The sequence below is a fragment of the Mirounga angustirostris genome, unplaced genomic scaffold (genome assembly GCF_029215605.1).
Source record: "Mirounga angustirostris isolate CCGP_5_RB_7025 unplaced genomic scaffold, mMirAng1.0.hap1 SCAF_4, whole genome shotgun sequence".
Taxonomy (NCBI): domain Eukaryota; kingdom Metazoa; phylum Chordata; class Mammalia; order Carnivora; family Phocidae; genus Mirounga; species Mirounga angustirostris.
In genome coordinates, this window is record NW_026991712.1 from 39,452,564 (window position 1) to 39,596,742 (window position 144,179).

At 42.2% G+C, this 144,179-nt stretch overlaps 1 protein-coding gene across 3 annotated transcripts; it reads right to left on the reverse strand.

Moving 5' to 3' along the window:
• Positions 1 to 2,057: 2,057 nt before the first annotated feature.
• SDC2 (syndecan 2) lies at positions 2,058 to 99,162 on the reverse strand. 3 transcript variants are annotated; one of them, XM_064588094.1, is made up of 5 exons: positions 98,597 to 99,162; positions 14,252 to 14,363; positions 8,439 to 8,572; positions 4,208 to 4,382; positions 2,058 to 3,306 (listed from the first exon to the last, which is right to left on the reverse strand). In XM_064588094.1, the coding sequence occupies exons 1-5, from the start codon at positions 98,654 to 98,656 to the stop codon at positions 3,143 to 3,145; spliced, it is 645 nt and encodes a 214-aa protein (XP_064444164.1). In that variant the 5' UTR covers positions 98,657 to 99,162; the 3' UTR covers positions 2,058 to 3,142. The 3 variants fall into 3 exon arrangements, with proteins under 3 accessions (XP_064444164.1, XP_045752157.1, XP_064444163.1); XM_045896201.3 differs by having other exon boundaries at positions 4,208 to 4,343; positions 98,597 to 99,154; XM_064588093.1 differs by lacking the exon at positions 98,597 to 99,162 and adding an exon at positions 88,463 to 88,570 and having other exon boundaries at positions 4,208 to 4,343.
• Between the last annotated feature and the right edge of the window lie 45,017 nt (positions 99,163 to 144,179).

Sequence of the window (144,179 nt, forward strand, 5' to 3'; positions counted from 1 at the left end):
TCTCACTGATGTCTGCCAGAGGTTTAGAACTTTAGAAATTCAAGTCAGAGATTATGTTGCTTAAAGTCATTGCCTTTTAAAACCAAATGTATTAAAAAATTTTTTCTACCATCCATTACATAATTATAATAAAGTTGTAAAGATGATTGTTGTCATAAAACTCACCCTGCAATATTTTTAGGTTTTATATTTTTGCTCCTCACTTAAAAACTTTCCCTAAGTTTTCAAAATCTCTAGGACACTGAAGAAGTAAGCTCCTAAAAACCATGAAGTTTTTTTTTACTGCCCCTGTTTTTGCAGGACCCAGCACCCTTTGCAGGACATTCAAGTTCCTTCGGGAAACCAGAGTAAGGTAATTATATTTAGCGTAGTCTCCTAGACCCTATACAAAGAGACTATACCTTCAGTAAGCAAGAATCTTTTGTCTACTTTGCAGAAAGGATTCTACTTTGCAGAAAGGACCATTTCACCAACCATTCAATCCGAAACTATCAACTTTTAATGTGAGTAAGATGGCAATTTCTGCTATCTTGTCCAACCTAAATTCAATTTCATTAACCAGGTCCTAATCCCGAAATTCAGGTACTATGCACCTGCAGCTAAAACTTAAAAACGCCACACCATGAGCTCATCCCACTTTCCCCATCCACTGAAAATGGGGCAGTTTGAATACTGCAAGTCTTTCAAACACAACGCCATATTCACGCAAAGGAAATCATTTACATGTGGTTAAGGAAACAGTAAATTTTCACATTGGCTTTAATGTTTATATTTTACCAAAATTTTCCTGAACTCGGTAATCATTACTAATACTTCTTGTAGTACTAGTTACTGCATCTTAAAAACAAAAAACAAAAACTAAGCAGAAAACATACAGTTGAAGAAAACTGGATGTCAGTCTATACAATGATTTTTTTTTTTTACTTTCAGCATGACACTTTATTTTGGCACTTTAACAAATATTTTGCTTTACAGCAGTGACAAAATATTTGCCAGAAACTTTCTTTTCTTGGCATGGATATTCCAAGCAGTTAATTCTATGAACTTAATTTCACTATGCTTTCCACAGTTAGAGGTATACCCACTACATTCTTAACCTCTGTAATCGAGGGATATTGTGCAACTTTAGAAGATGCTAGAACTTCCTTTTAATCACCCCAAAGTGGATTGACTCTGTAAGTGATGGGACAGGAATTTGAGAATTAAGGCCATTAAGAATTTAAGTAAACACTGTTCCGAGTGCTGCTTAAATTTTTTTTTTTTAATGAGTTATGTGACAATTCCAGGGAACGTTCTCTAAATGAAGTATTCATACTTTATTAAAAGTACATTATGTATTGAAAGGGTTGCTGTTTTTGCGGTCTTCTTCCTACTTTGGTGGCTCACACATTAAAACAAAATTTATGGTGGAAACAGAAAAGGCAATGTTGTTAGAAGGAAATACCCAGGCAGGGTACCCTCAGACTTCCATCTCCTCCTCAGGCACTCCTGCTTTCCAGCAATTTCAATCCTCAGCAGTGGGGCCCTCCTTTTAGTGCACGGGGCCACCCTGCCCTGCTTTCCTTCCCTACAGTGTGAACTATGGCATTCCACCTATTGGTTCTTCAGTGAAGCTTCAGGAGAGATTTGGAGCAGAGTTTCCAAGGTACATCAGTCTTCATTCGGTCTACAGGACAAAACCTTAGATACTGACATCAGGAAAATCCCCTTCAGTTCTTTGGAATTTAGCCTCCCAAGAGTTATTTGCAAAAGCAGGCATCCCTCTCAATGTTGCCATCAGCTAGCCTACAAAGGTTGCCAACGTCACAATTCCCTCCCTGGCAGTCTTCCAATGTCTACCCCCAAACACAGGCAGGAGGATACATTCAGATTTCCTCTGGCCAATTCAGAAGTGAGTCTGGTAATAAACAGCTTCATCGATGAGCTCTTTGGTTTTGATTTACAGACACTACGGAACACTCAGAAATCAAACCCACATCATCCTCAAGAGCAGATGGTCATTTGCAAAGGGGAGATGTACATTTGATCGAAAATGTACAAAATTTATAACAGTGACATTTTCAATATTAGGCCACATGATTTATTCAGTAGTTTTTATGTTCCCAAATTACAGTTGATGTCTATTTGTAAGACTACAAAAGTTACCATTAGAATTGTCTGTGCTTATAAAATACCAACTTTTTTTTTAAACTGTTATTAACATCAGTCTGCAACGAGTTACATAGAATCATAGGCACTTCAAAGGCTTAAAAAGACGTTTACAACTTAAATGCATTTTTAAGAACAAAAACTGATTTTTCCTTAAACCCCTACTCGTACCTTCAAATTGCAAGAAATTAACAAATACAGTGGCCAAAGGAATCTGCAGCAACTTCTCAAAATACTGTTAGCATCTTTGGGTTTGCTGAGGCTTGTCAGTAACTCACATCAAATCCTCCCAAAAGAAGATCTGATTAGATAGCTATGACTGAACAGTTTTGTGGTAATAATCCAATTTTACACATTAATTTGCTGTTGCAAATCTGCCTGAAGCTACAGGTGATGAAAAACAAAGCAAGTGTAAAATGGATAGTCTGACACTTAAAAATTTATACAAAGTGGAGGTTAAAGTTTACATATTTGAAAATCACATATACACTAAATTACCATTATCTGAATTATCCAAAGACAAATTGCACCATAACAGCTACAAAAAGGCATAGAGTTTTGTTTTCAAGGGGACAAGAGGGACGAGCAGAGGAGAGGGAACAACAGATAAATTAACAAAGTAAGACCAACTTGGTAAGGTCAATCGGAGACATGCGGACACAAATTAAACAGCTTTCATCTCTGAACCATAGGATAAAAACAATCATTTTGTATTTGCGCATAAAGTTTAAGCCGATTCCATGAACACAGAGGGTTTTCATAACATAATATTTTGCCACTGCTATTCACAGAACACTGCAGATGTTATTTTAATTTTATGTCGTTCTAAAGAAATACATGAAAAGTTTTAAATACAATGGGATTTTATCACTGAAGGGCCAGAATGGCTCTTCAATGAAAAAAAAACAAAAAACAAAGATCTTCATTATTCTATGCAAAAGCTTTATTTTTAAAAGTTCAGTGATCTCATAAATAGAGACACTAAGTGGGAGTTTCATGCATAAAACTCCTTAGTAGGTGCCTTCTGATAAGCAGCACTGGATGGTTTGCGTTCTCCAAGGTCGTAACTTCCTTCATCCTTCTTTCTCATGCGATACACCAACAGCAGGATAAGGAAAATTGCAAAGAGAAAGCCAATAACTCCGCCAGCAATGACAGCTGAAACACGCCAAAAGGAAGATTACTTTCAGGAGAGATTCAAGGACTGCAGAAATTAACTTTGTCGAGCCCCATCTATTTACACCTTTATAAAAGGCTCCATTTGAAAAACCCCCAAACACTTAAAAACTGGATTCGATGAGGCAACCAGGTAATTACCCAAATCTGACATTCCCGAGGAAGGTACAGTACTTTCTTTGATTAGAATTAATAATATCAGTCAAAAGCCTCAATAAGAAAAATCTGGCTGGGGCCTCACCTAATTCCTTACTTTAAAATTCTTTAGTTTTCTCACAATTCATAGTCTAATCTTCTAATTGCTTTTTCAGTGAAGGCACAAAACACGATAGAAGTGACAAGTTTTGTAAGGGTAAATATGAAAAAAAGCAAACAAATGTCCTTTCTAGTCTTGGCTTTGGGACTATCCTTTCAAGGACTAAGTGTTCTTAAATCGTTCTTAAAATCAAATGGTGACTGCTTTCATCAGATAAGTTACAATGAGAGACAGCATCCTTAATGCCTTGGGCGTTATTTGCATCAACTGCCCTCCCCCCATAAAGGACTTTTCCTTCTCAAGTTTATTTTGATATCAGGATGACTTGGAGCTGGATGAATTGAGCTTCACATCCCACCATACCCCCCCCACACCCAGTTGTTCTGAACCAACTCAGATCCTAACTTTCCTCTTCTTGTACCAAGTGGTAGGATGAGGGAGTGGAGAGAAAATAAAGAACATTTGCCTAACTCTTGTCTCTCACTCTGGAATGAGACAGGCTCTCATTCTTCCTGCTCTCGGCAGGAAGGTGACATTCAGCAAGCTTGGCCTGTATCTCTGAATATCACTTAGCCAAGCAAGGTCTATTTAAGGACCCTCCCACCAGGCCCCCTCTGGGCTACTCACCTGCCAGGACTTCTGTTCGTTTAAACAGATTGTCTGAGTGCTTCTCAGTATACACATTTGTATCGTCTTCAGCTGGGTCCATTTTCCTTTCTGAGTCAGAGAGATGAACTTTTTCCTTATCAATTTCTTCAGGTGACTGATAAGGGAAAAGATTATAAAGATCTTTTTTAATGTGCTAGAAAGAAGAGAAAACAGAAGTATATTCCAAGGTTTATTGTTTTCCAACAATGAGTTTGGGAAATAATTATGGTGAAGTTTACACCAAGGGGCGAGGCCTAGGATGGAGCCACGTTGTCCATGGTTTTGTAGAATACCATCATAGGTAGAGGCAAGGTGGCTGCTTAGTGAGTTCATGATAATCCAGATGACATGGTTAGGTTGTTTTAGTTGATACTTCATAAGCTCTGTTTTCTCACCACTCCTCTGACTTCAGGCTCTAGCTCTTTCTGGCTCCACCAACCCAAGAACATGGTCCCAATTCTCCTTACTCCGTCAGCTCTTTGCTACACGGGGCACTGTGATGGCAGCTTCCTTTCAGGCCTTCTCTCCAGGTGATCTCCAAGGGCTCTTCCTGCTACCAACTCTGGGGAGTAGCCCTCCAGACTTAGTCAGCAATGCTCCCCTCTCCCTACTCACTCTTACAACTTCAACGAACCCTGAACTAGAACTTCAGGGGTCTGGGCTCTCTACGCAGCTCCTGTGTGACCATGACCGAGTCATACTACTTTCCTGCACCTTGGTGTCTACCTCCGTTTAACGAAGGGCATTCTGAGGTTCTTGGGTTTTCCACAATTCTAAAGCACAAATCCAAGGTGGTAACTCTCAGAAGCTCATCTCCGGTGAGCATTAACCCCAACCACACATTATTATGACAAACCTCATGAATTCCCCTCAGATTTTTTGAGTCTCTATAATCATTTGTGAGACCTGACACAATTCCCTCTGACTTACCTTCTGATCTGCATTTCAGGGGTCTGTGGGTGTGGGGACAGGAGGTCTCCACAGAGCTGGGGCCACCATGCACTAATAGGGACAGTCCATCAGTGCACAAGCTTCCAGGTGCTCTGGATGGAACATTCATTATTTACATTGAAACGCTTTCTTGTATAGAAGCAGGGGTTTGACTAAGGAGAATTATTTCTACAGTATGGAGCTAATCTGAAATACCTCAACCCTTGTATATATGTGCAAAATGAAATTACAAAAAGGCACCATAGATGATTAAATGAAGTCATTTAAAGATCTGTCACATCCACGTATGGTTGTTTGGATGCCTTGGATATGTATCGGAAGTAAAAGATTGTGAGCAGTGCTCTGCTTCAACCAACAACTGTGTTCTTTTTATTTTTGTCACATAAATTTACAACAAACTAGATGGGATTCTGTGACAGGGACACTAATACCACTGAGAGACCCATTCGAAAGCAGTCTACATTAAAGATAGCCTAGAGGCAACGTTTAATTTAGTTGTACCACCATGTAACTATAAGATAGAAAATTAAATCACTTATTAATAATATTCACTATCAATATTATCATTATCAGTACCTAGAATAATGTTTGACACATGATGAGTAGCATTTAATAAACCTCTCATGAAGAGATGAATGAGGACTCCATTGAATACAAATGATACTAGGAATATAAATATGTTAAAATGTTTGGGGATTATTAATTTCTGAGCTCATCTGCCAAACATTTATCTTCTTTATCTAGATCTGACACAATCACTTCCTTGAAGCCAATTTTTAAAAAATTTAAATCAAGTTTCAATCCATTCCTATCGACTGACCAGAACTCTACTCTCAAATTAGGTTTTGCTTAGGATACAACTCTTTACCATTGAAAGCCAAAATGGAGTTTCCTGCCTCAAGCTAGCGGGTCCTGATGGTCACCGACTTCGAGAGATTCAGTCACGACAAGCAGTCAAATAAAACTGTGGTAACGCCAGATGCATCTTTCAACAGCCACACTGGGTAACTGGCACACACACTCTGAGGACCCTCTCCCCATCCTCACATCATGACGCACACCAGTTACTTCTCACTTCTCCCCTTCTCCCATCCTTCTTCCATACATTCAACTTCATACGTTTATGGAGCAGCTACCATGCATGGAGCCCCCACATGCTAGGTACGTCTGCCTCAGGGTTCAGAGACCTTCTCCTTTTTTCCGATCACCTGGCCCGGGAAGTCAGTCTGCCACCCCAGTAACTGCCCCATCTTAATCCTGCAGAGCGCACTCCAGGCTGGAGAGGATTGAACATGGCCCTTCTGCATCTGCAGAAATGTATCCAGCTCTGCCCTGCCTCTCCTTTCACATGCTCTGGGGGCACCTTGGGGCTGGGAGGGAAAACAAATGCACTTTGACAAGGGGAGGAAAACAAAGCATGGGAAGCCCCCATGTGTTCCTAGCTGCAGGGGGGCACCTCTTCCTCCAGGGAAGACCTGGCACTATGGACAGGAGGCGGCCTTCCGCATCCTGTCTCCTACAAAAGCTTGGCAGCATCTTACTTCTGACCAACAGATGGGTGAGCTCTCAAAGGGGACACCTGCATTTCTAGGTTTTCATAAGCAGCTTGCTACCCCAGGACCACGGACAACGTCTCCAACTGCAGTTACACACGCTCATTTGGTGAATTGCCTTGGGCTCTACGGCTCTAACCAAATTCACTGGAGGCTTAGAGAATGCTTCCTGAGTCTCAGGTGCCATGCTATATGCACCCACATTTCTTCTTCTCAAGGACCCACGAGGAACGGCTCAGAGAAGCTAAGAAATTTGACCAGATAAAGGATTTAAAGCCTAGGCCTTCTTCAGACTTTTTTTTTTTTAAGATTTTATTTATTTGGGATGGTGTGCGCAAGGGAGAGCGTATGGAGCAGGGGGAGGGGCAGAGGAAGAGGGACAAGCAGACTCCATGACGAGCATGGAGCTTGATGTGGGGCTCGATCCCAGGGAGAGATCATGACCTGAGCCAAAATCATTAGCCAGACACCTAACGCACTGAGCCACCCAGATGCCCCTTCTACAGACTTTCATATGCATTTTCCAACTTAAATAGCTTACCCGGTAGCGAGTGGTCAACTATTTACAATATAATAATTGTAAGGCCAAAACCACCAGTCTCATAGTTTTCACTAGCTAGTAGTTTTGCTGTGTTCTAAATCCAAAGACCTTATTTCTTAATAACTCAGCTCTCAAAATGACTATATTGGGATGTAACCACGTGCATCATTATCACTGTAAGAGGCCAAAGTCTGTAGGCCACTGATGATAGGCCTGAGAAAACGTTCAGAAATAATGAGACAGGTACCTGGAGTGTCCTTATTCCATTACCTGTTCCAGCATGTGTAAAGTTCACAATGGTTTTAACTCAGAACAAATTCTTTATGAAATGAAAACAAATTTTCTTGGCTGAAGCCCAAATAAACAGAAAATGTCTTGCTTCTTAACTGGGCTGTGAGCTCCTTAGAGAAGGAGCATCCTATGAATGATACCCGTATAGAAGCTAGGTCTGGGTGATAAAAGTAGTAGGAAGAATGACCTACCGAGCTAGGAAGAGACGTGGAGGAACCTTACATGAATATCGCTCAGAGAAAAAAGCCAATCTCAAAAGGCTACATACTGTATGGTTCTAATTGTATGACATTCTGGAAAAGCCAAACTATGAGGACAGTAAAAAGATCAGTACTTGCTGGGGGTGGGGGGCGGGAGAGATGAGTAGGCAGCACACGGAGGGCTTTTAGGGCAATGGAAATACTCTGTACGAGGCTACAATGGCAGATCCATGTCATCGTACATTTGTCAGAACCCACAGGATGTACAACACCATGAGTGAGCCCTAAGGGGAACTATGGACTCCGGGTAATAATAACATGTCAGCGTAGCTTCACTGGTTGTAACAAACGTACCACTCTGGTGCGGATGCTGACAGAGGGGAGGCTGTGCACGTGTGGGAGCAGGGGCCCTATGGGAGCTCTCTGGACTTCCCCCTCAGTTTTGCCATGAACCTAAAACTGCTCTGAAAAACAGTCTATTTAACAACAAAAAAGTAGCAGGTGGGTAAATGTCAAAACGATCAAAAGAGTAAGGAACAGCCATTTACCGCAATATAATGAGAAGACCATGTGTCCTCACATCATTTTTGAAGGGGGCTTCTCAAAAGGAACAATCTGGGCAATTTTAAAAAGCATTTACGAGGACCCGCCAACGCGATGCAAAACAAACACACCTTCGTCTGAGCAGGTGTCTTGTTCTGTGTCTTCAGTGTCGTGGTTTCCACTTTTGGAACAACACCAGTGAACCCTATCTTTGGAAGTGGTCGGGCTGTTGTCAGCTCTGGGCTCTCGATGTCCTCATCAGCTCCTGCGGGAAAAAAACAAGCGAAGGTGAGCTGAGCACGGGAATCCCAACACAGGTTTCTCTATGAGCAGAGGGCGCTGTGCGGGGTGGCCGCTGACCAGGCCAGGGGCTTTCAAACTACCTGCTCCCCAAGAACCCCACACTGACCTTCCCGCAGTTTGCACACGATGAGGGGATTTCAGAGTGGATCTGTGGGCAGCCTGGCATTTTCTGTAACATTATCCTCAATGCTCTCAAGGACCCTTGCTTTCACTTCCATGCTCAAATCTCTCCTGCTCACAAGATTTCTGCCTTTCCTACGCTGAAACATGCTACACTTCCCACTTTAAAACACGACACAACGACAAGAAAGGCAGACTCTCCCACAGCAGACCCTTTCTTCTCTGAGGGGATCTGCTGCCCCCTCTCTCCTCTCTTTTATAGCCAGATTTTTCCAGTGGCCTGGTAGGTCCTCACCAGCAATCCACTCTGCTGGCCTCCCTCTAGTCAGATTTCCCCTGTCATCATGCTATCGGTGACGTTAGTTAATGAGGTCACCAATGTCCTCCACACTGCCATATCCAGAGGCATTTTCCTGAGTGGTCGTCATCTAATGGAACCTCCTCGCACCACCGGACACTGGTTAATGATCATCTCCTTCTTCATATACTATCTTTGGGCTTCTAACACTTTGACTTCCCAGTTTTCCCCCTCACCTCTTGGGCTACTTCTAAGTCTCCTTTGCAGGCTCATTCTCTTTCCACCTGGATGCAAAAATATCAGAGTTCCTTAAGGTTCTGCCCTAGGCTGCTTCTTATTCTACCTTCGCTCCCTCACCTACACTCCTGGCTTCAATTACCATCTAAATACAAATGAAACCTATATTTATATCATTAGCTTAACCACTCCTCTGAAATTGAGACCTACATATCCACTGGCTGGCTTGACATTCTCACTCAAAGGACTCAAAGGTACTATGCACCTCTCACATGTTCAAAACAGAGCTCACGATCTCCCTCCCCGTCCACCTATAAACCTGGTTGTCGTCCTGTGTTACCTGGCAGTGAACAGAACCTTCCATTCCTATAAATCACAACCCTGACTTCTTCCTTACCCCCACCTTGAATCCATCACCGCAGTTCTGATTTTACTTTAACAGGTCTTCGCTCTAACACTTTTCCACAGTTCCAGGGCCACCAGCCTCATCCAGGCCACCGTAATCTGTCCACAAGCCACCGGACCTGCCTTCTTCCTGAGAGCCCCCTCTCAGTTCACTGCCCACAAACCGGCTGTGACCCCATCATCCTACTATTTAAAACCATTACAATGGTACCCCACTGCTCCTGAGATAAATAGAAAATGTCTCAGCCCAGCCCTGCATGGTCCAGCCCTGAACCACCGTTCCAGCTTCCTTGAGCATCATTTTCCCCTCTCATCTGTCCCCTGATGTCCTGCCAGAAGCCCTCACCTGGCTAATTCCTAATTCACCTCCAGACCTCAGCACAACGATTTGCAAATTGCACTCATCTCATCCTCCCTTCCATATTATGTCAGAGTCCTCTGTTAAATGGCTTTTTAGTACTACCTTTCTTCGCCTAAGTTACATTTACCACAGATTTGTAATCGTGTTTATTTGTAGGCTATTGACTGAATGAAGTCCCCTCCCCACCCCCACCCCCGCCACACACGGGACTAGAAACTCCGTAAGGCTCCGGCCTCTCTGAGTGCCTAACAGACTCCCCAGCACATACAGGCTCTGATCCAGTGTTTGTTCAAAGAGTGACTAACCGCCAACTGCCACCTGGGCACTGTTTTGTTTTGTTTTTGCCTTTTGACCGGAATAGCATTTGAGAATTTCTGACATTCAAATACGACATTCTTTTTAAGGTGATCATTTGTCAACTGTGTAACAACTCAAATAAACTCAAAACTCTGTACCTCAAACTAACCCGCTTCCTCAGACAGGAACGAGTAATGAATACCTCCAAGTTCCTCACAGAAGCCCGGTCACGTAACAAGCAGTTCAGAAGAGGTAACGTGCTGGAGACAGGGCAAGAGCCCTTGTTTCTGTTTAATGTCACATTTTAAAATATTTTATTCTATCAGCTATCTCCTTTAACTTGAGCACATACACTCATCATACGGGGAAGAAATCGTAGGGTAAATCGTGAAATAAATATGGGATTTGGCATTAAAAATAAACCTAGTACTGGTTCTGGCATATTTAGCTGTGTGACCTTGGGCGAGGAATGCTTGAAACTTAGAGTCTTCACGTGTAAAACGGTGATATTAATTCTTCGAGGTCTGCATGTGATAGATATTAGAAAGCACGGTACACACAAAACAGTATATGTAAATATGTCACGAATAATGATGGCTCCAGAAACACACTGCTCTTTTATATCAGCCCACCTGATTTTCTATCAAAGTCTTACATATAATATGCTTGATTTATTCCTACAATGAATCATTTCCTTACAAAAGATTTCTGCCAATGCCAAATGAAAATTTTCCATTAAGGGCTTTCAAGACCCCCTTCGTTCATACCAGTTACAAATATGAATCACCGAAGTAGGGGGATCTGTTGTGAGAAAGGGGAGATTTTTGTAAGGTCAAAAATTCCCTCAAGCTAGACTTCTTCCATCAGAGACAGGGGAGTGATCTGCCTCGGGTGGTTCTTCTACTGTATCTGTCATCATCTTTATTCAAATAGATGGTCCCCCCCTTGCCCAAACCAGAGACCTGGGAGCCCCCTGGATCACATCTCTGGCATCCCTGACTTGTGAGCTTCTCATTGTTTCCCCTGGCCTGAGACATCCCACCCCGGAGCCTTTTTCCACCTACTGCTCACACCATCTTGCTCAGGATCAACGTCATCCCCTCTCTCCACTACAAGACTATCTGCTTCCCAGCCTTCAAAACATCATGGCTTTGGTCTCCTCTACTGTTTTAGGTGTCCTTGTGAGTTTAAGAACAATTCCTTTATTGACAGCTTAGTTGGGCATTGGAAAATATGTGTGTTCCATCTACCATTTTTAACCAGAACTCTACGTTTCACTCTCAAATTTTTGTTGTACAGCGCTTTACCATATTATGTCACTCATGACATGGTGGTACGATTATTTTTTCTCATTTCTGCATTTCTCTGTCTCTTGGTTCTTCGAAGACAGGGACCAAGCCCTTCTCATCTCTCTGCCCTAAGAACATGGCGTGATGTGTGGCATTCAGTGAATGCCTGGAGTGTTCATATTCATTAATGTCCATTCTTGAGTCCACACAAACAGCATGGCCCCATCTCCTCACCTGGGAAGCACCCTCTAGGCCCCTGGCCGTTTTCCTCTGGTCCATTTGCTTTTCCACTAGGTAGCTAAGATAGGAGTGAGGACAGAGGGAACACTGGCCAAAACCCTGGGAATCCCAGTTTCCAGCTGGGACCGGGCATCAGCTAGGCAGGGCACCCTAATCCTAGAGTGACATATTATGACACAGGAGGCAGGTCAACAAAGGAGCAAAAGGGAACACACTCTCAAGTCCAACTCCCCAGCCCTCGCCCCAGCTCTATTACTCTCCGACAGTATGGTCTGAGGCAAGTTACTCAATCTCTCCGTGCCTTGGACTTTCCCATGCGAAAATTGGAGATGGTAACAATCTGTCCTTATAGAGATGTTGGAGGTATAGAACAGTGCCTGCCACACTGTATGGGCTTTACGAATTCCAGTTACAGCTTCTACTACCTTTAAGCTGTAAATCGATATACCTTTAAGCAGTGCCAGGGGGTCTCCAAAGTCTAGAAGGATGCACTTCTTTGCAGCAATGCTCTGCCCAGGGCTGGAGCCAAGGCAAAAGCAATGTGGATCCACACTGAAAGCTTAGTTCTATCTATCTGATTAGTGTGCTCTGGATTTCAAATGACCCACTGCAAACTCCTTTCACCTGCATGGGTACAGAGAAGCAGGACTATGTACCTGCTTTCTTTATATTGAACTTCAGGATAATCTTGGCATAACTCAGGAAAATGACTTGGACAACGTCTATAGATCTAACGACTCTTGGATTCTAAGATCTACGAAATGGGAAGAAAAGGGGTCCATATTCATTATCTCTTGGGACACTGTGAAGATAGTTACAAAGCACTTTTGAGGTGCTAAAGGAAAAAAAAAGAGGTGCCATGAGTGAAAGATATTAATAGTGTTGTGGGCTATGGAGAACAACTCTTTCCACACTCATTTGGCATGTGTGGTATATATCACTTCCCCAAGAATAACTAGGGCTATTTTTACATTCAAGTTGCACTGTAAGCTCATTGTTACTAGGTCAGCCACCATTGCTCTCGTCTTTCTCAGACTTGCTGTTTTCCAACTTAAAACACTCACTCCTCTACAGGTAGACCTCGACAATTGATTTTGGTCTGTTCTGGGTCATTCTGAAGCCTGGGCCAGTCTGATTTCAGACATCTATGTTCAGCATAACTTTGACCATCTGTTGAATCTACAGTGAAAACTCCAAGCAAGAAAGGTCCTGGATAAGACTTTCCTAGCATACTGCTGACCACAAATTCCTGACTTGATTATTCGCTCAATATATGCACAAGTTCTTCTTCCTTTCCAGCTTCTTGGGGGGCCATTCCTGGTGAAACATTTTCCGCATATGGTAGTTTGCAAAACTGCCAGAATCCTTTACTCCCCCTGCCTTGTATCCACATCCTCTGTAATGTGACTGTGCACATCCTTTCATTCAGACTTGGAGGCTGGGCTGGCCTAGGACCTGCTTTTGACTAGTAAAATGTGGTAGGGATGCTGTGCCAATTCTCAGCCTAGCATGCAAGAGGCTTTGCACACTTCTACTTGCTCTCTTGGGATCTCTATATCCTCCTGTCAACAAATGGCAGGCCCACTGGAGAAGGAGAGGCTGAGTAGACCAGAGCCAAGTTTGCCCCAGAGCTGGGACAGAGCCCAACCAAAATCAATAAAGCTGCCCAGACTCTAGCTGACCAAGGACACACGAGGGGGTCCAGTTAGCCCAGCCTAAATTGCCATCCTGCAGAATAATGAGCTAATGAAGGACTGTTGATTTTAGCCACTACGTTTTGGGCTGGTTTGTCATGGGGCAGCATTACTGAGATCATAGGTTACAGATATAAGAGGGGAGTGAGGATATCACTGTATCATCATTTTGCTTGGCTGATACATTCTCCCTCCTACTCTTGAGTAAGAAGGCACAACTCTTTTTGCTTCCACCCATAATCTAGAACATAGGGTTGGTGGCTTCATCAGACTGGTGTCTGAGGGATTTCTTTCAGGGTGGCTTCCCACTTTTATCACTCTGAAAGCCTTCATAATAAAATTAAAACCAATGTTGAGCCAACACTGACTGCTTGCCAAGCACCAAACTCTAAGAGCTATAGATGTGTTAACCCCTTGGAGCTTTACAACAACGTAGGTGATAGAGATTATTATTACTTTCCATTTTATGAAGGAAGAAACAGAGACTCAGCCAAGTCAAACACATTCCCAAGATCTCACAGCTTAGGTGGCGGAGAGCTAGAATGTGCATCCAGGCATTCTGACTCCAAAGGTGTGTCCTTAACCACTGTGCATCCTGCCTGTCTCCTTGAAATAAGCTCCAGTGGGGTGTGTGTGTGTGTGTGTGTGTGTGTGTGCAAGCATGGAGAACAGAGGCGCTCACGGAGGTAGATGGCCTTACCCGAGCCTGAGGCAGAAGCATAGTCATCATCATCAATAGGATACACTCCCGAAGCTTCTTCAATGGAGCTATTGTCGAGGTACATGTCTTTATCAGACGTCAGCTCTGCTCTCTGAGAAAAGAACAAGAAAGGGTTCAGAATGGTGAGAGATTAAGAAACCTGCTCATTTAGCTTACTGTTCAGGTTTACCCCAAGGTGACTACTCCTCTTTCCTCCAGTCCTTTGAACCCACATTTCTGGCCCTCCCCTTCCTCAGGACATCCTGCTAATGTGGATTAAGTCACAGGCTGACCATAGGCAAAACCCCCGCCTCCCAAGGGAAGCCTCAGTAGCCTAATCCAAGAGAACGGAACAGCTCAGAGACCTAAGCACCTCTCAGGGGCTTATTTCATTATATTCCACTGAGCCTGTCTGAGTTTTGGTGGTCTCAGTGCTAGTTAGTTATAAGCCAGCTCAGGCATTTCCTCTGTCACAAAGTCATTGTGAGGCTCCCTTACTGGAGAACTACCAAACACTCAGATTATTTAAGACTTTCTTGGGGATGAATACAACGGTTTTACCACACTTAGGCCAGATCATCACCCAGGGAGCCATCAAGGCCCACCAAACGTCTGCAGGCCTGGCCACGCTCAGAGCTTTGTCACTGTGGCCGAGAGCTCCCCAGATGTCCGGGCAGCCCGGACCCGTGCAGACGCCAGGAAGGGAGGGCGCCCTGCAGGCAGCAATCCCCAGGGGGCTCCTCCGACAAGAGCCAAAGCCCACCCCGAGCCCGCTTCTAGGGTTCACTGGCTTAGCAGAGCCATAATGACAAATACAGATAAAGCCACATGAGCACATTCTTTTCATATTATTGGCACTTGGAACCAGCAAATCACACACTTCACATGGAGAGGGATCATTCGCGAAGTACACCGGCTCCACAGCTTCTTTGCTCTTCAGTAAGCGTTTTTGTATTAAAATTCAACCTCATCCTGGCCGTAAGAGTAACTCACATGAATTGGAGGCAGAGTAGATGCATCGTTTTTTTTATAAAATGGTCTTAATAAATTGGTATTTTCCCACGAGTATCTCAGGAAAACCCAGAAACAAAAGCAGACGGTCAGATCAAACAACGCTTGTGTTTGGAAATAGGCAACACTCATATTGTCCTATTTTTAAATATTAAATTGAATGTTTGCTCCTAAGAGGAATTATAAAAAATGTTTCCCTTACTACTCTGGCTCTCGTTAGATTTCCTCTTAAAATAAGACTCTGTGTTCCAGCGGTCGCCGTGACTGGAACCTTCCTAGGAGGACAGATGGGGTCCAGCCCTCCTAACAGCACTACTTTATTCTCTCGGGGTTTCAGCGGCTGCCTGGAGAAGCTGGAGCCTCGTAAACCTGAGCCCATGTTCTCCACCGGGCCTCAGCGCCCACCGACAGAAAAGTATGCGAACTCCTTTTTCTGTTGAGCTTGCCATACCAGCGCGTTGAGCACTGAAACCCTCGGGGCTGGTTTTCCAGTGGGCTGGCTGGCCGGCATCGAGTGACCACCCTGAGCCAAGAGCGTGGTGGCATTTTTCTGCTAGACTGGTCAGAGCTGACCTCTGCACTCGGAGGCCATCCTGCATCATCCTGGTTTCCAAGGCCGTAATTCCCAAAGCTTGTAAACCATGTCAGGATGGTCGCTCAGCTCTACCATCAACTTAACTGACCCCTAGCTGACTCTCTACTGCTCTGAGAGCAAGGACTGTACCTCACATCTCTTTAATCCACCCCAGCTCCCCGCAATCACAGTAGGGGGTGCGTATATATAGTAGGTGCTCAGTAAATGCTGCTTGGGCTGTTGGGGCTCACGCTGTAAAGCAATTTTCCGTCCGGCTTATGTTAACCTCTGTCCTGTGACTGTCATCTGGAGCACCCCCTCATTCTTTCTCTCAAATCCTGCCTATGAAACAGGCTCTGACCACCCCAGTCCCTGGATGTAGTCGTACACTGCGATTTTGGATTTTATAGCCTATGAACAGTTTAAGCCCTAAACTCTTACTGTTATTTTTCATTGTTTCATGTATACTTTCTTTTGCCCCTCCGCTGAGTACAACTTGCTGAAGGCAGCATGCTTCCTGCCTCTCTCAAAATGCATGCGTACTCAATAAATATTTGTCAACTGAGATTACCTAAAACAAATTGGCCTTTGACTCAGGTTTCAGAGTTAACACCTCTCACGGGACCTCCAGGATTCCTACAGTTAAAATCTCTCCATTCTAAGCCTGGGAGATTGTCGGCCCCAGACCTCCCATGCGCGTTGCATCACATCTCCTTAAGTAACCTAGAGTCTGAAACCTAAGTCAAAGTATCTTTTAACATATTAGAAACCTATTTGTCTTTTCTTAATATTGATTCCATTTTCCTCTTGACTCTGTCCAAAAAGTTGGAGGTGGCATGGTAACACGAAGATATTTAATTCCTACGGGTTAACTGAATTTCTGTTCATTAGGTGAGCCAGTTGTCATCTGTCACAACAGACAGGCAGAGGGGCCAAAAAACATCTCCCAGGGAATTCTGGCCACCTCACAGTTCAGCCACACTGGGTCGCCTGACAGGCAACTGACTTCCCCACGACAACCCTCCGAGGAAGCTGTCCCGCCTGAGCTGCTACAGGACTTGGGGTAGAAGCGTGGGCGCGTCTGGAGAAGCTGGTTTGCCCTCGGCCCCTTGGGGTCTACAGGGCTCCAGTATGGTTGTGGGGCGGACGAGATGTTTCACAGGCTGGAGGACCACTAGGTATTCGGCTCCTCCATCCTCCAGTGTCGTGCAAATGACTGTGACATCAAACCCACAGTCATCTCCTGCTCTGATGTCAGGGGCACCAAGCACAGAGGAGGAATTACCAAAATCGTTCCACAGAGTCCAATTTAATAACAAGCAGGGCCCTTTTCACTCTGTAGCAGATAATGCTCAAAGAAAAACTCCATTGTCTTTCCTTTAAACAACAACAACAACAAAAACCTTTCCAAACACGACAAGTGCCTTTTGTGGAGACTCCGCACTCCAGGCTGAGAGAATTTCTGCACTCAACATATGCCTGGAGAGCGAAATGGAGTTGCATAAACACTCCCCTGGGGCAAGATGTGCATCTCTCGAACACCATGGAAAGGGGTGACTCAAGACGACTGCTTACTGCTTTTACACCTAGCCACATGTGGGCTGCCTCGCTAAGCAGAGCGCCGGGACTCGCCCTGAGCCCCCTCCTGCTCAGTGAGGCAGAGCCACTGGACTAAGGGAACGGTGGCAGGGCCCAGCAGCACGGAGCGGCAGGCCGACCGGGGCATTTCACAACGACGTGGTTTAGTGTGGGGCTGACCACTTCTGTGAGGCTGGGCCAATCCTGTTAGCTAACAGGGCTCAGAGTACGAGCTGGAAGAAAAACAGAGTTGGTCTTTCAGACCTTCTCCCCCTTGGCTGATGCAAGACGTGAACACCGGAGAGCAAACGGAAGCTGTGGAAAGCCACTAGGCACGGTGAGGAGGAAAAGCTACTGCAAACCACAGAGGCTGATGCTTGCCGCCATCTTTGGCCGCGGAACCTGCAACCTTTTCCTTGCAGGCAGTTCCTCCCAGAGAACGCACCACTGACTCAGTTTTGTATCCCCACAATGCCCAAAGGCAGGCAAGGTACATACCTGCTTCTACCCTAACTCCCTCCCTCCTTCTCCAGCCCCCGAGCTGCGGCAGCCTCATCATACTGGGCCTGGGCCACTAACTACTGAGGCCTCCTTACTTGGCCGCTGGCTAAGTCTTTGTGTTTGACTACACTCTGCGGAGGGACCATCCTTAAATGTCACCGTATCACTCCCAGCTAAAAACCTTTTATTGGTTCTCTGTCACCTACAGGATGATATAAAAACTCCTTAGCTTGGAAAGAAGGGCTTTCACCATATGGTCTCACCGGCACTTGCGGTGTCGGCTGCCGTGCCTTCCTCTACCCAACCCCGGGCTCCCCGACAAACTCAAGAGACCTGGTCACACTGATTTCCTTTATGTAAGACTGCTACGAGGAAACAAACTCCTTTAAGGATGGAAAATTGAGGAGAGCCATGGTGATCTAGGCCTTACATGCCTGAGGATGATGAAAACCAGTATTCTGAGAGAATGATTTAGCCCAAACTCATATGGTATCTGTAATATAAATGAACAGAGAAATGTTAATTTGACGCATAAAAGACCAGTGCCCAGATCTTGGTTTTAGTAATATCACCAACCTGTCTATTTGTGAGACAGCAACTGAACAAATCTACGTATTGGACTTTCTCACGTAGATAAAGCCTACCTTGAACAAATATTATGTTTCAAACTGCCAGTGTGGAAATCAGTTATTTAGAAATCTGAGGTCTTCCTTGAAAGATACACTGCCTTATCTACTAGATGAATGTCCTCTAACTCTCTTAAACTAGCACAAGCGATAAACAGTGGTCAAGATAATTAAAGCTCAAAGCAGTAAGTGTTAAATTCACTTTACGGTTGCAACTCAGGTTAATAACAAAGTCAGAAAGTAGAAAATCTAACTATTTATGGACACCAGACATACCTGCAACTGATCTTCAGAAAATTAGCCTTTGGATATAAAAATAAAATATTCATGTGGCCTAATATTACATTCTGTATCACATCACAGAAAACAAACACCTAGATGATGTTCTTAGTTTTAGGATAAAGGCACATCTAGTCCTGATTTGGACTCAAATGTCTATTAATTTTTAGGGTGATTACAAAGTGCCAGACTGGTTGTAACTTTAGCTTATCTTTCCAGAGGTGACTTAATTAACTCTTTTGTTACTAGCTAACATACACTGTAAATGAATAATAATAACCTAAAATTTTCTCCCATACCGTCATTCAGAGATGATACATATGTCCTTCAGATGAACTTGACAATTCTGGCTTAGGTAAAGCCCAAAGGAACATTAATCTTAAGAGCTTGGCTGGACATTATAGGCATCAAGATCACCTATTTATTTCAAAAGTGAAGAAACAGAGCAAAGTAGCTTTAAAATCATCCAGTCTAGTTGGTGCTCAAACTTGAGCCCAAGACTCTAGACACTTAATTCTGGGCTCTTTCTGTTACAATGTAATTCCCCAGAACATGAAGATATCAGAGCCATTCAGCCCGGAATTCAGAAGGATTAGCTGTAGCTAACTGTTAAGTGTTTATTATGTGCCAGGCATTTTGTGCTAAGTGTTTTGTAAGCACTGGCACATTTAATCATCTCAACAATCTCCACTGCAGACCAAGCTACTGAGACTTGCCTAAAAAACATACAGCTCAGAAGTAGAGAGCAGATTCATATCCAAGTCTGAACTTCAAAATGTATGCTCGTTGAGAGTGCTGGCCATGCTGAGCCTACCTCCCTGCCTGCTTTTCCTGTGATTCACATGTAATCATCATAAAGGTCCTGAGAAGAACTGCAATCAGAGTCACGTTGACCTGCCTGAGCCAGCACTTATACACTTTGGCCATGGAAATTCTCCCTCCAGGATATCTATTTAACATCTTTCAGAACTAGCATTCTTGGCATCCTAGATAGGAAAAAAAAATTCTATGTTAAGAGTTAAGAGTTCTAGGGCGCCTGGGTGGCTCAGTTGGTTAAGCGACTGCCAACATGGAGTCCCAGGATCAAGTCCCGCATCGGACTCCCTGCTCAGCGGGGGGTCTGCTTCTCCCTCTGCCCTCTTCCCTCTCGTGCTCTCTGTCTCTCATTCTCTCTCTCTCAAATAAATAAATAAAATCTTAAAAAAAAAAAGAGTTAAGAGTTCTAGCTTAACAGTTCCTTCTCTGCCTAATGTCCTGTAAGCTCCCCCTATGAAGGATGCCTGGAGTCATGACCATCATTTGCCATTCATTCATTTCAGGAATACCTTCCTCTCTATCAAGTATCCCATCCAAACCAAAGAGGTAATAGAAGAAAAGAGCCCTATGTTTATTGTTGGAAAAAGATACTATTGTCCTTGAATAGGTGACATTTGCCTGTTTTGTAAGCTTATAAGCAAATACTGTTGGATTTATAAGCACTTATTTTAAGGGTTTGTTCACAGCCAACTAACTGCCTGGTACCTAATCCTGTTCTAGGCTTACTCTAACATCTGGTATAAAATACATACAAAAGCCAAGGTCAAAGGTGAGGTCACACATGAAAGAAAATTTATAAATTCTTTACTTAAGAAAGCTAAAGTGTTTTACTTTTTTTTTTTTTTTAAGATTTATTTGCGTATTTGAGAGAGAGAGCTTGTGCGCACAAATAGGGGGAGGGGGAGAGAGGGAGAGGGAGACAATCAGACTCCCCGCTGAGCAGGGAGCCCAATGTGGGGCTGGTTCTCAGGACCCTGAGATCATAACCTGATCTGAAATCAAGAGTAGGACGCTTAACCAATTGAGCCACCCAGGGGCCCCTAAAGCATTTTAAGAAACACTTTAGGGTACCTTCCATAAAGTGGGGAATGGATTTATAGGCATACCTCAAAAATGGCAGGTTTGGTTTAAGTTGCAATAGCATTATGTCCAAAAAGCCAATCTACGTAACTTAATTATAAAATATTGCTAAAAAAAATGCTAACCATCATCCAAGCTTTCAGTAAGTTGTAATCACTGATCACTGTAACAAGTATAATAATGAAAAGTATGAAATATTGCAAGAATTACCAAAATGTGACAGGGACACAAAGTGAACAAATGCTGTCGGAAAAATGGTGCTGACAGACTTGCTTGATGCAAACTTTCAATTTGTAAAAAATAATTTGAATTGTTTCAAACCTTCAATTTGTAAAAAGCAAACAAAAACCAAAATACAATACCCGCAAAAAAGCACAATGAAACAAGGTATGCCTCTAAATTATTTATTTGCACATATTAGGAAAAATAAATCCAAATTCTGAAAAAAATCATTAGGCTTCATGAAGGAAGAATCGCATGTAGGTATAAAGTGTGAAGGAAAAGGAGGACTAGTCAGGCCTGCTCATAAAAATGGCAAATTAAAAAAAAAAATTTTTTTTAATGTAAAAATCACAGGCAACTATATAGAGAAATCCAACTGGTTCCACGAACCTTTTGCCACAAACTGAGGCCTGGCAGATGACGGAATTCCTACAGTTCTTCAAGTCTGAACCACTCATTTGGAATTACCACCAAGGTGGGGTTTTCCTGTTGGATACAGAGGGGGAATCTTATCTCACCACTCAGAATGCACATTCCTTGAAGAGGTCCAAGAATCAGGGCAGGGCTGATGATTTCCGCATCTTCTATCAGACCTAGCATCGTGCTCTATGAACCAACACAGGATAAAGGCTCAACAAAGAGTAGAAGAGGTCACAATTCCCCAAAAGGCTGAACCCAAGCTTAAAGCCATTTGGGGAAAGGAAAGAACCATCCTTTCTAACGAAGTTAACCTGGTTACCTCACATCTGGGAAAACTAGATCAATGTTCTCTTACCTGGTCTCTTTAAAATGAGCAATCTGCAATTCAGCCTTCTACTGTGAGGAGAAGCTATAAAGGTAAGTGTTGACCTTAGAAGAAAGTGCCAACTCACTAAGGATGCCTCCAATGAGCCAGAGACAGTGTTAGTCTTTGGAGAACATTTCAAGGGCTGAAGAGCATTTAAAAAGTAACACTGAGATAGTGTACTTAATGGTAGACATTTTCCTCTTTGTTAAAATAAAAAAAAAAAGAACTGAAAGTGGTTCAAAAGCAGTTTGATTTCCTAGCTTTTGAATTCTGAAACATTTGAATCACAAAATTCAATCAACATGTCTTTTAATACTCTTCCTGAAATTGGTTTATTGCTAATACTAAACAAAAACCAGTCTTCCTCTCAGGCAACAAGGAAGTCAAGTCAGGGGAGGGCAGGGGGAAGCAGGACACACTGATTCTTCTTTTTTTAAGGTTTTATTTTAATTCACACACCAACAATTCTTACTTCTGTTTGTGGTAAAGGGTTCAGATTCCTAATCTGGAGAGAGAAGCGAAGAACCTTTGCCCTGAATTAAATTCGTTGGCAACAAAAATACGGCCCCGCGAAGCGATGTATATTAAAGCACTGCCTGGGACCTCTGAGTGGGATCATGCTGAATATGCATGACACACAAAAGGAAAATGTTCATTACTTACAGATGAGCTCCAAGTTGTGCTTTCTTCCCTTTTTGGAATATCAAACAGAGGAGAGCAAGAGGTTTGTAGCCATGTTATTATAAGCACTGCTGCCTCTCCCACTCCCAAACTAGAACATTCCAGTATTTATTTTGTTATCCATACGACCACAGTTTAGACTAGAGTAAAAATAGAAGCCGTGTGAGCCTAACCTGAAAAGTCCCAAGTGCTGGAGAGGGTCAGTATTAATATATTCTAACTGAAATAACGAGATTCTGTTTCCTGGTGGAGTTTGGCAGGAGCAGGGGGAAAAAGAGATTTGGAATTTATTTCTTATTCAGAAGTGTTTTGTAAAAACTACCATAACGGGACAGACTCCAAGTCAAGCACAAGAAGGCAACAGGCTCTGGTTTAGATTTAATAATTCACTCTGAAGGTTTTCAACTGTGACAACTTTAGGCCCCACAGCACAAACACATATATTCTCCACCCTATAGGGGGGCCCACAGAATGCCACGGGAAGCCTATGGGACAGGCAAATGGGAAAGACCTTAGGTCCAAAGGGCAGACCACACCCTCCCAGGCTCCAGCTGATGATGCCAGAGAAGGGACCTACGGGCTGAGGCCAGCAGCAGCTGATGGATGCAATTTCCAGCTGAGACCGTACTTCAGAGGTCTAACCTAGCACTGAGTTTGAATGTTAATAGGAATATGGGACACTTTACTACTGGTCTGTGAAGAGACACTTTGACTATTTAAAAGACACCAACGAACAGAAACTGGCACAGGCCCTTGGGGAAGCACACTGCTAAGGTGTTTTAAGAAGATAGGAAATCTTTTATACCATCTGACCAGATATTTCTACTCTCAGGAATTATCCTAACGAAAAATTATAAAAGGAAGAAGAGTTAGGGCGTTTACTACCACACTAAAGCAAAATCACCAAGACAACCTATATGCCCACTATGGGTGGTGGTGGGGGGGTAGCTCTGTAAATTATGTGTGATGTGTTAGCTTTCTCAACATAGCCGTTAAAAATCATATACCACAGAGCAACAAAGAAAAGTGTTTAGACAACACATGAAATTTAAAAACATATACTATTTTAATTTTTCCTAGTATTACAATTCTATTAAAATTTCCTATCATTTGGCCAAACACAGATAGGGGAATGGAAAACGAATGGAGTTCTGGGGTGCCTGGGTGGTTTAGTTGGTTAAGTGTCTGACTCTTGATCTCAGTTCAGGTCTTGATCACAGGGTCATGAGTTACACACACACACACACACACACACACACAGAGTGCATTGGTGAGGATGGTGGCTTATGAGTGATTTCTTTCCTAACTGATACTGTCATTGCATTTGTACCATATATATGGTGCTAAATGCACAGCAAGCACGAAGCCATGAGTCACAGTCACAGATAACAAGGGACCAGCTTCTAAACATCAACAGTACAAACAAGTAAGTTTTCAGAAGTTCAACAGTTCATGCATCAAACATGGACAAGTGCATATATACAGAGAGAGGATCTAAAGAAAGCAACATGGAATTACATAGGTGTATAAGTGATAAACATTAGAAACAAAACAAAACAACTTCACACTTCAGAGAAGTGCCATAGAATGACCCGACAGTGCTTGGGCCACTCCTGATTCATTTCATCCGAGGTCACAGTAGCAAAAGGTCTAGCCAAATGGATATTCAAATCACAAGATTCCAGGTTCTAAAATTTCCTGGGTTTAATTACCCACCTTATTAGCTACTCTTGGCTCCTGGGTTATTTAAAGCAAGGAAGCTGCTCCCTGTCAAAGTCAGGTTGGCCAGGTTTCTCACTGAACAAGTTTGCCTTCCAGCTTAGGCCCTGCCTGTGGAGGTCAAAACCTGAACTCGGAGCACTGTGCCCCGACGGGCCCCCGGGGTTGACATGCCAAGGGAGCCCCCACATGTTCCACACTGCTCCTGGTTTTCAGAGTCTGTTCTACTACACTAAACTCTCCGTAAGGAGAGCCTCTCATTCTGCCTCTTCTACTGATTCCAGAAGGCCTCTGGCCTGACCCAGTGACTACCTGACCTAGGAGAGCTTTTTCAATAAAGATGACATTTGTGGCTGGTTCCTTATCCTGGAAGATTGAAAGTGTGTCCGCACTTACCCAAATAAAAATAACAAAGCAAGAAGGAAGGGGATAAATACAAAGGTGGTAAGACCTCTGACTCCAAAAGAGAGCCAAGCTGTTCTGAATAGTGGGCTTTTAAGACCTAGGGCCAAGTATGCCCAAGCGATTATTCACATTACTGGTATCTGCTGGAAAAAACCACCCTGATTCTGCCCAAGACTCTCAGCCCCGGGCCCCATATTTCTGTTATATAAAGAAATTGTTCTTGACTTTTTAACCAAGTGGGGGAAAAAAACGAAACAAAACGAGGGTCAAGCAGCTTTTAAAGAAATGACTTCCTTGATGGAGAAACCAGGACAAGATTTGAAGATATCATTAGAGTCTACTATGAGATCCATCACGGACCCTACATGAAGTTTCCCAAGAGATGGAACCTCCCTAGGCTGTACCACAGCACTTGAGACAGGAGCACAAGATCCCGGACAAAAGCACGGTCTTCACAGAATAGGTTTACGGGAGTCCCATGACCTGTGCCACCTGTTAAGCAAATTCATTTCCGAAAGTGCTCCTGTTGGCATGCTAAAGTGTTGTATTTGACTAATTTATGTGAAGATAACATTTACACATTCGCCAAATGAAGAGGAAAAAAGACTGATAATTTTTCCCCCACCAATAATAAACACTTTATTGGTTTTGTAAACGGACATGCGGCAAAGCTTCCAGAATCCCAAAAGGTAACCTGACGCATCCCAGCGTTGTCTTCTGTCTTTCTGATCTACCTCCTCCATCAGAATCTAGATGTGAAGACAGACACTTCGCCAATGGAACGGTATACGGTTATGATACGAGGGTGTAGAGGATGAGGGGAAAGAGGGAGCCTGCAAGATGGTTCAATTACCTGCTCAGTTAAAAAATATTTAAGGAGTGCTTTGGAATATCTATTTAAAAAGAGCATTTCATTACTTTTTTGCCCCCACATGAGGCTGATTCACAGTAATTCACTAGTGATAATTAAAAGTCTCAGTTGGAACACACATTCATAAGCACCATTTCATGAGACAGAGCACTTAGTTTTCTAAAAATATGGTAAAGAAAAGCAAATAGTTATAAGTCAAAATATATCAGGCCATCTCAGGGAAATTGGTTTTCTTTTCTCCAAGTGAATCCAGTAATAAAAGTAGCTTGCCAACTGATTCCATCCGTTCCGAAGCAAGCCATACAAAGGCTTCTGTGGTGATTTAGCACCCAAGAGCGCTAAATAAAACTTGATGATGCTAAACCTAACACTATTTTCTAAAAATTCCCACATTCCCCAGGATCTTCAATTCTGCCCAAAGTCACGGACCACCCCATTCCTGCAAATGCCTCTGTAAAATAACCAATGACAAAGTCTCGATAAAAAGCCCTTCCCACCCCTTCACCCCTTCAGGCAAGCCCCCTGAGCTACCTGTACCTCTTAATTTTCTGGGGAGCTCAGACTCTTACTGACAATGCGTAACCCTGGGAGCCCGGGCCACAGTAATGGTTTCTCACTCGGGTGCCATCACATGCCTTCCAACATGGGACCAATTTCTAGTAGATTTCACTGCTCCAGGCATCCTGCCTCCAGACAGTCCCTCTGCCCACAGAGTGTTTATTATTTAATTCGTACGAGATCCACGTGCAGCCCCCGAGAATAACTCAGTCATGGCACACGTATGTAAGATGCTCACCGAAGACATGGTGCGGGCCTCAGGGACACAGCTGGGGAGCCAGCAGCTTCTAGGATTCCTAATGTCAGCAGGACATACCTGCCTTTGGCCAATGCTCTGGAATAAAAGGAGACCTCTGACTCTCTTCCTGCTGTTTAACCTTGCACACCGTTTGTAGAAAAAAATTACTCACTTCTTGCCCCTCCTGCTTTGGAGGCTGAAGAACGCGGGGCTGAATGATCGCAGCTGCTGGGCAACCTCTTTGGCATGCAAGGCAGCAACTCCTCACCTAATAGCCTTCCTCTGCCTCGCTGCCCTGGCCCGCCAGGGACGGCCATGATCTCTTCAAGCGGTCACATTGCAGCGCAGCCCCCATGGAAACCCATTTGGAACTGTTCAAGCTCGTATCAAAGATGATGTTTTTAATACAGATTGTTCTTTTTAAATCCCTTACAAAAGCAGCTGTAATCAATCGTGCTGGGGAGGGGAGGGGGACTCCGTAAAAAGCTGCCACTCAGAAAGCCCTAATATTGATTCCTTCCCCTTTCATGGCTTTTAAGAAAACAATCCCATGCTAAGAAACCATAATCAATTTCTCTAGACTTTGCTAACATGAAACACTATCTAAACTACAAAATATTTTTTTTAAATTCAATAAAAACCATAGCCGATATAAGAAATCCATCTGTTACCCTGCCTTTCGTTCTAGGGAAAACATGTTTGTTTTTGTAAAGGAAAGTCAGTTGAACAAATTCGATAATTATTAAATACTGACTAAAGCTCAGAAACAAAGAGTTGTTAAGCAGGTGACACTCAAAGATTAAGGGGAAATCTGTCTTCATTTGAGATCCGGCTTTTCCAATTCTTCATTTGCAAGACAATACATGCTATTTTTCCCTGTGCCTATTCTTAGAGAAAACTGTCAATTCTAAGCCTGTGTTTATAGACCGTCATGATTCCAAGTGGTCACATCCTGACTGAACTTCCAAATACCAGAATATTTTAAGTCGTTTCCCAGGAATTATGGTAGATATATTATTCTGTCAAATCTGCCTCTCCACATTAGGCCTCTCAGAAACACAAACATTTCAAAAGGCAAAAAGTCCATGTTTAAGACCGTAATACGCAGATGGAGTCATCTGGCATTTTCATTTAAAAAAATAATATTCAAAATCCTCGCGAGCCTCAACAGCCCATTTCCAGATTAGACATTAAGGAAAAGCACAGTTTAATGTAATGTCTATTATCTGTACTCCTGTTTAGAATGAAAAAAAAAAAAAAAACCCAAAGACTTTATTAAAATGCCTTCCATAAAATGAATACAGAACCGGAATCTAAGCAGCCAGCCAGCCCATACAACTACTGTGTCAGCGTGGCACTTACCACGTGCATGGAAGGAGATCTGGTCAAATCCGAGAGCTGGCAGTAAAGCAGAAAAACAAGAGAACTTGCTTCGCCCTTTGCTTTTCTCCCAAGTAAGTATAATTTCAATTTCAAGGGAGTGAGCTATGATTTCTGTGGTAAGGATCTGATCCTCATTCAGGTTTCCTGTTCCCAGCATCCAAAGACCACAGGAGTTTACTGAACGGATGGCTATACGATTTGCAAATGTATTAGTTGAGAAGTTTAACTCCCTCTCCACACCTACCCCAACCCTTCAAATTAGAGAAGGCCCCTGCTTTTTCACCAAACTAAATAAGCAAGAGCTGAGGGTTCTGTAAAACTCCTTAACACTAGCTGATCAAGGGCCAGAACCTTTGTCAAGCCCTACCTCCTGGGGCCACCACACAAGGAGGATTTCACAGCTTCACTGGCCTGGGCAGCCTTTGTATCCCCAGTACGTTCCTTAAGGCAACTTTCCTCCAGCAAACAAATCTCTGGCCTTCCTCTCTTCCATTGTAAAACTGTTGCAGCACAAAACACCCAAGCATTAAATAGAAACCAGAATTAGGATCAGCCTGGTCAACCAACGCCAATCCCATCCTTCTAGTTGGATGCCCTAGATCAGGGCTGGCTGGGGAAATTTACTACGGGGAGCAGAAATGTTCTGTATGTGTCTTGTCCAAAATGGTAGCCACTAGCCACACGGGCCTGTCAAGCAGGTGCAGTGGGGCTAGTTCAACAGAGGCACCGAGTTTCTTATTTTATTTATTTATTTATTTTTAAGATTTTATTTATTTATTTGACACACAGAGAGAAAGCACAAGTAGGCAGAGAGGCAGGCAGAGAGAGAGGCAGAAGCAGGCTCTCTGCTGAGCAGGGAGCCCGATGCGGGACTCGATCCCGGGACTCCAGGATCATGACCTGAGCCGAAGGCAGTTGCTTAACCAACTGAGCCACCCAGGCGCCCTATTTTATTTACTTTTAATCCATTTAAATCCAAATAGCCACATGTGGCTAATGGCTACCATATTGGAGAGGGCAGTTCTGGAGAGAATTTTTAAACTGCTGTTGGAAGCCGTCGACTGCTGCCAGGCTAAGCCACTGAGGGACAAGTGCTCTCCTTAAACAATCACCGCACGTTAGCAGGAACTGGCGCCTAACAACCTAATTACCTTTGTCATCACAACGCTCCCTGGGCACTATACACCTGTCAGAAAAATTAAGCATTCAGTCTAAGTAGGTCCTTTAATGAACATTTGTCAAACACCTACGATGCACTGAAACGTTTTGTCATTTGCTTAAAAATAAGACGTCAAGGCTTGGGGATGGATACACAAAATATTGTGCAGCTGAACAATGCAATATTATTTACCAATCAATGAGGTAAGCTATGAGGCCACCAAAAGATGTGGAGGAAACTTAAATGCATATTACTAAGTGAAAGAAGCCAGTCTGAAAGGGGCTCACATGCTAGACGATTCCAACTATCTGACATTCTGGAAAAGGCAAAACTATGGAAACAGGAAAATGATCACGGTTGCCGGGAGCTTGGGGGGAGCAGGAGGGAGGGATGAATAGGTGAAACACAGGGGATTTTTAGGGCAGTGAAACTATCCTGTATGAAACTGGAATGGTAGATACATGACAAATGATTATGCATTTGTCAAAATCCATAGAACTGGACAACATTAAGAATGAACCTTCATGTCAACTATGGCCTACAACTAATAATAACCAACATCAACTCAAAATTGCAGCATACACAAATGTAACAATAATAAGGTAAAAGGGAATAAAAAAAAAAAAATAAGGTAAAAGGGGAGGCTGGAGGAGTCTGTAAAATTTATTCTATAAATTTTCAAGAGTCCTCCCCTGCCCCCACCAAACAAGTCTATTATCATGAATCCAAATCCCTGGACTACTCCTGAGGCCTGCCCAAATAGTCTGCCTTGAGCTAAGCCTCCTGCTAGAGTGACAACAGGTTTTTGGCAAACCAGCAGAGAAGAGATGGTTCCTAGTTGCTAACAATGTGTACCTGGCTGCCTCACCCCCATGGCATCAGACTCAATTAGCTTCACCAAACAAATGAGACCTTTCCAGATTTCTAGATGTTCTACATGGCCCCTTCGCCATGGTGAGAGCGTTAGGAATTCATTCCCAGTCATTCATTCTTGCCTACACCGATCCATCAAGCAAGGAAGGAAACTGCTAACAACAGCCAAGTGCAGTCCTCTCCTGGGAAAATGGCTTGTGTCCATGTATTAAGTAGTGAGCTGCACCATTTGTGTCCCCCGCTACTTTGCTGTCACACCATCATCGGGGTACTCTCTGATGCATTAATAAATTGCAGGAGATAAGAACTCTAGTGCTTATTTGGTTCTGGTGTAAAAGAACCAAAACAGACATTCTTTCTTAGGACAGCTGGGGAAATCTGAATCCAGACTGGATACTAGAAAATAACCTAGAATCATCATAACTTTCCTATAGGAGATATCATCCTTATAGGGGCCGAACACTAAACTATTCAGGCGTGAAGTATCCTCATGACCAAAATGGACTATCCAAAGCACAACTCAGAAGAATCTATATAAAAGAGAATCAAGAAAATATAGTAAAATGCTACCAAACTATTTAAATTTAGGTGGAAGAGCCGGTCCTAGTCTTTCAGCTTTTCTGCATATCTGAGAATTTTCGTAATGAAAAAGCTGGGGAAGAGAGGAAATGCCAGTTAAAAAAAAAACTTTCCAGGGGATATCAAGGCTGGTCATAAGGCAAACAGTTCCTCACTAAGGGACAAGAAAGCAGAGCTTTCATACCAGAAAAAAAAGTGAGCTGAGCTTCACTGAAAATCAAGCCAGCTTGTGGTTAGGTGGTTTAAGCTATCTGGACCCACAAAAGACTGCATAGAAGAACAGGAAGCTACGAACTTGAAAGACAAACTACAGTCCCAAAGGGAAAGGGTTCCCACCTTTGAAGAGGTAAGGGGAGGAAGCAAAACCAGTCAAGGTAAGGAACTTACCAGAACAGCATGTACAGCTAGACTCTGAGGCGATCCATCTTTGGACAAATAAGCATCTGACACACAGAGATGGGAGCAGGCCATTTTTACATGTGAGGTTTTAATGGAATTCAACTTCCAATTCCAAGTAAAAATTATAGGCTGTGAGTAGGCTCAGATATTACCAGCAGGAAAACAAAATTTCGCCTCCTTGAGCACATGAGTAACGGGACGGTTATCAAACAGCTGTGTCAAGAGAACCGCAGTCTGATCTTCCTTATCCCCATCCTCACCAGCCCCTCGATTAAACAAGAAATTGGTGGTACCACCAAAACCTAAATGATCAATGTATTATATACTTATATATTAAAAGGGCAACTTGAAAATTCAGGCTGGACACTCATGATTTGTGTACTTTTTTGACTGTGTTATATTTCAGTAAAAAATTGACTAAAACAGAGGCTCCTAGAACCCTTTTCGCTGGTCACAGCATTCTCTAGAATACAGGTTTGCATTTCCATACATTAACAAGACACAAAGCAGGTGGATCCTGTGGCTTTTTTTCAGGCACACCTATCAATCTGAGCGCTGAAGTTATAGGACACCTCAACACTCACCCAGGAAGCATTTAGCAGGCTCTGCATCTTAGAGGAGCAAAGCAAATCCCCAGTTTTCATGACGGAGAAAGGCTTGGATTTCTAGTTGTTTAGAACATACATGTAATGCAATAATTTTCCCATGGTTCTTGAGTTTCCCAAAGAAGTAAAGCATAAGGGTGGGAGGTGTTAAATGTCTTTCCCACAGAACAAGAGTTAAGACCAGACTAGTGCCTCAAAACCTTCCACAGAAAGCTGTCAGATGACTATAGACACGTGTGGTTCCTATCGCAACAGGGTAAGATCCTACAACCTGTGTGGACAGTAGGTCTGGCTTTGCTGCTTTCCAGCTAATGGAGATTTTGCACCTGGTAACCACAGATAACCCTCTTAGCTGGCTGCAGCTTGGGGGAAAAGGACGGCTGCTTTTGCATGGGGACATTTAGGGGCCATTATGGCTTAAAATTCTGAAATTCCTGAGGGGACAGCTGCTGCTGATAAAGCAGATGAATTGTGGTGACAGTGATCTCATTTCCCTCCACCCCAAGTTCTCAGGCGAAGACTCCACATCTCCTGCCAGCTCAGCTACCAACCCAGGGTCTTCGCCTGAAGATCCAGCCTATGTCCAGGCTTGCCAACCATCCAGAAAGGTTAGAGACGTGAGAGGCCCCCGAGGCTAAAGATGCTGGCCCCTCTCTATCTACTCAAGCCCAGGGTGGACTCATTCAGTCACCGAACACCTGCTATGTGCCGCGTGCTGTGCCAGGTGTTAAGACCACAGAGCTGCAGGTGAGTTGATCTAGCCTGGTGGAAGGGGGGAGGTGTGGAGGGTAGGGGAGGGACAGGAGGAAGGGGTTCAGGAAACACTGGCATTTAGGGGTGCAAGACAGGATGGGGTATTCAGAGGAGTCCTGGTCCTGCACAGTGGAGGGTAGGGTGTGTGTCCAGGCACAGAAACGACAGTGTGAGATGAGGCTGTGAAAAGGGTCAGATCCTGAAGGGCGTTGGGGGCAAAAACGAGGGAATTTATATTTATTCCATAAAAGCAAATGAGGGACTTCAAGGATAAGTTCAAATTTGTGTTTTCAGAAAGATCCGCCTGGGTGTGGTGCAGATGATGCACTGAGGGCCTAGACTGCAGGCAGGGTGATGAATCCGATTAGGCCAATAATTATGTAGGAGGTCTAAGGCTGAGGGATTGTGAATGAGAGGACGAGCGCAACATTACTAATGTGGGTAAAATCCACTGGGCCTCCAAACTGGCAGAATAAGGGGTTGAGTGAGAGGATGTAGCTTTTTTTTTTTTTATGACAACAAAAGCTGTTGTCCTTATAGAGTATTTGTCAACACCCAACAAGGTAGTACAATAATATTACCCCCATTTTCCAGCTACCTGAGCCTTGGTGATGACATGGTTTGCCACCATCACTCACATAGTAAGTCAATGAATAATACCCAGATTTCTGATTTGGGCCCCCTGAGTGAGGGGTAAAGTCCTTCACGGACTCAGGAAGATAGGAAGAAGCAGCGGTGGGGTCAGAGGTTAAGTTGTGTTTGGGACGTGATGAGTTTGGAGAATGAGCAAGTAGGACGTGCCAGCAGGAGTTACTAAAGAAAGAACTGGAAAGGATATGGAGAGATGATGGTTTTCTCCACTGTTGCTGAATGACGGGGTTCTTGTAGCCCTTTTGGCCACATGCCGGAAAGTCAGGCAACGTGGTAGGAGTTGGGAGGTGTCGTGAAGAGAATCCACGTGGACTAAACCCTGAAGGCGAGTTTCCCTGGGGGTCAAAGGAGAAAATTACGCCAATCATGCCAACAGCTCCTGTTTTCACGGGATGATTGAGGAGATGCACTGTGTTGAGAGTCCATATCGAATGTCAAGTAAAAACCCAACACAAATGTTTATATTTGCGTAGATGCACTCGCGCTTTGAGGCACGTCAGGGGCCATGTTAAAAAAGAGACTGTTCCTCAAACTCAAGCCACCTGCAGGAAGGTCACACAGCTTTGTTAGTCTGCCTCACAGCTGAGCCACTAGTCACCGCGACCCGGCAAACCTTGACACGAACACAACCAAGTACACACAAATGCAGCTGAATCAGGGCCGAGCAATAAATGAAGAAAAGATTTGTAATTAAGCCTTAACCTCACCCCGGCCTCCATATAAACCTGTCGGAATAAGGAGTTCCTCATGAGATTAGGAAATGTTGAATTAATGTAGGTCATGACTTAGAGTAACTGATCTTTTGAGAGTAAACACAGATAACACAACAAGTGATTCCACAGAAATGGATCACGATGAGTGCAGGGCTGACATATCTAGACAGATTTCCAGTTTGGGGCTCAGACACCAATCATTATACAATAAGGGGATGGAACACACACGTCTATTGTTTTTAGGAAATCAGCCTACGTAGCACCTAGGCTCTCAGGAAACGGGATGTCTAGTCATCCCAGGGGAGCACAAAGTATACAGTCAACTTGTAAACCCCAAAGAGCCTGGAGAAGCCATAGCCATGGCCGCTCCCCCTCACGCCCCCCGAGATGCCCAGAGCCACTAGAACCGTTTCACTGAGGAGTTCAAACACAGCACAGAATGCCTCCACCAGAGAAGAGAGGACAAGGTGATAAATCATTATCACTGGCTGAACTCACTCCCCAGCAGGTGGCCAGAGAGGTTTCAAAGCCCAGAAAACGTTTCCATGAAAGATTTTAGGCATTAACCACCTTCTCCTTTAATATGAAGAAACATTTTCCACCAGGGGCTCTGGAGTCAAAGACTATTAAGGAAAAGATTCATTCGGCAGCACCCCTGTGGGGTCACCTCTCATTGTCCCAGGCCCCCTGCTGTGCAAAAGGCAGTAGTAACACACAATGAGGCCGCCAAGGTGGACCCAGGAAAGAGAACACAGTCACAGGACTCCCTGAGCCAGCACTGATGGCCTTTAGTATAAGGACACACCCCACCTTACCTTCCTAACAACCCTCCCCCTACTGAGAATGTCAACCCTTCAATTTGCTTGTCCTGAGCCAAGACCTTTCCAGAAGGAAAAGTCTACTTGTGCAATAATAAATGGCCCCATGACTTGACAGAGCCAAGACCCAAAGGTGCTAACAATATTGTTCTCTCTCCCTCTGGGATCCAAATACCACCAAGCTAACAAAGATGAAGGCTTATGAGATAGGAAATGTTCAAGGTACTGTAAGATTTTTTATGATTTTTGATAGTTTTAGTTTGTGGTCAGCTAGGTTTTCTTCCATTTCTTTTTTTTCTTTTTTTTATTAAAGATTTTATTTATTTATTTGAGACAGAGAGAATGAGAGAGAGAGAGAGAGCACATGAGAGGGGGGAGGGTCAGAGGGAGAAGCAGGCTCCCTGCCGAGCAGGGAGCCCGATGCGGGACTCGATCCAGGGACTCCAGGATCATGACCTGAGCCGAAGGCAGTCGCTTAACCAACTGAGCCACCCAGGCGCCCTTTTCTTCCATTTCAACACAGATTTGTTGCCAGGCACTGCAATCCGCAAGCCACCAGGCAGGGTCCTCTCCTTGAGGCACCCGGCAATGCACAAATTATTAGAAAACAATGAGGCATGTTCTTTGCTAGCAGACCAGGCACATCTCTGGTGAACAGATCAAATCCCTGAACTACGAACATGATATCAGGTTCAATCAGATGAAATGGCCAATTTGTACATCAGAAACATCACAATTCCCGTATGGTTTGGTCTATACAGGTTTTTTGTTTTTTTTTTAACTGCTTTGTTTCTGTTCTCAAGTTGAGCAGGGGCAGTATCTGAATTCTTCACCATGGTCTGTAAACTCTGCATTATCTGGAACTCTCCATTTTCCATCCTTATCTCGCCCCATCTCCTCAAACACACAAACCTGCTCCTCTACACATGCTCTTTTCATCTACCTCATACTCTTCCCTCAAGCTTCTCTGTGCTCCATTCCTTCTCATTTCAAAGGCCTCATTTGTCTTTATGAGGATATCCTCAGAAAAGCCTTTCCTGACCATCTTACCCATCATTCTAACCCAGCAGTCTAATAAAAACATAACACAAGCCACATATGTAATTTTAAGTTTTCTAGTAGTCAAATTTTAAGTTAAAATTCATGTTCTTTTCCTTTTTTTTAAGAATTGTGGGTAAAACATACGTTAATTTTACCATTTTCACGTGCACAATTCAGTAGTGCACAATTAGTACATTTGTCTTGATGTGTAACCATAAACACCACCCATCTCCGGGACATCTTTCAGCTCCCCAAACTGAACTTTTACCCATCCAACAATCACTCCCCACTCCTTACACCTCCCTCCACCCCACACCTGATGACCACCATTCTACTTTGTCTCTAGGAATTTGATGATTCCTCCCCTAAGTGGAAATCATACAATATTTGTCTCTTGGTGCCTAGCTTGTTTCACCTAGCATTCTTATGTTTTATTTAATCCAATATGTAAAAATTTACGACGTAATCCATGTAAAAATGGAGATATTTATAATTTTCTTTTCATCCTAAGTCTTTGAATTCCAGTGTACATTTTACACTTACAGTATGTTTCAGTTGGGACTGGCCAGATTTCCAGGGTTCACTGGACACGTGTGGCTAGCGGCTCTAGTAGCTACCACAGTGGACAGCCCAGGTCTATCCTGTCACTTTTTTTCTCTAGATTCGTTTTTCTTTTTGTGTCCGTATGTTTTTCTCTCTCCCTTCAGCAGAATAGGAGTTCCTCAAGGGCAAGGCCTGTGTCTGTGGTTTTCTTTCCTCCAAACCAAGCATAGATTAAATAGAATATAATCACAAAATATTTCTAGACAAAGGTCTTTAGAGCAGATTCTTCCAGAAATGGAAAGATCGATCTCCAAATTATCCCTGCGATCCTGTACCACCCGTAATGGAAACACCACCAGAGCCTGCTTAGTACCTGGGCCCTTTCATAAGAAGATGCAGCAGCAGCATAAGCCTGGACCCAGACCGGCCTGGCCCTGCTGCCTCCCTTACCGGCACTGAGATGTCTCTGAACTTCAGGTTCCTCATCTACAATGTGGAAATGATCGTGATCGTGCCTACCTCGGAGATCTGCCATGAGCATCAGATCAGTTGATATTTGTAAAGTACGTTGAACAGTGTCTGGTGCAAACTAAGTGTTTCGTGCATGGGTTAGCTCAATAAATCACGCTAATAGGTCTCGCCATTGTCATTTTAGGAATGACGGACGGCCCTGCTCCAGACATCTCTCTCCTTTGAACAGTTCATCCGCTCAGCGGGACCGGGATTACTTTCCCACGGGGCACACGTGCTCACCCACTCTCCCGCTTATAGCACTAACAGCCTGATGCCTCCGGATGCCGGTCTAAATTTCCCTGCAGGGCAAGCGAGAGGAAGAGCATAAACTGAGTTACAGCCAGACTCCAGCTCCCAATGGTGAGGGTTGGGCCAGGCTCTGCACTTAAGAGCTGAGTGACCTTTGAGAACACATTCAACTTGCTGAGCCTCAGGTTCTCCATCTATAAAATGGAATAACAGCACCTACTTTTCCAGTTTGTTAAAAAAAATTAAATGAGTTAACACCTGCCAAGCACTTTTTACAGTGCCTGGCACAAAGTAAGCAATCAATAAGTATCTATTATAATTACAGGGCCCTCCACAACTAGACTCCATCCTTTTTATTTATTTATTTTTTAAAAAATAGGCTCCACACCCAGCGTGGAGCCCAATGAGGGGCTTGTACTCACATCCGTGAGATCGAGACCTGAGCTGAGATCAAGAGTTGGACACCTAACTGAGCCTAACTGGCGCCCCCCCAGACTCCACCTTTTATAGCTTCGTTTCATTTAAAAAACATGTAAGCATCTAATAAGTACTGGGTAATACGTGAACATGGCTCTTTCACTCACGGGAACTTATAGTCAGGTAGGAGACAAGTAAGAGCCAGTTATAACCCAGGGGGGTAGATGGTCTGCTAAGGGCGGTACACTGTAGGCTCAGACCCACAACAAGGGAACCTAACCCAGTCTTGGGGTGGAGGGCTTTGTGGAAAAAGGAATATCTAGGCTGAGGCTATAAGGGGGAGTGGGCATGAAAGAACACTCTACCATTCTTACCCAAGCACCAGCCACATGAAATTTCTCACCCTTCCCTGATCACATGACTTTTCACTTCTCATCCTGCCTTACTTGTATTACACTCTGACTTAGGTCTGCCTACTCCAAACAGAGGAAGAGTTCCCCATGTCACCTGTTTCTTTACTAAGCACAGAAAATGTTCAGTGTTTCCATTGAATGGATTCACTTTTCCCCTGCTTTCCCTTAGGATGAAAGACCCACATCTCCAGAACGGTGACTTGAGCTATGGTCCTAGACCAGGTCTGTTAACCAGCTCCTGGCTTCAGCAGACCCAGCCAGGCTCAATGTATAGTCCCTGACCAGCTCACATTCTACAAACTTGCAGGTACATGAAAAGATGGCTCTAACTTAGTCTCTGGGTATTTATTTCCCACCTATGAACCGGGAACTCCAAGTAAGAGTCCCACCTCCAGGTTTTCCCTTAGGCAAATCACTGAACTTTTCTGACCCACATAGGTCCCCTACCCCTCCAGCCACCGTGCCTGTCTAGCTAATATGGGCAGAGCTTTGGGGCTCTTCACCAAGGACGATTCCAACCATTTTAGCAACCGGCCAATGGTTTGGTATCTCCAACAGGTTCTGGTTAGGTTTTTAGAGGAACATTATGAAAAACAGATTCACTGGAGCTGCTCCACCTCTCGTTTAAAAACCGACTCTTTGGGCTGGCCAACAATTTTATTCGTTACAGTGAACATTTCATTTTCCACCCCCACAAGATGTATTCTTTCACCACAAGATGTGCCAAGAGTAATTAAGAACTTCTGAGGAAGGGAGGAAAAACCCACATGTTTCCCTGCAGACAGAGGGGTTACCTGGCTCCGACCTCGGTTACTCCGTAAGACAAAGCAAAGCAAATGGAAGCAATTCTCCTTTGAGTATAGAATGAGCTCTCCTCCTATTGGTTAGATAAGAGTCAGTAATTATGCCTCTATAAGGAACGGGTGGTGGAAAATACGGACTTTCCAGTGTGTGGCGGATTTAGGTTCGAACAACCACAATACTTTGTACAAGTTTCTTCTTCTAAAAAGTGAAGATTCTATCACCATTCTGGTGGTTACGATGACTACCCACACAAAAATGTCTAACAGTGCCTGGCACACAGTAGGTGCTCAACAGAGGTCATTCTTGCTCTATTTATCAGAATACAGTTGGGTAATGAGGCTTTGTGGTAAAAATAGGTTTAGGAAAAAAATTTTTATGACAACTAAATTATCCTTGTGAATGCTCTTAGATTAAAGATGACAGAACATGCCAAAACTTAAGACTTTCGTAAGACTCCATTTTCTCTTCAAACTGCAATTGAGAAATGAGAATTCCGATCTTTTTGCTACCAGAATTCTTGGAAGTCAGACTTTGAGGACATTCGATACAAAGTGTTATAGTCATGAGATCTTATTAAAACATTTTCACTTGTGTAAACTTCAGAGAATAAAGACATACTTAAACACACACACACACTTCTCCCAAAATATAAATGCTTACAATGGGATTAAAGTATGAAAATAATGCACATGTTTCTCATATTGCAAGGTCAGAATGATTAAAGGAAAAAAAAAAGACCACCAATCTCAGGGAAACTAAGAACAACCAGCAAAAATACTTTTTGGTATGGTATATATGCTTGTTAGTTGTACTTCACATAAAACTAGTAAGTACAATAGTTATTATAAGAGCTTCTTGAGACATCTAAAATATGCCCAATTAGAGCTGTTATGATTTCCATTTCATTATTTTCCCAGAAATATTGTGGGTAGAACACTTGAAAACCCTTCACAGTGGTCCTTATCATTCTAGCCAATCAGCTGTAGCCTTTGCTTCCAGAGCCACCATACCATTAATGGTTCCATAACTCCACAGCATTAGGGCAATTTAAACTCTCTTAAATAATCCAGAAATATTTAAAGGCCATGTAAGAGTTTAAGTCTTTAAGTTCATTTACCAATGTCAACTCCACTGTTTTTCTATGAAATGTATTTTGAAATTAAAATTCCAGGGGCGCCTGGGTGGCTCAGTCGTTAAGCATCTGCCTTCGGCTCAGGTCATGATCTCAGGGTCCTGGGATCGAGCCCCACATCGGGCTCCCTGCTCTGCCAGAAGCCTGCTTCTCCCTCTCCCACTCCCCCTGCTTGTGTTCCCTCTCTCGCTGTGTCTCTCTCTGTCAAATAAATACAATCTTTAAATAAATAAATAAATAAATAAAAATAAAATAGAATTTAAATTCCATATTTCTCTAAGAGAAGCATTTAAGAAACCCACAAAGTTGGCCAATATAATAGTCAAAATAATATAACCCTGATAACAATGATAAAACATCATCAGACATTTCCTTTTGCTGCCTTATGTCTAGGACACACTTTTACGTCCTCTAGTGAAAGTGGATGCTCACTGCACCCAGGTAAGGTAGACCATGCAGCAGGCATCATCAACATCAAAAAGGATGTAAGTCGAGGTTCCTACCAAGGTCACACAGCTAGTGAGTAGCCTAAGGGGCAGAAAAGAAGACTCGAGTCCAGGTCTTGTGGGTGACATGCCCACTGTATTTTCCATTAACAACAGGAATCTTAGATGGGGTAACAAGAACTCAGGCATGTCAACTGGTTGCAGAAGTTCCAGATCATCAGTTCCTCAATTATCCATCGCTGGACCCTTCACCTCCCACCCGCAGGGAAGACGCCATTATATTCCCAAGGTCTACCATTTCTTCATGGCAGCTGGCTATGTGGCCTTTCCAATCAGACATCTCTAGGGCTTGTTGAGGGAAACGCAATCTTTCCCAATCTATGTGTGATGTAGGTATGACTGGAGTTAGGGGAAACTGAGACACAGCCAGTTACAAGGCAATACTCAACACCACAGTCACAGAAGAGACTGATGTCAATGTCACAGATGGTCAATTCTCTACCTTCCCCACCCCGCTCCCCACCTTGTCCCTGCCCTCATGGACAAGACCGCATATGCATATACTTAAGATTACATATATGTATTATAATACACACACACACACACACATATATATATCCAAAACTTATTAAACTAAGACTTAATGTAAATTCATTTCTTCAGCACAGATAAACAATGAAGATTTGATGATCCTGTACGACCCAAGATCATCTCTAAATCAAAGATTAAGTCAGATCCAAGGTGGTTTCGGTGGTTGATAGGATTTATCAGGACCTCTTTGAGCTCACCTATAAAATAAGAAATTGGACTGCAATATCTCTAATAAAACTTTCACCTCCAGAAAAAAAAAATGAAGACGTTTTTTAAAAATTGGTTATTCAAAAATGGCAAATATAGACTCACTGAACCAGACTAACACTAAACCGACATCCCATTTCTAAAACTTCAGAAATAAGAGCTTAGTGTATTCATACATACTATTCATTCATGTAATTCACTCATCAGGTATTCATTCATAATTTATAACTAAAATACCTGATATATCTCATACTTCTAATGCATATGCTTAATGTATTAAAATTTTCCCAAAAATCCCTTTCCTCAATGTACGATTTTGAAAGGACAAATAATTGGGCAAAAAAAGATAACCTACTGCTAACTTATCGAAGTTTATGACGCAGAGTGAAGAATGTACAGAGAATGAATTAAGATACAACACCATACAATTAAGTCAGTGTTCCAAAGGACCACAAAATTCAACTCCAAAAATGAGGGGCGAGGCACTTTTCCCAAAGCGCTGGCAGGGCTAATTTCGGCACTTAACTACCAGCAATAATAAAACTTGAAAAATGAACCACAGAAAAAAAAGAAAGAAAGAAAAAGTAGAATCTCAAAGTATTTCCATGGAAAGTTTTATTCAGTTAGATATCAACAGCCTAGGTGTGTAAAGGAAACAGCTTAGGTACATTCACCAGTCGGAGAGCATTCTTCAGGCTTTCCCTTCAGAACCCCTCACAAAAGCAGCCCCACTGAGTTGCAGGTCCTTTACCTCTCTCCGGGAGGCTAGGCCCCGTGCAACCCACACGTAGAGCCCTGTGTGTAAGGGGCTGCAGTCCAGGCCAGCAGAATGCAACTGTGATGAGAACAGAAGTGAAACTCTTCTATGAGGTCCTGATCACTTTTCAAGGAGTCCCAAATGCCCTACTCAAATCACACTCATGCTTGAACACGCCCTTGCAAAGTTAAAAGCACTAAAGGGCCTCTAACAGCCTACAGGCCTGGGCAGAAGCCATGGACTCTACACAGCGCCTTCCCAGCCCTCTTTCCCTAACCCCCACTGGGGGTACAGGTGACCTACATTTCCATTTTGAACGAGACAGGGAAATGATCCCTACATTTAACAATAAAACTCAAATGTACAACCTTCTCACCAGGACAACTGGGGACACCTGCGTGTTTCAAAGGTTGTAATTACCAAGTCATCAAGCTACAACAAGCTACAAGGCTATGCCTAGGCTGGGCACAAAAGGAGCAAGGGGTGTTGGACAGGCTGGCTAAACCGCTCCTGGAACACTGGCCTGTAGTTTGGTAACTGGCAGCTGACTGGCCGTCCGACCCATTCGCCTCTAATGACAGAGTGTGGCCATCGGCGGCTCGTGGATAAACATGGCCAAGTGTCCTCATCCAATATGCAGAGAGGAAACAGAAGTAGAACCCTCAATTTAACAGTGCTTTTTCAGGCAAAGGGCCTGTCAGATGACAAAAATTAAGAGCTTAGAGTGTATTACATACATACATATATATATAAAGTTCAAAACACAATGTTATAGCACTTTTGTACATAAACTCCAATGCACAGATCTGAGTAACTGATGGCTCCCTTATGAATTTATCCCCTAGACTAAATGTATTAAATATGAACTGTACTGCTTCTACTTCCAGCTTTGTAGATTGCTTAGAAGAGCGGTTCTCAAGATGCAAGGTAGGATTCCTGAAGCACCAGAATCAGCATCGCCCAGACACCTGTCAGGGCTGTAAATTCCCAGACCCCACGCCAGACCTGCCGAATCAAACTCTGGGGGTGGAGCCCAGCCACCTGCGCTGTCACAGGCTTTCCACGTGGGTCTGACGCACACTCCAGTCGGAGGACCCCTAGTTTAGAAATCTGAGAACAAAGATAAAAAGCGGAAATGTAGAAGATATTTATAGGAAATGAAAGGACTGAGAGAACACTCAGCTGAGTTAGGAAGCCAAGAGCATGAGGGGGTGTGCTAGAAAAGACGAAGGTCAGGTGAAAGGCAGGAGGACTGAGCGTCAGCTCAGGAAGCCCAAACTCTAACTGGAGATTTTGAGCTCTTGAAAATTTGGGCAAGAAGGGAGATCCTAGAAGGGTGGGTTAGGAAGGACAGATGGAAGACTGTCAAGAAGGCAGATTAATCTAGAGCAAGGTGATCAAATATGGACAAGGGAGAGATGGATAAGGTTTCAAAAGGGGAAACATCAGTAAGACTTGGCAACAGAGACATCTCGCTGACAGCATTTACAGAAACCTCAATGGAAAAGATAAGTTTAGGAGAAGACGGGCAGATTTTGCTTTTGGTATCTGAGGTACGCACAGGGTGTCCAAGGGAAAATGCCTAGCAGGTGGTTGGAATGGTGCAAGAGGAAAGAACACAGAGCCAGAAAAACAAATTAGGGGTGATGTGTGTGAAAATGTTGAACTGAAGCCACAAAATTAAGTGATATCACCAGGGGGTAGGGCACGGGGGCGGGGGGGATATAGAGAAAGAAAGAAAAGAATGGAACCCTACATGAACGTGTCCCCTCTCCCACAGTCACTAAATTAACATTGGCCTCCACAGGAGAACCATCCGAGTCCCCCAGTGGGAAAGAGGGAATTCAGGTTAGCCTGCAGCTACAGAGAAATGGGGTAATTTAAGCATAAAAGCTCTGCTTGAAAACATCCCTAATTTTATTTTAGGTTTCGCTAAGAAAGAAGAATTGAAGGTGAGGATTACCAATTATATGTGTTTCAATGGAATCCCTGGTTCCAGTAATTAAGATAATTAGAGCAAAATTTTGCCTATCAGTTAGAATGAGTGTGTTAGGGATGAGGAGCCTGCCGAAGAAGGGGTGAGGAGCACTGGACTCACTCTAATTCCAATAATGCAGAGCCTCTCACTTGCATTCTGATGACAAGGAGTTGTCTCCTCAAACTCCCAGAGTGCCCGAGACCCGCAGGGAGCGCCCGAGACCCGCAAAGAGTGCCCTGCAGCCTCCCCAACCCCCACCATCCTGACTCCCCAGGCCGACCATCACCTTTAGAAACCCCGCCAAGGCCAAGCAAGGGAACGGCTCTGGTGGAAGTACCACCTCTGTCCAGTTATCTTTACATCACTGAAAGGCTAAGGCCCAGGAACAGACCTACAGAAATACAGTCCACTGATCTCCGACAAAGGGGTAAAGGCAATATAATGGAGAAAGCTGCCAGAACAGCTGGACAACCATGTGCAAAAAAAAAAGTCCAGATAGACCTTACACCCTTTACAAAAATTAACTCAAAATAGATCATAGACCTAAATGTAAAACTATAAAACTCCTAGAAGATAACATAGGAGAAACCCTAAATGACCTTGGGTATGACAATGACATTTTAGTTTTAATTTTTTTATTTGAGCACAGTAGACACACAATGTTACATTAGTTTGGGGGGCACAACACAGTGATGTGACAAATCCGTAACGTGATGCTGTGCTCACAAGTGTAGCTCCCCCGTGTCACCATCCAACGCCATTACAACATCTCGGACCGTATTCCGTAGGCTGTGCCCTTTCTTCGTGTGACTTAGCTATTCCATACCTAGATGCCTGTCTCTCCCCCTCCCCTTCAGCTCATCCCTCCACGACCACCCCCTTCCTTCTGGCAACCATCAGTTTATCCTCTGTATTTATAGGTCTGATTCTGCTCTTTGTTCGTTTTTTTTTTTTTTTTTTTAGATTCCACATGACTGAAATCAATGGTCTAGAACAACGATTTTTTAGATACACCACCAAAAATACTATACATAGAAGAAATCCTCGATGAACTGGACTTCATTAAATTTAAAAACTTCTGCTCTGCCGAAGACACTCCCAGGAAAATAAGAAAACAAGCCACATTCTGGAAGGAAATACTTGCAGAAGACATATCTGATAAAGGACTGTTAATCTAAAAGTTGTGGAGCATGTGCTCTTCCTTCTTCTTTGACAGAGACCTCCTGCCCACTCTGACTTGACTACTATTGGGCTTTTGCCCCATCTTTTCTCCCTGTCCCAACCCTCTGAGATCTGTTCTTAGACCTCTTGCCACTGGTACCCAAATAACTTCCCACAGTAACGTATTTCAAATTAAGGAAAGTAAGGAGGGAACCAGATTTGATAAGGAAGAAATCTGCTTCGTAGACACGACAAGAACTTCTTTGTTAAATCGACTGAGGGATGCTGCACTATTGGGCCATTTAACTCCTGTGAAATAAACAACAGTGGTAGCAAGCGGCCTGGGAGGAACAGCTATCCGGAGAATAAACGCAATCGAGGCCATCCCAGTCCCCTTGTACAGTGAGGCTGTTGTGAATTCCCACTTCCCACTGGTCCTCGGGGCATCTGAGGCAAGTGCGTGCAAGGGTTCTAGACTGTGCAGGCCCAACGGGCATTGCTTACAGTATGAAAGAGGCTCTGGCTGCTTGTTCTTGCTCTCCCAGCTCGTTCAGGGATCCTACTCTTCCTTTCTTCTCTATGTGAGTTGTGTGTATATTTCTGTACCTAGAGGAAGGTCCGCCTTGCTTGGCCAAACGCATGCTGGGCACACTTTGACATGGATATTGAGAATTGGGAGGGTAAACAGACACACTTCTGGATGATGGCCGTGTTTTCCTGCCTATGTGTCGAACTGCTCACTCCAGCTTTGAAGAGCTATTTTATCTCTCTTTTAAAAGACCAGGGGCTCTTAACCTGGTATGTAGGGAGTGTATGGATGGTTTTAAGGGATCCATGAACCTTCTGATTTTTTAAAAATAAAATCAAGTGTAAGTGCATAGCTTTCACCAGATTCTCAAAGGGGCTTATGATCCAAAAATAGTCTAAGTACTACCATACTGGGTTATACAGAGAAACACAATCACTCCTGGTATTCTGAAAGTCAAACCCGAAAGTCACATGAACAAAAAATCCATAGTCTTAAAAACAGAAAATCTGTCCCCTGTCATATCCACCAACTATTGTAAAGGGTTAATATTTGAGACTCTTTCATAATTCAGTGGAACCACTAACTGTGGAGCAACTAACTCATACAGCACTTAACAAAACACTTCTACATAAATATCCTTTAATCTTCACAAATTGTGAAGCAGATATTATCCATGTTTTAAAAATATGGAAGCAGGGGCACCTGGGTGGCTCAGTCAGTTAAGTGGCCTGCTCTTGATTTCAGCTCAGGTCATGATCTCAGGGTCCCGGGGTCGAGCCCCAGGTCGGGCTCCACACTCAGCCGGGAGTCTGCTTGAGGATTCTCCCTCTTCCTCTCCTTCTGCCTCTGCCCCACCCCCTGCTCACATGGACTCCTTCAAGTGCACTCTTTAAAAATACATAAATCTTTAAAAATATAGAAGCAGGCTTTACAAAGTTAAGACGTTTTCTCAAGATCCGCCTTGCTTGGCCAAACGCATGCTGGGCACACTTTGACATGGATATTGAGAATTGGAGGGTAAACAGACACACTTCTGGATGATGGCCGTGTTTTCCTGCCTATGTGTCGAACTGCACAGTACTAGTAAACCAGGATTTGAACCTAGGTTGCCCGATGCCAAAATCCACGCTAACATTTGGTATAATACTAGTTAAAAAAAAACAACAACAAAACCCATTGGACTATAGCCACAGAAATCGTATTAGTGGTTGCCCAGAGCTGGAGGGATGGGGGGGAGAGAAGGTGAGAATTGCAGAGCAGGGTGGGAGGCAGTGACTGCCAATGGATGGGGGGGGGGGGTTGGGGGGGTACTTTGATGGAAAAATTCTAAAACTAGATTGTGGTGATGGTTGCACAGCTCTGAATATACTGAAAACCACGGAGTTGTATACTTTTTGAATGGCTAAGTTGTATGGTATGTGAATTATATCTTGAGGAAACTGTTAAACCAACTGAAAATTGAGGAGGGAGTGAATGACATTTTGTCATCTTTAAGATCAGGACAAATACAAACTCAAAAACTCACATTTGTCCTATATGAAGCTGTAACAGCTTCATAGAGGTCCAGGTGTTTTGTTCCCCCCAAACATTCGATTCATTCCATATCAGAAAGCTTGGTAGTAACTGGAAGAGAAAAGTTGGCTCAGTATTCCTGGATTAATACCAACTTGGTTAGACTCCAGCTGAATAACTCTCGAGTTTCATCAATCTCCCTTCCTATAAAACGGGGATGATTGCACTACTTATTTGCACTCTAACTCAGAGAGATATGAAAACTGAGACAAAAACCTAATACGCACAAAGCTTTGAGTACCAAATCATTACTATTCATTCTCTTTAGGCTGAAAAGGTAGGGGGCAAAACCAACCACAGAAATACGTGGTGTACAGCTTCAGAGAAAGCAAATTATGAAAAGCACTCACAAACACGGCAAATCAAGTTTACACCACAGGTTCATTCTTCCATTTCTCTCTCCAGAGACCTTCAGTGGCCTCTTACCACTTATTAAATCCGAAAACCTTCTGCCTGGCCCCATACCCCACCTCATTTCCTACCTTTTACCAACAACTCCATGAGATGGTCACCATTCCTCACTGTCCAAACTCTACTCCATCTCCAAGTTCATAGAGATTCTCCAGCAATCCCTTCTTTTCTCCCCTCTAGCTGTCAAAATCCTAGATCTCTGAAGTCCCACCTCAAATTTCACCTTCTCCTTGGCCACTCAGCCCTGACCCTCCTCCTCTCACCATATCCCACCTCGCCCCTATTGGCCTTTGGGCCAAATACCGAAACCGTGTTTCCACCATTATTCCTTGGGGAGATCCCACATAGCAGCACCCAGCCCTTTACTGAGCATAAAGTAGATAACTTTTGCTATTAAATTACTGTGAGTAGATTTACTTCCCAGTTCTAATACGGCATGCAAAAACATCTAAAAGATAAACCAGTTCCTCCACTAGCAATTCATAAAATAATCTGGACATTATCTTTATATGGGACTTTTAAGACCATGTATTATTAGTTAAGCACTTCAGTGGAAAACTCCTATCACCTGAGTTTATTACACAATAATTAAGTTTCATTTGACTTGTGGAAATGCTTTAAAAATGGATAGTTGATTTATATGGACTTATCCCATTTAAAAATTACATTCAGTCATTCATTCACTAAATATTTCAAAGCACCCACTGAGTGTCAGGAACTTCGTCTCATCAACAAACCCTAAGCCAATCTCAGGAGATAAATTTCAGAAATTCTTTGTCATGTTTAACTTTGAAAAGAACTGTTCCATACACGGCAAGGATGTTAAGTGAAGACCACAACCAACACAAGTGCCCAAACAGGCCACATCCCTACCAATGAAGGCCCATCAGTTGCTTGCCACCAGACCACCACCAGCCATCTCTTTTGTTCAAACACTGTTCCTACTCACCCGAATCTTGAGCTGGAATCACAGATTCCTTTCTCCCTTCCCAAGCACCAGGGCCAATCTAGTTATTTTCCTCTCAACCCCATCTCCACCCACCAGAAAAGCAGCACGTCTGAACCCTAGCAAACCATTTCTAAATGACACACAGCTCTACCCTACACTTAGAAGCTCTTCAACCGCCAAGAACAGAATGGATCCTTCTCTCAGACGGGTTTCATGCAATTAGAACTGCTCTAACTACTCATGCATACCAATTATGGTCTTTATTTACAAAGTACACTGAATGTAGACAAGGTTTAGACATGCCCTGACATCTATCCTCAGGATCAGTTTAATATACTTGTGTTCCTCCTGTATTTATGTATCTTCTTTAAAAAAAAATCCAGCCTGGCATTCTAGGACCTTCCTACTACACAACACATCTATCACGTCCTTGGGTTTGGGGCAAGTATCCAACAGATAAAAATTACCATTCAGCAAGAAACGGCACCATCCTTATATGAAGACACCAACTGACCAGACACATGGCAAAATTGATGCCAAAATAATCCTAAAATTGGTTAAAAGTGTGTGTGCACGGGACAGGGGCATTGCATAACCAAACAGGAAGGATCATTTTTCTTCTAAATGTAATAAAAATGTCTTACTAAAGCTAGTTTATATATAGTTAATTTCTCAAATTATCAGCCCCAAGAGGCGAACATAATGGTGAGAAATCAGAAATAACATCACAAAAATAACCCACATCGTAAGCTTTTAGTTCAAGTTTGACTTCCACACATGTCACTTAATCACATTTGAATGTGTGTGATATTCTAAGAATTCACTCCAAACAAACTATTTTAACAATCAAGCCCAAGAGGAAGTTGAAAGGTCTAGCTTTCACTAAGTCTGACAATTTATTATAGCTCAAGCTGGAAATCTACTATTCTTAGACCAAGAGAAAATTTATTCGATCGCAAGCCTTTTTTTGCAGCAAAGAACTGCGTGGATTTGTATGGATGCCTCGACTTGTAGGGTCAATAAAGGGAGTTTGAAAGAGGAACAAAGGAAGGTGACTGGTGCAGAAAATGCTATTAAATCTGAAAAGTTTTGTCAGGAGTAACTGAGAAGTGGTCTCATTTTTTGAAAATTCCCAAGACCGTAAAGTATATAAGCCAAAGAGAAAAGTTTTAAATCTAGCCTACGTTATTAAATCTCACCAATGACATATATTTGTATTTAAAAGTTTATGCAGCTCCCCTAAGTCAATACTAATATTTGTTATCTGTGTGCTTTTACCTGGGAACTTCCAGTATCTAACTGAGCCATCCTGGTTGCTCTGTAAACATGAAGCAATGCTAAGATGGAGAAGCAAGAGCTACAGCTCTCGTGCCCTGTCCCACCCTCGGTAGCCAGTATCTATGGGTTAATTGATTGGCGTTTGGACTAAACAAAACATAGGAGTCCTAATTTGGTCAAATCTGACTGAGTGTTCTACCAGCTACTCTTAACGGATGTTAAGGGAATCTCACTGGCTCCCTGTGATTCTAATGGCTTAAGAAAGGAGACAAAACTGGGTGCCTGGGTGGCTGTTGGTTAAGCGACTGCCTTCGGCTCAGGTCATGATCCTGGAGTCCTGGGATCGAGTTCCGCATCGGGCTCCCTGCTCAGCAGGGAGTCTGCTTCTCCCTCTGACCCTCCCCCCTCTCATGTGCTCTCTCCCTCTCATTCTCTCTCTCAAATAAATAAAATCTTAAAAAAAAAAAGAAAGGAGACAAAACAAAGTCTGTATCATCCATCCATCAAGAACTCTTATGCACCAGGAACTGTACCAGGGTTGAGAATATAATGGGTGCGTATTGTAAATTTTGAAAACGTCTTGTTTTCCTCATTCTTCGGCATCCCCACAAACAGGTTGTCGATATCCTGGCTCCAGCAGCCAGAGAAGAGTGTGATCAGGCTGGTCCCTGCCACAACTTCTTCTTGCACTCCCCGTGACCTAGTGACATTCAAAGGCACCAATGAATTCCCCTCAAGCCTTTTGCTGGTATACTCCATCCTGACCCCAGTGAAGACACTTGCCCAGGGGACCTCACTCTCTCTCAGCTCCCTACCCGCTTGGCTGAGCATGCTTCCTGGGTACTCCTTTCCATGTGGGCCCCCCTCCCCCCACGTGGCACGCCTGACCTCCCTCTGCTAGGATCTGGGAGCATAACAACCTCTTTAATTTCATATGCGTCTCTAAGTGTAATTTCTGCGGTCGTGTTGGAATGAATCTTGAAAGATCTCACAAAGGGGACTTACTTTTCCATTTACAACACAGGTGCAAAACTGGACAAAGTCCCCATCCTTCTCCAGCTTGCTCTAATCAGGGAGACCACCAAGTGCCACAAAAGTGCCCACAGAAGTGCGTGCTTCCAAGGAGAGATGAACGGAGTTATGATAATGTCGAGTGGGGGTGGGGCATGGAAGGGTTGGTTAAAAAAACATGGGCAGAGGCCTGAAGGATACCCAGCCTTAACTCGGGGAAGAAGGGAGGGGAGAAGGATGTGCGAAGGGGGAGAGGAGAGTCCCACGCAGACAGAGCCACTCAGGCAATAGCCTCCGAGGGAGGAAGCCAAGAAGGCAGGAGAGGCTGAAAAGCTGCCATGCTTCTGAATGGCGGAAGGGCAGGGAACGCAGGGTGGGAAGGCAGAGGCCAGACCTGCACCTCAGTGCCTTGCTGACAATGTGTCTTTATCTTAACATAAAAAAAAGAAGAAAATCAAAACCACAGAGCTTTATATGGTGCAGTAGAAAGTGGATTGGATATCAAGTCAGACCAGTGAACCCAAGTCCCAAGTTCCAGTTCAAAAACAACCTGAGTGGCATTCACTCTTGGGCCTGGCTTCCGTCCCACTCAGAGAGTCAGTGAAAATACTAACACCCATCTCCAAGCACCCTTGTGAGGAATGAACAGGTAAAAGTATGTGAAATTGCCTTGTGAAGTGTTTGGTAAACAGCACCGTAAGAGTAAAGATTATTTTTAATTAAATGCTGGAACATAAACCATGATCCGCACAAAATCTACCTTTTCCTTTTAATTAGGAAATATCTGCCCAAAGATGATTATCACTTTAAGAGTAATACTCGCATATGTGTGCTTCACTGAAGGGAATAATATTCACAAAACTCAAGACTTTATTAAAGTTTGGATTATACCCCGCATTTTGACCCTTTACAGATGGATGACAGGCTGCTCGGATACTTGTATTTGTATTTCAATACACCAGAATCTTGTACCTTAAAAAAGCACCATGTAAAGCTCCTCAGAAAAAAATATCCGTGGTATAAATCCAGAATTGTATGTCATCAATCAATTACCTTATTATACAGAGAGCTTGGGAGTCAAACCAGACAGATTATGAATCTCTGTAAAAAATTAAACACAAAGAAGTTGAAGGCACAAGGGACTCCAATGGTCTGAAGGCAATATTCTAAAGTAGAGCAATAAAGCATAAATAAAAGAATTTGTGATTCTTTATGATGGATAAATGGCTGTATTATCTACTCTTGTTATTGCTGTGTGCAGTTCTTGCTGCCAATAAAATACCAAGAAGGAAAAAAACAGCAAGGTGCTTTAAAACCGCTGTTGGTCTAAGTGTAGCTTATCTCTACAACTTCCTATGACCCTTATCTCTTCCGAAAAGGAAGTTACTAAAGCAATCAAACTTAGCAAGAGTAATGACTCCGTAGACAAAACAAAAACAAAACAAAAACAACTCCCCACAAAAACTATTTAGGCTACTTATATCTTAAAATGTATACCCCTTCTAGATCATTTATAGCTACAGTTGTTGTACGTATCTTCTATAAAAATTTTTAAAAAAAGCAAAATAATAAAACAGTACAATTTTTAAAAAATGTATTCTCATATACAACCCGTATGAGTGAGTATATTTACAGATTGGTTATATCGAATTTGAATGCCTTTAATATTTTCTGAATACTGGTTTATAAGGCTTGAGTCTATTTCCTCACAAAACACATTTTTCTTCCAAATATTCATCAAATGAAACTTATTTTATGTTTTTTGGCAAATTCCCCTTCAACCTAAAAGAGCGTTTTGTAAAATAAGGCCGTCAGATGTTTACATCATGTTAAAATCTGAAACTTGTATTACACACAACCCCAAGACGAAAACTGCTTTCTTTTCATCAGTCTGATTATAAAAATAGCTAATCAGGAATTCCTGAAATACCTACAATTCTTTTTCATACAATACCAGAAAACTCTTATAAGCTTAATGACTGGAGAACCATTACTCCCTAACAAAGGCAAGATGCTTCGAGACTCCACAGGAATTTCATCATTGCGAGTCCTTGAACGTGGCAGGGAGGGTATACCACATTTGATGAAAAGTTCACTAAATACACTAGACAATTGTGAAGTGTCCCTTCTAAAGAACAACGGAACCAAGACACAAAATTGAGAGGGTTCAAAAACACTATTCTTAATCACATTAGAATTTAGTGACAAAAAGCCTTAAAACTCCTTTGTCCTTTTCAGTCTTGAATGCGGAAGAAGACAGACTCAGTGGAACTACTAGAAAATTCTATCCAAGTAAAACTTGGGACTTCACAATGATACTGAATCAGAATAAACTTAGATATGACAAACACCAAATGGACTGAATGAATCAATTTTTTAAAAAGGCAAAGTGCAAAACTGATTTTATGTCAAAAGACTAGCTTGATAGAATTTTCTTTGAGACGTTGGATAGAATTCAAACAAATACATGATAACACAGCACTATTTACTTCTCCCTCAATTTTAAAACCCACATTTGCCAAGATCAAGAACTTTAATATATCAAAACAAAAGAGGAAAAGAAGTTCCTCAGGGCTTCTGGATAGAATATAGTCCTAAGATGGAGCACAAGAGTAAAAACAAGTTAGAGTTATATATTAGATACTAGAATCTATATTTCATTCCTCATTTCACCTAGAGACTAAAACATTAACTGGAACAAGGTCTGGGTAAAGCAGGGGCTTTGGCCAAGCCTAGTGGGAGAAGAGCGGCATCCAACCAGAAGCCAGCCAAGAACACACACCAATGTGTCCCAGCTTCTGAAGAATACTGTGTATAATTTGTTGTTTTCCCCAAATCAGGAGACATTCAGGCCCTCCAGAGAGACAACAAGAACTGGCATCTCCCCCAGCCAATCAAGTCCTGACTCATGGGGCACATACCCTCCCCCCCGAAGAATGAACACAGGCTGACCTTGTTCAAGAAAAAGGAAAGAGGAAGACAGGAGAAAGATTTGAAGGAAGATGAAGATATCTGAGAAAACCTATTCCAAGAAAAAGGAAATGGGCCCAAGAGGACTTGGCACCCAAGTTCACAGGGTTGGAGTCAAGAGGGCAAAGAGAGAAAGTCCCAGACCCCTGGAGCCTGCCAAACGCACAGTGCAAGTCACGTCTCTTTCCTGGTAGCTCTCCTCAGCGGATTCAGAGAATGACCTGCCTGCTCTCATAAATGATCAAACTCAATCGCCTGAAAAGCCCATCAGAATCCAAAATTAAGCACCCTGAAACTAGCCTGCATATGGTGATGAGCAGTACAGTAGGTTAAGGACCGGACTTTGGAGCTAGATGGGTTAATTCCTGCTTCCACCAGCCCCTGGTGACCCTGGACAAGATAACTGCTCTGTGCCTCTCCGGTTAACTCACCTATAAACTGGGGCCAGTAATAGTATCCGTGCCTCATAAGACGGCCGTGAGGATCCCGACTTAACATAGACAGACTGCTTAGAATAGCGGCCTGGCACAAATGAACAACACATTGTATTAGTTATTAGTAATTACTTACTGAGGAAGTGGTCTGTTTTAAACTGTTTTATACTGTCCTAGGAAGAAGAGATGGGTTTGATTAGGAAAATTATAACCATGGGCAGATTTTCTCTTAATCCCATTTAGTGGGGGAGATGTGAATTTCTTGGGGCTTATAGGAGGCAGGTAATGCACCCCCAGAGCAAGGGGATGACAGGCATCTTCGGCACCTACACCACCTGCCTAGGCTAGGTATGGCCAAAGAAACCCTCGCCTGCGAGAAGGGGCTTGAACCAACTGGAAGGTCCCCTGGGAAAGTTACCTACTATTCCAGCAGCCCTGCTTACCAGCAGGACTTGGGTGAGCACGCTCATCACTGGCTGAGCAGGAAGCAAGTCCCAAGGCTTCAACAGTGACTTGTGAGCCGTATACACCTGGGAGCCTTGTCGGACAGAGGATCATGGAGGCTGTGGGTAGGAACCAAGAGCTGACAACGAGGACTAGAAAAAAGATCTGAGCACCCATCAACGGGAAGCACTTGACTCCTGTCACCCCAGAAGTGAGACCTACACAGGAGGCTCCTGGGGGCTCGAGAGGCTGAAGAGGAATCATCACAGAACGGCACCAGACTCACGACTGGCCAGTTTAAATAGGAATTGACGTGGCATACTTCAATAGAACATTTTCTATTTTCTAATAAAATGTGCCTAGAAAATGGAGATCAGGGGGCTTGTTCCGGGCTGTCCGTTACTAAGTTATTTCCCCAGGTTCCTGGCGGTCTGTGAGTTGGGTGGCAACCAGCCCAAGATGCGTGATACATACATAACAGAGCAGAGTATCAAAACTCCTTTCTCATGAGCACCTTTGACACAGCTGCTGTGCCGGGAACGATGAACGGGCAGCATTTCCCTGAAAAGTCCATTTTCAGTGGAACTTGTCTCTGGGAATGACTGTCCACATCCACCATCAAGTGCTTCAGTTAGAACGATATTCTATCCAAAATCCTAGAGTTAGACTGAGACAACCATCCAGTCTTCCGTTCTGATTTTGATTTTTACATTTTACAGCATACGTACATGTAAATATGTGGTCTTTGAAAACCTTTTGGGTTCCCATTTTCATATGAACAGAGAGGTCCCTAGACTATGCTGTCTGTATCTAGAGGTACTCATGCATGACAGGGGAGACCCAAAAAGCTCAAGTGTAAAATTTAGAACCTAAAAGAGAAAACAGTCTCAAAAGGGGAGCCGGATTTCAAAACTGCTGAATTAGAAAGATTATTCTAACTATAGTTTAGCTGACTACCCTTGGCTAAAGGAATAGTGTACATGTCCCTACATGACAACAATTTCTAGGCTCTGGTTCCACGTAAAGAAATAGGTTTTATTTTAGACAATGCTCATTAAATTTTAAGAAATCAAATTCAGTAATAAACTTACGGAATCCCTACACAAAGGCATTTCAGGGTGTGCAAACATATGAGTTATTGCTCCAGCCCTCAGAAGAGAAACGGATATAAGGACTTCTAAAGCCGTTATTTCTCTTGATGGGAGGCACAAAGATCAGCCCAATAAGATCCTCTAAACAAGGAGAAACAAAGGGCCAAATAATAAACATCCCCCAAATTACTATCTATGAGCTAGACTAGTTATATAACTATAATTGGCTATATTAAATACCTATAACTGGTTCTATATACCAGTTATATTAAGCTGTATCAATGCTCCTCAGTGTTACTGTTACTAGGAAGGAACTCTTCCCCTTTCTCAACAGCTGAGAGGCCACTCCTTTTTCTAAAAGCTGCTCAGTTCATGGCAACTGCTGGACAGTTCTCAGAGATAAAGACTCCGGTCCCATTTTTAGAGTTAGCAACAGGTACGATTTTTGTTACTCACATCACCCTCTCCCACACTTTGAGGCAAGACAGCTTCAAAGCCACAAGAACATCTCAGGGGCTTGTAATTCAAGGGTAGGAAACATAGGTAAACCTAAGGGAAAAAAGGTTTTGTTTATGACCCCCATCCCCGTTGGCCCATGTCAAGTCCGCAGGTTGGGGAAGGGGGGGTGGGTAATGCAAAGGAGGAAAATAGGGGGAGAGTTTGGAAATTCCCCAAATTGTTTCTAAATAATGCATTTTCCTAAAGTTTTCTTAAGAAACTATCTCAATTTCAGTATAAGGGTGTTTTGTTAAACACTCAGTTTTTAGATTCCTGTACTCTGACTACCCAAGAAATGTTTCTGACCGATAGACTTTGCTATACAGGAGATAAAAGGTACACGGGCACATTTGATTTCTATTTACCAGAATGCTGAGAAAATTTTACACAAACATACTATGCTGCAAAAACTCATTAAATAGGATGCCTGCTTCTTGTGCACACTGTTTTCTAGAAAGTTCTGTCTCCCATGCAGAGCTGGGATCAGAGCTGCTTTATCACTATGATCCTACTTACCAACCAAAATTGACATCAAGACAGTGAAGGGCGCAGCTTTCAAAGCTGCAAACTCCTTGTTGCATGTTCCTGGCAAAGCAGATTCTTAATGTTAAACCTGGCAGTTTAAACAGAAGTCTCAAACCGGGAATTTCATTCATCCATTTCTGCTCCTAGCTACTTCCAGTAGCTCCTCAATATTCAGGAATATTCCTGCCACTTCAAGAAGAAACAAAGGAAGCCGTAAAGTGAGAGGCTAAAACAGGTTAAAAACAGATGGCAGGTGGCACCTAGCTCGCCCCAGCCTGAAGACTGCCTGAAGGAGAGAAGAATTCCTCTGTCAGGATGAAGCACGTCACAAATCTGCAACAGAAAGCACTTGTGACTCTTCGAACTTTTTTCCCCCTGGACCCCTCATGTTTGGGGAAACCCAAATACTACATACCTCAACTACCTTTATTATCGTTGTTAGTAATAAACATCTATAAAAGTTGCATTAAACATTTGCATAGAAAGTCAAACCAGGACCTACACCAAGTCCATTCAGATATTAAGAAAGCATCCTTTAAACCCAGACCCCACACTTTTGCATGACAGGCACCCTGATATCCTGAATCAGCAGGTAAAAGCCATACTCTACCCAGGTACACCCTAATGTGGCTTATTACCATCTACAACTCTTACGGAGAGCCCAGGCTGACTAGCCTCGGGACCCAATACCGTGATGAGGCAAATGAATCCAGACCCTGTGGTCTGGGCTGACACCTAGCAATTGCTAGTAGCTTCTTCCATTAATAGCCCAGTGGAGAGCACTGGTGGGGAGGTGGTCCCCAAGTTTGTGGGTGAGCTTGAGTCATAAGTAGGCCTCCTAGATCCATATTTACTGACGGTAACTCACACTTATTTAAGTTGGGCTGCCGAAGTCTTTTACAGGGTAAGCTAGTGAACCAGATTTTCACATGTCTAATCAAGACGTAAGATGCCAGTGGGCCCTTGCACCACCAGCAAAACATCTTCAACTCAAACTTCTAAGACACGATAATGAATTGAAAATAGCCTGCATTTTTCCCCCGCAACTCAGATATGAGACTGTTCAATCTGACACAAAAAGGTTCTGCAAAGCGAAAGGCCATTTAGAATTGGCCCATTTTCATTCTGGTGCTATGGTTTTTTTTTTTTTAATGGTCACACCCAATATAGCAGCCTACAGGCTGCATGGAAAGTGCCCCTTCAGAAAAAGGCCTTGCTCATTGTGATGGTGGCCCTCAGCAGAGGGAATTCACAGCAGGATGCTTTGCTGGGCCCATTAATCAACATATGGAAACTCAAACAAAAGGCTTTTAGCCCTTCTTCCCAAAAGCATTTCTTAATTCCACAAAGGAATCAGAAGGAAGAAGAGTCTCTAGGATGGTTAGAGGGCTAACCATTCTGAGGAATCTTTAATGAAACACTTGAGAAATCCATTCACACATAGCTGTTTCACATGCCAGCTTTTTTCCTCAGCTCCAAACTTGATAGTAATAACTAGTAATCCACCTCCTTGCTGTTAAATAGCCCTCTCTTTGTACTTCAGCGGAGACCACTGAAATTGCTCCATGAGGAACAGGAAAAATTCATCACACATTCTACAAAAAGCTCCCTGTTCCCTTTTTCCTCTGATTTATTATTAATGATGGCATGCCCACCCACACAGAAACAAATGGAAGGGCTAAGGAAGTCTAGGGCTCCACTGTCACTCCATCCAACATACTGGAGCCTTCTTTGTTCTTCTGGCCAATTTTTTCCACTACCAGGAACTGATTTCGGATTTTTAAAAAGAGACAGGAGAGAGAAAGCAAGCCAACCAATCAGCCAAGTATTAAATTATCTCACCCAAAACCTCAGTAAGGGCTCCTCTGAGATGTGATCAAGACTATGGACACTCTCCCCAGAAAATGCGGGTCCACACAAAACAGTACAGTTTCTGGGAACTGATTCGTGAAGTCCTTAGGGCCATCCAGGGTTCACGGATTCCAAGTCAAACCCCAAGACTACACCAATCTTTGACCTTGGGCTAGTTTGGATGACTATAAAGAACCACTTAGAGGGGCAGAATGAAAAGGCTAACTCTAAAACATTCTACAGATTATGTAAATGGGAAATTTCTCTGCAATCTCTTAGCTGTCTTTTTCAGCTGTCTGTACCTTCCTGTGAGGAGAAGTTCTACCATTTCATTCCTGATCCTCCCTTCTCCCAGGCTCCTCACGCATGTGTCACCTCACCAGGAGCACTGGTGACCAGCAGCCTTGGAACTGACCTTCCAGCTAGAGCGCTAGTCTCCCCACCATAAATCCAAAAACTTCATCCGAAAATGGAAGGATTGCCAAAACATAGTCCCCACCACTCCATAAAGCAGAGGTTCTGTCACTTGGGGTGTCCAAGGTCAGTTGGATGTTTGCCTGAAATGCAGATGCCCAGGCCACGCCCTATCCCTCAGAACACCCCAGACTGACAGAATTTCAGGGTGGGGTGGAACATAGGAATGTGAACATTTAAGAAGTTCACTGGACACTTTCAGAACCACTACTCTCAAGTAGTCTTCCATGTGAGCCTGGTTAGGATCCTCCTTCCCGGGGCGCCTGGGTGCCTCAGTGGGTTAAGTGTCTGCCTTTGGCTCAGGTTATGATCCCAGGGTCCTGGGATTGAGCCCCACACTGGGCTCCCTGCCCAGTGGGGAATCTGCTTCTCCCTCCCCACTGCTCGTTCTCTCTCTCTCAAATAAATAACATCTTAAAAAAAAAAAAAAAAGGATCCTCCTTGCCCACCTCCTAACAGGACATGCTCATTCTCATTGGAGACTTTGTTCTATGTCTTACCACTACATGGAAACACCCACCTCTCCACCTACCTAAATCTTAATGCATTTTAAAAGGTCTATCTCGAAGTCCCTCCTTCCCCACTACTGAACATTCTGGTGTCTGTCAAGGTGAATTCTTCTCTGACCTCAGATCAGAATTACCTAGTTCTTAAGAATGCCAGTTATTAGACCAATCCAAGATCTACAGTATTAGAAGAACACGGAATGAAATGCAAATACATAAACATTAAAAAAACAAAGTATACATAAAACAGAAGGAACTCCCAGAACCACCTAAAGGTTGTTCACTGAGTTTTCTGAAAATCCTCTGAAGTATTTCTGAATCCAAGGTCAGGCAGAGAGGAGTTAAAGTCTCCAAACTTGCCCTCTCGGCTAATGCAGGGAAGGCAGGCTCTAAGGGAAAAGCTGGTCAGGCGGGGACAGCTGTGCCATGGCTTAGCCTAACAGGATATACGGCAGCGCAAGGGGCCGGCTCAGCGGGCTTCAGAACAAGACCTCAACTCCGCACCTCCTCGCCCCCTTCACAGTGGTATTCTGAAAAATACCTATGCAATTTCATGAAATAACAGGCCCATAAAAACGAGGGCAGCCTGAAAACTGTAGGCAATAACCTACTGCACAGAAAACATGCAATTGCTTTTTAAATTATGTTCAAACTAGGTAATAATTATACCAATAATAAGATTCCACATAATATCCATGTGTTCTAAATTTCTGCAATCCTCAAATCTTATCAGTGGGCATAACCATCTCTAAAACTACTCATTCAAAAAACCCAAGTGCAAAGTTTCCCAGGGATATGGCACTGTGCTAAGTGCTGCCCAGACACCGAGATGAATGCGAAATGGTCATTGCCCTCGAGGAGCTCAGCACAATCTTGAGGGAGGAATATAATAAAAACAAATAGCTATAGTGCAAAACAGTTGTGTGCTAAGTGTCACAAGAGGAAGTCAAGGAACTACAGGAGTTTAGGGGAGTGATTACTAGAAGAGAGAAAATAGCATTCACGTAGCAGCATTTCACCTGGCTCCTGAGGGACAAGGGTAAGTCTGCTAAGTGGAGGTTAGAACTGACAGGACAGTTGTCGAGCAGGAAAGGCAAGAGCTGAAGAAGACAGATGAAAAAAATCCCTATGCTCCGAATGGAATGGGACGGCCACTGAGACAGGGCCATCAAGAAGATATTCGAGCTGAGGCCCCATGGCCTCTCTTGGGTAAGCCCAAAGGATGGGGATAATTTTGCAGTAGTAAGGTGATTTTGCTGATGGGTCAACCATGTCCAATTAGCCCAAAGGTTATTTCTTTCCTAACAAGGAAGCCTAAACGGAAAGGAAACTGGAAAAAAACCAAACTTTTCTGAAATAAACTGGGCAAGAAGAAGTAAGAAGGAACATCATGGCTACAGCAATGGACAAAGTCAGGAGAAAGATGTGGGCTGAAGTCCAAGTTCACCCTGCCAGCTAGACCTCCTTCAGAAAGTCACACACACTTCCGTTTCTTCACATGCAAAACACAAATGATAATTCCTCCATCCAGTAAGACTTTTTGCTGATCCAACAAGATGGGTGTGAAGGTCCTTCGTAAAACTAGAAAGCTCTTTCAAAATGTAAGGTAATATTACTGGGTAACTGTTGAAAATTTTTTAAAAATTTTAAGTACAGATGGTGGTCATGATTAAATAAAATTCAGCAAGATGCTTGTCCACAAGGGGAATGCTAGGCTCAGGCTGAAGCAGAGGCCAAAAATGCCAGAGCAGAGAAAGGAAATAAACACGATGGTGCTAGGATAGCTGGGTTGCTGGATGGACAGCCCTGAATGCACCTTGCAGCTAGACTTTCCATTTACTTAAAGAGGTACATCTCCTTAACAGAAAATCCGCTCAAACCTATTTAAACCAAAAGTTGCAACATAAAAGGTTCCTAAGTCATACCTGTTTAAAAAAACACTTATTTGGGGGGTGCCTGGGTGGTTTAGTCAGTCAAGCATATGACTCTAGGTTTCGGCTCAGGACATAATCTCAGGATCCTGAGATCGAGCCCTGTGTGGGGCTCAGCACAGAGCCTGGTTAAGATTCTCTCTCTCCCTCTGCCCCGCCTTCCCCCCCGTCTCATGTACACTTGCGTTCTCTAAAATAAATAAATCTTTAGGGGAAAAAAACAAAACAAAACATTTATTTTGTTCAGTTTACATAATGGTCCCTTAACAAATATGAAGATATTAATATGGCCCTACCTAATTTCCTTCATTAATAGCTCGGCTTTTCTTAATAGCTAAGGTCAATCAATATTGAATATCCACTACACAATTATCTGAGTTAAACACATACACATATAAAACAGAACTTCAAGACTGGAATTCATTTTCATAGTTAAGGAAATGAATGCAAGGTGTATACTCACATTTGTGAGTACACATTAGCCATAAAAATATTTGAAGCTCTAAGTAAACACATTAACCTGTTAACCTGCACTGAAGGATTCTATAGTATGACTAATTAAAATAAATTCCCCTTTGATCCCATGCAGTATTCAAGACTTTCAAATTCTAACACATTACACTAGCATGGTATAGTTTAAAAGCCAAATAATTTTTTTCCATCCAAAGAATATCCAACATGCCAGACTACACTGCTTTTTTTTTTTTTTTTTTTTTTAAGATTTGTTTATTTGAGAGAGAGAGAGAATGAGCAAGAACGGGAGAGGGAGAGCGAGAATCTCAAGCTGACTCCACATTGAGCACAGAGCCTGACTCAGGGCTCGACCTCATGACCTGAGCCAAAACCAAGAGTTGGTCGATCAACCAACTGTGTCACTAAGGCCCTCCTACCCTGCTCTTTCTTAAATCCCTCACCTCCTGCGTCTCTAGCAGCCGAAGTTTCTCTTCTTTCTCCCCACCTTCCCCTAAAAACTGATTCTCTACCTATTCCTTCTTATAACCACAGTAGCAATAAAATGTATCATCCAAACCAGGGCACTTTGGGGGGGGGGGGAGGGAGGTATTCATAATTAAAACAGCTATAAAAAACTAGGACATATGGTGACCCTACTTACAACTATTATTCTGGGGAGAAGGAAAAGCCTATTCACTGAGGAAGAGAAGGAAAATCTCCTATCTAATAGGCTGAACTAGTACCTAGAGATCCAGACCTATCCCAGCCCTGAGTTCCCATCCTTGAACCCTGCACAAGAAACAGAAGCTGTCCCACCACCCCATCACTCCTGTCTGGGATGGGGAGTCCAGGTCAGTATGTAACCGGACTGTGAATTCTTCGGGACCACTGGAAAAAGCTAGAAGGCTCGTTTGTTCTCTGCTGGAAACAGAACTACCCTTCAGTGCTAAAGAGGCATTAATAACCTTCAATTAAATAGGCATTAGCAACATCAGCTTCCAACTTCAGGGGCTCATCCTCATCCAAAACATTCATTAAGTATGGTTTACTGTGCTGGGTGCTGCAAAAGTCAAAGTGCACAGCCCACGTCCTCTCTGAATTTATAGTTCCCCAAAAGAAAACGATGTGGGCTATAAACAGGAGATACGCACACATCAAATAGGGGATTTAAAAGTGCAGGCCGATGAGGAAGAGCAGAGCTGGATTTGGGAGCAGAGCAGAAAGCAAAGCAGTTAGAGCAGAAGCTGGTTCAATGATCCAAGGCCCTGGTTTGGGGCAGCACTACATGATGTGAAGGGAAGGGAAGCTGGGCAGAAGGGGGAATTACAAAGAGAACCATTTCAGGTCCTTTTTCATGGCTTGGTTCAGGGTCACCTGAGTTTACGACCAAAGCATCCTTAACCGTGACATGACCTTGGATTCCCCCAACTCAGCAGTTTTGCACCCTCACCTTCATTGACCTGTAAGCCCCCTCAAGCCTGGGGGCTTTCGTGTCAGTCACTGGAGTATAATTGGCCCCCCAAAATCAGGTGCCCAATAAATACCTTTTCTTAATTATAGTAAAATATACATAAAATTGACCAGCTTGGCCATTTTTTTTTTTAAGATTTTATTTATTTATTTGACAGAGAGAGAGATCATAAGTAGGCAGACAGGCAGGCAGAGGGAGAGGGAGAAGCAGACTCCCTGCCGACCAGGGAGCCCGATGTGGGACTCGATCCCAGGATCCCGGGATCATGACCTGAGCTGAAGGCAGACGCTTAACGACTGAACCACCTAGGTGCCCCAGCTTGGCCATTTTTATGGGCACAGTTCAGCAGTGCTGTTACATACATTCACAATGTTCTACAACCATCAATACCATCTATCTCCAGGAAAACTGAAACTCTGTGCCCATTAAACAACTTCCCATTCTTTCCTCCCTCAGCCCCTTGCGACCACCCTTCCGCTTTGTCTCTCTTTGACTATTCTAAGTACCTCATATAAGTAGAATCATGCAGTACTTGTCTTTTTGTGACTGGCCTATTTCACTGAGCATAATGTCCTCAAGCTTCACCCAGTTGTAGCACTGGTCAGAATTTCCTTCTTTTTAAAGACTGTATAATATTCCATTGTATGGATATACCACATATTGTTTTTCCCTAGTATCTTCTGAATCAGGGAAATAAATATACCTTGGAGGCGAGAACACAGTCTCCAAATGTGAGAGAACTTCAAGTCTCCTGGGTCGGAATATTTAAAATTTCTTAAGAAAAACAGAAGAATTGGCAATGAAAAAAAGACAGGGATGCCTGGGTGGTTCAGTCGGTTAAGCATCCAACTCCTGATTTTTCGGCTCAGGTCATGATCTCGGGGTCGTGAGACTGAGCCCCGTGTCAGGCTCCATGTTCATCAGAGTCTGCTTGTGCCTCTTCCTCTGCTGCTCCCTCCCTCTCATGCTCTCTCTCAAATAAATAAAATCTTCTTAAAAAAAAAAAAAATCGGGTAAGAAAACACTTCCCAAGGCTCTCTTCTTTCTACTACTCAAGGAGAACGCATGACTTAATAACTCACTTGGTGAACTGAGAATTTTCCACTAAACTACCTTGCTTTTACCAGCTTATATTTTAACACTTAGTTTCAATGCATGAGTAAAACCTATTTTCATGAAGTTTAGGAGGATAGTCTCTTTATCTGGAAAGAGAAAAATCAGTATAGAATGAACAAACATTGCTACATCTTCTCAAATCCTGACTCCTAAAGCCACAGAAGTTAAAAAAGAAGGGGGAGAGTCCTCTGGGCAGCAACTATCATCACAAGGTGACCTCCCAAGATGGGCAGGTGGGCACAAGAGGCCCCACCAAAAACCACTGTGTACAATTCTGATAGTCTTTAGGACACTACTGGTGAACCGATAGGGGTTTCTAGTTTCCTTCCTCCTGCCATCTTGAGATTCTGAACTGACATCAGAAATGCATAATCACACATGATTTTCATAATATAAACACTACACTCTTTCTTCCTACTCCACAGAACTTCTTAGGGGCTTGATCTAATGACCTCAATAAAGTTAAATATAATGACTTGTTTTAAAAGTGTGTCTTCTGTCAACTCTTCCTGTCAATATGGACCCATTTTCCCAACCAAGTTAACTGGTTAGAACTGCTTCTGTTAACTTCTATCATATGATGTCCTAAGGGCAGGAAAAGGTTAAACTATATCTTGATCCAGAAAGGACACCTTAGAAAATTGGAAAACTTGGGCAGTCACCCACAAGACTAAGAGTTCCAGAAATGTTATCTAATAAGAAAACTGAATGAATGAAAAAAAATGCCAGTAGAATGCATTATAGTGAAAATCTAATTCATGTCATATTGCTTTTTAATCACTAATAACTGACCAGGAAATCAGACCAGGCAACTAAAGGGAGCAGGGATCATTCCTCACATGTCCTTTTGATACCTGTGGCATAATGCTGGGTAAATATCTATTCTACTTAATACATATTGATTTACAGAGTGGTTATTTACCTGACAGTAAGCAATAATGCAACATTGTGGTTTCTCTTCCTTAACATAATTCAGTAATTTTTAAAATACAAATTCAGTCAGAAAGGGAGTCAACAGAGCATGAATCCAAAAATATTTATGTACTTTACCATGTATGTACCCCTACAGAGCAAAAAAAAAATCTAGTGGAGATCAGTAAGCAAAAATAAGTACCTCAAAATGTTTGAAGAAAATACTTTCATATCCTCTCTTTCATGCTTAGATGTGTTTCATCTTTGAAAACATGTAAGATAAAAGATCTTCCTTTAATGTCATTTCTGCAGGAACTCCAACAGCTCATGTAGACACAGACAGACGCAATTCTATGGTCAGTACTGGTTATTACAAGATAATGCCAGGCCCTGCTTTGTCCTCTTATTTAAAAGGAAAACCAGAAAATGGTCTTTCAGCCAAAATTTATATTTCATGTACTTTTTTGAGACACAAACACATAAAAGATTAAAGGAAAACATCCTAACGATGTTTGGGCAGCAAATTCCAAAGACAGCTCAACTTGCAACAGCTTCTCCTGACAGCCACACAGCAATAACCAAAATGGATGGCAATCAGCCCCATGAAGGACCATATCCAGAGTCAATACTTTGGTCAATGGACTGGCAAAGCTGACTCAAGGCTTACTGGGGACAGTAAGACCCAGCTGTCTGATCTAACTGTACTTAGGGCAAATGAATTTCTTCAGCAACTGCTCTTTGCATTCTGAAGACTTGATTGAATTCTTAGTATTTCATCCACAGCTCAGCAAAGAAGATCCTTCTGAAATATCAAGAGCATGGGTGGCTGAAGAAATTGCCATGGCAACTGTCCCTCCTTCAACTTTCAGCAATTAGGAAACTTAGCTACATTTCTACACTTCTCTTGTGCAACAGAATTTGAGGCAGATAACCCTATAACGTGACAAAATTTAAAGATCCTTGAAGCAATGGAAAACTACCTGTATTTGCTTTAGAGAGATTTAACATTGGACTCTAACCAGCTTCAGTCAATTCAGCCTAAACAGAAAAAAATTCCCCAAAGTAATGTTTACAGAAAGTTTTTTTTTTTTTTTACTATCTTTAGTATCTTTGGCTTGAAATATGTAATAAATATTTGTAAAAAAAAGAAAAAGTGCATTTGTATTTTTCCATATATATTTTTATATCATAAAACAAACTTCCAGGAAAGGGAGCCCAATGTATAACATAAGCTTTACATTTAAGACAGCCTACAGGAAATAAGAGTTTGTGTTATGGCCATGCCTCAAGACTAAACGTTCAGGAACCAATTAGGCCTGAAGTCGGGGGTCACTTTAAATAAAAAGAGTTTAAAGACAAAGCTGACAGATATTTGTAAGTGCATTAGCACTCAAGGAATGAGAGAATGGACTCCCCGTCACCCCCCCCCCCCGCTAAGTTATCCTTAAAAGTCACAGCTGTAGGTTATAGCCCCACTACAAAGTACTGGGCTTATTTAAAAAGCATTGAAACCAGAAAAAAAATATATATCCCGAAGAAAAATCTTTAAGTTATTAATTTTTTTTAACTCTCCTGAACCTAAAGTCACTGGATTCCTAATGCAGTTTTATTGACATAACACTGTATAAAACTGCCTGATGTGCTATTTCCCCCAACAAAGAACCCTGCTAGCCTTCAACCGTACTCCAGTGCCTGCATTTGTCCCTTAAGTATATTGTTTTCAGAATTTTCTGAGAACTTTGTGACAGCTCTGAGATACCTAGACATTGACATCCTATAAACTTTAGGCTGGGGATCCCAAGCAACCCATGAAGCTTCTAGAACACAGACAAGATTTCAAATTCCACGGGGTCTAAAATCAGATTTACTTTTTCCTCTTAAAAAAAAAAAAATAGGGGCACCTGGGTGGCTCAGTTGGTTAAGCGACTGCCTTCGGCTCAGGTCATGATCCTGGAGTCCCGGGATCGAGTCTCGCATCGGGCTCCCTGCTCGGCAGGGAGTCTGCTTCTCCCTCTGACCCTCCTCCCTCTCATGCTGTCTCTCATTCTCTCTCTCTCAAATAAATAAATAAAATCTTTAAAAAAAAAAATTAGAACTGCTAGACCACTAGCCTTCTTCTTATTCTGTACCATTTATAAATTCTTTTGATAAGGAGGAAAAAATCTTACTGTCACAGGACAATTTTTCGGCCCCCTAAAATTTACCAAAAGGTCATTAGAATTAATCAAGTTCTACTATTTTTCACAATGGAACCCCACAAAAGTACTAATAACATACCAATATTTGGAGGCAGCCTGGACTGGCTACGAAAGATTCTGGTAGAAAATTCTTCATAGAGGGACCTGAGCTTTTTATTTATTTTTTTATTTTTTAAGATTTTATTTATTTATTTGACGCAGAGAGAGAGAGCACACGAGCACAAGCAGGGGGAGCAGCAGAGGGAGAGGGAGAAGGCTCCCCGCTGAGCAAGGAGCCCAACGTAGGGCTTGATCCCAGGACCCCGGGATCATGACCTGAGCCAAAGGCTGACGCTTAACCCACTGAGCCACCTAGGCGCCCCGAGGGACCTTCGCTCTTAAGAGCTTTTCAGAAACACAATGCAGAGCCAGGTTTCCAGTATTCTGGCCAACAGCAGACTTTCTCTAATTGCCACAGAGGGAAAGCTCATAGGTAATCAATCCTAAAGCAAGCTCCTAGAGGCCAGCATTCCCTCCTGACCTGGCACATCTTTATATTTCTCAAAGTACCAACAACGACAGAGCACAAGCTCCAAGAAGCTGGGACTGTACCTAGACCGCTGCTGCATCCACATCACCTAGTACCCTGCCTGGCAGACACAAGGCACTCAAATAGGATGATGATCCACATTCAGCACGTTCTCAAAGAATATCGCTGAGCCATCCTCTACCTGGGAGCATCTGTTAATTATCCTTCACCTGATGATTCCCATCCATAGCTGTGGCAGACCCAGTGCAGCCTCCCAGAGAGGGAAATTAAAAGAAGAAACAAAAAGAAGAAGTTGGAATAAGCCCTTCTATTTTCAAATTTCTCACCCATAAATTAAATTCCTTGAGGGGCAAATCCATATCATCTGATTACTTCGGTACTCCCCACAGACATTTCCATAAGTGTTCCCAGTTGACAAACACAAATCATTCCTGTTTGCATTTTCTCATTCAACATCATGCCTTTAAGCTGCATGAAAAAGCCATTTCTAGGTTTCATAAAACGGCCTAAATACGTAACTGGTAGAGTCTGTGGTTCAGTCAAGGAAGTGAAGACACATGTTCCATGTTCCAGTATGCACCTTGGCTGGCAAACATAGGAACGTAGGTAAGGCTGAACCAGGCTACCATTACACTAGAATTGGGGAATCAACATGGACTAGACAAAGAACTTAACGGGACTGAATTATAATACCATGCCAGACAACCACAGTTTCCTGTGTTCTTAAGTTTAAATAGTTGATGGCTGGTAAATAGAAGGATGTAGGTGGTGGTGGTAGTTCATTACGATATTTAAAATTTTAGTCTCTTTTTTCCAACTGGCTTTCACCTCTTCAGTTTTAAAAGCAAGGCAACTCCCAAGTGTACAGGTTTTGATAACTTGAGTACATTCTTGATTTGTGTAAATGAAATATTTGGTTGTTTTTACATATACTAGGCTGTTTTTAGTTTCATGACCTTAATTTTTTTTTTTTAAAGATTTTATTTATTTGACAGAGAGAGACACAGCGAAAGAGGGAACACAAGCAGGGGGAGAGGGAGAGGGAGAAGCAGGCTTCCCGCCGAGCAGGGAGCCCGATGCGGGGCTCAATCCCAGGACCCTGGGATCATGACCTGAGCCGAAGGCAGACGCTTAACGACTAAGCCACCCAGGCGCCCCTCATGACCTTAATTTTGTTGTTCTTTAAAAACAACCTTTTATTCTTTAGGTTGTGCAAAAGAAATATATAATTTACTACTCTTAATCATATACTTCTTTGTATAAAACATGGCAAACAGGTAAACCTTCTAGGAAAACATGCCCTATACAATGTTTTTATGGTTCTTAATGTCCTGGAAGAAGACCATAATGAGGCATTCTATGTAAAAGAAAGTCCGATCAGGGCGCCTGGGTGGCTCAGTTGGTTAAGCGACTGCCTTCGGCTCAGGTCATGATCCTGGAGTCCCTGGATCGACTCCCGCATCGGGCTCCCTGCTCAGCAGGGAGTCTGCCTCTCCCTCTGACCCTCCCCCCTCTCATGTGCTCTCTCTCATTCTCTCTCTCTCAAATAAAAAAAAAAAGAAAGTCCGATCAGACTCCAGTTTCTGAAACACTCAAATTCTATCTACTATAACATCACTAGTTCGTTGTCTAACCTTGGACAAGTTACTTTACCTCTCTGGGTCTCCCGTGTCAATACAGATGTGTCTCCCTTATAAACTGGGAGGGTTAGATTAATTTCCCAACTGCACCAAGATTCTAATGCCCTTTGGCCCTCAGGACAGCTGGACAGAGCCACAATGGAGGGAGACCCCAGATCCACCACCTTCAGCCAAGAGAGGCCATTTATTTTTCCGCAGTGAGCTGTGCCAACCTTTTTAAGGTGTACCATGATGGGAAAATGACTGGAGGCACTGGAGTAGATGGCCTCAAGGTTCATGCTAACCTGGACATTTGATAAGCCTATAATTTTGAGTCTGAGCTACTGCCAGAGCCAACGATGTGATTCTATCATCTACACTGCAGAGCACGGTGCTCTATAATTAGGAGGCACTCAACAAATTTGTTACAATGGCTCAAACTGCCCTAGCATCACTATAAGAAATCAACATTACTATAAAAATTAAATATATAATTACCATGTTGTTTACTAGCATTCTACTGATTGAAAATTTCTATTACTTAAAATCTTAGTTTATTATCTATCGTCAGTATGTCAAGGCACACTCTAAGATCCTAAGGTATTACAGAAAAGAAAGCTGTCTGTATTTAGCATATAGTTTTAATACAATGTTATAGTATATTCTAACTTTTATAAATAATTACTATATGCCATGGTAGCTTCACTGTTAATCATTCTAATATTCTGGGGACACCTGGGTGGCTCCATAGGTCAAGCGTCTGCCTTCGGCTCAGGTCATGATCCCAGGGTCCTGGGATCACCCCACTGAGCAGGGAGGCTGCTTCCCCCTCCCCCTCTCCCTCTGCCTGCTGTTCCCCCTGCTTGTGTGCGCTCTCTGTCAAATAAATTAAAATAATCTTTTTTAAAAAATCATTCTAATATTTTGCTAAAGAATTATAATGGCACTTCTAATTCCCCATGTGTCTACTACCTCCATCAATTAGACAAAACAATCATAAGTTTCCAGAGACTTAAAAAATATTCAGTCAATTAAAAGTACCTGTTTGAGATGCCAGAAAAAAATAGGGTTTAAAAACCTTTAATGTGTATACTGTTTATCCTCAAAGTAAACCAAAACCAACAAAGGGCAAAAAAAAAACCCCTCGTCCCCTGCCTCTCCCCACCATCTCGTCGGAAAGTTCTAGGCAACTCATTACCAGAAAGATGTAAATAAGCAGGAGGGACCTGGGAGAGGAAAAAGAGGAAGGGCTAAGGAAGCGGAAGGGCTGGCATATCAGGGACAAGTGAAAAACAATCTCTGTCGCTTAGCTAAGAAAGCACAAGGAACATCTAACTATATACACACACTGGGGATCAAGAAGAACGAATGAAGAAAGAAGAATTGTTCCCTGATTCCCAGGGTCACTGGGAAGGGAAAAAGAGGAAAGAAAGCATTTTGGGAGAAAAATGGGGAGGAAGGCGACTTTGGGACAAGCTACTCTGCGTAAGGAGAAGGCTTCTGCCTCAGTCTACACACCGGCTTACTGCTCAAAGGTTACTGCTCACCTTAAAGCAGCCTTGAAAAGAAGCACTGAGCAAGAAACCACGGGATGAACACACCCCGGGGTATTGACACAATGAGAAGTAAGTACAGGCTTGGTTGACATTTTTGTCAGAATCTTAACACTGACCGTCAGGGTGGCCACTCATGGAGTTTTGGGATATGGCTACAAGTGAGATTATCAATTATCAGTCTTCTCTTAAACTTAACCCACTCTTAACCAAGGAAATCTGAAAGATATAGATTTATAAGAAAATAAAAATTACCCATACGATCACCAGAGGTAATTACTGATAACATTTTGATGTTTTTTTCTTCTTTTTAACATGGCCACTTTATATTAAGTGGGAAGGATGAATGGTCCATTATATTTGAAATTATCTCCTTTTTCACCCAGTTTTCACCTCCGGAATTTAAAGCAACTCACTGCATACAGGTTTCAGGCATTAAGTGTGACTTCTGGTCCTATTTGCACAACTCACTGGGGGAAACAAATGGCTGCTCTTGGCTGGAGGCCATAGAGCTCTGTCCAGCTCCCTGGAGGGCCGAGGAGCACCCGAATCTTGGCACAGCTCTACAAGGGCATCCCAGTTAGTAAGAGGATCTAACTCAACTCTCCCATTTTACAGATGAGGACATCAAGACCCAGAGAGGTGGTCTTGCTCTTGTCTCGTTCAAAGTCACATTGTTCAAAGTCACAGTGCATATTATAATTTCAGCGTTTCAGAAACTGGAGTCTAACATGACTTGTCTCTTACACAGGATACATCATATGGTCTAGGATAAATTAAGGATCATAAATCCCCTTTGTAAGGCATGTTTTCCCCAATGGTTTATCTCTTTGCCACACTGTATAGGGAGAAGTGTATAATTAAGAGTGGTAAATTACAGATAGCTCAAATTTTGGAAAACCCAAAGGCCAAAAGGTTGCTTAAAACAACAAAACTAGATTAAAAAGCAAGGTTATAAAAAACTAAAATTAGAAATATTTACGTTACTTTCCAGTTTTTAAATAGTAATATTTCTTAGTATGTGTAAAATCCAAACCATTTTTATTTTTTTTTAAACCAAACCATTTTAAATACTTTAAAATTTTAAATGACATTTCTTTCTAGAAAGGGTATCAAGGTATACCCTATTTGCATTTTCTAAGTCTTTCCCAATATGATGAAAAAAAAGAATCTTTGTTTTGCATTGTTTTGATCCTACTGATCATTATTAGCCATTTGTAACTCTTGTGTAAAAGGAACACTTTTATGTACTCAAGTTGAGCGATCACTGATTGTTTCTTGCTTCCAGGCTTAAAAAGATACCCTCCTTCAGAGATCAAGTATCTTCCAATTTTTTTAGTTTAGTGTATTAAAAATATAGATTCAACTCCAATTCACATGATTGATATTTTGGTATATGACCTGAGGCAAGGATCTAAACAGGTCTTGTTTTCTTTCCCAGGTATTCAATTTTACAACCTCCTTTACCAGATAATCTGTACATTCCTCCCATGACTTATCACCTAATTAGTATTCTACACACTGAAGATTTGAGAGGTGCTATTTTGTCTGATCGCATATTTTTTTAAACTCACATCATCTTTTATTATCATAGCTTTGTAATATGTTTTAATCTCTAGCACCAATCTTTACCTCATTCTTTTTCCAAATTAAAATGTACACCTACCTATGTGTATATAGGGGTGTGTGTGTACCTATACACATTCTTCCAGAGAAACTATGGAATTTGTTGAAAAACTTATTAAATTGATTTTCTGAAGACTACATGCAAAGATCCCTTAACATCTCAATTTTCTCTGGTTCCTTTACCTGAATTGTTTTGCTCCTGTTCCAAACTTTCAATGCAGGTTCTAAAACCCCCTGGTTTTAAAACCCCAAAACTCTAGCTCCACCTGGATTTGAGCCCCCACTTGGCCAGCCAGCACGGCTGCCCACAGTACCACGCAGGGCACACAGAGGCTCCAGGATTTGATGCGGCAGGGCGTGCAGAGCCAGATCCCAGAGGGACCCCTGTGCCCCACTAACCCACAGCATGGACTTTACTGGAGGTGCAGGGAGCCCCCGAAGGGCCTTTAAGTAGGAGAGTGCCCTGCTCAGATTTCTGTTTTAGAAGGATAAAGAAAGACAACCAGCTGGATTAGTGTTAAAGCACCGACAGAAGCAGAGAGAACAGTCAGGAGTCCCCTGTGGTCCCTGTTCTAGACAGGTAGTGACAAGGATGACAGCGAAGGATTCTAGTGGGTTATGCTACTGCAGTCTTGCCTCTCTTGCTGTATACTCCAGAAGCAGAAATAATGAAGCTCATGAACCTGACCCCAAGCATGGTCCCTCCCCTCACACGTCAATAGGCCTCCCTCTCCACCTCCAGAGGTTACATTCACTCAGCCAGTATTTACTGAGCATCTACTATGGGTCAGGCATCATACTAGCTGCTGAAATAAACTGTGGATGGATCAGTGCCAGACAGCAGCAGAAGTCACCAAAAATGAAGAACAGGACTCTGACTTCTAAAGACAAAGCCAAATATTAGGAACTGTAGTCACCCAAACTTCAGGAAAAGACTTGTATGGAGCCACCACCTTCTCAGAGGATACCTGCCTCTCCCCTCTAGGCCAGTGGCCAGGCCCACAGCTCCCCCAGCAGATCCAGGAGGCACGTGAGTACCCTCAGAAATTTAAAAGAAAAAGAAAGAAAATCTGGGAATCCAGTTTATCAGTAAGGCATGGTCTTAGACAAGTCCTCCGAAGTTCATATGGAAATCCAGGTGACCTGTTAAATAATGGTCAAAGTCTTTATCTCACTCGAATTCTGGTTCCATAAAAGACAGTAATTATTAGAAAGTTCTCAAACATCACATCATTGCAAGGCTGAGCAGTAAACCACACAAAAATAAGAACCACCCACTGAAGGGCAGAAATGACACTACATTAGGTCCCATTTATTAAGTGTGACCACAGCAGTGCCCGGACATCTATTGGACAGGAGGAAGATGGAAGAGGAAAGATTTTTAAGTATCACTCAAGCTTGATAACAAGCTTTGCAGCACTGCTTCATTATTCCCAGCCACCCTGCAATCATTAACCCAGGGCAGCAGTGGGGGAAGCGAGAAGACAAGGCGACCCAGTTCCTTGCCGAGGAGACTTCCTGATGCCTTCGACCACAACTCTCAAGGAAGCCATAACTTCAACATCTGAAACTAAAAGAGCTAATAGCCTAAACTGGAATATCTAACTGACATGAGTTCTGACTGGTTTTCATTAAATCTTTTTAGTCAGTTGTCAGTGAGCTTCAGAGGGAATAAAAAAAATACACACACACACACACACACATTATATATACGTATGCATGCATGTATGTCACATGCTCAACAGATGTGGGCCAGAATCGAAGCCGAGCTGAGTGGAGTTGCACAGTGAACAGCAGTTCCCCCCAAACAAAAGGTCAGCCATTTATAATGACATCCCCAGGGTGATATATGTGCACATTAGAAAGTTAGATTTCTTGAACAGAATGTCCAATAAAGCCATCAATTTTATTTGGGGTTCATCTGGCTGCAATTTCTGCCTGTAGTCATTTTGCTCTAGGAAAACTACGCCGTGCAGGCACCTGGATTCACTTCAGGGTCCCTGCTCCATGCACTAGGACATTCCACGCATAGTTTCCCAACACAAGCCCTGAAATGCCTGCTCCCTACGTCTTAGCTCACTGTCTGTAGAACATTCCCCTGCCCTTTGATGTCCAAGAAAAATACTCCACTTTATAACATGACCCTGCACTGGGCTTTTTCTGAAAGGAGCTAAGACCCCACCACCACGGGGGCCACCCTGAGCGTCTGTCCCAACAAGTGCAGAAGGACGGTCTTAAAGTGACAAGCACGTCGGGTGAGGGTACATCCGCTAAATTCTGTTACTATTTTACGGAAACAGAAATCACTAGAATCCCCCACAATTACCCTTAACAACAACAACAAAAAAGTCCATCTCTTTTCGGAGGTGGATTCTTGTCCCAAACAGTTAAGAATTCCTCCATCCTTCTTCAAGTGCCAGGGCCATTTGTTATCAAGTGCACATTTAAACTGATGTTTTATAATGTTGCTGTTTTGAGTCTCCTCCCTCTCCTACCAGGCATTTTAGGCTAGAATAGCCATCCCACCGTCACCTCCTACTGAAAATTAGAAAAGTGGGCCAATTAAACTAATCACCTTTCCCCATATTTTTATCCGGCTTACAGATGTAAATCTCTCCCAGAATGCCGAGAATGAACGACTCCTCTCTCAAAGCTCCTAGGGCTTCGAGCGCTCCTCCTGGAAGAGGCCCAGCCCATCGGGGCCAGCTTCACTCACAGCCCACATTAATCAGTAACATTTTCAAATATGTGAGATTCATGTATATTCACCATTCATCTTTCTTCTTCAAGAGCATCTAAAGGATCTCCTGTCATTAATCCTGAACTACTTCCACACTTCAAAAGCCTAAACTTCACGTGAAGGTGGCTGAGCTCCAGCAGCAAACCACCAAATCTTCTACAAAGAGATTATAGAGAACAGCAGTGCTTGCTATACAATGTGGGATTTTTAGCGGCTCAGAGATCCATTGTATGTTTTTTTTTTTTTTTGAAGGGAAAAAGATTTTTAGAAGAGATTTCAAATTCAGAGGTTTATCACTGTAGTGTGAGCCACACACTGTGGAGCAGCTGAATTAATAACTCCACAGAGAAATTTTTCCTGATGAATTACACAGAATCTTCTGGCTCTGAAAGGAGGGACATATTTTCATTCAAACGCCAAGTGACAAGCAGTGAAAAGGAAAAATTCCAACCCCAGGCAAGAGCAGCAGGAGGGAAATCTACTTCATTTGTGCAAAACTAATCCAGAAACAGACCTATGTATCCTCTTCCTAGAAAAAGCTACCACCTGAGGAACATTCCTTCTGGGCAAGGCGAGGATGTATCTTACACCTTACATCCTGAAACTGCTCATTTTGCTAAATGTCCAGCTGCATAGCTTAATCACTACCTCAAATATAGATCATAGATCCTTAAGCTATTTTCCCACAGTAGTCCAAACAATTCTCCAAAAAGTGTCCTACTAGATCGTATGAATCCGAATAAGTGCTTATTGTTTTAGTTACCTCCCTTCACATCATTACAGCATAATACAGCACTCAGAGTGTTTCCCAATGGGGGTGAAGAGCCCCTGCTATCAAATCAGGGAAACAAAGGAGGAAGGAATTAACCACCTTTTGATACCTTCTCTTTCCAAAGGATCCAAAAGGGTATCTTTGGTGAAGAACAAAAACAAAGGTAGCTTTCCCTTTTGACTTAGCTTTTCCCCCCAGAGAGGTGGGAAAAAAAAAAAAAAAACCCCACAAAAAACAGGTAACCACTTGAAAAATGCACTTTCAAGCAACAGGTACTTCAAAAAGCTCAACCAATAAGCAGACATAGGTATGTCCTAATTAGACCACTGAATAAAAAAAAATTTACCGAAAGCATAACTCTGAAAGACTTCCAACTGCCTATTTGAGAGATCTCCTCCTACTAAGCGCTCCAGACCTCCCATTCCCCCCTTTATTTAAAGCTACGATGTCATGAAAATTCTTAGAAGAATAAATGCAAAGAAAGACATTCAACGTATCTCAACAGAGTATCCTAAATGTAACATTTGCTTTTAAGCTTTGCAGAAAGAATGCAGGACCCAGAAGGACACTCAGCTCACACTCACCTTAAAAAATGAATAAAGCAATTAAAAACCCCACTATTAAAAAAAAAAAAAACACTATTAAAAAGTATAACAGATTCCAGATCAACCTGAAATTTTAGTGAATAAGATCATCCTGATTTTTCTCTCTTGCTTAATCAATACCTTTTAGGTTAACAATGTTAAATAGGACCATTATATCAAACAACACAGCTCACTTGGCAAGAAAAGAGAACTCCCCCATTTTAGTGATATCCTTGGATTTAATGTATTCTTTCCTACGAGAAATTAGCTTCCCAACCTTTAAAAGGAAGAAAACGCAACCACAAAGCAGTGAAAATTCTCAATTTCCAACACAGATGTGGAATAAACAGCAACACATTATTCTCAAAGAATGCTAGATTGCCATCTTCTCCGACAAAGCCTTCTGTTACCTGGACAACCTTAGGCTCAAAGACCCCACACATGTTCCTCAACCCAGATAATGTGAGCCCACCTACCTTCTCCAGACTGGAGGCCATAAATCCTCAGGCTGCAGCCCTGCTCCAGACACCGCCATGGTTGAACAAAAGGTTCATTACATCAACATCCTTCCTAGTTTTCAGAGCCGTCTTCCCAGATCCAAGTCTTCCCTCCCCACGCCTCTCCAATATGCTTGTTCTGCCTTGAGGGATCATACACAGAAATTTACTGGAATAATGTATTTGCTGCTCACTTAGGACTTACACACTGATAAAACACTACTACTAGAAAGGAAAATCTGAATATGCCGGGACAGTCTATGAAAGGTGGTTAATACGTAATTCCAAAATGCTTTTTTAGAGTTTCTTCCCTTCCGTCTCAATTTTCAAAAGGAGAGGATTTGTACTGACATGAGAATTAGGTCATGAAGAATGTGGTACTCTCTAAAACAGTGCTAACCTGAGAATGAGGGGTCCTGAATTTTAGTTCTGACTGGTTGCCTTTGGAAAATTAAAGGATCGTAATGGGCACTTGTAGGGCTGAAACTCTGCTGTCTCCTTCCTAGATTGTTCTCTCAGATTCAATCTTCCAAAGCTCCACCTTCTTTTAACCTCCACACTGTTTTGGCTTTTGCCCTTGGGTGTCCAAGGGAAGAGTCTTTTGTTGGAAAGACAGCCCTGACGTTCCCCAGGGGCCCGAGGGTTAATGCAGGTCTCCCAGAGCAGGATGTGCATAATCAAACTCAGACAGCAGCTGCTGAGTTGGAGATAATCCTAAAAGGACTACTTCAGACCTCCTCTTTCTCTCACAGTGAAATTGCCTGGCACCAGGCCTGTTCCGGCTGTTTGGGCCTTATGTTTTCCGCACATTGCAAACAACATCTTCTGTGGATTCAACTCTCAAAATGCCAATGGATTTTTCTGGTTTGCTTTTTCAAGCTGGCTCTCCAGAAGCAAATACTTAAAACCTAAGCATGCACGGTGTCCACATGCTGATCATCTATAAACAGTCTGGGATGGGGAAAGAGGCTCTTTGAGGGGAAGGGATATGGGACTCCTTATTAGTGGCATTATTACCGCTCCTCTGTTCACTTGGGCAAACAAGATCTCACGAAACAAAGTGACGAAAGCAGCAAAAATCACTCATTTGGATATTGCTGAATTTACCAATCTCTCACTAATAATTTCTAACACTCATAGTGTTTCCATGAAGTCACAGCCTCTGTCCACTTAACTTCCATGGCCCTAAAGTAGGAATAATTCTAGGGGGTGCCTGGGTGGCTCAGTCAGTTAGGGGTCTGACTCTTGATTTCAGCTCAGGTCATGATCTCAGGGTCTTTCTTTTTTTTTTTTTTTTTTAAAGATTTTATTTATTTGACAGAGAGAGACCCAGCGAGAGAAAGAACACAAGCAGGGAGAGTGGGAGAGGGAGAAGCAGGCTTCCCGCGGAGCAGGGAGCCCAATGATGTGGGGCTCGATCCCAGGACCCTGGGATCATGACCTGAGCCCAAGGCAGACGCTTAACGACTGAGCCACACCCAGGCGCCCCATGATCTCAGGGTCTTGAGACTGAGCCCCACCTCCAGCTCTGCACTGGGCATGGAGCCTGCTTAAGAGTCTCTCTCTCCCTCTCCACACCCCCCACCCCATTTGCTTGCTCGCGCGCATTCTCTCTCTTGCGTGCGCTCTAAATAGTAATAATAATAATAAGTCTACTTTGCTTTCCTGGAAATACAAGGTGACTTAACAGTTTAACCTTGTAAAATGGGTTCCACTTGTAGAGTCAAGAGAGCTTTTTTACAATATGTACTTTTAAAAGTAAAAAGGTTGTCACTGCAAAGTCTTCTTGGCAGAATTCTATCAACCATACCTGGCAAAAGTCATCTTGTTGCAGGAAGTCCAGTGAGAAAGGTGAAGATGATGTGTTAGGACAATCACTTAGTTCCAGATAATAACTATTTACTCACAGCCAAATTAGTGGCCAGCATAAATTATGAATGCTACCAATTTGTTCATATAACTAAGGTTATACTACTACTTCTAAAAATAATATGAAGTTAATTGGGATTAAAATTTTGACCTACGAAATACAAATTTGAGATTTTTTTTTCTCTCCCCAAGTTATTCAAGGTAATAATTTGATATAATTACATGTTCTCATAAGACATCTATTTTGTTGTTTTAAAGTTTCTCAGAATACTTCGATCCAAATCACCCTTCAAGAACACATATCCTATTTTTTATACTTATTCTCTAATAAATATTGATCACTGTGAAACATTTTGAAATATGTCTCTATGATGAAACATTAAGAAACCATGGAAAGTAAATTCCACCAATAAACTGTATTAATACTTTGGAATCTGAGGATTTTACAAAAAGCAAGGGGGTTGTAAATATATCAGCTTTATGATTTTTAAGACTACTATCTAGAGAATTGAAAGGATTCTTCTTATCCCAAGGAAGTTGTAAGCGCCACACCTGGTTCAGCCTCCAGTCATAAGAGCCTTTAAAGCAAACTCTCTCTCCCCTATCAAGGCTCCTAGGTTCCTCCAGCAGGTATGGTCCCAATGCAGAGGACCACACTTGAAGTGTCCCAGACACTTTGATGCAGGCTGATGGTACTCCTTGTTTCCACCCAATGGGTCTGCATGAGGATGTCCAGATGAGTTCTGTTGAGTGTGGGTTAGCTTTGTATGCGTGAGCTTTTAGGTGGAAGGCATTAAAATCAAACCATCAAAACCCTTGTAACAAATCATCAAGACAAGGCAGATTCGCACACTTCCTGACCAAAAACTAGGATGAACCTGCTCCAAATGTTCCACTTGACGACTCTGCCAGACTTCAGATCAAAAAAAAATTAGTGGATTAAAACTAACAGCTTAAAAGGTGAACCATATTATTCCTAATTATTATTACTACTCTATTCATGCACCAGCTGTGAATAAATTATTCTATATTTCTAAATTCCCAGGAACCCAAGAATAAAATTAAGACATTTCTGAAAGAAGTTTCGCCTCTGTATCTGTAGTTAACTGCTCTCAAGGTAAGGCAGTCTCTCCAATTAAATCCACAAGACAGAAGCACACCTCACAGCAAAATCTTGTGTTTTCCTTTCTCTCCGTCATGCATTTCGTCTTTAAAAATTAAAATAACCCAGAAACATTAAGAGCACATGACTAGGTTTTTTTATACCATTAAACTAAATAACTTAAGAAAACTGGTCAGTACATTCCCAACATTTGTTTGCCTCCCAGCCCCTTCTCATCAGAATCAGCAGGAAAATAGGAGTAAAATTAATAGCAGGTCTTTATTCTTTTGGTTTTATGTATAGATGACAATGATAAAATATATGATTTTTAAGGGATGGCCATGCACACAAATCACAGAATTTCAAGCTGATTGAGGGGAAGCCTTAGAATCTAGTCAAGCTCCTTCATTTTACAGCCAAAGACACTTCAGGCCCAAGAATCTATATGCAGGGTGAAGGGCATTCAGAGCTCATGAAGGTCACTTAACTAAGTCTGTACTGGCAGGGCTAAGCCAAGACCAGAAACCTAAAACGTGCTCCACTGCAAAATATTCTGCACTTTTAACAAATCCACCCCATCACCACCGGCACCCAGAAAATTCAAATTCCATCAGCCTGGAAAGGAAAGGCTCCTTTCCCCTGCAGCCCAGGGATCCTCAAGCAGCCCCAGGGCTCAGGACCTGGGAACTGGCGGGTGGGTCATGATCACGGATGGACAGCATTTTTCACCTGCTTCATGACAACTCTGGCTGTCAGTTTTGTATGCATTTGGGTGATTTTCAAATTTGAAAGTTTGTGGGTAGATGACGCTGGGTGAAAGAAACATTAGCCTTTGGAAGAGGAAGTCCGTCAATGCCTTGGGGCCCCCAGAATACAGTACTTGGGCTACTTGCAGCCTCATGATCTGTTTGGAGTGCATTCATTCGCCCAGTTTGTAACAGAACTACTAGATTCTAGGACAAGACCACACATCCAGTGTGTAAGAGTCAGAGTCTAAAATGCTGGAGGGAGGGGGGTGGGAATCTGCTGGGAATTATTCAGTGAACAAGGACAACCGCCCTCCACACCCCAGTTGCTTCCTGTCCCTGACAGGTGGACAACATTTTTCCCCTACTGTGGGAATTTTCCCTCCTACTCCAACTTCTTGTTCCCATATTCAAAAGCGACTTCCACCCTCCGCTCTGGGAGGAAGAAATCGGAGCTACAGCAGCTAGTTGGAGTGGCATCTCCAAGAGGAAATGGTCAGTCACGAAAGAGGACTGCATTCTAGATGACAACTGTAATCAATTTGCTTGGCTGGCGAAAGAGGAGAGAGGAGACTAGAGCACCATGTGAAAATAAGGGCTGCAATTTTTAAATCTTTATTCCAAGGCAGTAGGTAGAAAGAAGAAAATTATTTCCTTTAAAAGAAAGGGCACAGTGTAGAACTATAGTACATTTGGCTACAAAGATAAAGGAGTTTCACAAATGGGGAAACGGAGGCAAAAGAGGCGCGATGATTTGCCAGAGGTCACAGCTGGCTGCTGGCAGAGGAAGGCTAGCTCCAAGAACCCAAGTCTTCTGGCTACCTGTCCAGCCTGCTCTTGCGTCACCCAGAATACAAAAGGAAATGCAATGTATGGGCTATTTGGGCAGAGTAAAGAAATACAGGAATGGTTCCTAACCTCGGCGAGTCCTTGTGCCCATCTTTTGTTTCAGTGGTATTTTTCACCAGGGTTGTGTAAGCCTCATAAGGAAAGCTTTGTGCTAGGACCCACGGGTCATGGGTGATCGTGGCACAACATGACTGCCCTCGACCAGTCTAAGAAGAGCTACTCAGTCCATGGGGTAAGGGGAAGGGGAATACTTAGGAGGCTAAAGGTACCTCCCAAACCCCTGACAGTGGCCCCCTTCCCTTGATACTCTTCACGCTACCTGAGAGACCCCCGCCTCTTCCCCCTTAGAGGCTCTCTCTCTTCCCCCTCAAGGCCACCCACTGTGACTTCAGCTCCCTGGTACACACCTCTCTGGTTCACACCAGTCAAGCTGCCTATTCTACCTGATTAACTACCTATCAGGGCCACCTGGAGTTTGCAGCAACATCAAATCTCAATCATTATACGGTCTCTTGAATTTGGCAAATAGAGGTTTTGCTATCAGTTGAACAGAAAGTTCGTCCTAGAATGCTGTATTTCTTCAACCAAGGGCCATAAATGATGTCTAGTTTCAGTCAGACCACGTTATCAGGAGAGGAAGCAATATTATTTTTTGTTGCTCGGCATTCAACTTCAAAATACAGATGACAGAATCTAAGGTGAGTAGGAAGCTGTAAGTGTCAGCTAATCTCCCAGGTAGCTGATGTTTTGAAGATCTCAAATAAATGGCCAAACGCATGCTTGCTTACCTCCAAGCATGGGGCCTCACTACTTCTGAAGTGGTCTATTCCTTCTGTGACCACCTTTTAGAAAGGTCTTCCTTTTATTCAGTCAAAATCTGTCCCCTTAGAAGTTCCACCCCTTTCATTCCTGATTGACCAAAATAGAAGATCCAGGAAGACAAAGGGTCAGATGTAAGTCATTACATTATATTTTCCTGGTGCTTCATAGTTGGTACTTTCCAGAACATCGTTTTGTTTTTTAAACTTCCAGTAAAATAAAAACCGAACCTCTTGCACGTGCAGAATGCTAAAAGTAATTTTATGTTAAATAGACTAGAAGGCTCTCTTGAATGAATACTAAACACATCTGCAAACAGTTTATGGTATGGAATTTGTTTGAATCTTCTGGGTTCTCTGCCTCTCTTTATACCTCAGGCACAAAACAACAAAAGCAGCCTGGTAAAGACTCACAGGAGTAGTTAATGCCCAAGGAGAGCAGACACCAGGAGGCAGCTCACAAATGCGCTCTTAATGTTTATTAAACCAACAATAGTGTTTTGGGTAAATCTTATTAACGTAATACACCAAGTTCTGGGCAAATGAAATTTTAATTCATTTACATCAAATGTGCCTGCAATCCACATTTTTATTAAAAGGACAATAAGCATTCAGTTGAGAAGCTTGGAAATGGGAGGTTATTTTGAATATCATGTATTATTTTTCTATCATTTAAGACAGTTAAAACTTTAAGAAAAATGTTACATAGTATGCGTTTAGAAAGCTCTGGTTGCAGTATAATTCAACCATTTATATAATTTCTTCTAAAGGCTGTGGGAAAGGTATGAGTCTCGGAAATCACTTCAAGTCTTCTGTGTAATGAGTAAGATAGAATATATATATATACACTAAAGAAACCAAAACCTTGAGAACGAAGGAGTAAACAGTAATTCATCATGTATGTAACACTCATCGCTATTTGAGGTGCTAAAAGCCTCTATTTATACAATCTTTAGCAGTTAAAGATGCAAACCACTTTATGGAAAACATTTTTTAAAAACGCACTTACCAATTAGCCAAAGATAAACTTGTTTATCTTTTCCTTTATTCATATTCCTGGACTTCCCCCATGACCTAAGCCACAATGTTCCTTTTTATTTCTTATGCCAGTTGGAGTTGGGATTTTTGCTACTCGCACCTGGGAATATCTTAACTCACTTGATGATGCCTTACGGGGTCTTGTTACATCTACCCCGGTCCTGGGTCCTTCTAGCGGTAGCTACCACGCCAACCCTTTCCTCCCTTTTCAGCTTCCCAGGGTCCACCCTAGGCAGAAGCCAAACAAAGCAGCTGTGCGGCCTCCTCACAAAACTTTTAAATTAAGGGCGTTCTAGAACTGACTTCTATAAAGGAAACTCACTATTTCTATATTGTTTCACCAACTTTAATGTGCTTATGAGTCACTGGGAGTCTTGTCAAAATGCAAATCACACTTCAGGAGGCTCAAGTGGGGTTGAGATTCTACATTTCTAACCAGCTCCCAGGTGATGCTCACGCTGGTCCAGCGTCCACATTTTGAGAAGCGAGGCCCTAAAGCAATGGCCTGTAAGCATGGCTGCACATCAGAATCACCAAGCAGCTTGAAAAAAACCAAAAACCCACTGCTACCTGGGCCCCACAACCAGGAGCTCCCATCCAATAGCATCTGCAACAACAGGAGGAGAACCCCTCTCAGCAGCTCTCCATCTCTAGCACGCAAGAGAGTCACCTGGAGGGTTTTTTAAAGCCGACTGCTGGGCCCTACCCCCAGATTTCGGATTCGGTTGGTCTGGGGTCAGGCCCAGAACCTACATTTCTAACAAGTTCCTATGTGATGCAGATACTGCTGGTCCATTCACATGGAGAGACCTGACCTAATGCTAGGGTTAACAACTCTAACAGACTTCATTTCCACTGAGAACAAACACTTCCATGTGCAAATTGTATTATATCAACGCTCTGGAACATCTATGTATCAGGGACACGCTAAGAGGGGGAGGGTAGAATTCACATTTCCACTCCCTTAATTTCTAAGAGTAGTATGCATGCACGCTTCATACTTTGAAGAGACACATTTAACCCTGTTGTTGCCAAATTAAAACAAAAAACAGCGATGTTGAATTTTATTCTAGATACTACAGACTTGTTAGGTTTAAAAGCATATGAATTGTAGCAAATGGTTCATTTTAAAGGCTTGCTCAGAATAATCCAACTCTATTGTGGGACAGATACATGTTGAGCAGTAGTTTCTAAAGGGTCAGCACTTTAATGTTATCGGGCAGAGCAACTTTTAAAAGCTTTGAAAACTCTAGAATTCTTAAACAAGGTTTTTTGATTTTTTTTTTCTTCCCCTGAGTCAATTAAAGATAGCCCCTTTTATTCAAGGGATGGAAAATTGTGTTTCAGAATTGAGTGAGGGCAAACATGCTCCCAAATTAGATACCAGAACAAAGTAAACTATGAATAGATTAGATAATGGACTGCTGCTTTTTTACTTAAGCAAGAACTAAAGACAACTCCGACTTCTTATTCACAGGATAGCCTAAAGCACTCGCTCTTCCCTACTTCAACCCCGGAAACAGCAGAGTTCCATGGAATTAATTCAACTTGAACAAGGTCCAAGTAGCTGAGCTGTAGTAATAAAGGATAAACTGAAGAAAAGGACCATCATTAAGACACGTGTGTAGGGCTTATACATGATCAGTAACTTCAGACAAGTTCTAGGACACATTCCCAATCAGTAAGACACAATCTCTCCGTTCAAAGCATGAACTCAGGCAAATCTAATAAGCTGACCAAACATGCTTTTCTGCAACCAGGCCAAGGGGACAAGCATCCTTTGTTCCACTAAGGAAAGTTTCTGAAAGGAAAGGGAAATGTTTCCATTTTTTCTAAGACATCCTCAGACAGACTTCATTTATACATATATAATCTTTTGTGTAAAGAGCATGTATCGTAAGCCACCAACGTTAATTATCAGGAAAGCATGAGCCAACAGAAAAAGAGGAGGAAGGGAGAAAAGGAATAGGTTGGGAGCAAGCATGTTCACTTCCACAGGGCTCTAGACTGGGGCAGGAGGCTGTTCCTGGGAAGCCACTGCATTCCACGGGGTTTGGTCACAAGCAGTAGGGAACGTGGTTTCACAAGACAAAATCTTACCCGCTAGACTTCCCTCTAAGCTGAGGGGCCCCAGAAGGCATCCAGAGCACTGGTTCTCAAAACTTCTGGAAGCTAGAATCACCTGGGGAGCTTTTCTATAAAGCCACCTGGCCCTTCCCCACCCCAGTCTGATTTAACTGGTTCTGGGTGAGGCTCAGGTGCCCACAGCTTTTCAAAGTTCCCCAGATGAATTTAATGTGCAGGAAGGGGTGAGAGTCAGTGATCTAGAACATGCCCCTCACTCTCCAGAGCTAAGAGCTAGAGAGGCTAAACCACCTTCTCCACGAAAACACAAGAGCCACAGCAAGAAAAGAAAAAAAGAGGAAAGAATTCGGCCTCCCCCTTTTTTTTCCCATCGCTGTCTTTCCCATCTGGTCATTTGTCTTAGTCTCAGGTTCAGAACCTCCAAAGAGGATCCTTTCTTCTTTGATCAGCACATCAAGTCAGCCGTCCATGTCAATCAGCGTCAACACGGAGGCAGTGCTGACTCTACACGGGGCATGCTTCTAAATGCTGGACAAGCAGGAACTCATTAATCCTCACAGCATCACCGTGAGGTGGCTACTGCGACTAATCTCCTTTTTACAGATGAGAAAACTGAGGCAGAGAGAGACTAAGACACCTGCCCAAGGTCACACAGCCGGCCACCGGCAGAGCTGGGAATTTAAAGAGACCCCATGAATTCCACCAACTGGTTCCCCCATTACCAGACACAAGTTTGTGGAGGGAAGCCCACGAAGCAACAGGCTCCATGTTGGGAAAGGAATCAGAACATGGGTGACCTAGAATATTTGGCCAACCAATGCAAAGGAAGGGTCTGACACTTCCCTGTTGGGAGCTGTACCCATTAGACCGTATTAAAAAGGGATTATACATTTAAACACTTTCACTGCTCTCTTGAAAGATGATAGTATCCTGTCACATCTATTTAAAGCTTAAAAAAAAAACAACAAAAAAAACAAACCAACCAACCCAAGGACCTAACTTCTGCTAGGTCACCTAAAATGCAGTCGTGGCGAGTGACGCCACCAGGCAGTTGTGAGACAATTATAGACAAGAATGGAAAGTGCCTATCACAGTTCTAAGTACACAGTAGGACATCTGCGTAGTAATTTTCAATGTCAGTGTCCTTTAATAAAATGCATTTCTTAAAAATATCACCCCACAGACTTATTTTCTGAAAAACTAGGATGCAAATATATTTGCGTGATTACGCTCAGATTTACCAAAGAAGTATTCAAGAGAAAAATGTTGGGAGAAAAGATGACCCTACATCCAAAACCAGCAAAAGGAACTAAAGCTTCTACCTGGACCAGAAGTACCTCCACCCCCCTTTTCCTGGAAGGCACTGACCTGTTTATTTTTAGTATAAACCTCTAAGGAATGCTCTTCTTCCCTCATAAAATGTGGTATTTTTTTTTCCCCATAAAATGTGGTATTAATTCATGAGAACTTTACTTCCAGTTTTGATTCTTATCTCCAGGAACCTTTCATCTCCTTTTCTGTCTGCAAGTCTCCATAATCTTCCTATGATTTGCAAATCAACTGGACTTCAGCCCCTGGTCTCTCTAAATCCCAGGGCTTTCTGCTCTCCTCCCCTAATTAGCCAGAAGAGTCACAGATAATAACAGAGTCTGCTGGAGCACAATTTTTGCTGCAAATTGAGAAATTATCTAAACATCATTTTAAGTTATTCATCTTGCACAGAACACATTAACCACACTGATGCAGAGCATATAAGATATAATTTATGTTCCATTTGCTATTTCATTCACGTGTCAAACACGGGCCAGGAGTAGGTATATCAGGTGCTAGTCATTAATGTGAGGAATGAGGAAGAAGAAGGAGCCAGAAAGGGAATGTTTTATGGTAAGAAAAAACTACTAACAAATCACTGATGGCCTAAGCCCAACATTATAACTCTACCACTAACTAATTATGTGATCCTGGACAAATCACTTAACCTCTCTAGATGTGTTTCCTCTTAAAAGTCAATTCCGGCTCTAAAATCCATTGTTACATAATGAAAAAGCAGAATCCAAAAGAATACAAGGAAAATCATCCCAACACTTTTATACCTCTTTCCTTTATCAGCTAAGACTATTGCTCTTAGCCAGACACATAAGGTCTAGCTCTCGCCTTTCAGGGCCCAAAGTTTATAGACTATGGAGAATCAGACTGGATGAAATGTAAGGTTTCTTTCTCCTCAGATATAAACATCAATAAATTATTCAGGTTCTAAACAATTTCTCACTCTTTGTGTCTTTCGTGCGTTTCAATACTCAGAAGTCTTCCCTTGGAGAACACGTGGGGAAAGAGAAAAAAATTTGAAAAACAAGTGTCCTCAGGTCATCAATAGAATTCTGCTTTTTCTTCAACACACCAAGCCACTTCAGAGAAGGTTTTGGTTTTGCTTTGCTGGGAAAGCAGTGACTTCTCTTCTACAAGGGGTTCTTCTTCTCAGCTGCAGATATAGTTCTTTGGCAGTTTTGATTGCTAACCGTGTCTAACTAGATTCAGATAAAAACAAACTGAGGCATATTTTACATATAACGCATGTATAACCTATGGGCCCAACCCATCTTCAACTACTCTAAATAATCGAAAGGTAGGTGATACCTGCTTGAAGGCAAGCCATCATGTCATAATTTCTTTTTGTCACTTGCAAGACCAGCAAAGAGCTTTGCCCTTGGTTGATGTGCCATAACATGAGTTAAATCTTAACTGACTTACCAAACATAAAACCTCATTCAATAACCAATTGGCACAATAACAAAATCAAATCAAACCTAATGCAGTTTCCCCCCGCTATCTGAAAGTAGAGGTTTCCCATGAAACCGTTCGTTAACCAAAATGGCAGAAAGCAAAGAAACCATTATAAGTAATTTACATAGAAAAACTTTTGGGCCTTCTCAGACACAAAAAAATAACCTCTCCTAGGTTTTTCTGATACCTTAGGACACATTTTGCTAATGGATGCACAAAATAAATCAAGATAAAGCACAGATATTCACATAGTTCAAAGCTATGGTGGCTTGATGCTGGATGCTGGGTGTAGTTCTTTGGGAAGGAGCTTGGTGGGGCCGCTCTTGATGCTTAGGGTGCATGCTGCCTCCGTAACAGCTCACTGCAAAACAAACACGGAGCACTATTTTCACTTCTTGCCTTTTTTTCTCATAAAAGCAAAAATTTTCTTTAGATACCTTCCGGTTAGTGAAAACAGGTACTAATGTACATCTTTCATAAAAGTGCACTGGCCTGGGGCGCCTGGGTGGCTCAGTCACTGGGTGTCTGCCTGTGGCTCGGGTCATGATCCCGGGGTCCTGGGATCCGGCCCCGCATCAGGCTCCCAGCTCCGCGGGAAGCCTGCTTCTCCCTCTCCCACTCCCCCGCTTGTGTTCCCTCTCTCGCTGTGTCTCTCTCTGTCAAAAAAATAAATAAAATCTTTATTAAAAAAAAAAAAAGTACACTGGCCTAATGTGAACTTTAAAAAAAAGCAGGAGGATACGTGAATAATAAAATAAAAATACTCACCACTTTTATCTAAATGAGTTCAGAGGTGGGACAGAAATAAGATTAAGATTTTAATTCAACAGCAAGCCTAACAGAGAAATCAGTGTTTACAACATAAGATTGCAATGTTGACCTTCTTTAAGCATTTTACAATTATATTCCCAAGTCCTATGTTAGATTTTCAAGTCTTAACTGAATTTCCAACTTGTGTACAAATCTACTTTGAGTTTTAGCTGATTGTAATTCAGGGAACAGATGATGGCAGAAAGAGAAAGTATAATTCAGCATCACACCCTGCCTGGTAAAAAATAAACTGGTCATAAAATTGTGAAAATATATGTCCCTTGGTGTCAAGGGTGAGAATGCAAATGAGAAACAAAAAACATACGCACACATATTTATGCACGTATAATATATTCCAGAATCACAAAATTGAAAGCTAAAAAGAAAGAGAATCAAATGTGCTTAAAACACCTACTATGGGTCAGGTTTTTGTGTTAGAAGTTTTCATTCATTATTGAAGCTAATTTTCAAAATAACCAAAAAGGGAAAATATTATAATCCCCAGTGTTACACTGAAAAAAACAAGCTCAGAAATGATAAGAAACTTCCCCAAGGTCATGTGGATTTCAGGTGGTTAATACCAAAAACCAAACCCTAATACACCTGATTCCAAGACCCTCAAGATCATCTCCTGTGTCATCTTAATTTGGGAGAGCACAACACTGAATCTTGGCAATGCTAGAACGACGCGTTCATACAGAGTAGAATCTATATATGTTATGACCCATGCTTTACTGCACTGTCACGCACCTGTCACCCAGGCAACTAGAGACTGTTGCCTAACAACTCAGTAAACAGTGATCTTTTGGTTCCTAAACATGGCAAGTGAATTGAGCCATCAGCACAGGTGTACTAACCCTAATACAGTAAACCTTTGAGTTAACCAGAAATTAGAGACCCTCGTATTAACATTTTTATAGTCTTTTATTATGTATTTTCTGCATCTATTGAGAAGATCATATTATCTCCCTTAAACTGTTAACTGCATTGCTTTTCTGATGTTGAAGCATGCCTTGGATAAACTCTACTTGAATTCATCATGATTCTTTTAATAAGCTGCTGTTTTCAGTTTGAGAATATTAAACTTAATGAGAATATTAAATTTAAAATTTTGGCATCATAAGTGAAGCTGGCCTATGGTTTGTTTCCTACACCCTCCTTGTCTGACTTTCACATAGAGTAATGTTAACCTCATAAAATGAAAAAGAACAGATTCTATCGTTCTCTAAGATCTGTAACAACAATTGTTCCTTCAAGGATCAGCAGAAGGTACTTGTAAACCCCTCTAGGTCCGGTGCCGTTTTTTTAATTGAATTTTTTGTTGACCTAATTGTAGATTCACATGCAGTTGTAGGAAGTAATACAAAGAGATCTCTTCTACCCTTTATCCAGTTTCTCCCAATGGTTAACATTTTATAAAACGATAGTAAATATCTCAACGAGGATATTGACACTGACGCCATCCACCAATCTTATTCAGTTACGCAGTTTTACTTGGACTCCTTTGTGTCTGTGTGTATGCGTGTACATATAGTTCTATGCAGTCTGATCACACGTATAGGTCTATGTATACATATATAAAAGTTTATTTAATATAACCTTAGTTTCACTATATAGTTTTATATCAGACTTTCTATTATAAAGTTTCCCAGTTATAAACATTCTTTGAATACATTTTCAATGGCTATATGGTGTTTAATGTATAATTTAGGATCTTTAACAATCTTCTCTTATTGTACACACAGGTTGTTTCCATTTTTTTTTAACTATTATAAGTAAATATTCAATAAACACATTTACCCAGCTATGGTTATTTTCTTTGGATAGATTTGAAGAGGTAAAATTACTGGGAAAAATGGGCTTTTCATATCTTTTTTTTTTTTAAAGATTTATTTATTCATTTGAGAGAACGAGAATGAGAGAGAGAATACATGAGAGGGGGGAGGGTCAGAGGGAGAAGCAGGCTCCTCGCCGAGCAGGGAGCCCGATGCGGGACTCGATCCAGGGACTCCAGGATCATGACCTGAGCCGAAGGCAGTCGCTCAACCAACTGAGCCACCCAGGCGCCCTGGGCTTTTCATATCTTAACACTCATAGATTCATCTGGTCCCAGTAAGGAACCTTTTAGCAACAACCAATGACATATCCTCTCACATCACCCACATTTAGAGAAAAGCTGAATACAAACATATCCCCAATATCTGAACACAGAGCTAGGCCTCCCCAAATCAGGAAAGAGAACCAGCTGTAAAAGAGCAGGCTCAATCCTGCAGATCCTGGGCCACTCTCTGAATTGGAGCTAAATAAGCTCTGTAGCGTACAGAGCCCCCACTCTTTAAGGAGACAGAAAACCACGCATCAGAATAACAGTACCTGACACAGGACATAAAGCATGGATACGCCACTGTGTGAAAAGCTTCTACCTATTCTGTCTCACATAATCCTGAAAACCTTGTTTAGAATATTCCATTTTACAGAGGAAAAAAAGGAGAACAGAGTGATTAAGAAATCTGCCCAAGGTGACACGGTAAAGGGGATTCAAACCCACCTCCAATGACCAGACTCTGAGCCAGTCTACCATACTGCCTACTCTCAGATTCTTGCTTGTGGTGTCCACAGCACTTACACCAGCTCCAGTGCTAACAGAGATGAGCCAAAGGGAAGGCACCAGCTAAAGGCCCCTCTCTGCAAATGGGACGCCTAGGCCAGAAACCAAATGAGGAGCCTGAGGCCCCTCGGTGACTTAGGCCTTAAAAAGCCCTTCAAATTACATCAACAAGTCATGTTGTGTTCTGTCTATAAAGATAGTGAATTCCATCACATCCACTGGTCTTGAGGCTACACCGGCTGATATCAGAAAATATATGAGAAAACACTAGACATTAGATCATGAACATTCAGAGCAATGTATGTAATCTCAGTACATGATGAATACTTAGTTCAAGTTAACAGATTACCATCAGCTATTAGAAGTGACTTACCTTTCAGTAATGTGAATGAATTCCCTGCTTCAATAAATAAAATAGTATCTGGCAGGAGCTTAATAATTACTTATTGATTAGGTTAATCTTAACATTTCTCCATTCTTACCCTGAAGCATGTAGAAAAACTAAATATTAAAGACAGAAAATTCTTCTAGTTCACTCCATCATTTTATAAATGGGGAACCTGACATCCCATAGAGATTAAGATATGTAAAACCTCACTTTTACCCTAAAAATTATACATTTATTTTTACTGCCTTTATATTTAATAATATATCACATGAAGCTACATATTGAACTTTTACTCTTTCTTGGTAAGAACTTGAAATAAATTATTTTCCCTTAATAGCTGGATATCTCATTCCACATGTCGTTCTTATCATGAGACCAAACTCTATTAATTGCACATACTCCTTAAATATCAGTACTATTGGCATTTAATATACCTGTATAATCATAAAAGAAAAAAAACATCCAAATGCTTTGTAAAGGATGCATTTACTGCATCTCTGTGACATTTTTGACCAAACAGATTCAACAGTAGAGGAAAAAAATGTGAAAACCTATCTTGTCTTTAACAACATCTTCCATAGCTTGGCGTCCAAGACCATAAGCTGGCTCTCACATCATCAACTACATACCAGTTGGCCTCTCTCTGCTAATACGAAATTCAAATGGGAAATCTCCAAAGACTTCAGTTTCTCCCCTTCTTCGAGATACCCAAGAAACATAGACATTCACAATTCTATTTCCACAGTGTTCTTTCCTATTCAGAGGCAGTCACCCCTCTAGCCTTGTTCCTAAAACTAACGCGGCCCCAGAAACAGACTTGTCAAAACGCACCGAGATTTTTAATAGTAAGAGCCGAAGCTCACATTGCTAAAAGGAGAAATTTCACACATTTCTACCCTTAAAAAAAAAGAAGACTCTCTCTCTGCCCCCCACTCCCCAACATTCCCTCACCACCCCTGCCACCTCCTTCTAGGTGACCCCTGCCACCTCCTTCCAGCATCCGATACAGACAATATTCTCTCCTTCCGGTGTGCTGGAACCTCAATGGAAGCACACGGGAGGAAGCATGGAGGTAACCAATGATGGCAGGACTTGACTTCAATGTCTTGTTTATTCTTCCAACCAATACTGCAATGTTGATGAAACTGAGGTCTATCGAGTCAAAACTGGCAAACTAGCCCAGGTATACCCCCGGGCTGGTGGATTCAGTGGATCCCAGACCACACTGCTTGCAGTGGTCAGAGCAAAGCTGAGCTTCAGCAGAACCGGCTGATCCAGACTGCCCTAGCCACTGGCCCCAGCACTTAAACACGGATCATCGACAGGTGTTTACCAAGCTCGGCACTGCACAGGCGTCAAAGGTGTAGAAATAAGGGCCCTCCCCTCACATGGCACCAATGTCAACGGAAGAGAAAACTGCCCTCTTAGAATGTCAGAGGACTTAAGAACATTTTATACAGTTCCCTCATTTTCATAGACAAGAAAAGAGAGGCCAAGAAAGGAGGAAGAAAACCACTTAGTACCTTCTGTGCCTCAAGCACCATTCCTATGCTCCCTTATTATATGCTCACAGTAATCATGTTATAAAGGCATTCAGGTTCAACTTATACACATGTACATATGTATTTTTTCAAACGACTTGGGAGTTTTAGTGTCTTGTCCAAGTGCTACCATATTAAGTGGCAAAGTACCAGCATCTGAACCCGGCTTATCCACTTCCCATGCCAAAGCCCTCTGCACTCTACTGTGGCCCCCAAGGTCACACAGCTACTGCCCACCAGCTAACACAAAATGGCATATAAAGAAGGGGTAAAGTATGTGATCCAGACCAATGGTTCCCAAATGTGGCTGATTCATTAGAATTATCTGAGTTGCTTCATAAAAATACAGATCACCCCACCCCCTTCCAGGCCACTGATTATGTTGGTCTGAGATGAAGCCCTGAGATTTGTATTTTCACACACTTCTCATGATTCTCATCATTTGTCTGCTGTACCATTTACAGAAAGCTAAAAAACAAGGGCTCAAACATGAAAGACCATCTGGAGCTTGGGTCTGCATCAACAGAATGTTAAAGGAGAAACACTAAAGAGGTGGCTATGTCCCAGGAGTGTTCACGACAGTGAGACCAGCGGGTCAGCGCCAGAAGACAGGATGGGGAGTGATCAAAGGGGGGATAAGTAGGAAGGAGCAATACGATGAGCATCTTACAAATCTGGCAGAGATATTTAGACTCCATGCCATGTAACAAGAAACACGGAGGTCTGCGGACCATGGGAACACCATCAGAATGGTACAGGATAAATCAAACAGTAGGTGAGCATCTGGACCAGGAAGAGCAACTACAAAGCACAGGTCTCAAGAAAGGGCACAGGCCCCAAGAAAGACAAAACTGACGGGGAAAGCTACCTAGATCACTAAAATGTGAGCTGCAAGAACACAGAGGAGTTAAGCCCGGTTTGCTCAATGCTTTATTCCAGGCACGTAGTAGGTGCCGAAGTGTATTTGTGGAATGAACCACACGTAGGTGGAGTTAGCAGTCCACTGAACGTGGAAGTCAACAAGGTGGAATGAGTCAAGGAGGTCATCAAGATTCAACTCCAAAAGACTAGAATTAAGATGATGGTACTGGCCCAACTGACTAAAAAAGGTAAATAAGAGTAGCTTATTTTCAGCAAAGACTCTTCTTCATTACTTCTTGCTTTTTTTCTCTCTCTAAAACTTTATTTTGACTTCTGCTCCATGAAAGAATCGGGTGATTTTGAGATACCGGAATGTACCGTTGACGGTGGTAGAAATGGCAGGTCTTCTTCCATGGTGAGAAGAAAATGATGGGTGAGATGATTTAGTTTTGATTTTTGGCAATGGAAAAGGGACAGTGCTGTGAGAATCTAAACTCAGATGACATTCCTCACACCGTCTATTGGATCACTGCCAGCTGACATGCCAGGAACATAGTGGCTTGACCAGACTCCTTATAAACCTTAATGACAGAGCTGTCTGTGTTCTGTGCAGCTGGCTCAGCCTCAGGGCTTTGCCAACCTGGAAAGACTCCGCGCCACCTGCGGCTGACTGGTCAGGTCTCTGGGAACTTCTGGAGAGCTGAGAATTAGTCCTGCCCAGGAAAAAACTTGGTGATTTTTTGAAATCCTTTCCAAACTCATGATTATTCAAGGCGCCATGTGAGTAAACATGTTACACAGTCCTTCAAAACTGGATGTACCAGGTCCCAGAAGTAGGAATCGGAGGGCATACTCTAATTCCTTTTAGGACATCCGTCTTTTGCAAGCCTGATCTTACAATATCTTTCTTTCCTAAATGATGTCTACCTACTGCTAATATCCAACTAAGAGAGAAACAGCCGAGGTTTTTATAAAATTCCCTAGCAAAAGTAATTTGTTTCATTACCAGCACAGCCAAAATATATTTTTTTACGGAACTGAAAAACGTTATATGGTCCCAATTTTATTTTTCTTTCTTCTTTTAAAAAAGATTTTATTTATTTATTTGAGAGAGAATGAGAGAGAGAGAGAAGGAGCAGGGGGAGGGGCAGAGGGAGAGGGAGAAGTAGACTCCCCGCTAAGCAGGGAGCCTGACATGGGGCTGGATCCTGGGACTCCAGGATTATGACCTGGGCTGAAGGCAGATGCTTAACTGACTAAGCCCCCTAGGTGCCCCTTATTTTTCTTTCTAATGCAAACTTTCCAAAGCCTGCCTTTCATAATGCACTGAGAGGTAACCCATGAGTCCAAATGACTTGACAGTTTCTTTTAATTTACACACATTGAAACGTGTGTATAAAATTCCCTTAGTTCAAAACACTCCCTTTTCTTAAACATATTTCCAGTTCAAATGATGTTTAGAGCCGTGTGCAATATATTATTCCTAAAGGTAAACAGTCACGTTTAAAAAAAATGGATAGAAAAACAGCATATCACTACCTCCACACTCAGTCAGTCCTTCCCCTCACATGGTGTTCCCGCAGTGAAAGCCTTAACCTGCCGGTGGAAAGTATGAATGCATGACCACGAACATTCCCTGCTCTCTCCAGCATCCAGAAAGGAAGGGCCACCAGTTTCTTTTCACAGTCAGCTTGGAACCTTCGTTCCCAAGAACCTTTGTGCCACGCACCCCCCCACCCCCCACACACACACCTTCCCTTGTGCTTAGTATAACACTCAAGAATTCACTAACTGCAGACATTTTTCCTTTTCTCCTTTTAAACACAGATTTTGAGCTCAGTCAACCACCACTTCTCCCAGGAAACAGCTGTCGTTTTCACATTAAAATAAGAGGTCCTGAAAATAACATGCTCTAACAGCTAATTGTTGAAAAATGAAGTCTTTCAACTTCACATACATTGAGGCTGCTAGGCATCAAACGGAGACAAAAAGTAATTTAAATGGACTAGTGGCCATCCTGGGCTTTGAAATAGCCTAACAAAGACTCTCTGCTAGAGTGTCTAAACTGACATTTTAAAAATATCTAATCACCTTTTTGGATGATATTCCAATTACTGAAGAGAGTATCTACCACAGTGAAGGAGCTTGCCGTGAATGCATCTAAACCTGGTCAGAAATGAGAAATATTAGAACCGCAAAAACAGAGTTCAGGGGAAAGGTGTCACCAGAGAGGAGAATAATTCAGGCAAAAAGCTTCCTTAAAGAGCACCGTCAGATTTATGCAAAACTCCAGAGAGCCAGAAGATAGAGACATTCTGGAGAAACCCCAAACAGTAACACTTCCTAGCAAATCCTGAACAGGACTCAGCGATAAAAGGACTTCCTTAACCCTGTACAGCCTTCCAGGCAGGCTTCTTCTGAAAACCTTTAGAGGGAGTTCTCCCTTTGCCCTGTTTTGAAACAAGATGAGCAATCATGTTTTTTTTCTGAAATAAACAGAATCTCTCCCTTTCTGTGGACAGAGAGCCAAAGTTCGTAACTGGCTGGGAGATTACCAGTCCCAACGGATGAAACGATCCTTTGCCAAAGAGAACTACTGATAAGGCTCGGAGTTCTATTTTACAGCCCAAGCACCCAAATACTCATCTATGCTGTACAGTGTACAATTCTACCCGCTCTTCAATCTCAAGGAACGTTGGGGGACCTGCTAGCACACACAGAGGCTCCCACACCGATGAAAAATGCCCGTCTGCTGCTCAGTGCCTAAGAGGTTTCCCACTCCTAACTGCCTCAACTCCAAAAAAGGGGGTGTGGGGAGAGAAGGAGAAGGGAAATAATATTCCAAAGGCGAGGGGGAAAAACTCACAAAACCACCCCTGGGCAAGTCAGGAGGTGGCAAAGGGAGGAGATATGGCAACCAGAAGGGCCAGAAACGGCTGCGCTCCCTAACCGAAGCTCCAGAAGGCGCCGAGGCTGCAGACAGAACCGGGGGTGCTGGGCTTCCACCTAGCCGGGCAAAGCTCGGGGCGCCCAGGTAGGGGCCGCCACCGACAAGAAGCCCAGGAGGCAGTTCCCTTCAGAGGGCGCTCATTGGGCGACGCAGGGAAACCAGCTCCGGCCCCAGAAAGGCAACCCAAAGAGGGAGAACCCAAGTTCCCGCAGCCGCGGCCGGGAAGGGAGGCTGGGCGCCCGCAGCCCGCCCTACCGGGCGAAGGGATTCCTCCGGGCCTCGGAAGCACCCCTGCCAGGGCCCGCGAGGGCAAGCGTGGCAAGCTAGAAGCCTCGGAACCCCGAAGGGCCCGGCGACCCGAGGCCGAGCTTGGCGTCACCCGCACCCCGCCTCGCCCTGCACGCTCCACTCCACTGCAACCCGTATTAACATGTCCTCCTGCCCCTGAGGGCCTGCGGGGCCGCCCTGCGCCCCTCAGGGAGGAGGGGGGCGCCGCAGGACTGGGATTCCAGGGGCCCGGGCCCCAGCATTTTCCGGCGCGTTCCGTGCACACCCCCCCGCCCCCGCGGACCCGGGACTGGGCCTCAGGGGGTAGTCAGCCTTTCCACGAAGTGTCTGCTACCTTGCCCAGCCGCCGAGAACATCAAACAAAAGAACTTTTGCAAACTTTCCTCTCCGGACACTCTCAGGTTTCTGAAATCGGGACCCCATCTCCTCACTACCAGCATTCAACCGACTAAGAAAGCTAGCTAGCGTGGGGGATGGTGTGTGGAGAAGGGGACCCCAAAGTTTCCAGGTTGTCCCTGGGTCTAGCCGAGCGCGCGGAGGGGGCGGGTTCCCTCGCTGGCCCTCCTCCGGCCGCTCTGGCCACCCTTTTCCCTAGGTCCTTCTCGGGCCACGCCGCAAGACCCCTGCGACGGCGAAGAAGTTGGGAGTGACTTCAGGGGCCTCTGCGGTTAGACAAAACTGCGATTCTCGCGCCCTCATCCCCGGGGACCTCGCAACTCCGGCGAGCCGCACTTTTCTGCGGGAAGAGAAGGCAAGGGGGAAAGGGGTGGAGAAGCGAGCGCATTTGTCCCAGTAGATTCTCGGGGGCCGAGCGCCAAGTCCGGGGGGGGAAGGGATCCCCCAGGCGGCGCTCCCCGATTCCCCGCGGGTGCTGCGGACTCCCCATGGCTGCGAGCACCCGAAACGGCTCGCGCTCCCCGCTCCGAGTCCACTCACCGACTCCGCCGACACGCAGGCCACCAAGACCAAGGTGAGCAGGATCCAAGCGCGCCGCATATTCCCCGGGGACCGGCTGCTCCCAGCCGCCGCTTGCAACGAGGGCGAAACGAAGCCTACTGCCTAGCGCCCGGCGCAGCCGGTGCAAAGAGATCCGGGCCAGAGCAGCCGCAACGGCCGCGGCTGGGGCTCCCGGCTCGGGGGCGCTCGCTGGCTCCTCCTGCGCCTGCTCCCGCCGCCCGCGGCTGCGCCCCGGGAATGCGGCGCCTTCTCACTTGTTGGTGGCTGCACTCCCGAAACCGAGTTGTTGCTCTGGGGAGGCTGCTCTCTCGAGCTCTTCTTGCTCTGCCGCTGTTTTACTCCTCCGCGGACTCCTTCCCAGTGCCGCGGTTCAGTTGCTGGTTTTGAGGAATAAATTAGATGGCTTGGAATGTAGCTGCAGCTGAAGTTCGGGGGCAGAGCGCTGAGAGCGCGCGATCCGCGCGGCTGGAGCTCCCGGAGTATCTGGAGAGAAGCGCGTCCGAGCCGCGCTAGTGGCTCAGCGGCTGTGCCCCTCCTCCTCTCCCGCCACCGCCTCCCGCCCCCGGTCCTCCTCCTCCTCCTGTTCTCCTCCCGCTCCCTCCTTCCCTCCCTTGCCTGCTTCTCCCCAGCTCCTCCGGGCGTCTAGGGGAGAGGAGGCGGCAGTGTGACTCCCAGCTAAACCCGGGAGAAATTCCTACAGGATTACGCCCCGATTGGCAGCTTCGGGGACCAGTGGGCGGCGGTGGCTCCGCCCGGTGGCCGCTCTGGATCTGCTCGTCCGCAATCAGAGCTCCAGCGCTCCAAAGCTCCTTCGTTTTCTCCCTCCCTCTCTCCTCTTCCTCTCTCCTTCACGCTCTTTTCTTCTCTATGTTGTCTCTCCACTCTCACTCTTCTGGCGAGAGATCGGTGAAACAACGGGACTCATAATTTAGCTTTTCTGCCTGTGAGAAGTAGACCAGTAGAAACTGCTTTGAGAGTTGTTAAAACATACACAAACTTCACAGATGCCTACAAGCATTGTGAACTGGTCGTTAAGTCACAACTTCATGAAAATTGTGTTTTAAAAGAGGAGACAATAAATGTAATAAACGTGCCGTGAGAGTATTTCCCACCCTCCCTAAACCCCCCTTCAAAAAAAATAATGAAAATAAAAAAAGTGAAGGAAGACCCCTATAAGCCCAAAAGGCAACACTTTTAAGGTTCATAATTTCATTAAGGATTTAAATACCATTTCTACCTCACACACAGTTTAAAAGCCCCTAAATCATTTTATAGGCTCCATTTCAGCTTAGGGGTGTTAAAGTTCGGAAGCTACAAATAGGGCAGTTTGATGAGAAATTGGATAGAGACACTGAATAATAACAGATTTAAGAGAACGTCAAAGAAAAGAGAGAAAAAGTAATTTCTAGTTGGAAGAAAGTAAGGAGCATGTATTTCCTGAATAGAAGTAATTGATCAGAAATATTTTGTGATGGAAACTTTCTTTCAATTCCGTGTCTACGGTATGGATACTGCAGAACATGGCAAATACCTATTCTCTTCCAGTTTGTAACACTATTTTTTCTGACTTATGGAGTAAATGATTTATGGAACTATTCTGCTCTTAGAATGCCCACTCCAGGAGATCAGGGACCTTTCTGTCTTTTTCACCACTGTATTCTCATTCCTGGTACATGAAGACACACAATAAATATTTATTAAATAAACTTTGATCTAAAACTCAGTCTATACTGCATACAAGTTGTGAACCTTTAAGATACATAGATATAGATATATAGATATAGGCCATGGTAATTTTTGAACTTAGAATAAAATAGTCATACTCTGAGAATTAGTGTCTTAGTAACTTTTCACTGCAATAAATCTCAAAGAAAGAAATTTAGGGACCTGGAGAGTTACAGCTCAAAGTCAGAGGCATCCAGCTCTTCGGTGCTGGGTGCCATCCACCAAGCTCCCCATGGGCAAATCTAAGGCATTGACAGTCCAAGAGGTAATGTGGAGAAATAGAAATGTGGGCAAAGGAGGAAAAAAAGGAAGGAAGGAAGGAAGGAAAAATCAGGAGAACTGGAAGTTGTATCATCAGAGGCTTCTGATTCCACAGAAACTGAGCTGGCAACTGTGGGTCAGTGTGGGTCTAGCTTGGTCTTTGGAAGGATGAACTACAGCCATATTTTTAAGATGGATTCTTTGTGCCTTGGAGAATTTCACGAGATGGGGGAGATAGGGGCTTCTAAAAGGAATTTCCAAAGGAAAATGAGCAATGTGAGGGAAATGCAAAGAACCATAAAATGTTGCCTCTACTTCCAAAGGAGATCTAGTCTGCTTCTCAGGCTTTGGGCAAGGCTGCACCTCCCTTCTCCTCAACAGTTACAAACATCAAATAAATGAGAACTCCAGTGAGAGGGGGAAATGCACTCATTTGCTGGCTTCCTGAGTTATTGCTGCTTATTGGGGCATCTACCTAAGAAGAAGCATGGCAGTTGCTCTCTTGCTCTCTGATTCAGCTTGGGCAGACAGTGATAAAAATAAATAAGCACATGCATCTATTCAAGGAACATATATGTCCTTGCACCTGAAGATGTACCCCAAAGCTCTTGGTGTCGATGAGACTCCCAGTGACTTGTTTTTTATAAATGATAATGCAGCATTGAGAATATGTGTAATAAGGGGATGGTACCATTGTGAGAGTCACACAATATCAGGTATTTGATAACAAATAAATATTCAAATCTTGTGTTCAAATGCATTAACAGGCATGACCAGAAGGAGAAGCTGGAGGTATAAAAGGCATTAATAGTAAAAGCACCTACGCAAGAGCTGGGTGCAAAACTGTTGCCTGTGCTGAGTGTGGCTGGTGGTAGGGGACAAGGGCTGTCTGATGGTGCTAGGAACATGCCTCAACTTGGAAAGGACGAAGGTCTGTGTCTTAGTCTGTTTGGGCTGCTATAAGGAAAATATCATAGACTGGCTTATAAACAATAAAAATTTATTTCTCACAGTTCTGGAAGCTGAGAAGTCCAAGATCAGGGTGCTAGCAAACTCAGTGAGAGCGGGCTTCCTGGTTCAAAGACGGCTCTCTTTTTGCCCTGTCCTCACATGGTGAGGGAGTTCTCTAGAGCCCCTTAGATAAGAGCACTAATGCCATCCATGAGGGCTGCACTCTAATGACCTGATCCCCTCCCAAAGGCCCCACCACCAAATACCATCACCTTGGAGATTAGGATTTCAATCTATGTATGGGGGGGAGGTTGGGAGGGGGATGCAGGGGCACGAACATTCAGTCTACAGTAGCCTGTTTGTGTGTTTTGCTAACTGCAACTTTTTTAACTGAATAAAATTCTGTGGAATTTTGTGGCATATATCTAATACACGAAAGGTAGTATAAGTGATTAAAGCCAAAGGCTCCCCCATAATGTATGTTTTCAGGTCCTCCATTTGAGGGCTGTGCTTTAAGGGGTACAGCAAGTAAACTAGCAAAATCAATCACTCCCCAAATAGCTCACTGATTGCTGAAAAAATAAACAACCTACCTCAAGAATCTAGGAGGAAAATACAGAAAATGAACAGAATATAGAGACAGAGCTGCAGACATGGAAATAAAAGGGGGTGGGGCAGTGAATTAAAAGGAACAGAACACATGAGAACATAGAAATGAAAGGTACTAGAGACATATTTTTCACCTAAGCTCACACACTGGAACCTGTCATTAGGGTACCTAGTGATATCACGTTATCACCGTGGACAAGCAGGTGCTGTGGCCCAAGGTGAGCTGTCACAGTAGGAAATAGCAAAGGGACAAAGATGCCACTTTGTTGTTTTTGGTTGTTCTTCACTTGCCATTCTCTGGAATGTTACCAGAGGTTTAGGCTAGAAATCGATTTAGTAGAATCAGCTCTGACTAAATTCACTTGAAAGGTGATAGAACCTGAGAATAAGAGGAAATTCAGCCAGCCAACTATTAATTACCCATGCTAATAATGGCAAGTGAACTGAGACCATGACAAACATCTACAGGCCATCCAAAAAAAGTCTATTCTTAGCTTCAGATTTCCACTGTTCTCTTCATTCACTTTCATCATTCCTTTGCCAGGCAAGTTGGCTAATTTTTTAATTAAGGATTTTTTTTTAATTAGGATTTTATCCTAAAATCAGAAATGGAAAATTTAAAGAAAACATTATTTATAGGCTACATCATTTGGGGGCATCAAACGTCTACCTACGAGTCATACTGGATATATGAACTTAGCAACGTTCCACAAAGGTATCTTCAAGTTACTTGCACTGCGTTTGTATATATCCAGTTGAACGGGAAAATAGAATCCTGGCTGATTTTATGTAAAATGGTACTGCTCTTGTTACTGCTATCTGTAGGCTCTGACTTTGATGGCAGCTGGTTCTAATCCCACTCACTGTTCTCAGACGTTTATTCTGTCCAAGGCCCTGAAGGAGAGCTCTACATACTGTATACTAAATGGTTCCACACGCTCTTGATCACAGTTATGTAGACCAGGGCCGGGTGTGGGGAGAGGCAATTTATTAGTGGCCACTGGCCAATTAGATCCACCCTTCAGATCATTTCAGCCAAGGAGCTCAGAGTCGAACTCAACTGTACATTGACCTGGGAGTCATCCAAAACTGCCAAGGGGTCCTCGTGTGATGAAACAGAAAAGGCTGATTGATGTACAGGGTTAGAAAGAATAAAGCAGGTAAACAGAAAGAAGTAGAAATAGAGGACGCGTGATTCCAGAATAATGGAGGTTCCTGACTTTTTTTTTTCCTAGCTCTTTTGAGACCCAAATCAAATTTGTTCCTTTAGCATCTGCGAGGTATTTTAGTGTCCTTAAGGTAAATTTTTTATTTTTCTTTAGGTAGTATAAGAGGGCTTCTGTTCCTGGTCAACAAATGATCCCAGACAAAGACAGATGAAAATGAATCAGAGTTTTGACTATCTTCACTCTGAGTAGAATGAAGTCCTCACCATTTAGTGCTGGATAAGGCATATGTAGGTAAAGAACAGTCTTAATGAAGACAAACTACTATAAAAATTATTTAGATTTGTGAGGGGAAAAAAAACTTTTAAAGAAGAAGATGGTTTAACTATTGAATTACCTTAGGGGAAATGCTTTCCTTATTCAGGAGAGCTAGGGATCTTAAAACCTCTAAAAGCAGAATAGAATACATTGATATTTCTCTGAACAGAATAGTATTAATACCGGGATCACCTACAGGTTAATGCAGGAAATTATTTCATTGAACATTTTTCTAAAGTATCTAGAAGGCAAAGTGCACAAATGTCCTGGTGTGAAAATGTCACTAAATTCTTTCAGGTAGTGAAATGTGAAACAGGAAAGATGGTCATGGCTGGGTGAGCTGTTAAGTAACCCAATACATGAAGGAGACATAATGCATCCTTTTAACACCTGCTATTGGAGGAGTCCGCACACTGCAGTCGATAACAGCGCAGGCCTGACAACAGACAGACTGGGGTTTGATTCCCTGTTCCATCTCTCACTGTATTCTAAGAGGCCTTGACCCCTGAGCAGGCCACTGAATCTAAGCCTGTTTCCTCACCTGAGATTGGTGATAATGGGTGAATGTGTGGAGTCTATGAACTAATGCACGTGAACTATTTAGCGAGTTACTTTAGTGAACTCGATATAAATGCCAGTTGTCTCAATAAACGCCAATTGTTACAAACGCCAGTTGTCATTAGTAGTATTTCCTCTGCCTGGAATAACCTATCTGTTCACCCAGTTCTCTGCCTAAGTCCCACTTGCCCCTTTGGTGTCCGTTTAGAATTGTCCTCATTAGCAAATATTTGAGGGCCTACTGTGTGTCACACAACCCCTCCAGGTAGCGTTCCTTGAGTCTCCTAGACTGAATAACAGACCTTTAGGACAATCAATTCTCACCTATTAATTATAATCCAGGATAGAATATCTGAGTATTGGTAAAACTTGCTGGTAGAAACATGTTTTATTGTAGCTATAAGTATGAACAACAACAACAAAAAACTGAACAGCATTAGGAGGACATAGGAAACAAAAGTACCCATCATTCTCTCTTTAAAAAACCATGTGCACCATACCAAGTTTAAACCCAAATAAAAACCTAGGGAAAGAGTATAAAATTCCAACATGGCAAATTCTGAAATAAAAGTTAAGAGAATTGGATGGTGAAAACAAAAAACCATCCCTTTGAATTCAGATGGAAATAAGAAAAATGCTTCTGGGAATGAAAAGAATACTGTCTATCACGGAGTCCGAACTCAAAATGTCTACTTTTGCTCTTCTTATAGCTAATAGTAATGCCAGGATAAAGGACGCAAGTTCTCTACAGAACTCATCCCAGGGTTGCACCTCCAAAGCAGCTTTCCCCACCCCCACTTAGCACAGGCACACCCCCAACGTGACCTCTGTGAATGAATCATTCCCTTTCCCTCCCTTCTCACGTAACCCAGATGGATACACACACATCCATGACACACACGAGGGGTTTTTTTGTTCGTTATGTGTTTTACCACTATCACTTTCTTCGTCTTGCAGAAATTCCTCCGAGTCCCTTGACCAAACTTCTATTCATTTTTTTTAATGGCTGCGCATTTCCCTTTGGTGTTTCCCTGCAAAAGGCATTCTTTCTGTTTCCAGTTGTTTCCTAAAAACAATCTTACAGGAAATACCTTTTATATATTTCCTTAATTAATGGGTGATTTTCTTTCTGTGGGCTAGATTCCCAAGAGTAGGATTGCGGAGTTGGGAGAATATAAATGTGTTTAATTTTATGAGATGTTGTTTGAGTTTTACAACACAAAAAGTTCCCACCACTGATGTTCGAGAGTATCTTTTTCTTTTTTCCACGTCTCAGCCAGCAATCGGTGTTAGTTTTCTTTTTGGCCAGTCTGATAAGTATGAAGTGACAGCTCATTGCTAGTGTTATGCACATTTTCCTGCCTACTAGTGCTTTCGAGCATCTTTCCATGTGTTTGTTATAGTTGGAGTTGGTCTTCTGTGAACTGTCTGTTCACACCTTCTCATTTTCCTACATGACAATATGCCTTTTTTCTTGTAAGAGCTCTTGTATGATTGCTATTAATATATCCATCTACAACTATGGTATTAATCCATCTTACATGTATTCTTACACATAGGGCCATCTACTTCCAGTTCTGTATTCTATTCATTGATCTGTGTGTCTATTCTCTTGTCACACCATATTCATTTGATTACCTTGATGATGTAGGACCCTCTGATATTTCCAATATCCCTATTCTTTTTATCCACACACTGTGTGGTTATCCATATAAATTTTAGGATATTTTAGACAAAATAAACCATTTTAGAATTCCAACTGAAATTCAGCTAGGCTTGGGGCACCTGGGTGGCTCAGTTGATTAAGCATCTGCCTTTGGCTCCAGTCATGATCCCGGTTTCCTGGAATCCAGCCCCCGCATCGGGCTCCCTGTTCTGTGGGGAGTCTGCTTCTCCCCCTGCTTGTGCTCTCTCTCTTTCTCTCTCTCTTGCTTGCTCAATCTCTCTCTCAAATAAATAAATAAAATCTTCAAAAAATTTCAAGTAGGCTTATATTTTGGTTTTGGAACAATTCACACTTTTCATGATATTAAGGCCTCTCAAACCAGAAAATGTTATATTCAACTTTGTTCAGATCTTTAACTATTAGTTAATAAGGTTTTATAGTTTCTTTTTTTTTTTTTAAAGATTTTATTTATTTATTTGACAGAGAGAGAGATAACGAGAGCAGGAACACAAGCAGGGGGAATGGGAGAGGGAGAAGCAGGCCTCCTGCCGAGCAGGGAGCCCGATGTGGGACTCGATCCCAGGACCCTGGGATCATGACCTGAGCCGAAGGCAGACGCTTAACGACTGAGCCACCCAGGCGCCCGGTTTTATAGTTTCTTATAGATCCTGTAAACTTCTTTTTATATATATTCCCAGTATTTATATATACTTTGTCACTATTATAAGTAGGACTTCCCCTGTGTTCATTTAGGAACTTTTGGCTAGAGGAAAACTGTTTTAACTTTTAGTATTTGCTATGCTACCATCTTAAAAATTCTTTAATTAATCTAAGTACATTTTTTTCCTGGAGGCTCTTGGCTTTCTAGGTGTACAATGATATCATCAACAAAAAGTGTGGTGTTTTTTTTTTTTTTTAAAGATTTTATTTATTTATTTGAGAGAGAGAGAGAGAGAAACAGCATGAGAGGGGATAGGGTCAGAGGGAGAAGCAGGCTCTCCGCCAAGCCAGGAGCCCGATGTGGGACTCGATCCCAGAACCCTGGGATCATGACCTGAGCCGAAGGCATTCGCTTAACCAACTGAGCCACCCAGGCACCCAAAAGTGTGGTTTTAATACCTTCTCAAATGCCTATGCCAGTTATTTAACAGCAGAAGTGCTATAAACAGGAATGGTGATAACAAGGTATTCCGCTCTGGCTTCTGATTTTAATGAAAATAATTTAGGGCCCTGTGTTTTATCATCTAGGATGACAGTTGTGGTTGGTTTGGGGGTAGTCTTCAGTAGATCAAAAAGTTGTGTTACTTATTATGAGTTTTTATTAGAAATGGTTGTTGAATTTTATCAAAGCCTTTCCAAGATGTATTAAGATGATTCTATGGGTTTTATCCCCTTGTTGGTTGATGTACTAGATTGTGTTGATGTTCCTCGAGGGTGGTTTTCTAATAGTGAGTCACTTCCGTTCCTTTAATAACACTTGCTTGATCTTATTACACCTATTCTCGAGAACTTGATAATATCTGCTAGTATTTTACTTAGAATTTTGTGCATCTTATTTGAAAGTGATAATGGCTCTGTAATTCTTTCATCCCATTTCCTACTTGATCAGGCACTGGCATTAAAGCTGGGTTGATGACATAAAATGAACTTGGAGCTTTCTATATTTCCTCTCTGGCCTGAACTAGTTGGAACAGCATTGAAAAAATCCGTTCTTTAGAGATTAGATAGCACCACTCCAGGAACCCACTTAATCTTGGTACCTGTTTACGTGGTAGCTCTTTTACCACCATTTCTTCTGCCACAATTGGGTCTATTTAAGCTTACTATTTCTTCTTTGTTCAATTTGTCATTTGTATCTCACCAGAAGGTCATTATTATCCTTGAGGTTTTAAAATCTGTTGCCATATATTTGCTTCTAGAGAGATAAGCCTTCTCTTATGACTTAAAATTTCTCCTGCATTCTTCTCTCATTCCTGTCTCTGACAATTCTTTCTCATCTGGCTCTGGTGATTTAGCTCTTCTGTTATTCATCTTCTTTAGATTAAGTTTTGCATTTACTTATCCTTACTCTTTTTGTGTTTCTTTGCTCTCTCTTTTATGTTCATTCTCTTATTCCTTTCTTTTGTTTTAAAAATTGGTCTCTTTCAGTTTCTTAAATGGAATTCTAAGTTCTTTTATTTTGTCTTTTTTTTTTTAATAATAAAAGCACTTGAGGCTATGCATTTTCAACCCTTAGGTAATTTGTTCTTTCAGTTTAAGAGCTTTTAAGATTTTCCAGTTACCCTTAGAATTGAGGGCTTTTACCAGGATATACCTACATCCTTGTGATTTCTTATCAATGTAGTTTCAGCTTTCAGACTCGGGTCTTTCTGTTCAAATCAAAGTTTCCTTGTTTGTTTCTTTAATTGTGGGTTTTCTGTTTTGTTTTGTTAGCTTTATTATTTAACGTTCCTCACTTTTTTTTCTTTCTGTAACTCCTATTATTTACCTGTTACTCTTCTTATTTGCTTGTTAAGTGTCCTAAATATATTCTCCAAATCTCTTACCTTTTCTGACATGATTTCCATTCTTCTTACGTTTTTGCTTGCTCTCAGACCACCAATTCAGGTCTTAATGGCAGTGAGCATTTCTCCTTTAACTTATCTTCTGAATTTTTTATTGGGAAGCCTTATGTTTTATTATCAACTAATATTATTTATTTGCAAATGCAATTGTGTTCTTTAAGTGTAATTTTTTTTTAAGATTTTATTTATTTATTTGACAGAGAGAGACACACAGCAAGAGAGGGAACACAAGCAGGGGGAGTGGGAGAGGGAGAAGCAGGCTTCCTGCTGAACAGGGAGCCTGGTGTGGGGCTTGATCCCAAGACCCTGGGATCATGACCTGAGCCAGAGGCAGACGCTTAACGACTGAGCCACCCAGGCTCCCCTTAAGTGTAATTTTTTAAAACTAATGGTTCCATCTGTTTCCTCTAGCAGTTTTATTTCCTTGGGTATATGATCTAATAGTTTTTCTTCTCTCAGGCTGCTGGATACCTACTGCTTCGATGGGGCATTATACTGCTTTGTTGGCTGGTTTGGGTCTTAGATCTTGCTGATCAGAGTATCCCTATGATGGAGATCCACCAGTGGGGGAAAGCAAAGGGGTTTTGCTCATATGTCCCTGCACAGATAGGCAGGCATGCCGTCATTTCTCTTGCCCCCCTGCCAGGCCACCTGGAGGAAGCCTCTCTCTTCCCTGGTCCTCAGCCTTAAGAGCAGGGAAGATTTATCCCTCCTTGGCCTTTGCAGAAAGGATCAGAAAGAGTTAGCAATGGACGTAGAGCAGACAGTTTCTTCTGCCCTATAGACATTCTGTGGCCCTTTTTTCTTTTGGATTCTCCTTGGGGAATTGAGGGTACACATGGGTGTGTGTTAAGGACAGGCACTTTCGCGGCCTCTCCTAAGCTATTTTTTTATATTTTCTAAAAGGAAATCAACACTGAAATTATGACAGAATGGCTGGATGGGGCTGTGGCATCAGACTGACAGATGTTGGTTTTGAAACCCATTTAAGTGAGAACAGAAAAGGCTTAAAGAGCAAGAGTTATTTGCAAGGTGAACACTTCAAGGAAAACGTCATGCAAACCAAGGAATGTCTGTGTCACAGACTAGAAATTGTGGCCCTAGGAGTTTCCATCATTTGCCCAAATTGATCCAACTGGGGAGTTTTAGAGCCAGGATTCCCAGCCCAATGTGTCTGGAAGTTTTAAAAGTCTTCTGGAATCTCTTCCATAAATTTGAGGCATTAATTACCTGTGAGCTTTTTACAGGTTTAAGCAAAATTCATAAATATTTCACTGAGGGAGTTTCCAATTTTGTTTTTAATGTGTTTTTAGCTTCCATATATGTAGGTTTTTAAATCTATCTTTTAATAATCAAGTGCCAATGGCTTGTATTGTCCACAGAGAACATAATTTGGATATTTTTTCTGTCACTACTGTGTGTCTCAAGCCAAAGAGGACTTCAAGGTAAACTCAGAACCTCCTTGCTGGGTGATGTTTATTTTCCTCTTGTATATATCCTTCGTGGAGGCCCTCCTGGAATATCATGAGCAGCTGGGGATACTGTGTTTCAGGGAGAGGCATAAAGGACATCTGAAGGTTCTATAGAAAAACGACAAAAATGACCACAGATTTAGGAGCTATCCAATGAGGAGAGACTAGATGAAATAGTAGGCTTCAGACAAGATAAAGGATAGCAGGAAAGGGACTGGTGTTTTTACAGTAATGAAAGTAATCTTGGAGAGAGGTCAGACTGGTTCATCAAATTCTAGATTTGGAACCAAAGGGCATGACTTAGTTCTTAGAGGAAAGAGTTTTAGGACAAATGAGAGAGAACTAATCGTGAACTTTTAGAAATTTCTTTTTGTTTTTGCTATATTTTATCATAAAAAATTCCAAACATGCATAAAAGTAAAAAGAATTACATACTGGAGATCTTTTTCCCAAATATGGCTTAGAATGAAAATATAAACAGATTCAAGAAGCATTTTCATAATATATACAAATGATGACTGGACAGTGGACTTTTAAAAGCCCTTAAGGATTTTGGGGATTCAAATTTTGAGGTGAATATTTTAGAAGATGTGGATGATAAGAAACTTTGGGGTAGGGTGCCTAAGTTGACATGAGAAGGGAAGCACTGGGAGTGGGGGTGGAAGGAGTGGGTACAAATGTCCCAGAGAAATGCTCGGACATGTCAGAGGGAAAAAACTTGTAGCAGTTGGGGATGTGACAGCCTTGCAAAAACATGAGGAATTAGATCTCTGAACTGTGAATGTTAGTCATAATTTAGTTTGCTTTGCAGCACCATAAAAAATTCAAAGTTTTTATTAAAACAAAATGAAAGCTTATAAAAATCAAGTAATGTCACTTCTTCTGGCCAGAATGGAGTAATTGCTACTGAGTTTGCCCACCTATCATAAACAACTATAAACTTGGACAAAATATATAAGGTAACTAGCTGTTTTAAAGCATTGCATAACAGGCAGTGCAGGATTGTGGTTCTTAGCAGAAAGGAAGCAAACAAAGGGACACTCATGGCTACCCTAACTTTCTATGTGGGAGAAATTTCTGGACCATGACTCAGGGAAGGAAAGCCGAAAGAGCAGTCTTGCTTTGTTGAGGAGATGAGATGAGAGATGGGGCTGCAGAATGCTGAAATGTGTGAGCAGGGTACCAGAAAGGATTTAGCTACACAGAGGGTGACCTCAGAAGTCTGTGTGGATCCCCGGAGAGGGCTAGCAGCCTAGTAGAAGACAGCTAGTGTGAGGCTAAAAGCAGCATAAAGATAGTAGACATCCTAGGGTGCTGGTAGATGTTGGAGTCCTGACCCAGCTAGGGTAGAGACGTCATTGCATTCAGTTAACATCAGAGGAAGACCACGTCTTCAGAGTAAGTTCTAGCCATTCCCTAGGACTAAGGATAAATTCAAAAGAGAATCATTCTAACAGAGCATAAAATCAAGCCTGACAGGAAAATACAGATCTACCAGTATAGTAATTGTCTGTCAGAACAAAGTTCAGCACTCTTTGTTTTCTTTCTTCCCTTCTCTTTCCTTCCTTCTTTTTTCCTTCTTTTTCTCTTTCTTTCTCCCTTCCTTCCTTCCTTCCTTCCTTCCTTCCTTCCTTCCTTCTTCCTTCCTCCCTTCCTTCCTTCCTTCCTTCCTTCCTTCCTTCCTTCCTTCCTTCCTTCCTTCCTTCCTTCCAGTAGACTCTAGTATGAAGCCCAGTGCAAAGCCAAACTCATGACCCAGAGATCAAGACCCGAGCTAAGATCAAGAGTTGGGACACTCAGTGGACTGAGCCACTCAGGCGCCCCAATTCAGCACCCAAAAGGAAGGCAAAATATCCTTCCAACATATTACCCGTAATATCCAGAATGCCATCAATAATTACTAGACATGCAAAAAAATAGAAAAATATGACCAATGATTTTCTTAATCATTTTTCTTGAAAAAGAAGGTAGTCAATAAAAATAGACTCTGAGGTCACCAAGATGTTAGATTTAGCCAATAGGGACTTTAAAATAGCAATTACACATATTTCAAGGACTGGAAGGGAAAGATGGACAAAAAGAATAAACAAATAAGGAATATTAGCACATAAATGGAAATTAAAAGAATCATGAAAATCCTAGAACTGAAAAGTAAAACATCAGGGAAAAAAATCAAGTAAAAAATGACCAGAGCCTAAGTAACTTGTGGGACAATATCAAGTGGTCTAACACACATGTATTAGTGCCCCAAAAGAGAAGAAAAGGAGAAGAGGGGAGACTGGACGGGAGGAGAGAGGAAGTGATGGGAGGGAGAGAAAGAGAGAGATTGAGAGAGAAAAGCAAGGGGTGTAGAAAATAATATCTGAAGATATTGGCTGAAATTTTTCCAAATTTGGATACAAGAAGTTCAACAAATAGTGTGTGGGATGAATACAAAGAAAACCACATCTAGACACATTATGGTCAAGTGATGGAAAACAAAGTTAAAAAGAAAATCTTTAAAAAGTCAAAAATAAGAGGCACCTGGGTGGCTCAGTCATTAAGCGTCTGCCTTCGGCTCAGGTCATGATCCCAGGGTCCTGGGATCGAGCCCCGCATAGGGCTCCCTGTTCGGCGAAAAGCCTGCTTCTCCCTCTCCCACTCCCCCTGCTTGTGTTCCCTCTCTCGCTGTGTCTCTCTCTGTCAAATAAATAAATAAAATCTTTAAAATAAAATTTTTAAAAAAGTCAAAAATAAAAGACACATTAGACACAGAGAAATAATTATAGGAATGTCAAATGACTTCTTTTCTGCAACTTTGCTGGCTGGAAGACTGGGAGATTATCTTGAATGTGCTAGAGGGGGCAAAAGACAACTGTCAACCCAGAATTCAGTATCTAGTAAAACTGCCTTTGAAAAATGAGAATGAAATAGACATTTTCAGACAAGCAAAGGCTGAGAGAATTCACTGCCAGCAGACATGCACTATAAGAAATACCAAGGAAATATCAAGGGAAATGATACCAAATGTAAACTAAATCTATAGGCAGGAATGAAGAACACCAGGAATTGTAAGTAAATGAATCATATTAAAAAATTTTTTTCTTTCTTCTCTTAATTTCTTTAAAAGACACTTGATTGTTTGAGGCAAAAATAATTATATTTTTAGTTTGGAATTTGTAATGTATATGTAAGTAAAATCCAAGACAGCAGTAGCAAAAAGAATGGAGGAGGGATGGTAAGTGGAATTATACGTAAGGTTCTTACATTTTATATGAAGAGATACAAAATTAATTCGAATTAGAAATCGATAAGGTAAGGATGCATATTGTGATCTGAGGGTGGCCAACTGCTGGTATGCCTGGGACTGATGTGTTTCCTGGGATGGTTAGTCATCCTATTTCATATGTGTGGCAGATAAAATAAAATTGGCAAGATCGTAGACTTAAACTCAATTATAGCAATACTGACATTAAATTCAAATGGACTATACACACCAATTAAAAGCAGAAATCAGTCTAAATTTAAAAAAGTAAGGCTAAACTATAGGCATTTTTTAAGAAATGCACTTTTATGTATAAAAACTCAAATAGGTTGTTAGTAAAAAAAAATAGAATAAGTATACCTGGTAAACAGTAAGCCTAAGAAACTGTCAGACAAAGTGGACTTTAGACATTGTTACAAAAGACTGAAAAAAGGGGGCGCCTGGGTGGCTCAGTTGGTTAAGCGACTGCCTTCGGCTCAGGTCATGATCCTGGAGTCCCTGGATCGAGTCCCTGGATCGAGTCCCTGGATCGAGTCCCGCATCGGGCTCCCTGCTCGGCAGGGAGTCTGCTTCTCCCTCTCCCACTCCCTGTTTGTGTTCCCTCTCTCGCTGTGTCTTTCTCTGTCAAATAAATAAATAAAATCTTTAAAAAAAAAAAAAAAGACTGAAAAAAGACATTTCCTAATGTTAAAGTGTCAATTCCTCAGGAATACATCAATATATGTGAACTAGTAACAGAGCTTCAACAGACACAAAGCAAACTTAAGGGAGAACTTAAGGGAGACAATCATACCTGGATATTTTAATACTCCTTTCTCAGTAATTGATATAATAGATTTAAAAATCAGTAAGGATATAAACAAAACTACCCATCAGCTTAACCTTATTGGCATTTGAAGAGCACTATACCTACCAACTGCAGAATATGCATTCTTTTCAAGTGCACATGGGACATTGCCAAGGCATACCATACATCACCAAGGGACACCATAAACTGGGTCATAAAATAAGTTTCTATAAATTTCAGATTTAAATCTTACAGAATATGTTTTCTGTCTACAGCAGAAATGAACTAAAAACTAATAACAAATTAGAAAGTAGTAATAATAAGATACTTAGAAAAGGCCTAGACATTTGGAAATTAAATAACATGCTTTTAAATAACCAGGGGATCAAAGAAGAAATCACAAGGTATTTGATAAAGATTTTTCTGAATTAAAATGAAAATAATGTGTTAAGTTTGTGAAATATAACTAAATCAGTATTTGGAGAGAAATGTCTGGCTTTAAATGATTACATTAGAAACAAAGGCTTAAAACCAACTCCCTCAATTTCCAACTTAAAAAGGTATAAAAGGGGGTCGCCTGGGTGGCTCAATTGGTTAAGTGTCTGCCTTCGGCTCAGGTTATGATCTCGAGCTCCTCATTGGACTCCCTGCTCAGTGGGGGAGTCTGCTTCTCCCTCTCCATCTCCCTCTGCCCCTCCTGCTGCTCATGCTCACACTCTCTCTCTCAAATAAATACATTTTTTAAAAAGGTGTAAAAGGTAAGCAAAATAAACTCAAATAGGTAGAAAGAAGGAAATCGTAAAGTCAAGATTAATAATATAGAAATAGACAAACAGTAGAGAAAACTAACAAAGCAAAAAGTCAGTTCTTTGAAAAGATTAATGAAAGTATTCAGCCCCTAGCAAGATTAAGAAAAAAAGTAACCCCATAGGCAAAAATGAAAAACTCAAAGAACTGTGCATGTTGTTGGTGCTAATTAGGGTGAAGTCTAAAATGGTGTTTTGCTGGATATAGAAATAAAAACCTAGGAAGTCATTTTTCTAGGTTCACTACTGATTTTTGAGAAAAACATTTAAGTGTTTTCTCTTTTGCCCATTTCTCCAACTGGAAGTCAAAAATGAAACACTAAGAAGAGCCAAAGTTGGGGGGGGGTAGGTAAAAATACTGTTAAGTCATATAGGATCTATGGGTTGAAACTTGTAAGATATTTTGTAATCTTTGAAATATAAAAGCACAAATGAAACCAATTATGAAATCACTAGTTCTGTTTTTATTTGGGGGCTTAGGGAGACCTCATATATACAAAATCCTTAATCATACTCCTTGGTTCACAAACGCTATCATCCTTGGTCTGGGGTAGGATTCTTTGCATTTATGTTTTAATTTGTTTTTGTTTAGTTATTTAACAAAAACCTAAGAATCTGCCATCCAATCTAAGAACACCTATCCCCCAAATTAAACTTACCGATGTGTTATCAACCTCAACTCCAGAAACACCCGATAGTATCCTGAATTTTGTCTTTATTACTTTTATATATGTATAAACAATATTTTGTTTAGTTTGCTTATTTTATATCTTGGATATGTGATTTTTCAGTATTATGTTACTAAAATTCACCCATATTGTGGGTATAGTTCACTCATTCTATTGGATAAATATGCCACAGAATAATTTATCTGTTCTGCTAGTGTAAACATCTGGCTTTTTTGTGGGGGGTGGTATTCTTAAAAATAAGAATGTTTCGCTGGTACCAAGTATATGCCTGGGAATAGAACTGCCAGGTCATGAGATATGGCTTTACAAGATCATGCCGAATTATTTTCCCAAATGGATGTAGCAATTTATACTCCTACCTGAAATGTAGAAGTTACTCTATTAACTCACATTTTTTCCAATATTTAGTATTGTCTTATTTCTTAATTTTTATTGATTAAATGGGTATCAAATGGTACTTCCTAGTCTTGATTTGCATTTCCCTTCTTACTAATAAGCTTGAGCATCTATCTCGTCAAATGTTTTTTGGCTAGGTATGTTACCTCTTCATGAAATGCCTCTTCATTTCTTTTGCCTATTATTTTATTGGATTATTTGTCTTTTTCTTATTAACTTGAAAGAGATCTTTATACGCTCTAATAAGAATATTCTCTCTTATGTGTGTTACAAATACCCTCTCTCCTTGATGTGGCTTATCTTTTTAATTTTGAGGGTCTCTTTTGATGAGAAGTTCTTCGTTTTAAGGTGGTTGAATTTCTCATTAAGGAGGGCACGTGATTTGATGAGCACTAGGTGTTATATGCGGCTGATGAATTATTGAACACCACATCTGAAACTAATGACCTACTACATGTTGGCTAATTGAATTTAAATAAAAAATTGAAAATACAAAAAAAATTGTATTGCTTAAAAGATCCATAGTTAGAAAGATATTCACCTGGTGCCTGGGTGGCTCAGTTGTTAAGCGTCTGCCTTCGGCTCAGGTCATGATCCCAGGGTCCTGGGATCGAGTCCCACATCAGGCTCCCTGCCCAGCAGGAAGCCTGTTTCTCCCTCTCCCATTCCCCCTGCTTGCGTTCCTGCTCTCGCTATCTCTGTCTCTTTCAACTAAATAAATAAAATCTTTAAAGAAAAAAAAAAGATATTCACCTACAGAGCTCTAAAACTTTTAAAGTTTTGCATTTGACATATAAATCTTTAATCCACATAAAATTGATGTTTGTGTTGGTATAAGGTAGGGATCCGATTTATTTTCTTTTTTTTCTCCGTTATAGATAATTTTACCTGTCTTTGCCGTCTTTAGGCAGGAAGAGTGACAGAGAAGCCTAGGAAGACAATCTCTGAACATGTATTTTTCCTCACTGGAGTCGAAGGGGAGAAGGCCACATCCCCCATTTGTGAGAACACAAATCTAATGTACTGCTCTGAGATTTATCATCAGATTGCAAAAATGGGAAGAGCCTACAGAGTTATATAATCCATCACTCAGCATCCAGAGATGTTTCAACTAAACCACTCAGGACAAATAAATATCTGATTCATTTTAAGATATCTCTGGGAAAAGATTTCTCATTCCAACCCTCGGCTGTTTTTGTTAGAAAGTTTCCTTCTGCCTAGTCATAGAATCATGCTCATTTCCTTTATATCGACCCCTACTAGGAAATATTTATTGTAATAATAATTTGCACGTGGATCACAAATGTCCCCAAGGATCATAAACTCAAATTAGTGTTGCAGATGAAGGTTTTGAACCTGAGTCCATGAAACGTTTTACCAGCCTGTAAACACTTGCCTATCTTTTGGACCATGTCATAGCCCTGAAGTGGTAATGCCAGGGGTCATTAGGAGCATAGAGAATATTGGTGGTTCTCTTTCTCAGTTGAAAAATTATTGCATTAATTTAACTTAATTTAAGTTTAACCCAATCTATTTTTAGCCCTAATGAGCCTAGAGGAGGGAATAAATATATGGATGAAGTTAGGGATTGTGATGGTTTTAAATAACAATAGCAGCGACAATCAAAGAATGAATTACAAATTATAAATTTAATTCTCAGGTTTTTTGAACTTCTTTAGATAACAGGGAAACAAGGGACAAAAATAATTGAAAAGGCTGTAGTTCTGTTTTAGCTAATTACAAGCTGAAAATAGACCACCAAGAAAGCCCTACCTGTAATCCAAATACAGGATCACACTTTTGGATACATATTTTATCTAGTAATAAAAGTGCTAATTGTCTTCATATTTGTAAAGAATTGGGATAAAAATGAGCCAGGAAACCTAACCAAACTTGGTATTTCTGAGAAAGGCCATAAACTGTTTCATCTCTTCCTACTATATTCTGATGCTCTTCTCTGGTGAAATTTTCTGCTTGATACCTCCCAATTTGCTTGCCCTTAATATTCTCACTGTGGTTCCTTTGTCATAGGCTAAAGGATACTTGTTTTTTAAGGACAGGGTTTGGGTTATGGTTCTCCTGTACAGCTTTCGTCCTTTTTTTTTTTTTTTTAAAGATTTTATTTATTTATTTGAGACAGAGAGAATGAGAGACAGAGAGCATGAGAGGGAGGAGGGTCAGAGGGAGAAGCAGACTCCCTGCCAAGCAGGGAGCCTGATGCGGGACTCGATCCAGGGACTCCAGGATCATGATCTGAGCCAAAGGCAGTCGCTTAACCAACTGAGCCACCCAGGCGCCAGCTTTCGTGCTCTTAAGGTAGGTATCTAAGAAGTGAGTCATGAAGGCTCACATGAATGTTAGGTGTAAATTGTTGATGATGGCTTTCTTGCCTTTATGGACAATAGGAAATAGCAATGCACATTTAGGAGTGGGGTCGGGGAAAGGACCTTCAAGCATTTAATTTCTTTTTAGCTAGAACAATCTCTTGTATAGAAATGTTGCTAATAGCAATCTAGATGAAGGCTTATTTGAGACTGGAGCTAAAACCATTCAAATGTTGAAGTAGACCTTAAAACTGGAGGCTGCATTCTCTGAGAATTAGTAAATGCACTGGAAGTTATATTTGTATTCGTTTTATGTTCAAAGACGTGTACTCACAACTTTTCCCCCCATTAAACTGGAAGCTATACATGCTCTCTGGGTTCAGATCAAAGAGTTACTACTTTCTTGCTTTGCTTCTGCCATGAATGTGATGAGTTTTTAACAAATCACTCCATTTTTCATCTGTTTTCATTACTGTATTAAATGGAGATGACCAGCACATTTTACAAGGCTTTTGTTGGAAATAAAAATAGTTCAGTATGATTAATTACTAGATACTATATTTACTAGCACAATTCCTCATTTCCCCTTAAAGTAATTTGTAAGGCATCTGGATTCTGGTCTATCCCCATTCTTGGTTTAGAGCTAAAAAGGGTAAAGCAGAAAATTATAGAAAAGACCATACAGAAGTCCCAAAGCATATATTACTGTATATTTTTAAGAGAGAAATGAGAGGAAGGAGTAAAAGTATCTTTCCTGTCCTTTCAAGTTTCAACTTAAACCCTAAACAAGCAAAAATCAAAGAATTACATTGGAGACTCTCACTGTGGAAGCATCAAAACATGTATGCCAGTGTTTCTTTTTTTTTTTTTAAAGATTTTATTTATTTATTTGAGACAGAGAGAATGAGAGACAGAGAGCATGAAAGGGAGGAGGGTCAGAGGGAGAAGCAGACTCCCTGCCGAGCAGGGAGCCCGATGCAGGACTCGATCCTGGGACTCCAGGATCATGACCTGAGCTGAAGGCAGTCGCCCAACCAACTGAGCCACCCAGGCGCCCTGTATGCCAGTGTTTCTAAGTGAGAAGTAGACAGAGACGGCCAAGTAGGGAGAACCTTCTCTTGGACCCTTCCCAGACCCCCGTTCTCTTGCATGAGCACCTGCGGTCCAGAGGGAGGATGTGCAGCCTCTCAGCGGCTGTGAGGCAACAAGCCTCTGCAGGCCAGTCACCCAGCAGGGTTAGGGGGCCCGTGCCCTCACTGAGTAAACTTAGAGGGAGTTCCCACAGTCCGGTTTGGTTCGTTGGGTTTCTGGCAACTGTCCAGAAAAGCTATGAAGGCAGTGGATAAGAAAGAAGGAAATACAAAAGCAGATGGGTGATGGGGAGTCACTACCATTTTTCTTGTCCTATTCAGTGGCAAACGACTGGTCGTTGTTGGATGCTCCTTTCATTGAACATTTTCATGTCCTGGGAAGACACTGTCCTTTAGATTTACAGGTTTCCCCCGCTATCCAAAACTAGAGCATTCCTATGAAACCTTTCATAAGCCAAAATGGCATGAAGTGAAGAAACAAGTACCATCAATTTACATGGACAATTTTTTTAGCATTCCCAGACCCAAAAAATAACCTCTCATAGGCTCTTCTGATACATGAGGACACATCTTGCTAATGGATGCACAAAATAAATCAAGATAAAGCACAGATGCTCACAGACACAGTTCAAAGCTAAGGCAGCTTGATGCTAAGATGCTGAGTGTAGTTCCTGGGGAAGGAGCTTGGTGGGGCCACTCACTGCCAGGGATGAGCACTGCTCTATAAGGGTTCACTGCAAAACAAGTGCTGAAGGCTATTTTTGCTTTTCACCTTTTTTCTTTTTTAAAATTTTATTCGAGAGAGAGAGCGAGCAAGCGAGAGAGAACATGAGTGGAGGAGGGAGGGGCAGAGAGAAAGGGAGGAGCAGGCTCCCCACTGAGCAGGGAGCCAGACCCTGGGATCATGACCTGAGTGGAAGGCAGACGCTTAACTGACTGAGCCACCCAGGTGCCCCAGCTTTTCACCTTTTTTCATCGAAGCAAAAATCTTCTTTGGATTTCTTTCAGTTAGCGAAAACAGATACTAAAGTAGGTCTTTCATAAAACTGCGGTGGTGTAACAAGAACTTTCAAAAAGCAGGGGACTACCTGCATTGTCTGCATCTCCCATGGAACATAGAGTGAGTGCCTTTTTCAGTGAATCCGTATGATATTCTTACAACTCCCAGAATAGCTTGCCAATGGCCATAGTTCTTTTTTTTTAAGGTATGTTCAAGAAGCATTTGTATGGATGATGTGGGAGAGAAGAGTTTAAATGGGGGCAGGAGTTGTCTTGGTTAGTGGGGAAAGTCAGGGAACATAAACATGTAAACTACAGAAAATGTAATGAAGTAAAATAAAATCATAAAGTACTGAGACACTATGGCAATAAATGCTTACATATTAAGCAGTATATCACCTAAAGGGGAAATAAAACAAAAAGATAATAGTTATGAATTGCTGAGATGTCTCAAAATTTAATGACTTATTTGGTTTTTTCCTTTTTTAAAATCTATCCAGGAAAAACTATAAACATAATTTCACTTGTCTTAGACACTTTTTATTTGGTTTCTAGGTGCAACAAAAAATTTGAGCTCTTAAGTATTACTTTCAACATCTAGGACATAAGGAGGCCTTAGGGGGTAGAAGTGTTACTGCTTTTGGAAAAAAAAATTTGACTTGGTGACAACTAAGGTTGGGTTAAAAAGAGCATTCCACATTCTGTGTGCACAGGACACAATGACAACTGAAGGTGGCCAGTAGAACAAAGCCTAGTCTGAGAGGATGCTTTGTCCCCTAGGTGTGTACATACCCAGTGTTGGCTCAGGCCATTCGACGAGGCCTTCCCTGCTTCTCCAGCCCAAAGCTGTGCTTCCCCTGCAATCCCACAGTTCTTTGTTACCATCTCCTGGGTCGCCTATCATGTGCTGTAAACAATCCCTACTAAGAGTGCTTAAGGCCTTAGACCACATGTTAAGTTCAGTTCCCTGGAAATGGAGTCCATGACAGAACTTTGTGCGCATGTGATATATTGAGAGCGTTCTCTCAGGAGGCATCTGCCGTATAGTGAGGGAAGGAATAGGGAAGGGCAAGAATGTGCTTCCACCAGATACTCTCAAGCTCTGGAGCATCACTTATGCATAAATTATTTTTATAAATATATAATATATAAATTATGCTCCAGAGCTTGAGTCTGTGGTCTCCCTTGACTCCGCAGAGTCTGTCAAGGGAGCCTTTTATACCCTTCCCTAAGGTTCCCAACTTCGATTGAGGGCATCTTAACTCTGGGCGAGGTGGTTTCCATTGCCCAAGGGCAATCTTCTGGACAAAGCTGCAGGGATGAACCTTCAGCCAAAGCACCAGCAGAAGCTGGGGGGACAAGCACACCAACCAACAAATAAAAGGGATTCCAAGGGATCTGGGTGAGGCACCCACATCTTCTGTTTCAGATTGGTATGGGAATCAGCATCATGCTTCCAGATGTGGGGAGCATTCTGGAGCAGAATTAAGTGACATACAAGCAGAGCTGGGACAGCCTATGGCCGACAGTGAGGGTTTACTTGACAGAAACCAGCATGAACTAATCGAGGCCTAGAGCCAGATGATAAATAGTAAGAGTAACCACAATAATAGTTAATACTTATGTAGTGTTTACTGCATACCAGTCATTGTTCCAAGCTCTTTACTTAAATGAACATATTTATTCCTCACAATAACCCAGTGAGGTAGCTATTGCTCTTATTCCTAATTTACAGGTGAGGACATTAATTTACAGATGAGGAGGTAGCCATTAACACATGACTTACACAACTTCACTGAGGTTACAAAGTAAGCAAGTGACAGCTGAGTTGCAAATCCGGGTGGTCTGAGTCCCTGTATCACTACTGTCTTCCCAATCCAGAATTTAGGGATACCACTGCCAGAAAAGTGGGGATGGGGTATGTATTAGTTTTTTATTGCTGCTGTAGCAAATTACCACAAACTTAGTGGTTTAAAACAGCACAAATTTATGACTTTATAGTTCTGGAGGTCAGAAGTCTGAATGGGCTTCTTTGGGCTAAATTCAAGGTGTTAGCTTGGCAGGGTTCCTTCTGGAAAATGTAGGAGTTAACTATTTCCTTGCCTTTTCCAGCTTCTAGAAACTTCCCACATTCCTTGGTTCATGGCCCCTACCTTTTCTTCAAAGCCATCAGTATAGCATCTGCAAATCTCTCTCTTACTTTGACTCTCCAGCCTCCCTCTTTCACTTATAAGGACCTTGGTGATTATATGGGGCCACCCAGATAATCTAGGATAATCTCCCCATCTCCAAATTCTTAATCTAATAACCTCTGCATAGTCCCTTTGCCATATAAGGTAGCACAGTCCTAGGTTCTAAGGATTAGGATGTGGACATCTTTGGGGGACCATTATTCTGCCTACCACAGGGTGGCAAGGAGCTATCTCAGATTTAGTTTTGACCACCTAACCCAGAAGAAGGGAGGTTCAAAATATATCTTAATTTTAATTATGGAAGAATAAAATCACATTTCTTCCACATAGGAGTTTGTAAACTGAGATTTGTATCTGGTACTATAGCTTCTACATGTTATCTTATAACCCACATTTATTTATTCATTCATTTAACAAATATTTATTTACCACCTGCCATGAACTGTTCCATGAGAAAAGAATGATCTTCTATTATATTTTAGCCGTTTTACATTTTGAGGTAAACTTGCTGGAGTCTAGGCTACCTTAACTAAAACAACTCAGTTTGAGAATGCATCTTTAAATGTAAGCACTAGAAGGTAAGGTTACTCAAAAGCAAGGTTATGCAAAGTTTAGCAGATTCCTTCTTATTTGGGTTAGATCATTTGTAATTTTTAAAAACTGTGGTAAAATACACATAACATTTACCATCTTAACCATCTTTCTGTGTACAGTTCAGTAGTGTTGAGTATACCCAAATTGTTGTGAAACAGATTTCCAGAACTTTTTCATCTTGCAAAACAAATTCTGTATCTATTAAATAAAAACTCTCCATTTCCTTTTCCCCCCAGGCCCTTGGCAACCACCATTCTACATTCTGATTCTATGAATTGTCCTACCCTAGATACCTCATACAAGTGGAATCATACAGAATTTGTCTTTTTGTGACTGGCTTATTTCACTTAACATTAATGTCCTTCAGGTTCATCCATGTTGTCGCATGTGTCAGAATGTTCTTCCCTTTTAAGGCTGAATAATATTCCATTACATGTAGAGACCACATTTTGTTTATCCATTTATCTGTCAATAGACATTTGAGTTCCTTATCTGTAATTCTCTCAAAGTCTAGGAGCCTTGTCTACAGGAGGTGTGCCCCACAGCTAACATTTTAGCTCAACTCTTTATTTCCCCACCTCCTATTGACCCCTCCCCTACCAACTGCATTCTAATTCTGAAATGACACATTCAAGTACTTGGAAAATAGTTGAAGCAAAATTTGTACAGTTGCAAAATAAAGTAAGAATAAAAGTACTCAAGGATTCACAAGTACATTTCTCCCCATATTTTGGTGTTCTGTGTATTAAAAACAAATCTACAAAAAAAAATCAGTTGAAAATATAAGTAATGAAGGGCATTACTAGAAGATGTAAAGCCTGGATTTGACATCAAACCACCCAAAATTATATTCACTACTCTGAAAATTTTTATTTGCCCCATGCTGAAGAACAGAACAGAATTTTATAGCTCTGTTATGATTACACGTAACTTTTTGGTCTATTATCTAAAATAGAAGGCCTATAATTTATACCTCCTATCTTCAAAAAAGATGTTTTTCAGCTTTACATTAAAACAGAAGAAGATGTTCCCAACGCCCACTTAGGTCAGAAGTTAGAGTTGTTTTGTCAACTCAACAATTAATAAAGCTTGGATTTTTAGTTTTATTTTTTTAAAACGATGACACTCTGCTTTTGATACCCATCCTACAGCAATATTGGCCAATGTACCCAGGGTTGTGTGGACAAAAATATTCACTGGATTACTGTTTGTATAAAGACAATAGAAGTGTCCTAAACATCCCAAAATAGGAGATTGATTATATATATAACGGTACACCAATACTACAGAATATGTATGGCCATTTAAAAAAATGTAGCAGATTCCAACAGGTTTCAAGCTCTTTCCTTATTTAGAAGGAGCTTGAAACATATTATTATCGTAAGTAAAAGCAAGCCACAGATTAATAGATAGTACTAATTTATTCAATGCGTATTTGTTGAGAGCCGACTACCTCATACCTAGTTGTGAGGATTTAATAAAGACTTAGTGAGAATGCAGCCTGACACATATATCCAGTGCTCCAAAATGTTAGTTATTTTACTAGGTATTATTCTGCTATAACAAAATAAGCAGAATAACCTCCAAGAATAAGTCTCCAAGACATAATTCTTTACTTTCTTTTTTTTTTTTTAAGATTTATTTATTTATTTATTTGAGAGAGAGAATGAGAGAGAGAGCACATGAGAGGGGGGAGGGTCAGAGGGAGAAGCAGACTCCCTGCCGAGCAGGGAGCCCGATGCGGGACTCGATCCCGGGACTCCAGGATCACGACCTGAGCCGAAGACAGTCGCTTAACCAACTGAGCCACCCAGGCGCCCCTACTTGCTTGTTTTTCTTTTTTTTTTTTTTTAAAGATTTTATTTATTTATTTGCGAGAGAGAGAATGAGAGAGAGAGAGCATGAGAGGGGCAGGGTCAGAGGGAGAAGCAGACTCCCCGCCGAGCAGGGAGCCCGATGCAGGACTCAATCCCGGGACTCGATCCCGGGACTCCAGGATCATGACCTGAGCCGAAGGCAGTCACTTAACCGACTGAGCCACCCAGGCGCCCCTACTTGCTTGTTTTTCTTTTTTTTTTTTTTTTTAAAGATTTTATTTATTTATTTGCGAGAGAGAGAATGAGAGAGAGAGAGCATGAGAGGGGCAGGGTCAGAGGGAGAAGCAGACTCCCCGCCGAGCAGGGAGCCCGATGTGGGACTCAATCCAGGGACTCCAGGATCATGACCTGAGCCAAAGGCAGTCGCTTAACCAACTGAGCTACCCAGGCGCCCAACTTTCTTTTTTATTTTTTATTATTTATTTGAGAGAGAGCAAGAGAGCATGATTAGGGGGAGCAGCAGAGGGAGAGGGAAAGGGAGAAGGAGGCTCCCCACTAAATAGGGAGCCCAACGAGGGGCTCGATCCCAGGACCCTGAGATCACGACCTGTGCCGAAGGCAGATGCTTAACCGACTGAGCCACCCAGGTGCCCCGTGATTCTTTACTTTCTTAAGTAGAGCCAGCCCCTGGTGAAATCGTGGACTTGATCTCCACCATTCTAGTACCCATTTTGCAGACTTCCAGAGTCCTTGGGTTATAGTACTTCCATTCCCTAACGTCCCATCACCCATCTACACAGGACGCCTCAGGCGGCCGTCATACAGACCTACCATATTTGGGCAGAAGATAAAATATTTATCTGCCCTGCACCCCATGCTCGTAAGATCCTGCCTGAATTATTATTAACCTGAAAGAGCTAGTTTGTACCAGACCGACAAGTCTTTGCTAAGGATTCCCATTTTCCATATTGATGCCTCCTTTTAGCAGTATGTTCTAGAAACACTCTCCTCTTATGGCATAAATGCCAGATCTCGACCACTCCCGGTTCAGAGAACACAGAGAATGGGGTTTGTGTTCCGGGTTCTGAAGTCCTGTGACCTGGCTTGAAAGAGCCCAAATCCACCATTTGTTCTTAGCTCTGTGATCTAGAATGAATTACTTACTTTTTCTGGTTAGAATTTCTTCAATTATAAATTGAGGATAATACGCACTCTTAAAAGCTCATTGGAAGGATTATTAATAACATGACGTAAAGCACTTAGCACAGTGTGGGGCATAGAAGGTACCCTCACCAACTGGTGGGAGTTTTGGCTGTTTAGATAAATAAGTGGCTATCTAGACAGCCAGGATCATGTGTCTGGGTCATGTTCAGTAATATGGATGTTGGTCCCATCTCAGTATAACTGTAATCTCCTTGAAGATGGGACCCTGTCTTCTATTGAATTTCTTTCTTCTCCATAGCTAAGGTGACTTGGTCCCCAGATTTTTCAAGGAATCTTTCCTGTCTCCTTTGAAAGACCATGGCCTGGACCATGCATCTGCTTTCTGGATTGGACACTCTGGCCAGCAGAGGAACACAGAAGTTAAGACTATGCTTCCCAGGGGTGCCTGGGTGGCTCAGTCAGTTAAGCGTCTGCCTTCCGCTCAGGTCATGATCCCAGGGTCCTGGGATCGAGCACCGCATCAGGCTTCCTGCTCAGCAGGGAGTCTGCTTCTCCCTCTGCCTCTCCCCTCCCCCCGCTTGTGCTCTCTCTCTTTCACTTTCTCTCAAATAAATAAATAAAATCTTTAACAACAACAACAACAAAAGACTATGCTTCCTGGAGTCCAACAGACTTATTTCTTCCAGATACTCATTGTGCAGTCTTCGGCAGATTATCTTACACCAATAAGACTCAGCTTCCTAGTATGTGTGACTAGTAGAAATTCCGATCTCATAGGGTTGTGTGAGGCTTCAGTAGGATTGGGTGTGTAAAAGATGTAGCAGAACCTGGGGTATGGTGAGTGCTGGTATCATCTTCTCCATCCTGCTCCTCCTCATCTGAATACTAGAAAACTCAACGCTAATGCTGAACATATAGTTCTGTCTTTCATTTGGACACTTGCCTAATGAATGCCAACTATATAGGGAACTGATGGGCGTTTTAGAATATAAAAATGGATGAGTGTGCTCCTGAAGTCATGTTGCTCACTCGGTCATGAAGGAGACAAACATACAATGAGGTGAGTTAAATGAAGAGGGGGGTGGTGATGGCAGGGAGGAGGACAGGAGGAAATCAATACGTTTTGTGGATGAATTGAGTGGGCATCGATGTGCTCACTGGAAAGGCTGAGCCCTCACTGACGTTTCTCCCCAGGTCATGTAAGTGCATCTTGTCTGGGGCTGGGGAAAGCACTCTACCTTCCCTGCCTGCCTGTCTCTCAGCAGAGGTTGCCTGCGAAGGCTTTCAGGGCATGTGGGAAGAAAATGTGACATCCTGACACAGGAAGAGATGTCCTGGAACAGACAGAACTCGGTGGTTACCCTCTGACTTCCTATCCTGGCAGTGGCTGCTTTGCCCAGATCTGGGGCAAGCTCTCATGCATGCATTCATTCATTCATTCGTTTGTGAACCTTCTCTGCGTGGATCTCTCATTAGCGTGGGTGGTTGGGCTCCTATGTAAACATGTATATGCCTAGCGTGTTCCATGTTCACAAACACTCAAACCCTCCTGTCAACTATTTACTTTTTGCAAGGTCTGTGTATCTACTATGTTTACAGATTATGATGCTATACACAGGCTTTCATGTATAGAGAAGAGAGCACATGATTTGAGTCATAAAACTTAGATTTTCATCACAGTTCTGCCGTGGATGTCACTCTAACTTTCTAGGCCACACTTCCCTCATCTGAAAAATGGGGATGATAACACTGGCCGGCCCTCATGGATTCATTTTGGGACCAAAAAGAAGCACATTCCAAAATAAAGAGAATTATGTATATTTACGTTGATGTTATCGTGTCATTACTGAAAAGAAATTTTACATTCGTAACTGCTTCTTTTCTTAAAGAATAGAAAGATCAGGGAAAAATCAGTGGAGTGCTGACTTGCCAGCCGCTGGTCAGTGTGCGTGTTCAAAACACACCCAAAATATCTTGTACAAACTGAAATGCTCTAAAATGTTCAAGGGGGTGCACGTAGAATAGCAGAGTGCAGTGATGGTTTTGACAGTCGATAATAGACATTGCATGGAGGCCACATCATTTTTAGCACTTGAATGTAAATGGGAGCATTGATTCAAGAGATTCTAAATGTGGTGTTTTAATAGCCCAAAAGACAGCTGGTCTCTGTTAACCAGACAGGAAGATGTGAGTGGATGGTGACTTTGATCTCTGAAGAAATTTATACAGAGGGATAAGAAAGGAAGAAGAGGAAGAAGCAACAGTATTAAGGAAAAAAACATCAATTAATAAGGAGTCAGGGCAAGAAAAAGACTCTGAGTCCAGTCCCCTGTCTATGTCCAGGGAAATGGATCTAAACGTTATCAAAAAAGCACTTATACTGAGCTTTATTCATATTTGGATCTTGCCCAAGTGGAAAATTCCTATAGAATTTCTAACTCTATTTACCTTGAGATCTTCATTTTTGAGCAAGGGAGGGTTCAAATTATTTTAAACATTTGTAATAGTCTAATGAAATTTAACCATGAAATGAAGTGTGCATTTGGGGAAATAATAAGAGTTAGAATCAGATCATTCTTGATTTTAATTCCTCTGCAGCATTCACACCAAGGCCAAAATTGCCCCAGGCTGCTCCCAGCCAATGGCCAGGCACAGTTGGGTGCAAGAGCCCAATACAGGACTCCTCTAATGGGCAAGTTTTGCTCTGGATTCCCCCCCATAAGCCTGGCTGAGACTTTCCCTGAGCTGTGCTACAGTCTGCATATCCTCCTCCTCAAGCCCCCTTCCTTCTCCCCTCCTCACACAGGTGTAAGATCAGATTGCGATCTGAAGGCTTTCCCTGTCACTCCTGCTTCCCCGCCCCTTTACTGCAATTCTAAATCCACCTTGACATCTGCTTCTTAGCAACTTGAACTGCCACACATCCTCCAAGGTTTGTTGTGAGGGTTTAATGAGATAATTCATTTAAGGTGCTTGGCATGGTATTGGAGTCTTGGCAGAAGCCACTTTAAACCGGCTGTTGAGATTTTGAGAAAAAAGAATAAAGTTGCAGGAACCACATTACTTGATTTTAAGACTTACATAAAGCTACAGTCATCAAGACAGTGGAGGTATTGGTGAAAGAATATAGACACATAGATCAATACAGAACAGAATGCAGAGTCCAGAAATAGAGCCGCACTAATACAAAAGCCAACTGAGTTTTGACAAAGGTGCAAAGCAATTCAATGGAGAAAGAATAGTCTTTTCAACAGATGACGTTGGGACAATTGGACATCCACAGGCAAAAAGTGAACCTTGACCTAACTTCACACCTTATACAAAACTGAACTCAAAATAGATCATAGGTCTTTATGTAAAACCTCAAACTATGAAACTTTTAGACGAAAACACGGGAGAAAGTATTTGTAACTTGAGGTTAGTTCTTAGACATGGCACAAAAGCATGATTCATAAAAGAATACAATCATAAGTTAGACTTCATCAAAATTAGAAACATTTTCTCTGTGAAATATACTGTTATGAGAACGAAAAGACAAGCTACAGACTGGGAAAAAAATGTTAACAAATATTCCACAAACGACTTATATCCGGAATAGATACAAACCTGCAAATTTTAACAGTAAGAAAACAAACCAGTTAAATCACAGACAAAAGACAAACAGAGACCTCACCAAAGAGGATGTAATGATAGCAAACAAGCACAAGAAAAGATGTTCAACATCACTGACCATCAGGGAAACTCAAATTGAGGTCACAATGAGATATCATTACACACTTAGTAGAACAGTTAAAATAAAAAATATTGACAATATTGAGCGCTGATAAGAATGCAAAGCAGCCGGAACTCTCATACATAGCTGATGGGAATGCAAAATAGTACAGTCACTCTGGAACTTTGCTATGAAGTTAAATATAGACTTGCCATATGACCCAAAAATCCCACTCTGGGTATTTACCCTAGATAAATGAAAACTTGCATTTATACAAAACTCTGTACACAAATTTTTTTTTTTAAAGATTTTATTTATTTATTTGAGAGAGAGAGAATGAGAGAGAGCGAGCACATGAGAGGGGGGAGGGCCAGAGGGAGAAGCAGACTCCCTGCCGAGCAGGGGGAGCCCGATGCGGGACTCGATCCCGGGACTCCAGGATCATGACCTGAGCCGAAGGCAGTCGCTTAACCGACTGAGCCACCCAGGCGCCCTCTGTACACAAATATTGATAGCACTATTCTTAATTGCTAAAAACTGGAAACAACTCTAATGTCCTCCAACAAAGATGCATAAACTGTGTTACGTGCATAGACTAGAACAGTACTCATCAGTGTAAAGGAGGAAACTAGGAATACATGCAACCACTTGGATGAATCTCAAAGGCATTATGCTGAATGAAAGTCAGTCGCAAAAGATTAGGTACTATATGATTCTGTTTATAGGACAGTCTCTAAACACAAAACTATAGATAGTGATAGAGAACTGATCAGTGTCCAGGGGACAGGGTGGGTCGGAGGGCACAACTACAAAGGGGGAGCATGAGAGAGTTTTCTAAGGTCAATAGAATTGTTCTGTATCCTGATTATTGTGGTGGTTACATGAATCCCTGCATATGTTAAAATTCGCAACACTGCACACCAAAAAAAAGGTGATTCTACTGCATGATAATTTAAAAAATAAAATTGATTTATAAATTAGTCATTGGTGTTATAAATATTGATATCATTGAGGGCTAGTTTTGTAAATAACCATTGCCATTTGATTGGTACCTCACTGTTTTAAGTATTCCTAGTTTTCACTTCCACACCTTGTGGAACCTCCCATGAATCTCACGCCAGCGCCTTCTTGCTGTGTTGTTTTTTTAAGATTTTATTTATTTATTTGAAAGAGACAGAGAGATCATGAGCAGAGAGAGGGAGAAGCAGGCTCTCTGCTGAGCAGGGAGCCCAATATGGAACTCGATCCCAGGACCCTGAGATCATGACCTGAGCCGAAGGCAGACGCCCAACTGACTGAGCCACCCAGGCGCCCCATCTTGCTGTGTTCTAAAATGTCATTCAATCCTATAGTCAGACGAGGGAGATTTTGTTTAGAAAATTGGTTCAGCAAACGACAGCTATAAAATGCTGTGAAGATTGCTCAATTTACTCAAAGTTAGTAATGAAGACAATGCTGCTGCTGATTTTGATACCAGCATCCTGAAACTCTGGAACATTTTCTCAATGGTTCATTGGTCTAGGAAGAGCCTACCAGATACTAACAATAACTCTTCCCCATTGGCACGAGAGTCAGCAAGTCCTGGCTTGGAATGTGGTAAGGACTTCCGAGGGGCTCTCCGGAGTGACTTGAGAGGACTGAAGGATGCTGCACGAGTGACGGTGAGGCTTCCCTCAGCTCCTTGTTGCTTGGCATTTCCTAATCAAGCCCTGACTCTTCCTCAGTGGCTGACTCTGCTTCTGAGAATTGGGTAGTGCTGTCTCCCAGCTGCTTTCGGAGGGCAGATGGTTGGCCCTGGTAGACAGCCACCTCTCGCCATGAAGGCAGAAATGGAGTTACCTAGCCTACCAGTTGTAGGTGGCAAGTGGAGCCAGTCATCTACCTTCTTCCCTTTGGATCACCAGCTTTTCTCCAAAGCCCACCCACCTCAGGCCCACACCGAGTTCCGAGCTCCAAATAAGGCCAGTGGCTCTCTAGGGGAATGTGGAACTCCACAGACGTTATTCACGCATTCATTGGAAGTTCATCCACGGTTTTTAAAGAAAGTTCACCAAGGGTAAAAGTGTGATTTTTGTGTGTATGGAGAACACCATGGGTGTCCCTTGGATGATATCAGACCAAATGGCAGATCCCCAAACTGCTTTCTCAGTGTTTTCTCCAAAAGGGAAATGTCCAACAGCAGTGGTAGCAAAGCAATAAAAATTCACAACACTGAATTATTTTTGTCATTTGTCAAATTGGCAAAGAGTAAGAAATGCCCTTGCCTAGGCTTTCATTCTGCAAGTTCATGGCTTCACTGGCCTAATACCCACGTCCAGCCAATGCCCTCTCCCTGCAACATGCAACCTCCTGTTTTCATTTAGTTATTTTATTTACTATTATTTATTTACTCTTATTTAGTGAAGTTTGCTACTTTTCTGCTCAGTACAGAAAATATAGAAAATACCAGAAAAGGCAAGTAAGCAAAAACAACTACCCATAAACAACCACTGTTGAAATGTTGATGACATTCCTCATGTGTTTTATAAGCAGCATCTGTTCCTGTTTTTAAATGGAGGTAGGATGGTAGGAGGTACAGTATTCTATAGCTTACTGCATTTTCACATATCTTTTTTAAAAAGATTTTATTTATTTGAGAGGGCGCATGCGCGTGCATGCACACACACACACACACACACAGAGTGGGGGGGAGGGGCAGGAGGAGAAGCAGGACCCCCGCCCCCAGCTGAGCAGGGAACCCACCATGGGATCATGACTTGAGCTGAAAGCAGATGCTTAACTGACTGAGCCACCCAGGTGCCCTTCACATCACATCTTTTTTTTTTTTTTTTAGATTTTATTTACTTATTTGTCGAGGTAGAGGGGAGAGCACAAGCAGGGGGAGCGGCAGGCAGAGGGAGAAGCAGGCTCTCTGCTGAGCAAGGAGCCCGATGCAGGACTCGATTCCGGGACCCTCAGATCATGACCTGAGCCGATGGCAGACGCTCAACCGACTGAGCCCCCCAGGCGTCCCTCACACAACATCTTAGCAAGCACATCTCCTACTGGTACCTACACATCGACTTCATTTAAGGACGGCAGGGCTCAGTTCAACAACTCTTGTCCCAAACGACAGTTACAATGCCTCATCACAAAAAATTCACATCAACTGTGGCTGTCCCCCTGCCACGGTAATTTTTTTAATTCTGCTGAGACTTTTGGGCTCTCTCTCTCTCTCTCTCCCCGTCCCCTGCCATAGGGAACTCCAGGGAGAGAGAATCAATGGTTACGGGGGGTTTTCACTTTAGTTAAAAGCTTTATGGCTGACAAACCTCACCCTCCCAGAAAGGACCTCTTGGGATCCAATTCTGTATTTCTTAGAGAGCCTTGGATGTGCCCATGCAACACCCTGGCATCCTTCCAGCAACCTCCAAACACAGAGAAGAGATAGGCATTCGATTCTAGTATTACCACCCTTATTAACAGCTCGTTTCTTCTCTGGAATAACACCACCTGCCACCCTTTAGAGTTTTGTTTTCTAAAGCCCTCCTCAGTGTTTCCTGGAATACCCAAGAAAAACACACACCTATTTGCTATAGTCTTTCAGATCTGCTTCCTGTGAAATAATGACCACAGGAGATTTCAGCCTCTCCCCAAAGTCTCAGAAATGATGCCAACCCTTTCAATCTTATTCACACCTGTGCTCCAGAATTAAGAAGGAATAAAATTATAAAACTTTAATGCACATCCAAAGACAACGCAGAAAAATACGAAGTGTCCTGAATTACAAACAGGAGTCTTAAAGATCTTCAATGCCCAACCCAAGCACTCTCCTTCTGGGAAGGCTTCCTGGAAGAGGCGATATCTGAGCCAAGGCATAAAGGATGAGTAGGAGCTAATCAGGGTTAGGTGGGGGCAAAGAGTGGGACCATCTTGGCAAAAAAGTATGGTAAGAGCAAAGGCAGAAGCAAGAAGCAGGGAGGTGAATCGGTGCTGTGTTCCGCTATTAAAGAATAAAGTACAAGGTCGGTGAGAGGGGTACAGGGAGAATGGCAAGAAATAAAACTGGAAAGCTTCGAAAGGGAAAAAATGTCTGAGAAAAAAACCCCAAACTAGTCCAGGCTGAATTCAAACTGTTATATTCTAGTGGGCTATATTGATCTAGTGGTTGCTTCTGCTTGCCACAGTTTTGTACAGTATTAAAATCCGTATATACAAAATGAGATTTAAGCAACATTTTTTAAGCAGTTTTGACTCCTGAAATTTCTTCTCCCCAATGAAAACCCATCTCCGGATATTTTCTATCCTTTCTTTTTTTTTTTTTTTTTTAAAGATTTTATTTATTTATTTGAGAGAGAGAGAATGAGAGACAGAGAGCACGAGAGGGAGGAGGGTCAGAGGGAGAAGCAGACCCCCAGTTGAGCAGGGAGCCCAATGCGGGACTCGATCCTGGGACTCCAGGATCATGACCTGAGCCGAAGGCAGTCGCTTAACCAACTGAGCCACCCAGGCGCCCCTCTATCCTTTCTTGATGAGGCATTTTAGGTACGTTTAGCTGATGAGCCAGTTTCACCCTAAAAGTAGCAGATAAGGTTATACTTGAATGATGACTTATGTGTATGGATATAAACAAGCACTTGTGAGTGTGTGTGTACAAGGTGGCACCACAGACATGTCTTATCCATTGATCTTCATTCCCTGAATACCTTTTCATATCTCTGTGGCTTGGCCCATGCTGTTCCCCATGCCTGAATACCTCTCCTCCTGTGCCTTCCCAAACTGAAAAATTCTTGCTTATTCTTTACCCAGCAGCCCCTCTGTGAATCCGCCCCCCATGGCCCAGGTAGTCTTAATTGTCCCATCTGTGTTCCCAAAGCATCTTCTATCACTTTTGCAGCACTGAGGATAGCAGTTCTCAGCTGTGGCTGTACGTTACAATCATCAGGGCCGCTTTGTAAAAATACTCTTGTCTGGGCTTCACTCCTAGAGAATCTGATGTCATTGGTCTGCGGGGGGGGGGGGGGTAGCCAGGAATCAGTATTTTTTTTTTTTAAGATTTTATTTATTTGACAGAGAGAGAGCAAGAAAGGGAACACAAGCAGGGGGAGTGGGAGAGGGAGAAGCAGGCTTCCTGCCGAGCAGGGAGCCCGATGTGGGGCTCAATCCCAGGACCCTGGGATCATGACCTGAGCCGAAGACAGACGCTTAATGGCTGAGCCACCCAGGCACCCCAGGAATCAGTATTTTTAAAAAGCTGTCCAGAGGGCTCAAATGTGAATCAAGATTGAGAATCACCACTTACCTAGCACTTATTTAGCTTCATCCCACAAATTTTGAAATGTTGTAATTTCATTTTCGTTCAGTTCAAACATTTTTAAATTCCTACTGAAACTTGCTCTTTGATCCATGGATTATTTCGAAGCATAGTCTGTAATTTCCAAGTATTGGATATTTTTAGTTTCATTTCTGTTATTGATCTCTAATTTCAGTATGGTCAGAGAACTTACATTGTATGATTTAAATTCTTCTAAGTTTGTTAAAGTTTGCATTAGGATGCAGAATATGGTCTGTTTTGGCGAATGTTCAATGCACACTTGAAAACCATTTTCATGCTTCCGTGGTTGGGTGGAATGTTGTATAAATGTCAACTGGATGTAGTTGGTTGATGGTGGTGGTCAATTCTACTATACCCTTACGGATCCTTTGTTTCCTTTTCTATCAATTACTGAGAGAAGAGTATTAAAGTCTCCAGCTATAATTGTGCACTTTTCCATTTCTCCTTTTTGTACTATCAGTTTTGCCTCATGTATTTTGAAATTTTCATTAGTTGCATGCAACTGAAACTTGCTATATCTACTTGGTGAACTGACCCCTTTCTTTGTCGCCATGTAATGTCCATTTTTATCCCTGGTAACTTTCATTCCTCTGAAATTTACTTTGCCTGATAATTAAAGTAGCCATTCTAGCCCCTTTCCATTCCTGTTTGCACTATATCTTTCTCATTCTTTTACTTTTAACCTATAACATTATTTAAAGTGGGTTTCCTATAGATAATATGTCTTGCTCTGTTATTTATTATGACATTCTCTTCTAACTGACGTAGGCTATTGAAATTGCATGTCATTATTGATATATCTGGATTAGGTATGCCCTTTTATATTTGTTTTCTATCTGTTCCCTATATTTGTGGTCCTGATTTCCACCCTGTCCTGCTGTCTTTCGGGTTATTTGAATATTTTTCAGTATTCCATTTTAATTTATGTTGTGAGTTTTTGACTATAGTTTTGGTGTAGTTTTGTAAGTGGTTGCTCTACAAATCACAATATAATATTTAACATTCACAATCTACTAAGAATAAATATTTTAGCACTTCACGTGGAGTTCAGAAAATTTGCCATCACGTACGTCTCTTTACTCTCTTCACTTTTTGTTACAGCTGTGATACGTATAATATCTAGATACACTGAAAACCCATCACATAGTGTTGTGATTTTTCCTTTTAAAGGTCACACATATTTTTAGGCTTCAATCTATTCCATTTATCAAGATACTTACCATTTCTGTTGTTCTTTCCTTCATGAAGTTTCAAGGTTCCCTCCAGCATCATCTCCTTTCCATCTGAAGAACTGCCTTTAGCATTTCTTCTAGAGCAGGTCTACTGGCAACAAATTCTATTAGCTTCCCACTCCTGAGGATGTTGTTGGCCTTAAAAGCAAACTGCACTGTTGTTTTACTAGCAAAAAAAAAATGGGTTAATTGAGGAATAGCAGAGAATCGCAATTTGGGACGCAACCGACAGCAAAACCATATGCAAGTTTGGAAAATAAAGGAGAGGAGTGCTCTTTTAAAGCGTAAAGGGCCACCCGGGAAGGGCTCTGCTCTTATAAACAAAAAGTCCATTGGAGCAAACAAGGAGCTCGAAGTATGGTGGCTTTCCATTGGTTGCATTGTGACTCTCTCTCATTGGCTGGGCTGTTGCCAGGCAAGTAGAAAACCTTAATTTGTCCTTCTGCAGTAGTGAAGTATAGGGTTCTTCGTGTTGGGAATACAAAGTAGTCTCCTCCTGTTGGGGTCTGCAATTGACAAGGAGTGGGAGGGCATGAGAGCTCCCCCTGCTGGCCTCCAGCCTCCATTTTAAATGAGGTTTAATTTTATTAATTTTCATGTCTTTATTCTGCATTCATTCCTGAAGGGTATTTTCAGTGTGCATAGAATTCTAAGTTGACAATTCCTTTCTTTAAACGCCTTAGATGTGTTGTATGGCTTCCTCCGGGCCTGTACATTTTCTGGTGAAAAACCTATAGTCATTCAAATGTTGTTCCTCTATAAGTAAAGAGTCATCTTTCTATGACTTCTTTCAATATTTTCTTCCCTATTTTCAGTGTTCTGTAGCTTAACTGTGATATGTGTGAGCATGTATTTCCTGGAGTTTTCTCCTGTTTGGGGCTTCTTGAATCTATAAGTTTATGTCTTAATCAAATTTGGGAATTTTCAGCCACTATGTCTTCAAATGTATATATATTTCAAATGTATATATCTTTCAATGTACTATGTGTAGGTTAATTGAATTTAAATTTTAAAAAAGATAAAAGGCAATTTTTAAAAAATGTATATATCTTTCTCCTTCCTTTCTGAGACTCTGATGACAAAAACATCAGACCTTTGGGTATGGTCCCACAGATCCCTGAGGTTCTGTTCGTTTTATTTTCAATCTTTTCTCTCATTATTGTTTCATTGGCTGGTTTCTGAAATATTAGCCTTTGAAATGGAAAGACTGTGCTAAGGTTAACTCAGTCATTTACTGTCCTGTTTTACCATCTGTTGAGGCAGCAGTGAAACTAGATGCATTTCTCACCTGACAATCCTGCAGTCACTGAGACTAGATGATAATTCTTACCATTTATATGGTGACACCGTTTACAAAATGTCTTTTCACACATTATTGATCCCCGTAGCCCTTGGTGAAGAATCATATATTGTTCTAATGTTTCAGGTACAGAGTTTGAGAAGCAAAATAATAAATAGCTAGCCTAAGATAACAGAGCTTATAGAAATTAAAATCAAGACTCAAACCAATTGATTATAGAATGTATATCTTAGTTCCTTCTTTTATATCAGTGGAATTACAAGTGAACTTTAAAATTAAGACTGTTTTCAAACAAAGCTTAATAAAACTCGAATATATAGGGGCGCCTGGGTGGCTCAGTCGGTTGGGCGTCTGCCTTCTGCTCGGGTCATGGTCCCAGCGTCCTGGGATTGAGCCCCGCATCGGGCTCTGTGCTGGGCAGGAAGCCTGCTTCTCCCTCTCCCACTGCCTGCCTGTCTGCCTATTTGTGCTCTCTCTCTCCCTCTGTCAAATAAATAAATAAAATCTTAAAAAGAAAAAACCCAAATATATAAACAGATATGAACAGAGTTGCTCTGGTTGAAGGGCAGGATTGGCCTCTAGGACATTATACTCTGAGTGGTAGAGTGTGAAAACACTGCCCTGAATCACGATTAGACATTGAAGGCTTGAAAAATGACCACTGAGGACATAGTTTCTTCTCACCAGAAGCGAAGCCCATCTGTCATGCATTCATTAGTTCAGCAAATTTCGTCACAGTTCATTCACAGTTTCTCCGCCTATGCACTGAAGTTGAACCCCTTTTGCCTGTTATTTTTAGTCTCAAGTGGGAAAGATGGGGGGGCATCCTCCATCTTGACAGACTACCACCCTCAGTCTTCTTTGTTAATTTGTAAGAGTCTCACCTGAATTTACTAAAGAACGGAGGCAAGATTAATCTTGGGCAATGTTCATTGTAATCCGAAGGTTTCTCTGTGGTTTTTTTTCCCCCAGCAATTCTTTGCATTCCTAAAAAAAAAGGATGCTTAGCAAGGAGACAAAGTTGAGAAGGAGAAAGGCTGTGGGCAAGGGCTTAAAGCCAGTCAATGATATGGTGGTCCTATGTCTTGTCTCCAATAACTCATTAACAAGCCATGTTTCTGGTTTTTTAGTGTGACGTTTGTGGCTTTCTTTTTCTTTTACTTTTTTTTTTTTTAGAGAGAGAGCATACACGCATGTGTGCACATGTGCGTGAGAGGGAAGGGCAGAGGGAGAGAGAGAATCTTAAGCAGGCTCCACGCCCAGCACAGAGGCCAACGTGGGGCTCAACCTCACAATCCTGAGATCATGACGTGAGCGGAAATCAAGAGTCCGACGCTTAACCAACTGAGCCACCCAGGCACCCAACGTTGGCTGCTTTCTGCCACATTGCCATGTGAGTAGCATCTCAACACAAGAATGGTACAGATTAAATTTTTTAAAAATTTACAGTGCTATTATTTATAAGTTTCAGATTTAAAATTCAATCTCTATTAATCCCTGGAGAAGAAAGACTAAGTGGCCTCTGCAGCCCCAGCTCCTATTGTCACTATCCCCCTCTCTACACCTTGAGGTACAATGAGGGAACCGTGTGTAAGACTGAACAGCCTACATCTTAGGATATATACCAGTGCCAGTCTGTTATTTCTGTGACCCTCTATTCTGGCCGTGTGGGCTAGACTAGTACCTATTCCAGCATCAGGTAGGAAGACAGTAGCCTTATAGAGTATTTAACCACCTCCCACTGTTGTGCAAGGTCAAATCCTTCACTGACACAACCTATTTGATTTTTGTCAGAATTTAAAAGTTTTATCTTTTATGTTCTTATATTTCATATTTTCTATCTCTGCTCAGTATTGCATTCCAGATAATTTGGTCTCGGCAACCTAGCAACCCTCCAGTTCTCTAGTTCCTCCTTCAGGGACAACTGTATCTAGTCTAGTCTAGTCGTCTAGTCTTTTAAAGCATTTACTATTGGATTCTCCACCCACACCCCCAATAATGACTAGCTACTCTCTTCTCTAATAAAGACAAAGCATATAGAAGTGTCTACTAAACATGGTTTTATTATTTCAAGAAAGAAAAAAAGTTGTAGGGCAACGATCTTACTAATCATCAAATGAAAAAGTATTAGAACAACCATGTATTAGTCTCTCTTTTTTCTTTTTTGGGAGACTAATCAATGCTGGTCAATGCTAGCTAGGATGCATAGAAGTAGATAGTTTCATATATTATAGATGTCAGTATCAGTTGGTACAGTATCATGAAGCGACCACTGATAGACAATACATATCAAGAAAATTTACCCAGTAGTTTAAGCTCGTGAGACACATGGACTATAGGTAATACTTTGGAAATAACATGAATTTGAAAATAAAATAGAAATTATATACGAGATACAAATTATTACTATGGAATATAAGCTGGAACACAATGTGAACAGTATTTGGTTTGGGGTGGTACAATTATAAGTGATATCCTTTCTGCTTTTCTTTTTTTATAAATTTTCTTGTACTAGCCTTCTTTTTTTAGTTGAGTAAAATTCACATAATGTAGAATTAACCATTTTTAAAGTGCAATCCAGTGGCATTAAGTACATTCACAATGTTAGGCATCTATCACCTCTATGTCATTCCAGAACATTTCATCACCCCAAAAGGAAACCCTGTCCTCAGTAAACAGCACTCCTCACCCCTCTTCGTCCCCCAGCCCTGGCAACCACTAATCTGCTTTCTGTCTCTATATACCTTTCTGGATATTTCATATAAATGGAATCATGTAATATGTGCCCTATTGTGTCTGGCTTTTCCCTTAGTATAATGCCTTCAAAGTTCATCCATGTCATAGTATGTATCCATGTCATAGTATGGAGCAATATTCCCTTGTATGAATATACCACACTTTGTTAACCCATTCATTCATTGATGGACATTTGGGTTGTTTTTATCTTTCAGCTATGGGAAACGGTGCTTCTATGAACATTCTTGTACAGGTTTGAAGACCTCTTCTCAATTCTTTTGGGAATATACCTAGGAATGTTTTTAGAAAGCCAGATCTAGTCACTTGGCAAAGGCATATTTATTCATTTTTCTCTCTGAATTTGTGTGCAGCATTTTGGATGTGATGGAACACAGGAAAGGAGACCCATATGGTTGTTCTCCCATACCACAGTGCCAAGTGAAAGTCACAATAAGTGTGTGAGCCCTGGTGGGCTGCCACAGGGGTCCTAAGGAGTAGGTGCTCTAGTTCAGTGCAACTCAAAATGCAGGCTGGGGGCCGGATGCCGGTGGGTGAACAGTGTAGTACCACTCAGCAGGCTGGCATTTGGAGTAGTGTTACTTAGATAAGACGGATGGAGGTCCAAGAATCTTTAAATGAGGGCTAGGAAGAGAGAGGTCTTTTCGGTCTTTAGGGGTCTGAAGTAGGTTTCTATTTACCTTGTATGGCAGCCTCAGGCCATATCCGGAGGTGGGGAAAGGATGAGAAGTGTTTGCACTGCCCTCTATGCTCGCAGACCTCCCCACGCCATTTATGACTCAGAGCTGGCTTAGTGGATTGATGGTTACCTGGGCAACAGATGTTGTATGGCTCTCATCGATAGTTCTGCTCTGTGTGTGACAACTTGGTCAGGACCACTGGGCTTTGCAATGTTCTTCTGAAACAGTTGGAGCTCTTATCTGGGATTTGCTTCCAGTTTCATTACAGAAAGTTGATCCCAAAATTACACACATGGCCTGAATGCACCTCTACTTCTGTTTCCTGCAAGAAGAATAAAATCATAAAAAAAGATTACGAATGGAGAAAACAACTCCCTCAGTGAAATGGATGGAAATTCATTTACATATTATTTTTTGAATGTCATATATTTAAGCCCACAGGAGCCCCTGGAAAGATATTACAAAGATATTGCAGCTGGGAAAAGAACCCAACTACCTGAGAAATAGTTGTTCCTCCTAATAGGATGTGGAGATTAATCTCAATTGGGCATCAGACATCAGCCAAGTGCTCAAAAACCACTGAGGCAGAAAACGTTGCAGGTTTTTAATCAAAGTTCCGGCTGGGTCAGAGTGATGTTCCAGGTTAGTTCACCCTCACATTAATGCTCCAGCCCAAGTTGGGCAGCCTTTAACATTTTCCTTAACTACAGAGTGCTTTACTTAAGGAAAGCAAAGCAAGCAGCTGGTATGAATTGTTCGGCTGTTAAGTTTTCAGTGCCAAGGCCCAATTTGGGGCACTTCTTACTAAGCTTTCAGTATCATTCTGGAGTATGAATTTGGGGTAGTCAGCAAGTGTTTACCAGCAGCGAATGGTGAGGTCTCAGCACAAAATTCCCCCCCCCACCACCACCAAAGCCATCCTGAGCTGAATTCAGGTCTTATCCCTTGGGTAAGCATTAGCTTCAACTTTTTAGTGGTAGGATTTTCAGGTTAATAACTTCACCCCCTAAGTTCTCGACTGAGAATCTGAGAAAATTCAAATCAAGCTTCCTGAAACTCTGGCTCTGGGAGATTCTTCTAGAAACCCCTGTGGCTCTTCCAGATCTGTTCTTTTCTTATACGTGGCAAATAGGTTCATATGTGATTCATGCTGGTCCTGGAGTGCTAGAGTGAGAAGGATCTTAAGGCCACTTCAGGGTTCAGCAACAAACCATGCTGTGGGCCTGCCTCAGATGTGGGAAGGGATTTCCATAGCTGACCTTCTGTCTGACTTCAAGTCTGTGGTGGATTCCCACCCCTTGGGAAGGTGATTCCCTTGGCCTGGGATCCTATCCTCCAGGCCTGCCTGCCTCCTCAGCAGTAGGATGGAGTGGAATGGTTTTGAGCTCAAACTGACCTAGATTCAAACCCCAGCTCCAATAATTATTACCTTTGTGACTTTGATGGGAAAGTTAATTGAAAAAAACATAAGTAGACTATCCAGGAGAGGACCCGGCTTTAGTAGGTGCTTTATAAGTTATACTTCTCTTTTACGACTCAACTCGAGCTTGTTTTCGAAACTATTTCTGGCTCTTTTATCTACCATGGCCTCCCAGGTACCCTTCCACTCTGTCTTTTTCCATTTTCCCGGTGATTGACATTTTCCTCCTCTCTCTCCCCCCGCTGGAGTGAGCCACTGGAGTGTTTATATTTGTTGTTCAAGAAATGCTGCTTGCTGATCGTTAAGTGCTTCTCAACTACTGCTCCTTACCCATCTGCCTTACAAGTTGAGATATTCATGCCTGAGAGATGAAAAGGATCTGTTCCTAAGGCTCCTTCAGCAGTGTCAAGAGAAAGGTAAGCCCTAGCAGCATCAGCTGTTCCCAAACAGAAAGGAGCCAGCCACACAGAATGTGAAGAGAGCCTTAGTCATTTCCAGACCATCAAACTACAAAGGAGCTCTTCCGCACTGCCATATGGCCGGCAAAGCCAAATGCATCCAGTGACGAGTGTCACGGTGACACACTGTGCCGAGCTGCTCACTGAGTCGCTGGGATGATGGTACTTTCGATGCTGCTGGAATCAGAATCCCAATGGGGACAGAGCGTGACGCTTCTATCCGGCTGCTCTTCAGCAATGTGAATCCTCCGTTAAACCCTTAACCCTCCTAAATTCCACTTTAGGGGCTTAAGCTTGGCGTTGGGTGACCTTATAAAGAAAGTCATGAAATGTTCTTTATGCCAGACTTGAGAGTGGGAAGTTGAGTAGGAAATTCCTTAATATATTTTCTGTACATTCAACACTGTGTCCACCCCCATTGTCCTGTTCTCCCTTAGTGGGGAGGAGGTTTCTTAGTATAAAATACAAATTGTTCTATGGGAGGTGATGGGTTCTAGCTTGAAAGAGGCTGCCTTATGTGGTGGGTGCCACATAAACACAGGCAAACAGGACCCCAGTCAAGGAACGGTGGGAGATGAGAGATGGCCTTCACTGACCCCACTCAGGGAGCAATGACAGGATGGGGCTGGGACCCTATGGAGATGCGCGTGGAGACGGTGGACGGGTAGGTGGCTGAGGAGAAGGGGCTTCTGTGTGGCCACATAGCACTGAGGCAGCACTTGCTGCAAAGTCGCCCAAAGGAAAGGTAAATAAATATTTATGCCAGCCTTTGGGAGCCACACATGTTTTTGATAAGCTGTGAGTAAGATTGAGTTCTTTCTGGGGATAGATTAAGACGATCCATCTTTCTAGACTTTGGGGGGCCCAGTGGCAGCATTACATGGGCATATCTAGTTAAAAAGCAAACAAAAACAGGGCGCCTGGGTGGCTCAGTTGATTAAGCGACTGCCTTAGGCTCAGGTCATGATCCTGGAGTCCCGGGATCGAGTCCCACATCGGGCTCCCTGCTCAGCAGGGAGTCTGCTCCTCCCTCTGACCCTCCCCCCTCTCATGTGCTCTCTGTCTCAAATAAATAAATAAAATCTTTAAAAAAAAAAAAAAGCAAACATAAACAAACCAAAAAGCAAAGGTCCTGATATCTTATCTGCCAAAAAAAATTCTCCCTCTCTCTTTCCATGGTCTAACAGTAACTTTTACTACAAGTCAGGTGCTGTTCAGTGCTTCATGGGTTTTTAACTCTTTTAATTCTGTAGATACTATCATTTCACCATTTCACAGCCTAGGAAACGAGGCAAAGAG

Excerpts from the sequence above, each read along its gene's own strand:
- SDC2 (XM_064588094.1), bottom strand. The coding sequence starts at position 98,656 with ATGCGGCGCGCTTGGATCCTGCTCACCTTGGTCTTGGTGGCCTGCGTG. Across the intron at positions 14,364-98,596 it reads CCTGCGTGTCGGCGGAGTCG|AGAGCAGAGCTGACGTCTGA; the intron begins GTGAGTGGACTC and ends TTCTTTTCTCAG. Across the intron at positions 8,573-14,251 it reads TGCTTCTGCCTCAGGCTCGG|GAGCTGATGAGGACATCGAG; the intron begins GTAAGGCCATCT and ends TTTTTCCCGCAG.